Source organism: Dendrobates tinctorius, unplaced genomic scaffold (assembly GCF_039654945.1).
Source record: "Dendrobates tinctorius isolate UK_male_01 unplaced genomic scaffold, ASM3965494v1 ptg000069l, whole genome shotgun sequence".
NCBI classification, from domain to species: Eukaryota; Metazoa; Chordata; class Amphibia; order Anura; family Dendrobatidae; genus Dendrobates; species Dendrobates tinctorius.
The window spans coordinates 31,733,501-31,877,679 of record NW_027361737.1 but is presented as its reverse complement, the minus strand read 5'-3'; the positions used below and the strand labels follow the sequence as shown (position 1 = coordinate 31,877,679).

At 44.0% G+C, this 144,179-nt stretch overlaps 1 protein-coding gene and 1 long non-coding RNA gene across 5 annotated transcripts; one reads left to right on the top strand and one right to left on the bottom strand.

The window, feature by feature from the left end:
* Window positions 1–30,375: 30,375 nt before the first annotated feature.
* On the bottom strand, window positions 30,376–35,685 carry LOC141095332 (uncharacterized). The gene is made up of 3 exons (XR_012233353.1): window positions 34,211–35,685; window positions 32,975–33,141; window positions 30,376–32,599 (listed from the first exon to the last, which is right to left on the bottom strand). It is a non-coding gene; the product is annotated as an uncharacterized lncRNA (long non-coding RNA).
* A 24,617-nt stretch (window positions 35,686–60,302) lies between these two features.
* LOC141095331 (calcium-binding protein 39) lies at window positions 60,303–103,673 on the top strand. 4 transcript variants are annotated; one of them, XM_073581303.1, is made up of 11 exons: window positions 60,306–60,753; window positions 65,324–65,403; window positions 70,771–70,922; window positions 79,868–80,077; window positions 85,425–85,589; window positions 87,501–87,619; window positions 91,527–91,695; window positions 93,409–93,468; window positions 93,583–93,648; window positions 96,890–97,033; window positions 101,556–103,673. In XM_073581303.1, exons 3-11 carry the CDS (start codon window positions 70,809–70,811, stop codon window positions 101,742–101,744), a joined length of 1,236 nt encoding a protein of 411 aa, XP_073437404.1. In that variant the 5' UTR covers window positions 60,306–60,753; window positions 65,324–65,403; window positions 70,771–70,808; the 3' UTR covers window positions 101,745–103,673. The 4 variants fall into 4 exon arrangements, with proteins under 4 accessions (XP_073437405.1, XP_073437404.1, XP_073437403.1 ...); XM_073581302.1 differs by having other exon boundaries at window positions 60,307–60,741; XM_073581304.1 differs by lacking the exon at window positions 65,324–65,403 and having other exon boundaries at window positions 60,303–60,741.
* Window positions 103,674–144,179: the final 40,506 nt, after the last annotated feature.

Here is a 144,179-nt window from a genome sequence, read left to right as displayed (position 1 = left end):
TGCTTGTTACCTTTTGCTTTTGTCATTCGTCTTTCTCCGATAATCTTTATGGTCTCCTCTCTTAACCATAGCTGCGGGGAATCTCTTCTGCCTCTTGTTTATTGCCTTACTGGCTTGTTCAGTAATAATAATCTTTACATGTGCCCATAATTACTCAGACTTCCTTTCATTTGAGTCCAGTGATGTAAATCAGCTGTGCAGACTGCTCCAAAAAGCTCCAGGTATGTTGGGCAAATTGAAGTTAACATCTTTGATGTCAAAAGTTCAGTAGCGTTTGCCGGTGTCTCCGCATGGTTCCCTTCTACCCACCGTGCTAGGACACCGGCTTACTCACCGCCACAGCCCCCTTGTAGTCCTTGTGTGCTCCCTTCACCTTCCCCGTGCCTAGTGTGTGCTCTCTCCTGTTAATAAAGGGGCAGCACATGCACACAATAAAATGCCCCCAGCTAACTGCTGGAAGGCATTTAGCTAATGTGTGCACATGCAAGGTGTCTCCCAGCCAATAGCTGGGAGGCATCTTGTATAAAATGTATCCTCCCCAATAGGGAGGTGCCTGAGCAACCCCTATAGTTAGTGTTAGGTGTGTTGGTGTGTACAACTGTTTGTTGCCAGGTCCCTGTCCCTAGTCTGTTAGACTAGGTCTATTCCTGTATCCCTTGTTCCCATAGTCTATTATAGTGATTTCCCATATTCTGTGTCCCGTTAGTCCAGTATAGGTTGTCCTTGTTTCCTGTGTCCGCTTCAACGTTGTCCATATCCTGAAACCGCGTCTGTGATATCTGTAGCCCGAGGCTGCATCGTCGGTACTAGAACTGTTACCCGAGACCAATGAGTCTGAACCTGTCCCAGGTGGCAATCCTGTCTGCACAGTCTGAACCTGTCACAAGTGGCCATCCTGCCCTGTCTAGGAATCTGATTAACAGCTTAGACCCTTGGAGTCAGCTGCTACTGCCGGACGCCACCCTGGAGTGACACCTGATAGCTATCTGCCACAACAGCCTGACTTCACCACTGGAGGCTCCAGTGAACATCAACATAGCTGCTTATTCACGCCCCTCCAGGACTGGTCCAGTCCATGGCACAGTGGGTCAACGAACCACGTCACTACCACCAAGTTCATGGTCAGTTCCTGGCCTTGTTTTCAAAGTAATGATCAATAACCTCCATTTTTGGTGAACATACTGATTCTTATAGGCCCCCATTTGGTGATGTCCATGTGTTAGTGTATTTAGAAGAAGGTTCTTGATGGACAGTTGAGTTGTGTCATACAAAAGCAAATGAATCTTCCTCTAGCCTTGTTTCTTAACCAAGTCCAAAGTTCCCAACAATGGATCCATGCTTGCTGTGGCACACTTTGGTATTCAAGTCTCCCATGTTAATGAATAAGTCACCAGCCTCACAGCAGCTAAGGCCTTGCATTTTGAAAAATTCTTAACTATATTCTTATAACCCAAATTATGAGCACTGGTGATATGAGCATTGTATGTTCTGTATATACCTGCGGAGTACATGACAATCAGCTGTCCTAAGCTTTTCAGTTTTAGGAGATGTGGAATTACCCTTTTAAAGAACATTTTGGACTGCTTGAAAAACAATTCTGCAACTTTATGCCATTTCTTGGCTGGCTTACTCTAGACCATGTTTTGTGCCACATTTTTGGAGAAATGTAACACAGTTTACCTAGGCACAAAAAGTGTCTCAAATACCCCCAAAAATTGGCATGAAGCAAATAACATTAGTTATGCAAGAATTCTGCTGCATCATATTAGTAAAACAACCTAGTTTATTAGGCATTTTGTTCTGTGCATTACATGGACTAACAAGTGGTGTTGGTGGTCACCGCTTAATACCAAGGATAATTTCCATAGTCGTCTCTCTCTGATGAACTTACAACTTCTTCTACTACTTGGAAACCTATAATGCAACTGCACTGCTTTAGAACACAATTAACCTGCAGATCAACCCCATATCTGCAGGTTAATAGCATATTTTTACATGACCAGTTCATTACATTCACTGTAATGGGTGAAAAATGCTTAAAGCAATTGACATGTTGGGTCTTAGCAAAAACGCAGCAGGGTTCAAAATACGCACAGAATAAATGTAGTGTGTACAGGAGATTTCAGAAATCATTGATTATGCTGTTATTGTAAAATGCTGTGTATTTCATGCTTTTAAGGCTAGGTACATGCACAAGGTTCGCGCCCGACAGTGGCCATTAAAACAAAATGGATTATGTTTCTTTGCAGTGGTGAATTGTATAGGACAACACATTCTGCTGCATTTTCCTACACAGTAAAAATAACGCTGTACAAATGGAAATCAGCCTAATGGAGGCCGAAAGAACACACTCTTGGCCTCCGTCTGGTGAATGGTAGCATATGGGAACATTACAGGTTATATCGGAAAAATCTCCTGACATATAATGTAGGTAAAGTGCAAAGACACAGTGTGCTCTTAGCCTTAGATGAGATAACTTCTATAAGCTCAGCTTCTCAGACTGGAGCATGAAGCTGGGGACCCACAGGTGACTCTTGGTTGCCAAGTTCCCTTTGATGTGCAAATTAAGACCTGTTCTGTGGTAGTTGTGAAGTTCACATCAAAAGCCCAGAATGAGTGCCCATACTGACAGCAGTAAAATGTCCTTTCAGCAGGAAGCTGGTTGTTACCAGAGGAAACAGCTGTAAAGCATCGCTGGCATGTGCTGTGCAGTATATCTATATGTGTATACTACATGGCAGGGATGTGCAAAAGACTTTTAGAGAAAAGAATCTATTAAAATTATAATTTTTAATATCTTCTGTCTCAATGATGTTTTGAATGACACCATTATATCTGTGCTATGTAGTACAATCTGAGGGATCATGGTTGGCATTTATACAAATATTCATTAGGACAGATTCATTAAAGGCGGTCACGGTTTTGAAAAATGTTCCATCTAATCCCATCACAGAAATATTGATTCACTGATTATGTTCCCAGTAGGTGATGCAAAGGCGACGTAGAAATGGAATCAAAAGGCAATGTAAACATGGAACTGGAAGATGACATAGACACGGAACCGAAAAGCGATGTAGACATGGATCCGAAAGGCGACGTAGACACGGAACCAAAATGCGATGTAGACACGTGGATCCGAAAGGCGATGTAGACACGGAACCAAAATGTGATGTAGACACGTGGATCCGAAAGGCGACGTACGTAGACACGAACCGGAAGGTTACGTAGACACGGAATCGGAAGACGATGTAGACATGGATCCGAAAAACAATGTAGACACAGAACCGGAAACCGACGTAGAAACGGATCCGAAAGGCGACACAGAACCGGAAGGTGGTGTTGACACGGATCCGAAAGGTGACATAGACACGTAACCAAAAGTATCTTCTATGGCATTTCTGCAGCGGAAATTCAACAGGAAATCTCCGGTAGCAACATCATCACTAAACTGAACTTCAGGTTTGACTGTTTTTGGCACAAGGAGAGAGATCTACCGCAAAATTCTGGATTTCAAATCTTCAATGCTGGTCAAGTTAGGGCTCATTCAGGCGTTTTCTACTATGAGTGCTATCCATGGTTATCATGTCTTTGGGGTAGATCAAGTCTGATTTTATTCTTGGGACAGAGTGGTCCTCACAAAAGCACAGAGATTTATTTGATATTGATCTGAGCGTTGGATCACACTGGCCAAAGCAAGTCGAAGGGTCTAGGAAAAAGTCGAACAGCACTCAGATGCTATCTGTGTCCAGTCCACTTATCAGGAAAAAGCAAGAGAGACCTCCATGGGTTTTTTTTTATCAAAGAAAAACTGATGAAACTCTGATCAAAAACTCTGATGAAACTCGGAACTTTTTTTTATACGTGCAAGAAAAATCAATGACGTCTGAATGAGCCCTTATGGTGTGGATGTTTTCTGCAGCAAGTGGATGAGATTTTCTAAAATATCACCCATGGGATAGTTTAACACAAGCGTTTAAAAAAAATTGTTCAGAGTTTCATCCAGAATAGTGGGATGATTTTTTTCTCACTTGCCATCCGTGTGCTGTCCGTATACAATTCGTTTTTTTTAAAGTAGCTATTAATCATTTATAAGACCATTTACTGGTTCCTGTGTTACAGAATTGTAATGTATCCGTAAAAATCGGATGCTGTACTGTGGCTCTCTATGGCATCCAATTACTTTTAAGCGCCCATAGCCTTGAATGAACGAGTCTCAGATGATTTACAGAAGAAACTAATGCATGATGTTATTTTTTCATATGCGAATTTGGTCAGTGAACAAAATTACTCATCTTCACTGCCCCATTGAATAACATTGTTCTGAGTGCTGTTTATTTTTTCTGGATAGCAATCAGACCGAAAATACACTCATGTGAACAAGCCCATATTGCTACTATCAAAAAATCCAGCCAGTTGATATGCTGCTCATATGATCCATTTGAAAGCCTTCAAAAGGAACCTAAAGACCTACCTCTTCCGACAAGTCTACAAACTGCAGTAACCTTTGTTCCATCATACTGCTGCACAACCAGCTCCACCCTCATCTACTGTATCCTCACTCATCCCTTGTAGACTGTGAGTCCTCGCGGGCAGGGACCTCTTGCCTCCTGTACCTGTCAGTGCTTTTATTGTTTAAGATTACTGTACTTGTTGTTGTTGTTATGTATACCTCTTTTCTTTTGGTGCTATAATCCTACTATATAATTGTCTAATTCTGTCTGTAACAGAAATCCTGTGTTGCTGATTGGTCTCGCCGGGCTGCGACCAACCAGCGACAGGCGCAGTCCGGCTGCGAATTGGCGCGGCATTCGAACGATGCACGCCACTGCTAACATCGGGAGATCTGCGGCGCTAGCCACTGATCTCCCGACAGTTGCCGCGGGTCATCTGGCGTACGGAGGTCAGCGGCGACACAGCCGGGAGATGACCAGCGCAGCGCTCAATGTGCGGATGGTACCCAGGGTCCGGAGGAGAGGAGACTCTCCTCCTGGCCCTGGGTACCATAAACCTGGAAAAAATAGAATTAAAATAAAAAATAGTGATATACTCACCTTCCGACGGCCCCCGGACTCTTTCCCTCCTCTCACCACATGCCCGGCTTCTTCAGGTACCAGTAATGCTTTGTGCGAAAGACCGCTTGATGACGTTGCCCTCTCGCGAGAGTGACCTTCGCACTAAGCATTACTGGGACCGGAAGATGCCAGGAGCGTGGAGAGGAGATCGGGGGCCGTCGGAAGATGAGTATATCTCTCTGTTTGTAACGGAAATCCCGCGTGCAGAGCACTGTGCCCTCCCGATGCGATAGCATTGGGCGTCCATCTAGTAATAAATAATAGTAATATACTCAAAGTGTGTAATGTGCTGCAAATCTATAACATATTTTTTGCCACTCTGCATTTCGCTAAAATATGATTGAAGGATTATCGGCCATTTACATTGGACAAATTCAGGTCAGTATTGAGCGGTGGTTGACTTTATTCAAGTCGGATGATTGTGGGCATTGTTACACGAGCTGATAACTTATTCTAACAATGCACCAATAAAACTGAAGATCTTTTAGTCCGTTGAGCTGGATCTCCTGACTATCTACCTCTTTAAATGAATACATAAATATTCATATAGCATATAGATCTTTCAGCTGGGGATACAATGGTATGAGTCCCCAGAAGATGGATGAAGTGGATTATCTAAATTATTCTAGAAATGAGCACCTAAGGTGCTCACAAACCACCTACACATATAGTAAAATCAGTATTTGTTTACTAGACAAATTTCAACATAACATACAGCCTTGCTGATTTTGTAAGTTTGCCCACTGACAAAGACATGAACAGTCTATAATTTTAAGGGTAGGTTAATTTTAACATTGAGAGACAGAATATCAAAAATAAAATCCAGAAAATCACATTGTATAAATTATATAAATTTATTTGCATTTTGCAGTGAGAAATAAGTATTTGATCCCTCTAGCAACCATTAAGGGTATGTGCACACGTTGCAGATTCTGCTGCGTTGTACAGTACCATTAAATAAAATGAAAAATGCTGTGCACATGCTGCGGATTTTTCCGCGCGGATTTTGCTTCAGATTTAAATCCGCAGCATGTCAATTCTTTTGTGCAGATCCGCAGCGTTTTGACATCTGCTCCATTATAGGAATCCTCAGGTGTCAAAAAGCAGGGGAAATCTGCAGGCTAATCCGCACTAAATCCGCAGGTAAAACGCAGGTCATTTTACCTGCGGATTTAGCCAAATCCGCGCGGAAGAATCTGCAGGGTAATCTGCAACATGTGCACATACCCTAAAGGCCCCTTTACATTTAGCGATGCACCAGCGATCCTGACAATACGACCCGGTCAGGATCGCTGGTGCATTGCTAAATGGTCGCTAGTGAGCTGCCAAACAGGCAGATCTCACAGTGATGTAGCGACGCAGCAGCGGTCGTTACTTACCTTTCAGACGCGGCGATGAAGACGTCCTCCCACCCGCGCCAAGGGGCGGCGCTTCTCGGCGCCAGCAGGAAGCGCCCGACGAGAAATGGAGCTGCACGATCTCGCGTGATGAGCGACAGACAGCGGGGGAGCCGGTCGAAGGTAAGTATCACACATAAGTATCAAAAATCGGTGACGCTTTAGCGATATCGCTAGCGATATCGCAATGTGTAAAGGCCCCTTAAGAGTTCTGGCTCCTACAGACCAGTTAGACGCTCCTAATCAACTTGTTATCTGCATTAAAGACAGCTGTATTACACAGTCAGCTTTATAAAAGGCTCCTGTCCACTGACATAATAAATCAGTCAGACTCTAACTTGTACAACATGGGCAAGACCAAAGAGCTTTCTAAGGATGTCAGGGACAAGATCATAGACCTGCACTAAGCTGGAATGGGCTACAAAACCATAAGTAAGATGCTGTGTGAGAAGGAGACAACTGTTGGTACATTAGTAAGAAAATGGAAGAAATGCAAAATCACTGTCAATTGACATCGATCTGGGGCACCATGCAGAATCTCACCTCGTGGGGTATCCTTGATCATGAGGAAGGCGAAAGATCCGCCTAAAACTACACGGGGGAACTTGTTAATAATATCAAGGCAGCTGGGACCACAGTCACCAAGAAAACCATTGGTATCACATTAGGCCATAAAGGTTTAAAATCTTGCAGTGCCCACAAGGTCCCCCTGCTCAAGAAGGCACATGTGCAGACCCTTCTGAAGTTTGCCAATGAACACCTGGATGATTCTGTGAGTTATTGGGAGAAGGTGCTGTGGTCAGATGAGACAAAAATTGATCTCTTTGGCATTAACTCAACTCGCCGTGTTTGGAGGAAGAGAAATGCTGCCTATGACCCAAAGAACACCATCACCACTGTCAAGCATGGAGGTTGAAACATGTTTTGGGGGTGTGTCCCTACTAAGGGCACAGGACTACTTCACCACATCAATGGGAGGATGGATAGAGCCATGCACCATAAAATCCTGAGTGACAACTTCCTTCCCTCCGCCAGGACAATAAAAATGGGCTGTGACTGGGTCTTCCAGCAAGCCATTGACCCAAAACATACAGCCAAGGCAACAAAGGAGTGGCTTAAAAAGAAACACATTAAGGTCATGGAGAGGCCTAGCCAGTTTCCAGACCTTAATCCCATAGAAAACTTATGGAGGGAGTTGAAGCTCCGAGTTGCCAAATGACAGCCTCAAAATCTTATTGATTAAGAGATGATCTGCAAATAGGAGTGGAGCAACATTCCTCCTGACATGTGCGCAAACCTCATCATCAACTTAAAAAATGTCTGACTGCTGTGCTTGCCAACAAGGGTTTTGCCATCAAGTATTAGGTCTTGTTTGCCAAAGGGATCAAATACTTATTTCTCACTGCAAAATGCAAATACATTTATATAATTTATAGAATGTGATTTTCTGGATTTTATTTTTGATATTCTATCTCTCAATGTTAAAATTATCCTACCCTTAAAATTATAGACTGTTCATGTCTTTGTCAGTGGGCAAACTTACAAAATCAGCAAGGGATCAAATACTTGTTTCCCCCACTGTAGATCGTTCAGCTGAGGACAAAATGATATGGGTCTCCCATGAATTTCCTTGTGAAGTGGATTATCTAATCTATTCAATCTACAAATGAGCACCTAAAGTGCTCACAAACCACCTACACATATAGTAAAATCAGTAGTTGTTTATTAGATACATTTCATCCTAACATACATATTAAAATAAATGAATGAGGCAATGAAAGAAGATCAGGAGAAAGAAGTCCAGACCACATCCCAGGTGTTATCATCAGTTAAACATATATCAGTACAATGAACTGGCTACTTATATTTGCCAATATATTTCACAATAAAGTGAAACCAAAAAAGGCAAATATGAAAAATTGATGATAAATTGATAATATTAATGCTATAGCCCAATAGACGTATATTTCACAATCTAATATATAAAGCTCAAAGTGTGTATGTATGTGTGTATGTCCGGGATAGGCTTCCGCACCGTCACAGCTACAGCCACAAAATTTGGCACAGTCACACGTCTGGACCCCGAGAGCGTCCTAAGCTATGTTGTGAGGCGAAATTTTAACCCTGCGCGTTCCAATTTACCAAACAATTTCGCCCCTATCTACATACTGGGGAAAAAGTGTGTGCGTGTCAAGCCCAGCCCCTCATTATGATGTCATAATGCCCCTATTTGCATAATGGGGAAACAATTTGTGCGTATCAAGCCCCACCCCTCATTATGATGTCATAATGGTTGCCATGGCGACGCTGATGTCATCATAGATTGCAAGCCCCGCTGCTCATTATGATGTCATAATGGTTGACTATGGGATGGAGGATGTGTGATGGGTATATGGGCACTGGACTATGGGATGGCGGATATATATGATGGGTATATGGGCACGGGACTATGGGATGGAGGATATGTATGATGGGTATATGGGCATGGGACTATGAGATGAAGGATGTGTGATGGGTATATGGGCACGGGACTATGGGATGGCAGATATGTATGATGGGTATATGGGCACCGGACTATGGGATGGAGGATATGTATGATGGGTATATGGGCATGGGACTATGGGATGGAGGATATGTATGATGGGTATATGGGCACGGGACTATGGGATGGCGGATATGTATGATGGGTATATGGGCACGGGACTATGAGATGAAGGATGTATGATGGGTATATGGGCACGGGACTATGGGATGGCGGATATGTATGATGGGATATGGGCACGGGACTATGGGATGAAGGATATGTATGATGGGTATATGGGCATGGGACTATGGGATGGAGGATATGTATGATGGGTATATGGGCATGGGACTATGGGATGGAGGATATGTATGAAGGGTATATGGGCACGGGATTATGGGATGGAGGATATGTATGATGGGTATATGGGCATGAGACTATGGGATGGAGGATATGTATGATGGGTATATGGGCACGGGCCTATGGGATGGAGGATGTGTGATGGGTATATGGGCACGGGACTATGGGATGGCGGATATGTATATGGGCACGGGACTATGGGATGGAGGATGTGTGATGGGTATATGGGCACTGGACTATGGGATGGAGGATATGTATGATGGGTATATGGGCACGGGACTATGGGATGGCGGATATGTATGATGGGTATATGGGCACGGGACTATGGGATGGAGGATATGTATGATGGGTATATGGGCATGGGACTATGAGATGAAGGATGTGTGATGGGTATATGGGCACTCGACTATGGGATGGCAAATATGTATGATGGGTATATGGGCATGGGACTATGGGATGGAGGATATGTATGATGGGTATATGGGCACGGGCCTATGGGATTGAGGATGTGTGATGGGTATATGGGCACGGGACTATGGGATGGCGGATATGTATATGGGCACGGGACTATGGGATGGAGGATGTGTGATGGGTATATGGGCACTGGACTATGGGATGGAGGATATGTATGATGGGTATATGGGCACGGGACTATGGGATGGAGGATATGTATGATGGGTATATGGTTATGGGACTATGAGATGAAGGACGTGTGATGGGTATATGGGCACTTGACTATGGGATGGCGGATATGTATGATGGGTATATGGGCACGGGACTATGGGATGGAGGATATGTATGATGAGTATATGGGCATGGGACTATGGGATGGAGGATATGTATGATGGGTATATGGGCACGGGCCTATGGGATGGAGGATGTGTGATGGGTATATGGGCACGGGACTATGGGATGGCGGATATGTATATGGGCACGGGACTATGGGATGGAGGATGTGTGATGGGTATATGGGCACTGGACTATGGGATGGAAGATATGACGGGTATATGGGCACGGGACTATGGGATGGCGGATATGTATGATGGGTATATGGGCACGGGACTATGGGATGGAGGATATGTATGATGGGTATATGGGCATGGGACTATGGGATGGCGGATATGTATGATGGGTATATGGGCACGGGACTATAGGATGGAGGATATGTATGATGGGTATATGGGCATGGGACTATGAGATGAAGGATGTGTGATGGGTATATGGGCACTCGACTATGGGATGGCAAATATGTATGATGGGTATATGGGCATGGGACTATGGGATGAGGATATGTATGATGGGTATATGGGCAAGGGCCTATGGGATCGTGGATATGTATGATGGGTATATGGGCACGGGACTATGGGATGGAGGATAACTATAATTTGCTATAACTAACCACAGTTAGTTACTATGCCCGGGCAGCGCCGGGCTCTTCAGCTAGTACATTATATAACTCTTATTGCAGCCAAATGTACACAAAAAGCAATAAAGTGTTAGTGCAACTAAGGAGGTAGCTGATTGGACAATTATTAATCGGTATTGCTGCTTTTTTAAGAGCATTTCCGTTTGAAAAAGAAGCAATAGCGAAACATGTGTCGAAGTGTATGGAGTGGATCCCACATTATACACACTATGGGTAAGCAGTGACTAGATCCATGACAGATTTCTTGTTACAATCATGGAAAATGCCATTTCATTACCATACAATGGTAATGAAACCTTATAACTTAAAAAAAACACTTCTGAACTGCTTCATGAAAAAGAAAACACCCCCCCAAAAAGAAGGGTTTTCCTAATTGGATTCCTTTTGAAAAACACAAAAAATTTCAAAACTGTGTAAGCCAAGCCTTGGATTTTTCTTTAAGGGCATGTCCACAATACATTTTTTTCAGTGGCTCCACTCAAAAAAAAAAAAAAAAACACTTGAAAAGGCTTGAACGAATCTTCCTTTTAATTTCTACTGAAAAACAACTTTCTGTTCATATGTTTAGGCTTTTGATAACTTTTTTTAACTGCTTCAGTTTTCCAATAAGGGTTAAAAGTGACCTGGCCATTCCGTTGATGTTCTTGGCTATGAAGATGCTCCATACTTTATTACATGTCAATGGGAAGGCTAAAATAAAAAGTGGCTAGAAGACATCCAGGTGTTTATTTGGTCTGTTTTTTTTAGTTTTCTTTATTGCTTCATGGATGTAAATGTCCGATAAATGTCCCAAAAATATCACTCCAAAATATTTCCAGAAAATGCCAACGAAAACCATCAAAACCCTATCCAGACAAGTTTCCGCTTGAAAATCTTCTTGTTTTCCCGTCTGAAAAAATGTCATGTTAATGGGTCGCCCTCCCAGGGCCGTGGGGTTCTCGGTACCGGGCTGGCGGGATGTGTCACAGCAGCGGTGACCCGGTCCGTGGCCCTGGGCGCCCCATTAACAGGGAAAGTTTGAATGGTGGAATGTAATTAATGGAATAGTTCGTGATGCCACCTGTGGTGTTCGGCAAGTGAGATGTTGAGCCGACGCTGCGTACAGATCCTCTGGGACTAATGGTGTGTTGCAGCCAAGATGGTGAAGCTCCCCACAGGTGGAGCTGTAGCCCTAGGGCAGTGTAGATGTAGGGGTAGAGGAGAGGCACAAGCAGTGTAGAAACTGGTACCCATATGTAGCGCTGCTGGATGTGTTGGCGCAAGAATCAATGGAGGACACCAGGCTTGTAGTTCCAAAGCTTTACTCACAGTCTGTAGTACACACAGGTGCCTGCCTCCGTGCTGAGTACTCCGGGTCAGAGACTCAATCAACCTCCAGGCCAGATGGAAAGCTCCCTTCCAACGCTCCACCAACATGTGCCTTTCTGAACGTCTCCTCTTATAGCGCCTTTAAGTGTGAAGTACTCCTAGTACTGAGTTACACTGGAGTGCCTCCTGACAGATGTTCCCAAGAACTCTACTTGTACGGCAGACAGCTGTAGCCTGCTTCGGGGGACTCCTTACTCCTGAGTCCCGGCTCACTATCAAGGTTGCTGTTGTTCCCCCAAGTCTTAGATGGGAGTAGTGCATTTACAGCCCACTACTCCACCGGTGTCTGCTGTTGGACCATTAGTATCCATACAACCTTGGGGACTGGGCCCCGGCCTTGCGCTTAGAACTTCTAGGCAGGGTTCTTCCTCTAACCCACGTCCTCTGTTCCCGTTTACTCCTACGTTCCGTACTAGTCTTTCCTTCTTATGGAAGATCAGGTTTCAGTTCAATGTCTTTCTCCTTCTTTCCTTTCCCGTGCCAGCAGACCCAGGTCACTGAGATCTGCTGCAGCACCTCCTTCCTCCATCCCTCTCTCACGGATCTCCTTTCCTCACTCCTCTCTGAGTGACTCTCCGACTGACTGACTCTAAAATCCTAACCCTTCCCGCTCTTTTATGTATTCTAACTCCACCCGCCTCCCAGCACGTTTCGTGTTCCAAGCAGGGAGCCACCAAAGGTGCTCTGCTACACTCCAAGCAGGGAGCCGCAATGTGGCTTTGCTGAACTACCGTGTTGTGTGGGATGGAGGTGTTGGAGCGTGGTCAGGAGCCTCCAACCTACCTGGATGGTGGGGCACCACACCTCAGGAGGAGGTGCAGTACCTCTGTGGCGACTGAGCCTCAGGGGCGCCACGTTAACATACAGTGGGGCAAAAAAGTATTTAGTCAGTCAGCAATAGTGCAAGTTCCACCACTTAAAAAGATGAGAGGCGTCTGTAATTTACATCATAGGTAGACCTCAACTATGGGAGACAAACTGAGAAAAAAAAAATCCAGAAAATCACATTGTCTGTTTTTTTTTCATTTTATTTGCATATTATGGTGGAAAATAAGTATTTGGTCAGAAACAAGCAATCAAGATTTCTGGCTCTCACAGACCTGTAACTTCTTTAAGAGTCTCCTCTTTCCTCCACTCATTACCTGTAGTAATGGCACCTGTTTAAACTTGTTATCAGTATAAAAAGATACCTGTGCACACCCTCAAACAGTCTGACTCCAAACTCCACTATGGTGAAGACCAAAGAGCTGTCAAAGGACACCAGAAACAAAATTGTAGCCCTGCACCAGGCTGGGAAGACTGAATCTGCAATAGCCAACCAGCTTGGAGTGAAGAAATCAACTGTGGGAGCAATAATTAGAAAATGGAAGACATACAAGACCACTGATAATCTCCCTCGATCTGGTGCTCCACGCAAAATCCCACCCCGTGGGGTCAGAATGATCACAAGAACGGTGAGCAAAAATCCCAGAACCACGCGGGGGGACCTAGTGAATGAACTGCAGAGAGCTGGGACCAATGTAACAAGGCCTACCATAAGTAACACACTACGCCACCATGGACTCAGATCCTGCAGTGCCAGACGTGTCCCACTGCTTAAGCCTGTACATGTCCGGGCCCGTCTGAAGTTTGCTAGAGAGCATTTGGATGATCCAGAGGAGTTTTGGGAGAATGTCCTATGGTCTGATGAAACCAAACTGGAACTGTTTGGTAGAAACACAACTTGTCGTGTTTGGAGGAAAAAGAATACTGAGTTGCATCCATCAAACACCATACCTACTGTAAAGCATGGTGGTGGAAACATCATGCTTTGGGGCTGTTTCTCTGCAAAGGGGCCAGGACGACTGATCCAGGTACATGAAAGAATGATTGGGGCCATGTATCGTGAGATTTTGAGTGCAAACCTCCTTCCATCAGCAAGGGCATTGAATATGAAACGTGGCTGGGTCTTTCAACATGACAATGATCCAAAGCACACCGCCAGGGAAACGAAGGAGTGGCTTCGTAAGAAGCATTTCAAGGTCCTGGAGTGGCCTAGCCAGTCTCCAGATCTCAACCCTATAGAAAACCTTTGGAGGGAGTTGAAAGTCCGTGTTGCCAAGCGAAAAGCCAAAAACATCACTGCTCTAGAGGAGATCTGCATGGAGGAATGGGCCAACATTCCAACAACAGTGTGTGGCAACCTTGTGAAGACTTACAGAAAACGTTTGACCTCTGTCATTGCCAACAAAGGATATATCACAAAGTATTGAGATGAAATTTTGTTTCTGACCAAATACTTATTTTCCACCATAATATGCAAATAAAATGAAAAAAAAACAGACAATGTGATTTTCTGGATTTTTTTTTCTCAGTTTGTCTCCCATAGTTGAGGTCTACCTATGATGTAAATTACAGACGCCTCTCATCTTTTTAAGTGGTGGAACTTGCACTATTGCTGACTGACTAAATACTTTTTTGCCCCACTGTACCTTTAGGGTCCTAGGATCTGTTGATAATCTAGTGATTTCTACTGACTTCAGTGTGATGACGCTGTTTTCTTTGAGATCAGAAGCACCGGAAGTTTGACATCTGTGTATCTCCCCCTACTGAAGTATGTGCACTTGGCCGAGCTGGAGCTTTCTAATCCTCATCCGACATCTAATGTCACAGGACACATGAATCAGATGAGATGAATTTAACCTAATTCTATAGTTTCAATACAGATAAATTATCTGAGAGGAGACCACCTGTAGCTTAGAACTAAATGGTTATGGCCTTGCTGATATCAAACTGTAGAACACCTCCAGGTACCCGGTCAGATATGTCACTGAGACCAACCGAGAATGACACATTGACTAAATTGTTGTACTCCGTACTATGCCCATGGTGCATAAAATGGGGTGTGGATTGTTTTGTGTTTTTTTTGTTTGTTTTTTTTGAATATGAGAGACACAGCTCAATTTTGACACGTGTTTTTAATTCAATTTTCATCTGTATTATGGTCTATGTGTTTGGTTTTATCATCAGTATGGATCTGTTTTTTTCCATACTTCACCTACACATTAGACATAAAAAAAACAAAAATTGACAGCGCAAGAATGCAACATACATTATGTGGCATCCGTATGCTGTCTGTTTTCTTCATGGACCTTTTGACTTGAATTAGCAATTTTTATCTTGCCCAATTGAATTAAAATGGACATTTCTCAGTTATTTTGTATTTTTGCGAAGAATAGGCCCACAGAAAAAGTAAAAGCAAAAAAAAAGTACAGATTAAAATATCCATAGACCATAACGGGTGTGTTACATCTGTGAACAACACAGAAGGCAAGAAAACGTATATGAATAACAGACCTTTCAATGACTGTATGTAGAAAGTGTACAATACTCAAGTGAACCTGCCTTTTAAAAATTTTTTTATCAATATGATGATGACACTTTACCAGAACGCAGTTAATTTGAAACGCAGGGTCAAAAAATGTGGAATTTGCAATTTTTGCAAAAATCAAATATACAGCCAATCTATAAGGAGAAATTGGGAAGTTCAAAGCTTCCTAAAAGTCCTAGACAGAGTGATCTGTGATTGTCAAAGGAGTCTGGGCTGCTGAGCTAAATCTTGGACATTTAGACAGCATTTTATTAGCATGAGATAAAAGGGGCTTTCTACTAAAGAGGCACAGCCTCTGGTCTCTTCCCCACACAGAGAGCTAACAATTTTCACACTTCCACCAGGAAACACATTATCTTCTCAGTGTCTATCAGCAGGTTCCTGCTGAGGGCACAGAGGATCCAAAAATAAGCCAGCAGACAGATCACACCCAAACTGGGCCTTTCATGTCACACAGGAACTCTAAGCACCAAATTCTTCCAGATACAGGAACTAAGAAATATGACCTTGTCTTCTTGACTTCAAAGCAGCAATTACAGGCTGCACATAAACATATATACTGGATGAGCTGGCATGTACATGGATCTGGAGGCCTCTGCTCATCCCCAGCTCTACTTCTACACGCTCAATCTACTGGGCAGGCTGAACTTCACATGGTAAATTCTGCACAAGATGTAGGGGACAACCTGTAGTGGAATTTTTAGGATGAAGCCATCAATAGTGTTTTAGTGGCCATGCTCATTAGAGGAGCCTTGGGTGAACCCAACAATTTGTGCAGAATAGGTTGAGTATCTAATGTATATGAGGGTGTCCTGACCCTCCAAGGGTAGATGGTTGGGGGAAAGAAAGTTACAGTAGGCAGGTATGGACTGGGACTGAAATTCAGCCCTGGCATTTGAAATCACACAGCCCCATGCTGTCACTGTCCCCAAGCTCCAGGTGAGATATATTACTAATATTACCCTGGATGGAGGAAAGGAAGATTTACTACAAGACCAATATTTCTAATGTTACCCGTGGCCTGCGGGGGTAAGTGACAGAGTCAGCTACTTTGTGCTCCGTCACAATTCTTAACAGTATGGAGGTCTTGAGAACACCGATTTTGCTAACAATGTAGCATACAAGGCAGTCCACGACCTGACAGGCACTTCTGGCATTTGCCAGAATTGCCAGATGGCCAGTCCGGCCCTGACAGTAGTTTTTGTTGGATCTCTACATGCCCAGTGCTTTGTTCTTGCAAGAGATAACCCACTGCCAGAGGTATTATAGTAACACTTTATTCACCTTTCCCCACTGAGAATTTGCCTGAGTGTGCATGAGTTTAGGGGAGTCGTTTGTAGGCCAAATCAGTTGTGTTTTTAATCCAATTTTCATCTGATCACAGACTAAAAATATTGATATGTAGATTATTGGTAGATCCAGCATATTTTACGTTTAGGCTGTGTTCCCACAATGAGTTTTTGATGCTGCAAGGTTTCGTTGCATTAGAAACAGTCTTACAGTCCCAGCTAAGTGGTTGGGATTTATAGAAATTATTATTATTATTTATTATTATAGCGCCATTTATTCCATGGCGCTTTACATGTGAGGAGGGGTAGACATAATAAAAACAAGTGCAGTAATCTTAAACAATACAAGTCACGACTGGTACAGGATGAGAGAGGACCCTGCCCGCGAGGGCTAACAATCTGCAAGGGATGGGTGAGGATACAGTAGGTAAGGGCAGATCTGGCAAAGAAATTGTGGGTTTCAAATCCACAACATGTTAACTTCTAGATATTCTAAAACTTACGTGCAAGTTTTTCCCATAGAATTACATTAGAAGCCGGAAAACTCCAGGTAAAAAAACGCATGCAATCTGCACATCACTGTATCAATAAAGTTATGTCTAAGCCAAATACCAGGAAGTATAAAAAACAAAGCAGCTTTATTTAAAACATGACACACCAGCAAGAGATAAAAAACTGTGGTGTCAAAAATGTGATAAAATTACATTTATGAGAAAATACACTAAAAACGTAATGAAAAAAACACTAGTAAGCTAATTTATATAATAGGTGCAAAAATTCTGCTGCTAATCATATGTGCATGACCACCACATTCTCATGAAAATTAGCAGCATAGTTCATATGTTATGTTTATAGCTAGCTGAATAACATCCATTCCGTACAGTCCAGAAAAAGGTCTAAACCCCCACCCCTGAAAACATGTTTATGGCCACAGTTTGGGAAAGATCTGTCTATTTTCCTGATGAGCAATGTGTACAGTGCATTTGGTGTGTAATACAGCCATAAACTGGCCAATTACATCAAACGAGATAGCTGTCTATGAGCCACCAGACTGATCCCATAAATTCTGGTTGCAGTGCATAATGATTATACAACATCCTTCCCATTTCTCATACCAGAAAAACAGGATTGAGGACAAAAGAGATTCATATGAGAAACAGAAAATATATTCAAGCGATAGATTTGTTTTGGGGAACACAATTGAAAGGGATCACAGCTTCAGACAACTCCTTTCAACAACCCCTCTAAATGATTTACTAGGGACAGAGAAAGATGTCTCTATCGACCTTGAAGCTCTAACACCAAAGTGGCCGTGTTTCATCGGATATTCCTGTTTTTTGAATCACAAACATTTGTCCAACTTTGTTCACCATTTCATTTTGGCCTTTTTTCTCTAGTGAAGTCTATAGGAGTTACACAAAGAATTGAGAAGGAAGCATCCATAGACAAGTTGCACCCAAGTCTGGCTACCTCTCCACTGAACACAATGAGGAAAAGAATTGTTTTGAATTGGGCAAATGGGATCAAGGGTTCTCTGTTCTCACGACAGAAAAAGAGAAAAGGTGCTCTAAGTGTGCTACCCTCACTATAAGACACAGCGAGCAAAGGATTGTATATGCTCACCTGCCTGGGTTGTGACCTGGCATAACTCCGTACTAGTAAGGGTCCCGTTACACATAGCGACGCTCCAGCGATCCCGACAACAATACGACCTGGTAAGGATCGCTGGTGCGCTGCTACATGGTCGCTAGTAAGCTGTCAAACAGGCAGATCTACTCAACGATGCAGCAACGATACGGCAATCCGAATAACGACCTCGGCGGTTGTTGGGACCTTGTCACACAGCAGCTATTCTGATGACTCAGACCTCGATAGGTGTGCTTCAACGAGGTCGCTCGTCGTTGTTATGGCGTCAAACACATCGATGTATGCTGGCCAGCGGGACGCCAACGATCAAAAAATGGTCTAGGACATTCCAGCACGATCAGCGATATCCAGCGAGGGGGCCGGTCGCCGCTATGTGTCACACGTAGCGAAATCGCTGGCGAGGTCACTGTTGCGTCACAAAACCTGCAACGTTTCAGCAATCTCGCTAACGATCTCGCTATGTGTGACGGCGCCTTAAGAATGAAGGGCTGCTGCTCCGACTGCTGGCCTGCATGCTGATTGGAAGAAATGTATTCAAACCAAACAAGAAAAGAGCAGTAATTAATGGGCGCAGACACAGAGTGACGACAAGGGTGTATGTTCCCTGGATCTATATTCATTCATACAACGCGTTTTGAAATCGGGTTCACTTCCTCAGGTATTGCTAAGGTTCTTTCCATACTCCAAAAATATACTAAGGGATCAATTGGCTTCCAAGAAAATTGACTGTAGTGGGTACTGGAGAATTGTCTAGAAGGCCTCCACTGACAGCCTTGCTCCTTGACTCTCCACATAAGAAGAATTTCCAGCAGCTGTGTCCTTTGTATAGGAAAAGCGCATTACAAATGATTGTTGTTGTTAGGTAATTAAGGACGCATAATGGATGTGTCCTTATTCTCAAGCTTGCAATGCCTAATTGTGTAGATCATGGTATTAATGTAAGGTCATTGTCACCTGGCGGTCAGAACAGGTATTGGTTTGTCTGTAAATAATGCTGAAAAGGTTATGTACAACTTTCCATTTTGGAAGTGCACAAGTAAAAATAAATCTGCAAAGTTAAGAAACTTTTTAAAAAAATTTTTACTAAAATTTTCTACCATTTTGCTGCAGATCTAATGTAGGTTCTTTTTTCTAGCTACAATCAAGTTAAACTTCTATCACCTGATGACTCTTAGTATTACTCCACTTTCTGCTCTCAGTGTAAGGCCCAATTCACATGTTTTATTTTTGCATATGTTGTTTGTCCTTTTTTTCTGTAGCGAGAACATGTGCCTACTCTAGTCTACAGACCCTTTTGCACTCATGTTTTATTTTTGAAGACCATGATCTGATTTGTGAATGAGTCTGAAAAAAAAAACAGGCAACACACAAATGCAATTCGTGTTGTATCTGTGTGATGTTCGTTTTTCATTCACTAAAGCTGGAGAAAGCTTAGGGAACCCCATCAGGTTTTTTTTATTACTTATGCAAGAAAAGTGAATTACACACTGACAAATGCACCAAAAACAGATAAAAATCAATTCCAGCGCTCTGATGAAAATCATTCCAATGTTTGCATACAAAGAAGAAAAAAACTGATGAGTGAATCCGGCCTTAGTTCACAGGGGTGTTGAAAAAATAATCATCCATTTTTCATCTAGAAAAAAAAGAGATGATGTTTCATACAATTTGTTATCGTATTGTCCCCCTATGCTATTCATATTTTTATTTTTGAGATCATCTGCTTTTAGGCCATGTGCACACGATGCAGATTTCCAGCGGATCCGCAGCGGATTTTACCGCCCAGAAACGCTGCATATCCGCATTGTGATGTACAGTAGCATGTTAATCAATAGAAAAAAAAAAAAAACGCTGTGCAGACGCTGCTGATTTTTCCGCGCGGTTTTCTTGTGGTTCAAAATATGCAGCATGTCACTTCTTTTGTGTGGTTTTCCACCTGCTCCATTCTCCAAATCCGCAGGGGGAAATCCGCAGAGGAAAACCACACAAAAACCGCAAGAAAAAAGGAAGAAATCCGTAGGAAAAATGCAGGTCATTTGACCTGCGGATTTTTTCAATTCTGCGCGGAAAAATCCGCAGGGCAAAAAAGTATGTGTGCACTTAGCCTTATACATCAATAATTATAAAAAAAAAAAAATATATATATATATATACACATATATATATATATATATATATATATATATACATACATACATACATACACACACACACAAGGCCAAATAAGATTTCCTAAATTGATAATTGCAATGGATCCATACACTCTTAGAGATCGGCCGAATTTTCATTTTTGAACTTATTTTTCCGCAAGAGCCATAACTTTTTTTTTAATATTTTCATTGTTATAGCCCTATGAGGGTTTGTTGTTCATGGGATGAGTTGTAGTTTTGAATGACACCATTTATTTTACAGTATCATGTTCTGAAAAATGTGAAAAAAATTCCAAGTTGGGTGAAATTGAGAAAAAAAATGCAATTCCACCATTGTTTTTTGAGTTATGATTTTATGGAGTTCATTGTAAAGTAATAATAAACTGGAAACATGATTCTTCAGGTTGGTTCAAATATAGAGATAACAAACTTGTATATATATATCTTTTAATATTTTAGTAGTGGAAAAACAATTCTGAAATTTGTGAAAAAAATGGCCATTCTCTGTCACTTTTTCATTCTTCATTTAATCGAGCTATGTGAAGGCTTATTTTTTTGCATACAGAGTTGAAGTTTTCATTGATACCATTTTGGGGTATATGCAAATATTGATCACTTTCTATTGCATTTATGTATACAGGGTGGGCCATTTATATGGAGAGACCTAAATAAAATGGGAATGGTTGGTGATATCAACTTCCTGTTTGTGGCACATTAGTATATGGGAGGGGGAAAACTTTTCAATATGGATGGTGACCGTGGCGGCCGTTTTGAAGTCGGCCATTTTGGATCCATCTTTATAAATGGCCCACCCAGGTCTATCCATATAAATGGCACACCCTGTATTTTTGTCTTCAGTATTCACTGTATGTTTTAAATAATAAGACCGGAATTTTACAGACTGGGCAATACCAATTATAGTTATTATTTTTTGTTTATTTTAAAACTGGGCAAAGGTGGCAATTTAAGCTTTTTTTTTTAAAAATAATTTTTTATTTTCTTTTTTAATCCATGTGAATTGAATCTGCACTGCTGAGCGCACGCATCGGCCAATGCGCTGTTTAAGTGTCACTGTCGGTGATGGATAGCGGCATTTAAAAACTTAAGCAGCGCCAATCTGTGCCATGACTGGCAGAAGTATTACAGCCGTCATCTGCCCTTTATGGAACCGGTGCAGCTCTTGAGTCCATTCCATACACCCGCACCCTGGCAGGGCAGTGTGTGTACAAAGGTTTAAATATGGATGCCATATGGAAGATGTCCGTTTTACATTTTTTTTATTTGGATGTGATACATAGGTGAGTCTGATCTGAAAAATGTATGAAACTAGCCCATGCTGCAATTTTCTTCTCAAAGACTGTTGGACCATGTAGAAAACATTCACGTAAACTGACGAACTGTCCAGACAGCACTCAGACTCAAAATGCATTTGCGTGAATGATGCGTTAGCAAATGCGGGACCCCATCTATCAAAACTGTCTGTGATGCCCAGAGCAACCAATCAGAGGTCAGCTTTCATTTTTTTAAACAGCGCTAAAATGGAAGTTGCGCTGTGATCGGTTACTAGGGGCAACAAAGACAATTTTGACTCTTCCTTTTGCTATATCTGCCTCACTAGTCGCAGGCAGGAGGAGTGGGGTTGTGCCCTGATCTCCGGTGTGGACAGCAGAGAATCATCTACAGTCTGGGCAGAGAAAACAGGCTACAGACAAGGAAGAAAGCACACAAAGAGGAAATGTGTGCAGGATAGAAGCTGTGCTTATATGAGCAGTGAAGTCAGCAATACCCTGGATACAGAGGCCTCACATCCAGCCTATATTACTGGGAAGGATAAACCCACATTGGAAAAGATATAGTCATATGTTTGGCTGTAAGGCTGTGTTCAAACATTTTCCATCTGGAAAAAATTGGATCAGAATGCTGTGACTATTTCCATTTCTGACATCCGTATGGCTTCTGTTTTTATACATCAATATAATGTTAACAGATGATATACAGACAAATGCAAATTTTTATTTTAATAAGCGCATTAGATGAAAACGGATGCCACATGGATAGGATTTTTATGGTTTACGGTTTTTCCACACCAAAAGAGTTTAACAGATGAACCTGATCTGAAATTCAGAGCTGTGTATGCCACTGTTGGTGTGTGATCTGTTTTGCACACAGATTATGGACCAAAATACACTTGTCTGAACACGACCTAAGGCCAAGTTTTGATGGCCGTTGTAATAATCGAGGCCGTCACGTCTCACCTTTTGGACATGTGTCTGTGCACAGCCAGTGCACTTATCTGCTTGGCAGCCATGTTCAGGAGAATGCTGCTACTACTTGCACTACAGAACAGAATAGTACACGGCGCAGTGGCGTAGCGTGAGGTGGGGGGGGCGGTCCGCCCCAGGCGGCACATGTGCGTAATAAGGGAGGCGCGGAGGCAGTGAGGCACAGTGCAGTGCAGCGGTGGGCAGGGAGCAATCACAGCAGCTCCGCTGCCTGCAAGCGGGAATAGCAGAAGCGGAGCTGCAAGGGTCCGTCCTGCTTCCTGCCCGGAGGCCGCACTTCCTGTTTGACACAGAAGCACCGCTGAATGACGTCATCATTCAGCGGCCGCTGCTGTGTGAGCGAGGAAGCGCGGGCGATGCTGCGGACAGGTGAGAGAGAGGTGGTGTCTGTGTGTGTGTGTGTCTGTCTGTGTGTGTGTGTAGGTTAGCCTGGCCCTGGAGGAGATGGGGACATGAGAAGACTGTGATGGGGATAGAGAAGGCCATAATGCCTGGGCCTGGGGTGATGGGAGAAGGCCATGAGGGGGTAATGGGAGAAGGCCATGATGGGGGTGATGCAGAGAAGGCAATGATGGGAGTGATGGAGCAAGCAGTGATGGGGAGAAGGCAGTGATGGGGTGAAGGAGTAGGCAATGATGGGGGTGAAGGAGCAGGCAATGATGGGAGTGCTGGAGCAGGCGATGGGAGTGATGGAGCAGGCAATGATGGGAGTGATGGAGCAGGCAATGATGGGAGTGATGGGGTGATGGAGCAGGCAATGATGGGAGTGATGGAGCAGGCAATGATGGGAGTGATGGGGTGATGGAGCAGGCAATGATGGGAGTCATGGGGAGAAGGCAGTGATGGGGTGATGGAGAAGGCAATGATGGGAGTGATGGGGAAAAGACAATGATGGGGTGATGGAGAAGGCAGTGATGGGGAGAAGACAATGATGGGGTGATGTAGCAGGCAATGATGGGGAGAAGGCAATGATGGGAGTGATTGTGCAGGCAATGATGGGGGTGATGGAGCAAGCAGTGATGGGGAGAAGGCAGTGATGGGGTGAAGGAGTAGGCAATGATGGGGGTGAAGGAGCAGGCAATGATGGGAGTGATGGAGCAGGCAATGATGGGAGTGATGGAGCAGGCAATGATGGGAGTGATGGAGCAGGCAATGATGGGAGTGATGGGGTGATGGAGCAGGCAATGATGGGAGTGATGGAGCAAGCAGTGATGGGGAGAAGGCAGTGATGGGGTGAAGGAGTAGGCAATGATGGGGGTGAAGGAGCAGGCAATGATGGGAGTGATGGAGCAGGCAATGATGGGAGTGATGGAGCAGGCAATGATGGGAGTGATGGAGCAGGCAATGATGGGAGTGATGGGGTGATGGAGCAGGCAATGATGGGAGTCATGGGGAGAAGGCAGTAATGGGGTGATGGAGAAGGCAATGATGGGAGTGATGGGGAAAAGACAATGATGGGGTGATGGAGAAGGCAGTGATGGGGAGAAGACAATGATGGGGTGATGTAGCAGGCAATGATGGGGAGAAGGCAATGATGGGAGTGATTGTGCAGGCAATGATGGGGGTGATGGAGCAGACAGTGATGGGGTGATGGAGCAGACAGTGATGGGGTGATGGAGCAGGCAATGATGGGAGTGATGGGGAGAAGACAATGATGGGGTGATGGAGCAGGCAATGATGGGAGTGATGGGGAGAAGACAATGATGGGGTGATGGAGAAGGCAATGATGGGAGTGATGGGGTGATGGAGCAGGCCATGATGGGGTGATGGAGCAGGCCATGATGGGGTGATGGAGAAGGCAGTGATGGGGTGATGGAGAAGGCAATGATGGGAGTGATGTGGAGAAGACAATGATGGGGTGATGGAGAAGGCAATGATGGGAGTGATGGGGAGAAGACAATGATGGGGTGATGGAGAAGGCAATGATGGGAGTGATGGGGAGAAGGCAGTGATAGGGTGAAGGAGAAGGCAATGATGGGGAGAAGGCAACGGTGGTGGTGATGGACGGAGAAGGCAATGATGGGGGTGATGGGGAGGGCAATGATGGGGTGGTGGGGGAAAAATAAATGATGGGGTGGTGGGGGAGAATGCAATGACGGTGGTGGTGGAAAGGGCAATAAATGGGGGTGGTGGAGGAAGAGGAAATGATGGAGGTGGTGGAATGGGCAATGATGGGAGTGGTGGGGGAGAAAGCAAAGATAGTGGTGGGGGAGAAGAAAATGATGGAGGTGGTGAAGAGGGCAATGATGGGGTGGGGGAGAGGACAATAATGGGATGTGAGGGGAGGAGGACAATGAGGGGTGTGGGGAATTGGGATGGGAGGAAGGGGGACTTATAATGGCCTTAGGAACAAGGGGAGGTGGAGGAAGACATTATCGTTTATTATGTCTAACACAGTCCCTTAGTATATAGTGTACTCACTATGTCTAACACAGTCCCTTAGTATATAGTGTACTCACTAATTCTGTATAACACCATCCTTAGTTACATAGTTTCCTCTTTTATTATGTATAACACCATCCCTTATTACGTACCATCCTCTCTAGTTATATATGATGCCGTCCCTTATTATATAGCTTCCTCTGCTGTTATGTATAGTGCTGTCTCTTACATAGTGTATTCTTGTTAATTTTGTTATTTACAGTGCCCTCTTTTATTACATAGTCCCCTCTCATTTAAGATATAAAATGACTGCTGATCGAGGAGCCGGTGACCAAACTACCAGTCCATCAGCTCCTCCATTAGAAAGGAAGCTTTCCCCATGCTCCATCAGCCATCATTGCATTATACAGCTAACAACACAGGACGGTATGTAATAAAAAACAGGGCTCTATATAATCCAATATGTAAGGTCTGTCACATTATTAAAAATTATTATTAAAAAAGCCATTAGGTCTTCATCCAGCATCATCAAGCTAATACATGCATATATATAGAGAACTGCAAGAAGATGAAAGTCTAGAAATAATAACAGCAGTTAGTAGCAGACTAAAAATTAGATCTTTGAGTGTAGTGTGGGCTCTTTGGATGCTTCCGGATTATCAACGACCAAAGGGGCGGCAAATTTTTCGACCGCCCCGGGCGCCACAAACAGTTGCTACGCCACTGAGTACACGCTTTCCCCATATAGACCCACGATCCCTGTGGGAAATCTCTGTTGTATACTGGCACATTGATGTACTTTGGTCAGTTTGCTGCCCCTTTGCAGTCTATTGCACAAATAAAGAGCACACAGCCCCCTGAACAAGACCCAAAGTCATCTGCTGCTGCTAGCTAAGTCTGGGGTCAGACACAACGTATAAAAATATGGTGTGTATTTCACAGTCGTAATTCGCAGAAATGTTCCATGAACAGTGATCCGTATGCCATCCATTGGCAAGGTGTGGCCGCGTTTTTTGCGCATGTAAGAATCTGTATGACATCCGTATTGCATCCGTATGCCGAGATTTTCTCGCTGGCTTGCAAAAAGGACATATAATGGAGCCCAATGACAGGTTAAAACACAAACGAAAGAATTGATATAGACACATAGAATACATACAGTTGTGGCCAAAAGTATTGACACCCCTGCAATTTTGTCAGATAATACTCTGTTTCTTCCTGAAAATTATTGCAAACACAAATTCTTTGTTATTATCATCTTCATTTAATTTGTCTTAAATGAAAAAACACAAAAAGAATTGTCCTAAAGCCAAATTGGATATAATTCCACACCAAACATAAAAAAGAGGGTGGACAAAAGTATTGGCACTGTTCGAAAAATCATGTGATGCTTCTCTAATTTGTGTAATTAACAGCACCTGTAACTTACCTGTGGCACCTAACAGGTGTTGGCAATAACTAAATCACACTTGCAGCCAGCTGACATGGATTAAAGTTGACTCAACCTCTGTCCTGTGTCCTTGTGTGTACCACATTGAGCATGGAGAAATGAAAGAAGACCAAAGAACTGTCTGAGGACTTGAGAAACCAAATTGTGAGGAAGCATGAGCAATCTCAAGGCTACAAGTCCATCTCCAAAGACCTGAATGTTCCTGTGTCTACCGTGCGCAGTGTCATCAAGAAGTTTAAAGCCCATGGCACTGTGGCTAACCTCCCTAGATGTGGACGGAAATTAAAAATTGACAAGAGATTTCAACGTAAGATTGTGCGGATGTTGGATAAAGAACCTCGACTAACATCCAAACAAGTTCAAGCTGCCCTGCAGTCCGAGGGTACAACAGTGTCAACCCGTACTATCCGTCGGCGTCTGAATGAAAAGGGACTGTATGGTAGGAGACCCAGGAAGACCCCACTTCTTACCCCGAGACATAAAAAAGCCAGGCTGGAGTTTGCCAAAACTTACCTGAAAAAGCCTAAAATGTTTTGGAAGAATGTTCTCTGGTCAGATGAGACAAAAGTAGAGCTTTTTGGGCAAAGGCAACAACATAGAGTTTACAGGAGAAAAAGAGGCAAAGAAAAAAAAACACGGTCCCTACAGTCAAACATGGCGGAGGTTCCCTGATGTTTTGGGGTTGCTTTGCTGCCTCTGGCACTGGACTGCTTGACCGTGTGCATGGCATTATGAAGTCTGAAGACTACCAACAAATTTTGCAGCATAACGTAGGGCCCAGTGTGAGAAAGCTGGGTCTCCCTCAGAGGTCATGGGTCTTCCAGCAGGACAATGACCCAAAACACAATTCAAAAAGCACTAGAAAATGGTTTGAGAGAAAGCACTGGAGACTTCTAAAGGTGGCCAGCAATGAGTCCAGACCTGAATCCCATAGAACACCTGTAGAGAGATCTAAAAATGGCAGTTTGGAGAAGGCACCCTTCTAATATCAGGGACCTGGAGCAGTTTGCCAAAGAAGAATGGTCTAAAATTCCAGCAGAGCATTGTAAGAAACTCATTGATGGGAAACAAAAAAGAAGTTCCAGCGCCAGGAATGGAAAATTAAAAATCCATTTTATTGTGCCATTGCATATTAAAATTCCAGCAGGTACAGCATATCTGTCGGATGACTACAGAACAACGCGTTTCGACGCCTCAGGTCGTAATCATGTTCTTATCTCATTGATGGTTACCGGAAGCGGTTGGTCGCAGTTATTTTGGCTAAAGGTTGGGCAACCAAGTATTAGGCTGAGGGTGCCAATACTTTTTTCTGGCCCATTTTTGGAGGTTTGTGTGAAATGATCAATGTTTTGCTTTTTGCTTCATTCTCTTTTGTGTTTTTTCATTTAAGACAAATTAAATGAAGATAATACCAAAGAATTTGTGATTGCAATCATTTTCAGGAAGAAACTGAGTATTATCTGACAAAATTGCAGGGGTGTCAATACTTTTGGCCACAACTGTATGTATATATATATATATGTGTATGTATGTCAGTGTCCAGCTGAAGCAATGAAACTCATGGGTCTTTCCCACCTGGTGATCAAGTTCATGCACGGACTGGATTAGGAGTAAATCCTTCAATAGGAGAACAAGGAAGAAATCCAGCAAGGACTCAGCAAACCAGGATTGGAGTAAAATAATAGTTTTCTTTATTTCTTCAAAAAATTTAAAAAGACGACCCACAAGGATCAAGAACCTGGTTTGGACCGTGAAGAAGGCGGATTAAGTCGCCGAAATGCGTAGTCCCATTTGCGTTTATTTCTGCCATGCACTCTGGTTCTTGATCCTTGTGGGTCGTCTTTTTAAATTTTTTGAAGAAATAAAGAAAACTATGATTTTACTCCAATCCTGGTTTGCTGAGTCCTTGCTGGATTTCTTCCTTGTTCTTATATATATATACACACACACACACATACACACGCTAGATGGTGGCCCGATTCTAACGCATCGGGCATTCTAGAATATGGCCGTCGGGAGACTGACATTCGAAAGATGGTCCGGGACGATCCACCACGATTGGCGATCTCACAGTGGGGGCCTGGTCGCTGCTGCGTGTCACACTGAGGCTAAGTACCCATGTTGCAGGAATGCTGTGGAAATTTATTGACTCACGTATAAGCCTAGGGTGCACAGTGAGTGACCCCAGTTTTGCTGCACAGTGAGTGGCCCCAGATAATGCTGCACAGTGAGTGGCCCCAGATAATGCTGTACAGTGAGTGGCCCCAGATAATGCTGTGCAGTGAGTGGCCCCAGATAATGCTGTGCAGTGAGTGGCCCCAGATAATGCTGTGCAGTGAGTGGCCCCAGATAATGCTGCACAGTGAGTGGCCCCAGATAATGCTGTGCAGTGAGTGGCCCCAGATAATGCTGCACAGTGTGTGGCCCCAGATAATGCTGCACAGTGAGTGGCCCCAGATAATGCTGCACAGTGAGTGGCCCCAGATAATGCTGCACAGTGTGTGGCCCCAGATAATGCTGCACAGTGTGTGGCCCCAGATAATGCTGCACAGTGTGTGGCCCCAGATAATGATGCGCAGTGTGTGGCCCCAGATAATGCTGCGCAGTGAGTGGCCCCAGATAATGCTGCACAGTGTGTGGCCCCAGATAATGCTGCACAGTGTGTGGCCCCAGATAATGCTGCACAGTGTGTGGCCCCAGATAATGCTGCACAGTGAGTGGCCCCAGATAATGCTGCACAGTAAGTGACCCCAGTTTTGCTGCACAGTGAGTGGCCCCAGATAATGAGGACAGTGTGTGGCCCCCATCATGTTGCTGCTGCTGCCGCAGACACCGTTACAGAATAAAAAAACAAAAAAAAAACCTGTATACTCACTTCCGTCGCTGCCTGCTGCTCATCAGTATTGCCGGCTTTGCAGTGACTGTTCAGGGAGAGGGCGCGGACTAACTACATCATCGCGCCCTCTGACCTGAATGTCACTGCAGAGGACACAAGACAGCAAAGCGACGCGCAGCGGTTGGAACGGGGACAGGTGAATATGGCTCCCCCGTTCATACACACCCCCTCCTGGCGATCGTCTCTGCAGCCCCCCTTTGCATGTTCCATGTTCTCGGCGCCGCTGCTCTTCCTGTTTCAGCGGTCACGTGGTACCGCTCATTAAAGTCATGTATATGCGCATATTCATGAGTTTAATGAGCGGTACCACGTGACCGCTGAAGCAGGAAGAGCAGCGGCGCCGAGAACATGGAACAAGCAGGGAGACTTCAGAGACAAGCCAGGAGGGGGTGAGAATGATCTCTGACACCCCCGCTGATCCCCCCGGTATATTACTCGCGTATAAGCCGAGAGGGGGGGGACTTTCAGCCCCAAAAAATGGGCTGAAAAATCTCGGCTTATACACGAATATATACGGTATGTTTTCTTTAAAAAAAAATGTATGTGTTGCCTGTGTTGTTATTTTTTCTTGCGAATGCCATTTTTTTCCCAGTGTTGCAAATCTTATGTCCTCCCTTTTTCAAACATTACTTTTAATTGTATATTTTATATTGTGCATTTGATCACTTGGTGCTACCTACCCTAAAACTACAGTATATATTTAGTAATGGTGATCCAACTAAACACGACAGGGACAACATTTTTGTGTTTTTCAAAACTATTTTTATTAATAGTCAACAAAAACAAAAAACCTGTTTCATTTTTCACACAACATATGATGAATAATGTGCATTCATGACATTGGTACATGGCAGATATTTGCCAACAAATGTAGAAAACACTTTTGATATTTAAATATTTAGAAAATCATCCTGAGTAGACACTGATTCTTGTGTAGTTTGTTCTTGGACTACACCTTCCTGGACGGCGGATTGTGGGGGCATTTGAGATTGTGTTATTTGTGGCTGCAGTGGATTATCGACGCATGTTCCAACATACATTTGTCGGTATCCTGACGTAGTAGTGTGGTAGCTTTGGGTTTCTAAGGAGGGGCCATAAAAGGGTTGTTGTGGGTGGAGTGGTTGCTGCTGGTAGTTTGCACTGACTGAGTATTGCACAACCTGACCAACAGGTTGCATTTGCCATTGTGGCCGTGATATGTAAACTTTGATATGTTTGGGCAGTTGTTTGTTGTGTTGTTGGCAGAGGGGTCGGATGCACAAATTTAATTATGCCAGGTGTAATTTGCCTTGGTGGCACAGTGTACTGCTGTTGCACTTGAAATGTGTGAGCAACTTCACCCAGTGGCCTATGTTGTATATGTTGGCTGGATGCAGGAGGTGGTTCATGGACAGAATATGACGCGGCCATTTGTGGGTATTGTTGGCTAATTGATGGTTGGTCCGGGCCATAAGAGGTTGCAGGCACCTTTTGCTCCTGGTGTGTTGATGCTGTAGTTGTCAACTGGGTCTGATTTTGGTCAGTTCCCCACTGTTCTATCGGTGCAAGCACCTGGTTGGGCTCATTCTGTCCCTGGCTGGCAGCAAGGAGGGTGAGCATAGTTGCCCGGACACGGTCTTGACGTTGTGTGGGTACTTTTGCCAGACAGGGAGACAGTGAGCGGCAAAACCGGTCAACATCTGTTTCTGGCATCAGGGAGTTCATGATATGCAGGACTCTTGCATCAATTGCTTCAGGCAACAGTCTGATCTCCTCATGTTGCCTGCTGCGTCTTCCTCTCACATTAGGTGCTATGTACTGCGGTGGAATGGTTGGTGATGCTTGTGGTGCCTGGGGTGCTTGATGCCTGTGATGGTTGGTCTGTTGTTATGTAAGGGGGTGAAGTATAGGAGAAGCCGAGGGAGGGTTGCCTCCTCTGCTCCGTGCCGGGAACCATTGAGGAGGGCAGCAGGTTCCCTGGGGGCACTTTAGCAGCCTGTTCAGCAGCCAGGAACAGGAAGGGAGGAGAGCTGAGAGCGGGAAAAGCTAGCAGGCTTTTCTCAGAGCAGCGCAGACATCAGACAGGGGAGGACGCTGACGTGGGCGGGGAGAGAACTCTGGTACAGCTGCCAGAGTCAGAGAGACTGCGGACAAAGACTGCAGACCGTGAGTACGGGAAGCCGGGGTCTGCAGAGTCAGGAAGGTTGTGCACTCCCCCCTGTGATAAGACGCTGTCCCGCAGAGAGACTGTGTTCTGTGACAAGATACTCCCCCACAGAGAGACTGTGTTATGTGGCAAGATGCTTCCCTGCAAAGAGGCTGCATACAGTAATGGAGCTGTGACCTCTTTAGAGAGACTGAGCCATGTACAAGGACCCGGTGACTTATGTGTTAATGCAGAGCCCCTGATTCCGGTGAGAAAGCACCGCTGCAGAGTAAGAGAGAAGGACTTGGAGCAAATGGGATATCATCAGTCTCATACCCCTTCTGGCTCCAGCAGGAACCCCTCGTACCCCGGTTGGACATCGTTAAAGGCCCAGGATACAGAGTACCACGGACTACAAGCACCACTGGTGATTCGGCGCCAACGTTGGAGAAGAGTGACTCCTTCAATCAAGACCCCTGCAGACTGATAAGTTTCACCATAGGAAAATAACTCTTATAACTGTTGAATACTGTTTATGCTTTTTGGGCTGTTTGCTAAATCCGTTCACATTATATTCATTTCCATACTGTTAACTTTACCAATAATATTCCCTGTAAATAAACCTCCCCTTTAACTGTTGGTCCGTCTGCTCCGTGGTGACATACCTATTCCTGCACGTTTACTACAGTTATTTGGCTGCTTACATTCGCACCTTCAGTGGTTGTTTCCCCAGCATCAGATGGCTGTTGTGGCTGTTATGTTTGACTGGCCTCAGCTGTCTGATCCGTCTCCGATGCTGACGTACAAGGTACAGAGGCTGCCGCTGTTGGTGATTCATCAGAATCGTCCAAGTTGTCCTCAGTCCTAGGATATATGAAATGGACATTGTCACAAAAGGGGTCACATAAACGTTTAAAATATTCTCTTTAAAAAGTACAAAACGTAAAAAATTTGAGCTAGCAACAGGGGATGTGAGATCAGACCCTTCTAGTTCAACTGTGATTTCTGTCAACCTTGGTATCTTTAGTCAAACAATTTTTGTCCCTTTTTTGTTGGTTTCTGTAGGATTAATCTTGAACCTTAATTTTCAAAACAACACAAATATGCGTGTGACAAGGCATTTTGCATGTGCAATGATGCTTACTTGAGTATTTACAGCACCACCTACATAGTTAGCCTCCAACAATATTGGTGTTGGAGAAACACTGAAAATTGAGCTGTTTGAAGCAGTACACTTACTGGTTGAGTTCCATGTCTGTGCGCAGCAATTCTAACTTCCGGAAAAACACATATTGGCGCTTTCTAGTTGCCCCACATGTAGAGGGAAGGGGATTATATTCCCGGTGGTACTGGTCCCTTGCAGAGCAGCAGCGTCATTTCAAAATTCATAATCTGACAATTTCCACCTATGTAATATACACAAACAGAAGTTTTTAAAACATCAAATGCCTTTAATGCTAACTTGTTCAGTATGTTCACAAAAGGAAACAGCAGCTATGTCATTACTATACATCTAATTCTTGGCACTTAGATATCTGCTGCCATACATAAAGTTTACCCAGCACCATAATGTACACAGTGCTAGGGTTAGTAGCAAAAAAAATTTCATTTCAATTTTTGTGTGTAGAGTAGTAAGTATACACAGCCTATACAATGCCTTCCAGACACCTGTAAGGGCAGTATTGGTGGAAGATATTTTGCTGGTGTTTTGCAATATAAGCAACTACAGCTGGAAGAAACAAGTGAAGAAGGGCTTAGTGCCGGCTCCACTAACACTTGTGTATGACCTACACTGAACAGGGGAGACTATACTTTGGGGTAGGGCTGGACTGGTCATCTGGCAATTCTGGCAAATGCCAGAAGGGCCTGTCTGGTCGTGGGTTGCCTTGTCTGCTACCTTGATAACAGAATCATTGTTCTCAAGACACTCACACTGTTAAGAGTTGTGACGGAGCACAAAGTGGCTGACTCCATCACTTACTCCAGTAGGCCATGGGTATCATTAGACATATTGGCCTTGTAGTAAATCTTGCTTCCCCTATCCAGGGTAATATTAGTAATGTATGTCATCTGGTGCTTGGGGACGGGAACAGCATGGGCCTGTGTGATTTCAAATGCCAGGGAAGAATTTCAGCCCTAGTCCGCACCTGCTTTGGGGACTTGCAGAAGCATGGTTGTCCAGACCAGGCCCAACAGTAATGTGTGATCACATTGTGAATCAACAATTTTAAAAAGTTTTTTGAGGGTATTAAAAAAAGACTATTCCAATCTACATCCTGAAGGTTATGTTTGGCATTCAACAAGCACATTCAGAAGTCTAGTGACTATGATACTCATAAGGGCTAACAAACAACATGTTATTTTGATGGCCTAATAACTGAATCACTAACACATCAGCACTGTTGGCACTATTTGAAATATTAATTACGCAAGTACAGTTTGTTATGACATAGGAACATCCGTGAGTGCACTCACCATACTTTGCTTGCTTGGATGGGGAATATGTAGACCAACCACTTCGTGCAAACAATGCTGCTGCTACTGCATGCCATCCACGCTCTATATTCAGCCGGTCGTGGCATCCCTCCACACTAGTGTCCCAAAGTTCTGGGTGTTGTTCCACAATATTAGGCGCTCAGAATCAACACGAGGTGCCATGATATGATGAAAATACAGGAGAAGAACTATACACATGTGCCTCCACACACAACCAGTTCACCTCACCAAAGAACCTAAGAAAAGGCCAGACAGTTTATTGATTTTTTTCCGTCTCAAATTCAGGACACCTGTCTATAATAATGTACAAGCCCCCCTTTAGAGCAAATAGCGTGGGGGCTTCATGGGATTGCGGCACCAGCTCCCCCATGTTTGGCTAATTGGATTAGAGTTCAGTTTTGGTATGTTCCCTTAGTTCTCTCAATGGTTAGGGTTTATTCATATCTCCCCCCTCTTTGATTTGCTATGTTACTTACCTTTTGGTGATTGATTCTTCTAATCCTCAGGTGTCAGGCAGAAATGAGCAACGGGAATCTGATTGGTTAACAGATTTTGGCGCCAAGGAGAAGAATTTCTTAAACACTGCATTGCTGTCAGAAGAATTACAGCAGCCAGGATCTTAATGACAGCTGCCCGCCCGCCCTAAGTTAACATTGTGCTCGCCCAGCTTTCTGGGTGGAGACTGGATGGTTTTATTGTCTATGGAGTAATGAATTTTATTGTTGTATATTGGCTGAATATATTTCATTTTGAGTAACCATTAATACATGCCGCAGCCTTTTATCTTCACACCATGTGCTTTGTGTCATTTATTTGGTAAGTGGTGAAGATGTTTCGAGGCGGGGGAGTTTTGGTGCATATCCCATGATACAATGTTTGCAAAAACGCACTTGGATGCTCATCTGCGTGAACCTTTGCGCTATCCGCATTGCGGTACGTGCTGCCGGAAAAAAAACGGACATGTCTACATGTTTTGCACACAGACAGACGGTCCGTGTGAAAACGCACATGTGCACAGACACATAGATTATAATGGGTGTACGTGTCTCCGGTACATGTGAAAACTGTCACCACGTGTACCGGAGACACGGACGGGTGAAAGAGGCCTAATGCTGTATATCTCCAGATTACAGAATGCTGTATATCAGCCCTGAAAGGCGGTGGCCGTATCTCATATCGGCCAAACCTGGTGACAGGTTCCCTTTAAAAACTAAAATATGATACTTTACCTTTAAAAAGTTCAGAATCTTAATTAAAATGTAAAAAAAAAAAAAAAAGTATCTTCATCTTTTGCAGTGGCGCGATCCCAGCAATGTCAATGCCGCTGTTCCTGGTGAGTGATGTGACTTTGTTGTATCAAATGCAGACTACAACAAACGATCATCCGCTCATCAGCTGCAGCCTTTACGGCTTCCTCAGTGCGGACATCCGCCATGACCACAGCCTGCACATGACACAATAAGTCGCGTCACTCACCCAGAACAGAGGCGCTGACATTGTTGGATCAGCATCACTGCGGGAGAGGAGAATGGATTGTTTTTATTTTAATTAGGGTCCTGAATTGGTTAAGCAGGGGTTGGCCAGTAGTCGACAATCCCTTTAAATGCTACTTTAATGCATACATTTGAAAATAAGAATGGTTCATTAAGTCTGGCGTGCAATCTGCCCAGTCTTCCGAAGTCTGGGTGGTTCCTTTTTTTTTTTTCAAAAAATAGTTGGGTCCTAATGAAATCACAGAGACAGGAGTACTAGCTATTGCTGTAGTACACTTGTGATGGCGCCCTATCATGTACTTAGGCAGACTTTATTCACCAGCATTAAACACAATATGGAGACCTTCTGGCAATGCATAAAAAGAACACCAGGAGGCGCTCTAGCAAGGAACAAACAGCCATATCAAGACACAGGAGCATTTTTTTCTTTAAATTAGTCCAATTGAAAAAAGATATACAGTTATATAGTTTATAGTTATACACCCTTCAAGTTCAACCAAGGGATGGGGGAGGATATGAATGAGGGGGGTGAGTAAACATTTTAGAGATATGCTCCCAACTACTGATCTAGAGGGAGGCAAAAACAGACATGAACCAATCTGCCATAAAAGGCATTTTTTCTCTCCATCCTGAGTGTGGATCAGACTAAATCAATATTCAAGACAAGTATTTTATACATTTACATAACAAGATGGAGTAAGGAAACATCACGTATGTCTGTCCCTGAGGGTTGAAACACATCTGTCATCAGATTTCCTAATAGAAACTGAATACATTCATAGATATTAGACCTGACGAACCTGGTGTGCTTACTGGGAAAATCCAAAGTCAGAAAGAATGAAACATTCAAAAATAATAATACAGACATTATGGCTTGTATTTTCAAAGTAAGTACACCAGCCTCATCAGGTCTATGAGCTCTATTTAATAATAAATGCAGTCTGTATTGTCATATCTGGTGACTGATCAGGTTAAAGTGTGTGATAGTGTGAGCCAGCAATAATGGGGCCTCATTTAAATCGTTAGAGGGGAAATTTTGTACTTCCAAGTGCAATCTGCCCAATGCACATTTCAGGAGACTTGATCATCTCTAATTGTAAGTCAAAATCAGAAGTGGATCTTATAGGGAGAACAACTATAACAGATTCACAGCCATTTGTGGGTTTTGTAGCCATGTGGGAAATAATAGTAGAAAGCCATGGAATCCCACCCCAGACATTTACAGCTGATCCATAGGATATACTATAAATAGCCGATATATGTGGATCTCATCTCTGCACCTATCTCCAGAAGGGAGGACGTTTGGGAGACAGATTTAGGTTACAGAAGTGGGACCCACAGCTATCACATAGTAGTGGTATTTCCTGTGGATTTGTCGTGAATCTCTAACAAAAATGTCCCTGTCTTAATGTAGCAGGAGCAGTGGCCCCTGTCACCAGATAACCTTGTACCTTTGCTTCGGGGTCTGGTGTATTACTGCCCTCATCTTGGATACAATCAGTCCCTGCCATAAATTCCAGCTTTGTAAAGCTCAGGAGGTCTGGCCTGTATAAACACTTATCGGATTTAATGGTGGGAAGTATTTGGTAATGCTCTAGTGGTCATTTCTATTTGCTTATACTGTTTGTGCACAGACTTTTGTTACCCATTTTTTCTTGTTATATAATCCGTCATCTAATTATCCACCTCTTCTCCTATCCCCCCACAATGATAGAAAACACTAGTGATTGTCCATGGTCTCTAAAGACCCCAATGCACATTACACTAATGTCGGCGAATCTTCCGTTGCTGATTGATTCAGCTTACGGTCTAATATGTACAGGGGTGCCCGATTATCAGGGAAGGTATAAAAATAATCTTTATTTTTATATAGCGCTAACAAATTCATCCCTGTCCCCATTAGGGCTCACAATCTAGATTCCCTACCAGCGTATTGATTGGGCATGAAAAATGCAGGGTTTTTGATGGATTTTTTACTTGCGTTTTTGGTGCAGATTTTTCCCACTCATCAGTACGAGTGAAATCTGTAGAAAAATACTGAAAGAATCAACATGCTGAAGATATAAATCTGCAAGCCACAAATAAGCTTCAGGATTCTCACTCACCTTGCTCTTACTAAATAACCCTACATGTTTTGGGACAAACTTGCACAGAAAAAAACCCTGCAACAAATCTGCAATGTGGGCAGAAAATCTAGCGCTGTGCATCAGGCAGTGTGAATGCACCTTTACATCCTCTCCTTCCTCTAGCTGATACTGAACTTCTTGTGCTTTCACCCTGTACTAAGCTACCGTAGGCCTCATACAGATGTGTTAGCAGCGGATTAATCAGTGTAACATCCAGAGTCAGCAACACAGAATGTAGATTTATTCATATCCAGGTTGAACAGCTTACAGCATGAAATGTGATCAGTCTGGTATCTGCTGTGGCTTGCAGCATGGGAGCATTACAACAACAAGAAGGGAAGAGAAGGAGGGGGCATCCTGTCTGTTTTTTGTTTTTTTTTGTCACTGAACTTTGTTAACCATCTCACAATATGCACAATATATCAAACAGTGCAGTAGTAGTTGTTGCAATACATACAGATCAATATGCATTATTCCAAAACCCCCTCTCAAAAACTACTTATCCTCTTAGTCCCAGTGTGTTCAGGTTGAGTCATGTATAAGTCCTCCTCAATGTCACCATTTAAAAAGGCAGTTTTTATATCCAAATGTCTGACATTCATCTTTTGTACAGCAGCTACAGCTAACAAAGCTCTGAACGTGGTCTGTTTAGCGACTGGAGCAAACGTAGCATCGTCATCTTCGCCATACTTTTGAGAATATCCTTTTGCCACCAACCTTGCTTTAAATCTGTGGACGTTACCTTCAGAGTCATATTTGGTTTTTAAGACCCACTTGCACTTGATTGCCTTTTTGCCCTGTGGCAGCTTGGTGAGTTTCCAAGTTTGAAGTTGATGAAGCGATTTGATTTCCTCATTAGCAGCATTGATCCACTTTGTTCTTTCATGGACAGGTAGTTCTTGCATTTCATCCCATGACTGCGGCTGATTCAGGTAGTGTCTTGACTATGTAGGATAGACGTTTAGCTGGTACGCCTCTGTTTGATCTTGAAGATCTCCTGATTTCAGATTCACCTGATTTTTCTGTTGTTCCTTCAGTGGTTGAAGAATCCAGCCAGACCTCTACATCCTCCTAGTTATTGTCTTGTAATTGTGACTTCAGCTGGACTACTGGCGTGATGTCACAAAACTTGGGGGACACAAAGTTCTCATCAATCACTACATCTCTACTTATTGTGACCTTGTTTGTTTCTGGGTGTAGAATCCTATAACCTTTCTGGGTTTTACTGTAGCCTACCAGGATCCCTTCCTTAGCGTGAGATTCCCACTTAGTTCGCCTTTCTTTGGGAACATGTACAGTCATGGCCAAAAGTTTAGAGAATGACACAAATATTAATTTTTACAAAGTCTACTGCTTCATTTTTTCTAATGGCAATTTGCATATACTCCAGAATGTTATAAAGAGTGATCAGCTTAACAGCAATTACTTGCAAAGTCAATATTTGCCTAGAAAATTAACTTTATCCCTCAAAACACATTTCAACATCATTGCAGCCCTGCCTTAAAAGGACCAGCTAACATCGTTTCAGTGATTGCTCCATTAACACAGGTGTGGGTGTTGATGAGGACAGGGCTGGAGATCAATCTGTCATGATTAAGTAAGAATGACACCACTGGACACTTTAAAAGGAGGCTGGTGCTTGTAATCATTGTTTCTCTTCTGTTAACCATGGTTATCTCTAATGAAACACGTGCAGTCATCATTGCACTGCACAAAAATGGCCTAACAGGGTAGAGTATCGCAGCTAGAAAGATTGCACCTCAGTCAACAATCTATCACATCATCAAGAACTTCAAGGAGAGAGGTTCCCTTGTTGCCAAAAAGGCTCCAGGGCGCCCAAGAAAGACCAGCAAGCGCCAGGACCGTCTCTTAAAAGTGTTTCAGCTGCGGGATCGGGCTACCAGCAGTGCAGAGCTTGCTCAGGAATGGCAGCAGGCAGGTGTGAGTGCATCTGCACGCACTGTGAGGCGGAGACTCTTGGAGCAAGGCCTGGTCTCAAGGAGGGCAGCAAAGAAGCCACTTCTCTCCAGAAAAAACATCATGGACAGACTGATATTCTGCAAGAGGTACAGGGAGTGGACTGCTGAGGACAGGGGTAAAGTCATTTTCTCTGATGAATCCCCTTTTCGATTGTTTGGGACATCTGGAAAACGGCTTATTCGGAGAAGACCAGGTGAGCGCTACCACCAGTCTTGTCTCATGCCAACTGTCAAGCATCCTGAAACCATTCATGTGTGGGGTGGCTTCTCAGCCAAGGGAATGGGCTCTCTCTCAGTCTTGCCTAAAAACACAGCGATGAATAAAGAATGGTACCAGAATGTCCTCCAAGAGCAACTTCTCCCAACCGTCCAAGAGCAGTTTGGCGATCAACAATGCCTTTTTCAACATGATGGAGCACCTTGCCATAAAGCAAAGGTGATAACTAAATGGCTCAGAGAACAAAACATAGAGATTTTGGGACCATGGCCTGGAAACTCCCCAGATCTTAATCCCATTGAGAACTTGTGGTCAATCATCAAGAGACGGGTGGACAAACAAAAAACCTTCAAATTCAGACAAAATAAAAGCATTGATTTTGCAAGAATGGACTGCTATGTCAGGATTTGATCCAGAAGTTGATTGAGAGCATGCCAGGGAGAATTACTGAGGTCCTGAAGAAGAAGGGTCAACACTGCAAATATTAACTTGCTGCATTAACTCATTCTGTCAATATAACCTTTTGTTACTCATAATATGATTGCAATTATATTTCTGTATGTGATAAAAACATCTGACAAACACACATAAAAACCAGAGGGCAGCAGATCATGTGAAAATATAATATTTGTGTCATTCTCTAAACTTTTGGCCATGACTGTACAAGTGCTTAACTTACGAATATTCTTATATGATGTAGTTTTGGCTTTCTGCTGTTCCATTGCTCAAACGGAGTTTTCTCTGTAGCTTTACCTGGTAGTCTGTTCTGAAGATAGCAAGCTGTCATGATTGCTTCACCCCAATATGCTGTGGGCAGATTTGCATCAAACAACATACTTCTTCCACTTTCACAGAGTGTTCGGTTCCTTCTTTCCGCGACACCATTTTGCTCAGGATTGTACGGTACAGTGGTCTGAAACAGGATTCCATTTTTCTTTAAAATGCTCTGTGTCTCATTACTTGTGTATTCAGTCCCATTATCTTCACGTAGAATCTTTGGCATTCTCCCAAATTTATTATATACCTCAGCTAGATATACTTCAAGTTTCTGTGGAACTTCCTTCTTACTGTGAAACAGATGGACAACTGTATATCTTGAATGATCATCAATAAATGTGAGAAAATATCTCTTCTTCCCAGGAGTCTGAGTGCTCATTGGACCACAGACATCTGTATGTATTAAATCTAATGTCTGTTCTGTTCTTGTAGTACTTCTCTTAGGAAAAGCTTTTGTAGACATTTTCCCTTTGATGCAGCTAATACATTTCATTATCTGGTTACATAGATCAATTGTAATGTCCTCAGCTAGTTGCTTTTGAGCTAACTTCCTTATTGCTTCTGGGTCTCTGTGTGCTAGGCGCCTATGCCATACATGAATGCAGTTATTGTGCCTTTCTTCCAGAGCAGTGTACACACACTCTTTGCATTTAAGCTGATAAAGTTCATTTGTGATTTTTCCTTCTGCTAGTGTGTGGCCCTCTTTTGAGATGATGCAGCTATCATGCTTAAATGTAACTTCATTTCCTTGTTTTGTGAGTTTCTTCACAGATTACTCTCAAGACTAGGCACATAGAGCACATCTTTTACTGGGATCTTCTTGCTTTGTGTTGGTGAGATTTGACAATCAATATTACCATCTCCTATACCTTGTGAAGTCATGTACTGACCATGAGCCATAATCACTTTCTCTGACTTACTTTGGTTAAGCTTAGAAAAGAAGTCCCTGTTATTAGTAATTAGACTAGTTGCTCCAGAGTCTATACACCATGCATGCTTTGATGTATTTACACTGACAGTAAATGCAGTTTCAGTATTCACAGAATCATTTTCTGCAGACACAGCACTTTTAACCCTTTGAAGACTGCTTTGCTTTTTCAGCTGATTCATTCTAACTTTCCAGACTCTGCAGTCGGCTTTCAAATGTCCTGATTTCTTGCAAACAAAACATTCACGTTTCTTTTAGGTGCTTTCTGTTATCATTTAGATTTTGTGTCTGTAAAGCAGATTCTGCATCACATGTCCAGCTGTTTACACCTTCCGCTTATATTCATCTATGAGCTTCCCTCTGACATACTCCAATGTAAGCTCATCATCTGGGCGTGCATCTAGTGCGGTTAAAAGCGTGTCATAGTTTTCTGGAAGACCACTAAGCAGTAATGCGGCTACATGAAAGTCCTTCAAATCTTCCCCAATGCCTCTCAGGCGTTCTACAATCTCTAGAATGCTTGTTATGTAGTCCTGCATATCCTGGCCATTCTGTAGTTTAGACTGGTACAATTTTCTTATGAGATAAAGTTTATTGCTTAAATTTATCCTCTCATGCACCTTTTGCAGCTGCTCCCACATTTCTCTTGCAGTTTCACTTTTACACACATGCACAATCTGATTATCATCTATACTGAGTGATATGGTACTTTGTGCTTTCTGATCCATCTCTATCCACTCCTGTGATACTGGGTCAGGTTTAGGCTCCTGTGTGTATTTCCACATACCTTCTCTTATCAGCAGTATTTTCACTTTGAATTTCCAGGATTGATAATTCTGGTTAGTGAGACTTGGTACTGTAAACTTCATGGAGTTGCTGCTGCTGGTGGCCATCTTTGCTGTCTTCCTTTCTTTTCTTTGTGCTCTGGGACTCTAGGACTCTGGACCCATAACCTGTTAGCAGCGGATTAATCAGCGTAACATCCAGAGTCGGCAACACAGAATGTAGATTTATTCATATCCAGGTTGAACAGCTTACAGCATGAAATGTGATCAGTCTGGTATCTGCCGTGGCTTGCAGCATGGGAGCATTACAACAACAAGAAGGGAAGTGAAGGAGGGGGCATCCTGTCTGTTTTTTTTTTTTGTCACTGAACTTTGTTAACAATCTCACAATATGCACAATATATCAAACAGTACAGTAGTAGTTGTTGCAATACATACAGATCAATATGCATTATTCCAACAAGATGTCCGTTGTTTTTCACATACATGATTTATCTGTGGTTTTCACAGACAGAATATGTAGCCATTATAGTCTATGGAGCATGTCCGTGGTTTTTTATGGAACTTGTATCCACAAAACCAATTACTGAGGCATGTCCGCTTTTGATCTGCATCACAGATCAAAATTACCGTATTTTTCGGACTATAAGACGCACCGGACCATAAGACGCACCCCAATTTTCATAAGGAAAATAGGGAAAAAATAATAATGTGTCAAATGGGGGTCCGTCTTACAGTCCAAATTCAGCTTACCTGGGAAGGGATCCAGCACAGGTGGAGGAGTGGTCACAGGGGTCATTCAGTGGTCCAGGCTGGTGCGGTGGCGGCGGCTCTGTGCTGGGGCAGGTGGGCTGTGCTGGGGCAGGTGGGCTGTGCTCCGGTGCAGGGGCAGCGGCTCCGCCGGCATTTCCTCGAAGCCCGGAGGCCCCCGCACATCCGTTGCTGGCTGCTGCCATGTTGCGGTGGCCTCCGGGAACATGGACGCCGGGAAGATGGCCGCTGGTCCGGAGACGGCGCATGCACAGGTTCAGATCTCGTCCCGAGATCTCGGGAGACGAGATTCAAATCTCGGCAACGAGATCTCGTCCCCCGAAGGCCACAGCAACATGGCAGCAGCCAGCAATGGATGTGCGGGGGCCTCCAGGATTCGAGGAAATGCCGGCGGAGCCCCCCACGAAGCACAGAGAGCCGCTACCCCTGCACCGGAGCACAGCCCGCTGCCACCACTGCACCACAGAGCCCCGCGGCACCCACACCACCAATGGACGCATGTAAGTACATTGCGACCATAAGACACACCCCCCACTTTCCCCCAAAATTTTGCGTCTTATGGTCCGAAAAATACGGTATCCATACAATTCTATAGATCCATAAAAATCACAGACAGCCCATGGATGGCATCAAGTACAGTCCATGTGCTGTCTGTGATTAACACTGTAAGAACACATGCACACGTTCAGTATTTGGCCAGTATTTTACCTCAGTATTTGGTCAGTATTTTACCTCAATATTTCGTCAGTATATTACCTTAGTATTTGTAAACCAAAACCAGGAGTGGAACAATCAGAGGAAAAGTATAATAGAAACATGTCACCACTTCTGGATATATCACCCACTCCTGGTTTTGGCTTACAAATACTGAGGTAAAAAACTGACCAAATATTGAGGTAAAATGCTGACCAAATACTGAGGTAAAATACTGGCCAAATACTGATAGTGTGAATGTGGTCTTATGGGTAGGAAAAATTTTGCAATTTATTTTCATACATGAAAATCACTGGTAATCACTGAGGATAAAACTGACAACTGTCCAAGCGCTGATGACAAGCTGTCCATTTTTTGTGTACGTGAAAAATCAATGGCATCTGAATGAGGCCTAAGCCTGACATTTCCATTTCCATGTGTGGTTGTGCACTGTGTCTTAAAGGGAATCTGTTGTCACCAGAAATGCTATTTACCTGCAGATATACGGTTAACCTGCAGATAAATAGAATTAAGACCCCCTTCACAGGGTTTTATTTCTATTTACCTGAAGATTAACCCAAAATCTGCAAGAAAATAGTTTCTGAACAAAAAACATATAGTAGGCACCACTTATCATACACAAGTGGCTTGTGAAAGTGTTAATCCAATTGGCATTTTTTGTGTTTTGCTACCTCACAACTTGGAATTTTTTTTGGAGGGCTTGCATCAGTTCATGTAAAGAACACACCTACAACTGTGAACATGTGGTTTTCTTTTTATTGTGAAGTAAGCAACAAATAGGATAAAATACTGAAAACTTCAGTGTTCACCCTCCTAAAGTCAGTACTCTGTAGAGTCTCCTTTTGTGGCAATTACACCTGTAGGTAATTTTTGACAAGTCTACATGTGCTTTCCACATCTTTCAACTGGGATTTTTGTTCATTCCTCAAGGAAAACCTGCTCCAGCCCCTTCAAGTTACATGGTTTCCTCTGGTATATAGCAATCTTAAAGTCTGATGAAGTTGAAGGTCTGGACTCTGACTAGGCCACTCCTAAACATTTACACATTTCCTATTCAACCATTCAAGTGTTGCTTTAGTAGTATATTTTTGGTCACTGTTTTTTTGGAAGGTGAACCCCTGTCCCAGTCTCAAATCACTGACAGACTGAAACAAGTTTTGCTCAAGGATATTCCTTTATTTCGCACCATCCATCTTCCCTTTGACTCAGACCATTTTTCCTGTCCTTGCTGCAGAAAGATCCCCACAGGATGAAGCTTCAACCACGTTTCACAGTCAGGATGGTGTTCTTGGGGTGATGAGCTATGTTGGTTTGGCACCAGACGTAGGGTCTACCTTGGTGGGAGAAAAAGTTCAATTTTGATCTCATCTGACCACAGTACCTTCCTCCATACATTTGGGGAGTTTCACACATCTTTTTGACAAACTCAAAACGAGCCTTATAATTCTTGTGTGTAAGTAAAGGCTTTTTTCTGCCCAAGCTTCTATAAAGACCACCTCTATGGAGTGTATGGCTTATTTTGGTCATATGGATACTCCAGTCTCTGCTTGGGAACTCTGCAGCTCCTTCAGGGTTACCTTTGGTCTCTATGCTGCCTCTCTAATTAATGCCCTCCTTACTCAGGCTGATAGTTTTGGTGGGTGGCCTTCTCTTTGCAGGTTTATTGTTGTTGTTGTACCACGTTTTTTCCATTTGCTAATAATGGATTTGATGGTGCTCTGGGGGACTATCAGAGATTGATAGTTGTTTATAACCCAACCCTGACTTGTACTTCTCAACAACTTTGCCTGTGACTTAGATATCCTTGGTCTTCATGGTGTTGACTGGTTAGTGGTGCTTCTTGCTTAATGGTGTTACTTCCTCTGTGGCCTTTTAAAAAAGCTGGGAATATACTGACCGACATGCGACACTTAGGCTACTTTCACACATCAGGTTTTCGGCGTCAGGCGCGATCCGGCGTCGTGCCGGAATGCCGGATCCGGCAAATGTTTTGTAAAACCTGAAGTGCCGGATCCGGTTTTCTGCCGGATCCGTCTTGTTCTTGACAGACAAAACCGGATCCGTCTCATCCGGTTCATCCGTTTTTCTATCCGTTTTTCGACGGATTACTCCGGATCCGGTTTTTAAAATTGACCCTTGTGGCCTTCCGAACGGGATTGGCTACTGGAAAACTAGATATAGCATGTTCCTACAGCCCTTCTTTGACAGGTTGTAGAGAAGAAAGTGCAGGTTGGAGAGAAGAGCAAGTTACTGGCGAAGATGGATGTTGTCATTGGAAATATTACCACTAGAAGTTCTGTGACGGTTTCAGGGACAATTTTCCACTATACTTTATGTCACCTCAAGGCAGAGTACACTGGGATGACAGAGTGTGAGAGATTTTTGCCCTAAACTTGTGTACCTTCTGGACCAACAGTATATACCTTTGCCAACCAAAGTTGGCTATCTTGTCATGGTCTTACTATTTTTACCCTTAGGCCACAGGTGTGTACCTGGTTGTGTTTTATGCAAAGTATTTCACCTTTTAACAAAAGTTGTGTACATTGGTAGGAAATCACCAACAATAAACACAACTTTTTAGGTGAAATACTTTGCTTCAAACACAACCAGGAACACAACTGTGTCAAAAAGCTAAAATTTACCCACAGTTATACCTGGTTTTGAATACCTTTTTACCTTTGAAATACCCTGTATTTAACCTTTTTTTAAAACATAGTTCGCCGCAGAAAGAAATGACAGACAACCATTGTGAAACGATAATTTAACTTTGATTTTAAATTTTTTTTTTTTTTCTTTGTAAAATGTTTTTAAAGTGCAAAAAACTTTTTTAATAAAGGTTTTAAACCCAATGGGCATTTTTATTACAAAAAACACACATTTACAATTCTGTGTACTGTGGGGTGGAAATACTGCTGGAGGGGCTGCGGGACACTTCGACACTGGGTGTGTGGAGAGAGGACTGGGATCGTGGTGGGGAAGGAACAGTTAGAGGTGAAGGTGTGGAAAAAACTACAGAATGGGTGGACATGTGGGAAGCAGAAGAGGTGGTGGGTGGTGGAGTGGAGGGTTGGGCAGGGACTGTAGGAGCAGATGATGTTGATGGAAAGTGGTACGGGGAAGGAGTTTGGTACGGGGAAGGAGTTTGGTACGGGGAAGGAGTTTGGTACGGGGAAGGAGTTTGGTACGGGGAAGGAGTTTGGTACGGGGAAGGAGTTTGGTACGGGGAAGGAGTTTGGTACGGGGAAGGAGTTTGGTACGGGGCAGGTTGCTGGAAGTGGGGAGATGACTGGTACTGGGGAGGTTGCTGGTACTGGGGAGGTTGCTGGTATGTAGTAGGAGGGGGAGGATGAAAAGTGGCTGGAGGGGGTGCAGATGTAATAGGAGGGGGAGGATGGAAAGTGGCTGGAGGGGGTGCAGGTGGAGGAACTACAGTGGTGGGAGGTGGAGGTTGGGAGGTAACCTGCTGTAGAGCACCGTGGCACGAATGCATTACATGCATCTGCTGGGTAGGAGATAGTGTTTCCATGCGCTCCACAACAGACCTGAAAAAGGTGTGGTTTGGCGAAGATCTTGCTTCTGAATGCATGGTTTGCAGAAGTGTCTTCACCTCCAGAATGCTGGAGTTCATCTGCTGAAAGCCTGCGGAGATTTGCTCTGACAAGACTTTGAGACAGTTCTGGAAAGATGCATTCAGATGCAATAACTATTGCGCATAACTCTTTTCCTGACCCCTCTGCCGCTGCCGCCCAGTACCCGCAGGTGTACTAGAGGCGGCAGGGGCAGAAGGGTGGGGTAAAGGGAAAGCGATCTCCTCACCAGCAGCTTCATGTAATGTAGGTGGCCACGATGCTCCTGTGCTGGTGGATGGGACAGATGGGTCGAATGTGTGGGAAGGCAGGGAAGGTGCAGATGTACCGGGGCGGTCGAAGTGTCCCTCGGTGCCAGTCTCCTCAGGGATCGCCTCAGAAGGGTCCAATCGTGCAGGCTCCCGAGTGCTGCTCACCGTGCTGTGGAATAAAGAGAAAAAAAAAACAATTAAAATACTGACATGGTATGGCCCTGGCTGAAAAAAAAAAGTTACATCTAACATTTTTTTCACATGTGGTGTGTAATATTTACCTTCTGGTGAGCATTGTTTCCCGGAGGAACGACAGGGCTTGTGCGTACTTGTACTTGCTCCTGCGTCCTCCAGAACCACTCGGGGCCCGCATCTCTTTATTGAACTCCTTCTTGAAACGATCCCTCACAGACCGCCACCGATTCACAATTCTGTTCCCTGAAACGAGAAAGGAGTGGTTAGTATACAACATCAGTGTTTCACAAACTCCAGTCCTCATGGTCCCCAGGGGTCATGTTTTCAGGATTTCAATAGTAAATAGAAATCCTGAACACATGATCCGTGGGGACCACGAGGACTGGAGTTCGGGAAACACTGGTTTACATCAAGCAACCTGTATATACTTACGCTCTTTAATCTGGGCCCGAGCTTCGAGGTCCTCCCAGCGGCCCACAAGGAGAGAACAGATTTCCTCCCAGAGTCGTCGGGTAATGATCAGGTCAGCGTGGCGGCGGTCAGCCATACTCCAGAGCGGCTCCCTTTCTCTGACGAGATCGATGAGGCGGTCCACATCAATCCCTCCATCCTCACCGTCAGAGTCGGGAGCACGCTGTGAAGGCTGTTAAAGAAAAAGACAAAAATAACATAATTAGCCTCCACAAAAGAAATGAAATAAAAAGTGCAAAAAAACAAAGCAAAAATATTTATACTTACACGCTGGTGACCGCCGCGTTGCTGTCGCCGACGACCCTGGGAGGCACTGCGAGGACCTCTTGGCCGAGCACCAGATTGGGAAGACTAGAGAAGAAAACAAAAAATGTTATGTGTTTGGATGTAGGCATTTGTTTGCTGTGTGTGGTCTGCAGAACATTGTTTTCTATGTGTTGTGTGTAGTGTGATGTTGTGTTTCTGCGTTTGATGCAAAAAACTTACGAATTGTGAGCCCACTCCAAGCGTCTGTCCACCCCTTCCTTCTTCTTCTGGGAGCTCCTCTTCATCTTGTGATTCCTGTTTTGAAATAAAAGGCAATGAATAGACATATATTACAGAGATGATGGATTTTGGAAATAAAAACTTACCGTCAAACGCTGACGATGCGAGGGAGGGCTCCCAGAAGAAGATGTGCTGTCCTGTTGATGGCCAGACTCCATGGCTGTGGGTATTGCTGCTGCCAGTGATGCCATTTCTGCTGCTGCTGCTGCAGCTCTTTGGCGGCTGTTGAATAAAGAGAAACAAAGGGCCAATGAATATCTTGATATTCCATGGCCCTAGTTTGGAGGAATGGGGGATTTGATAATTACCGTCTCTCATCTGCTTCTGGACTCCCCTCCCGTTCAGCATGCTGCCCCATTTGGGGTGGTGCTGATGGTGCTGCTGCTGCAGATGTCTGCTGCCTTCTCATGCTCCTGGTTCTTGGCTTGGGTGGCATGTTGGGTGTGGCTGAGGGTCCCATTGTCTTGCTTTTATATATCTCCTGTGGGCAGAGCTACTGAGCATGCTCAGACCAAAAAAACCGGATCCGGCGCATTGCGGCGCTCATAGGCTTTCATTGTGTGAAAAAGCCGGACGCGCCGGATCCGGCGGGTACGGCTTTTTCGCCGGAGACAAAAAACGTTACAGTAGACTTTTTTTCCAGATGCCGGATCGCGACACATTGCCGTATCCGGTGAAAACCGGATGAAACGCATGGCCATCCGGCGCGATCGCAAGTCAATGGGGGGGAAACCGGATCCGGCATTGCATTTCGCCGGATCCGGTTTCTGTCAAAAGCGCCGGATCGCGCCTGACGGCGAAAACCTGATGTGTGAAAGAGGCCTTAGATTGCAAAGAAGAGGCCTTCCTGTCACTAAGCATGTGACTTATGAAGGTAATTGCTTGCATCAGAAATTTTTAGGGGGTGACAAAGTCACTGGTAAAGTACTGAAAGGGAGATATGTTTCACTGAGGTTGTTAGCTTCAGTTATATGAACCTAGAAAAACGCTCCAGGACACTAAGTGCAGAGATGGATTAATCGGCCATGTTTAGAGCTAATTGAGTGAACAGCTGTAGAGTGTGTGTAGTCCAGAGGATAAATACACAGCCTTCTGATTCATTTGGTATTGGCTGTGTCTGGGAGGTGGAAGCTCCAAAGCTGTGTTTTCATGTTAAGGAAAGCTGAACTTTTGTTGTTTGTTTCTAAATGGGCAGATCCCTATAGCAATATGGACTGTGCCATACGTTATGTTTTTGTTTTACCGTTAGGCCAGAAAGGCCATGTTTGTTTTGCTAACACTGCACTGGTTTATGCAGTACTTTTATTAAACCAGTCGAAGATTTAAAGAGACAGCGTTCCTGTGTCTACCTCTATGTGCAGCCAAGTGAGTCGATCTACCACAAGGTCCTTCAAAGCAAAAGGGGTGAATACACATGCACATGCCAATTTTTAGTTATTTGATCTCATAAATTAAATTTATGCCAATATTTTTTATTTTTCTCACTTCACTAGCTTAGACTATTTAGTGCTGATGCATCACACATAAATCGGATTACCAAAATATTTAAACACAGCCACTGTATGCTAATTGTGAGCTAGGGATGCTACAACTGTGCGAAAACAAGTAATTAGTTGTAAGAGACATCTGGAGACCGGTCCACCACAGGAGATCCCAGGTGTGGATCCCAGTTGCCTCGGCCGCACAGGAAAGAGCTGTGCCTCAGGGCAGTGAGACGGCCGCAGATGTGTCAGAGCCAGAGGCTCAAGGAGCTACAGGACCGCCACTGGATGGAGTGCGGAGCCGGAAGAACAGTGGGTCCTCGTCTAATGTCTAAGTAGTGGTGCAGGGGCCAAATGCGGGCCACTATGCAACTCAGCGGCCGTGTACAAACTGAATGGCCCCTTTAAGGACTGATGTTTAGTTGGTGCCGGTTGCACTCAGAGCAAGGGACTGTTTAGCGTCCCTAAAAGGGCAGTAAGCCCTAGATGACGCCCAAGGATAATGGCCTCTCATGTGGCCACCTGTTAACGGCCATGTTTGTATGTTTTCCTCTCCTCCCAGTTTGTTTCGCAGCCATTGGTGCCTCCCTTACTGGATCACGGGACCAAAGTCCGATGGGGGTTAGTAGCGGTGTACTCCAGATGTGGCTTCTGGACTGTGTGCTTCTTAACTTTGTCCCCACTTTAACCCTTGGACTGGCTCCATGTTTAACATGCAGCCCACCATCAATAAAAGGGCCCGTGGTCTGCAGAAAGGAGGGAGGGGAAGCCTGTCCCCAGAAGGACTATGGCCACAAGGACTGTCGCGTCTGAATGAGGCCCGCTTCAGAGACTTTGGCCACCAGTGTTAAAGGGCCAAACAGTTCTTGTGGACTATGAATCTACGAACAGAGAGCCTGCAAATCTGTCATATGTTTTTGTCAAGGATGCCATGGCCGGGACGGCCATGTTTAAGGAGGGGAGGAGTGTAAGGGGGTGGCAGGTCCCCTCAGTTGTGCCCTCTTTCGTGTGACCCCCTGTGCACCTTATATAAATGTGCTCTGATTGTATGTGCTCTGTTATGTAGTGTATAATGTCATGTGCTTTATACTGTGATGCTCGCCTTTAAATCATATATGTGCATTTGCTGCAAGTGTATAGTTAGGAGTAGGGAAAGAGTTAATGTTGTGAGCTGGACTTGCAGCCTCTAGGAAAGAGGAAGCTGCTGCTCCCCCATCAAAAAGCCTGGGTACGTCGACCAGGGCAGATGTCTGCTACAGAAGGGGCACTGCCAGAGAGATCTGATGCCCCTGATCAAGGAGTTATACGGACTGAAAAACTACAACACAGGCCCCAGGACTTGGGAAGGGCTTTCGTTGAAGGGGTCTGAGGCGCCCAGATGCCAGCGATTGGACGACTGCAAATCTCGGCCACTGTGGACGTTGTGGGTACGGCCGCAGCACGCGTCAGGGAGCGAGCAGGAAGCCAGTGTTGAGATTGTTTTTTGTCCATCCTTCATCATTTGTTCAATAAAAGTTCCTTTTCCTTGTTGGAGTACAGCTGCATTCCCGGACCCTTAATTGCCTGGACTGCTGTGACCAGAGGAAAAGAAGATAACCTGTGGGGAAAAGCCGTGTTGGTCCCGTCTATGTACAAGGGACCTGGGGTGCTCACTGAACATTAGCTCAGCGGACTCTGTCTATGTGCCTTTAAATTAACTTGCCACAACGACAACCCAACCCACCCCCATTGTTACAATTTAATGGTCCAGTAGCAAACAGCAGTTACAGTAATAAAACAAAAAGTCGTACTCACCGGTTAACGGTATTTTTCGGAGTCCATGACAGCACCACCTGAGAGAGGGGATCCACCCTTCAGGAACAGGAAATCCTACAGATACATAAGGGCGGCACCTCTCCCACGCATCAGTTAGTTTACAGAGCACAAGAGGACCACCAAGGTTAATAGCATAATGTACAATACTTTACACAACTATTCATTACCAGTGTACATATAAGAGGAAGAAGTGCACACCCAAATTTAAACTAAAGGGAGGGAATATACGGGTGCTGTCATGGACTCCGAAAAATACTGTTAACCGGTGAGTAACTACGATTTTATTCGGTCGCCCATGACAGCACCACCTGAGAGAATTACAGAGAATAATAACTTTAGGGAGGGACTACAGCCTGCAGAACCCTGACACCAAAGGAGAGGTCTGAGGAAGCACCCAGGTCTAGTCTATAATGGTTGTAAAAGGTGCTTGGAGAGGACCAAGTAGCTGCCTAAGGCCTGTTTCACACTTGCTTTTTTTTGCAGCGCGTTTTTCCCGCAAAAAAACGCATTGAAAAACGCATACAAAAGCATACAACTGCTGCGTTTTTTTCAAGCATTTTTAGGAGCATGCATGAAAAAAACGCAGCGTTTTTATGCGTTTGTATGCGTTTTTAGTGCGTTTTTACCGCGTTTGCGTTTTTTTCCAACATTAGGTGGCCCCTCACACTAACCCAAACCATGACTTTACTAACCCTAACCCTGACCCTAACCCTTAACCAAACCATACTTAACCCTAACCCTGACCCTAACCCTTAACCAAACCATACTTAACCCTAACCCAAACCCTAACTAACCTTAACCCTAACCCTGACCCTAACCCTGACCCTAACCCTTAACCAAACCATACTTAACCCTAACCCTGACCCTAACCCTTAACCAAACCATACTTAACCCTAACCCTGACCCTAACCCTGACCCTAACCCTGACCCTTAACCAAACCATACTTAACCTTAACCCTAACCCTGGCCCTAACCCTTAACCAAACCATACTTAACCCTAACCCTGACCCTAACCCTGACCCTAACCCTTAACCAAACCATACTTAACCCTAACCCTGACCCTAACCCTTAACCAAACCATACTTAACCCTAACCCTGACCCTAACCCTTAACCAAACCATACTTAACCCTAACCCTGACCCTAACCCTTAACCAAACCATACTTAACCTTAACCCTAACCCTGACCCTAACCCTTAACCAATCCATACTTAACCCTAACCCTGACCCTAACCCTGACCCTAACCCTTAACCAAACTTAACCCTAACCCTGACCCTAACCCTAACCCCCCTTAACTAACCCTAACTTTACCCAAACCCCTAAATTCCATTGTCTAAACTAATGGTAAAAAAAAAAAAACGCATGTGCAAAAAAACGCATACATAAGCATGCCAATGCGCACATATGCTCACCATAGACTTATAATGGGTGTCTTGCTGTAAAAAAACGCATTGCGCACGCATGCGTTTTTTTGAGGCAAATCGGACGCACAAAAAATGCAACAAGTTGCATTTTGTGCGCCCGAGCGCATACCGCAAAAAAACGCATGCGCGGTAAAACGCGTACAAACGCATGTGTATGCGCACATAAGCGCATCCCATGCAAAGTATAGGAAAAAAAACGCATGCGCTATTTAGCGCTAAATTACCGCGAAAAAAAACGCAAATGTGAAACCAGCCTTACATATTTGGTCGATCGAGACTTCCGATCTCTCTGCCCACGAGGTTGCCATGGCCCTGGTGGAATGCGCCCTCAGCTTGCCAGGAGCCGGTTTGCCTTTTGAGGTGTATGCAAATGAAATGGCCTCCCTAATCCACCTCGCTAGCGAGCTTTTTGAAGCCCTAAGGCCCTTTCTAGTGCCCTGATAGGAGATAAACAAGGCATTATCTTTTTTTCCAGGGGTCGGTGACTGCCAGGTACTCTAGGAGACATCTCCTAATGTCTAGAGTGTGTAGTTTCCTTTCCTTATCGTTCGTGGGATTAGGGAGAAAGGATGGAAGGACTATCTCCTGAGTTCTATGGAAACTGGAGGCTACTTTAGGCAGGTATGCTGGATCGGGTGTAAGAATTACCCAGTTGTCCCTGAATTGTATGTAAGGAGGAAGTCTAGATAACGCCTGGATGTCACTTACTCTACGGGCTGATGTCAACACTACCAGAAGAGCCACTTTAAGAAACAGGTTTTTTGTGGAGGCTGATGAGATAGGCTCAAACGGGGCCTCCGTCATGGCCGTGAGAACTAGGTTTAGATCCCATGGCATACATTTCTTACTAACGGTCTGGACCTGCCTGTTGCCTTAATAAACCTATTGATCCAATAGTTACTGGCGATGTTGCAGTTAAAAAGGGCCCCTAAGGCTGACACCTGTACTTTAAGGGTGCTGGTGGAAAGTCCCATGTCTTTACCTCTTTGTAAGAATTCTAGGATCTGCGCTATCGGTGTGGACTGCCCAGCTACTACCCCTGAACGATTCTTTTCCAGATCCGAACGTAGATTTTGGTTGTAATTGGTTCTCTGCTTTTGAGCAGGGTGTTAATTAGGGCTGGGAGAAACCTTTCTCCTTTAGTAGTGCCCGTTCAAAATCCACACCGTCAGATGTAGGCCAGCCATCTGAGGATGGTAAACTGGGCCCTGGAGAACCATGCCCTCCTGGGCCAAAACAGGGCGATCACTATAATCCTCGCCTTGTCCTTCCTGACTTTCCTCATCACCAGGGGTAGTAGAGACAGGGGAGGGAAGGCGTATGCTAGCCCGAAGTCCCATTTGATCAGAACAGCATCTACTGCCAGTGGCTTCTCTCTGGGATTTAGAGAGCAAAACTGAGGCACTTTCCTGTTCTCTCTGGTGGCGAAGAGGTCCCCTTCTGGCTGCCCCCATTTTTGTACGATCAGGTCGAAGATGGAGGTTTTTAAGGACCATTCCCCTTGTCTTAGAAGGTTGCGGCTTAGGAAGTCCGCTGTGGTGTTTTCTCTTCATTTTATGTGCAGAGCTGTTAAAGATAGAAGATATTGCTCTGCCAATTGAAACAGCTGCTCTGCTACCTTCATCAGGGGTCTGGAACGAGTCCCACCTTGGTGGTTGATGTAAGCCACGGTGACCTGATTGTCAGAGAATATTCGAACATGGTGACCCTGTAGATACACAAGAAGGTTTTTAACTGCCTGCTCTACGGCTGTTAGCTCTTTCAGGTTGGAGGACACTTCCAACTGATGGTAATCCCATAGGTCCTGGATTAAGACCTGCCCCATGTGGGCCCCCCAACCCGTAGGGCTTGCATCTGTGATGACTACCCGGGTTACGTTATATTCCCAGGGCACCCCTCTGGCTAGATTGTTTTTGTCTAGCCACCAATCAAGGGATCAACTGGCCTTCTAGATAACCGCCCAGGATTTTTTGATGATGTAAAACCTCGCCCTGTAGCACCATTGTATGGAACTGGGCCCACCGGACCACGGGGATGCAGGACGAGAGAGAACCCAGGAGGGACACTGTCTTCCTAAGAGACATGGTGGGGGTATTGGAGGCGTTCAAGACCTGATGTCGTAGGCGAACTAATTCTTCGGGTGGAAGACGACACTCCTGATTCTGCGAATCTAGGATTAGGCCCAAGAACTGCTGAACTTTCATGGGCTGTAGACAGGACTTCTTAATGTTTAGTAGCCACCCTAACCGTTCCAGAGCTGATTTTGCTTTTTGCAATTGATCCAGACAATGGTCTGCTGTTCTGCCTACAATAAGGAAGTCATCCAGGTAGGGGATTACCAAGATGTCTGCTTCTCGTAGATGGGCCGTAACCTCCGCTATAACTTTAGTGAACACTCGGGGGCGACTGCTATAACAAAGGGAAGGGCGACATATTTGAAGTGCTGTACCGACCCCTCTAAATGAACCGCCACTCTGAGGAAACGCTGATGAGACGCATGGATGGGTATACAGTTGTGGCCAAAAGTATTGACACCCCTGCAATTCTGACAGATAATACTCAGTTTCTTCCTGAAAATGATTGCAAACACAAATTCTTTGGTATTATCTTCATTTAATTTGTCTTAAATGAAAAAACACAAAAAGAATTGTCCTAAAGTCAAATTGGATATAATTCCACACTAAACATAAAAAAGAGGGTATGGTAGTAGGAGTCTTTTAAACCCAACACCACCATAAAGCAGTTTTCAAACAGTAGCTTTATTGTGGAATTGATAGTTTCCATTTTAAATGGCCGAATGATCAGGCATCTATTGAGTGCCTACAGGTTGATTATGGTCCTGTAAGAACTATCCGGTTTACGGACCAAAAATAGCAGGTAGTAGAAGCCTTCACCCTTCTCTGCCTCTGGTACCTTTATCAGTACTCTTTTACGGCATAGGTCATGGATTTCGGTCTCTAGGGCAGCCTGTTCCGACAGGGAAGACCTGAGCGGGGTGACCTTAAAACTGTTGCGGGGGGCACAGGAAAATTTCTAGCCTTAGACCTGAGGCTACCAACCCCAGGATCCAGTTACTGTTTGAGATCCGTGACCAGGCTTGGTAGAAGGCTCCCACTGGAGTCGCTAATCATTGGGGAGGTTTCTTGGTCTCACGGGAAGCTTCCTGGCGTCCCCCTCCAAACATAAACCCGGTACCTTTTTTCTTTTAATCTTCCCATCTGCCCCGGTCTCTGGATGATCTTCTATGGAAAAATCTCTTCCTAGCAAAGGGAAGTCTATAGGAAGGGGTGGGCAGGGAAGGGAATTTCTTTTTATTGTCGCCGGCTTTCTCCAGGAGTTCATCTAGGACTGGACCGAATAGATATTCCCCCTCACACGGGATGGAGCACAGCCGGGATCTGGCCTGGATATCCTCGGGCCAGCATTTTAGCCATATAGCCCGTCGGGCTGCATTTGATAGACCTGCGGCTTTGGCCGCCATTCTTGCAGAATCTGCTGAAGCGTCGGCTAAAAAGGCTGCCGCTTTCTGGATGGTGGGTAGGGTCTTCAAGATAGATTCTCTCGAGGCTCTGTCCTCTAATTGTGACTCCAGCTGGGCCAGCCAGACCATCATAGATCTGGCTGTGCAGGTAGCCGCTACTGCCGGCCTCAGGGTGCCAGCTGACATTTCCCACGTCCCTTTCAGGTAGGAGTCTGTCTTTTTATCTAGTGGATCTTTTAAGGAAGCCATGTCGTCAAAGGGAATAGCGGATTTTTTGGACGCTTTAGCCACTGGTGCGTCCAATTTCGGGGCTTTGTCCCATTTGTTCACCAAGGGGTCCTCAAAGGGATATCGTCGCTTAAAAGCCGGTGGTAGGGAGCCTTTTCTTTCTGGCTTCCATTCCCTATTCATCAGGTTCTGAACCTTGTCGTTTAACATGGTGGCCCTAACTGCCTTGACCTATTTATCCACTTGTTCTAGACCCAAGCAGAAACGACTGGCGTCCTCCTCTGAAGAGGACGCAGACTAGGAGGTCGAGGGCTCTGAGGAATCTTCCTTTCCTCTAGGGTCAGCTGAGGAGTCCGACCCTGAGAAACTTGCTCTCTTTCTTTTCTTAGAGGATTCCCCCTGGGATACGGACTTTAGAGCTTTAACTTCCGTCCTGATAATTTCCCTTAGACTCGTAGCGAAGTCAGTGGTTTCTTCCGCCACCTGTAGGAGTGGGGAAAGAGTAAGGAAATATGTATGGTAATTTTTGCGACTACTACTCCCTTTTTTTTTTTTTTTAACCGTCTGCCGCATACATGACTGTGTAGTTAGCGTGCACTCTAGTCAAATATCGACAAGGTGCAGGTGCAACGGACCAGTAGGTCCTAATCGCAAGTTAATTTAATTCACCGCACACTCAAACAGACTTTATGCAACTAGGTATTCATTTTATTACATGTGGGAGCCAAACAGGAATATAGCACACAGTGGAAGCGAAATAAATAAAAGACGTTTCGGCTCAGCCCGAGCCTTTATCATATTATCGCTTATTCCAATATTGGAGGTTTGTATAGGGTGCAGAAGGAGAGGAGAATCTCTCAAGAAGAAATACCAAGATAAATGGCTGATGTGTGCTGAGAGAAGGAAGCGCTCCCGCGCCTGTCAGAGGTGGCGTCCTATACATGACTGGCACATGTTTTTAGGGTAGGCGTCCGGCAAGAAGCAATTCCAAAGGGAGCATTCCTTGTTTTTCGCTTTGTCAGCGCACTTCTACTATAGGAGGAAAAAACATAAGGGGAACACTGCATCAGGGCACAGTCACGAAGATCTCTTACCCTGAGCAGAAGGCGTAGGTACCAGATCACGGGGGGGGAAGCGAGCTGGATCCTTCGGCCTGGAGGAACTTCTGTGGCCGGATTGTCCAGTTCGTTTTTATCTTTTGCTGGGAGCTTGTCTGGGACCTCTCTGAGGTACGCTCCTGCTCTCGGTCCAGCCGGGTCACGCGAGCTTCTGGCTCATCCACTGCAGCGATTCTGTGCCCTTTTCATCCTCCCCCCGGAAATCCGAGTTAGCAGGTGTCATGGCCAGGGGCTAGTTTCCCCCCCTCCCGACGTCCATGGACTCCACCCCCTGTGTCTCGCCCCCCCCGCGCCACTGCGCTCGGCGACGCACAGAGGAGAAAAGCCGGCATCTGACTTCCGGCCCGGCGTCACTTCCGGCCTCCGTGAACGTGCGGGGGCGCGCAGGCCACCCGGCACGGCGCTCCCTGCCCTCCACCAAGCCACCGCAGCTGGCCCCAGACCGCGACCCGGACCGCGGGGTGACCGCACTAGGAGGGCCAGGGATGGGGTCCGGGGGGGATTTTATACTTACCTGCCGGCCCTGGAGACGGGCATCCGCTGGATCCCGCTCCCACCTGCTTCGCACACCGTCGTGGAGCCCTGCCGGGACCCACCGTGGCGCATCCAGGGGACCTCGTACTGCCCGAGGTAGGAGACCCCCCCCCGCTACCTGAGTCGAACAGCCGGCCTGGGGAATCCTCGTCCATGATGGTACGATCTGTAGGGAATCCTGTCCAACAGGAAACCAACTGATGCGTGGGAGAGGTGCCGCCCTTATGTATCTGTAGGATTTCCTGTTCCTGAAGGGCGGATCCCCTCTCTCAGGTGGTGCTGTCATGGACGACCAAATAAAAAGTGGATTTCATCAGGAATAGATTGTGTAGGTTGAGAAAAGGTGCTAGAAATTCAAATTCCCAAGAGTGTAAGTTGTACCCTATCTATACAACACTAACAGCGGAGGAGACACAGTGATTCTGAGAACGGGGCACTGTAACCTGACAACCCAAATCTACATCTCTAATGACCTCCGCATCATTCACTGTCTATGGGACTGCTGGAGAAAGTCAAGCATTGTACTCAGGCAGTCCTATAGATAATGAATGGGGCGAAGGGCGACCACGCTTACCTCTGCTTCATTCACAATGGAGATCTCAGGATCATGGGTGGGGGGGATGGGCCCAGCAGTCACACCCAATGATCAATACATTTCTCCCTTTCCTGTGGATAGGGAGAAACTTACTATCCTGGGAATAACACTTTAAAGGGGTTGTCCACCATGAGTACGTTTGGTGAACGGCCACAAGTTAACCGGAGTAAAAACCTAATGGCGAATACATCACACAGTTAGGACAGGGCAAGCTGCACAGCTTACCAAAAACCTACTTTGGGGTGGACAACCCCTTTAAATTTGGTCCATAAGGTGTGTGGACACAAGGTGTGGCGGTATGATTGGTCTTTGTGTAATGTGAGATCAGTATTTGGTCGGAGTATGGCGGCATTATCTGATAATAGTGCTTATAACGAGTGACAGACCGTGGAGCCTCTCTGTGCAGACAGACCTGACAACGTGACCACTGGCCACGACCCGTCGCCTCACACTGACCAGGTCTCCGCCCGCACACCACGTCCTCACTGCTCTCCTGCCCCGTGTATGTGTCACATTGTACAGGGCACCGCCCACCACATGGACACACGTATAACGCTACCACTGGGGGGAGCCCCCGAGCTCGCGTAATGACTCCGCTGGCCGCTCTAGCCTTGTTTTACCATAGAGTCTCATCTCGCCTCGCTCTCCAGTTGATGTCGCTGTCCGAGTGACGTCATCGCGTGCGCCGGAAGTGATCCCTCTGGGACCGAGAACACCATAGAGACGGGAGGAGCCGCCCGGAGTGACCCGTGAGAAGGAATTGAGACGCCCGGAGTGACCCTTTTACCAGAGACACCCCGGAGTGACGGGAAAGGAGTGGCACCGCAGCAGTGTCACGGATTTCTTGACACCCCGGAAGTGACTGGAGAGGACAAAAGCCCTGGAAAGGAACAGAGAAGAAAGAATCCCCGTCAGCAGAGAGATACCAGCCCGGGAGGCAGCAGGGGGCCCGGCAGAGGGGGTGTCCCTGTGTCTGGTGCTCGCTAGGTCACATTGTGAGTATCCTGGTGCGTCCATGATCTGCTCCCTGTCTGTATTGTGGGGCAGTCCTGAATAATGTGGCCCCTTGTGCTGTGTCACAGGTCACCTGACTTGTATTGATTATAAAGTATCTTGGGGCTCGTTCACACCTCAGTGACTTTTCACCCACGATGCGGATCAGGTTTTTCATCACTTTTTGGTCAGTGTCTCAGTTTTTCTTGCATAAAAACCACACTAATGTAAGTTTCTCCGACTTCTATCAATCAGTGGCAGTCGACAAGCTTGATACGTGACTTTGATCACAATCAGACCTGTCCTCATGATTTGGTGCGGAAATACTCGGACTTGTAAACCTCTCCAGAGACTATAATGGGGACGTGTTCTGCCCCCGAGAATCTGATGTCTGAATGATCTTTATACCCAGGGCAAGGGGCTTGTGCAAGGAATTGTCCAGTGTGACTCACTTTTGATTTAACTTTATTTTTTCTTTTATCTATAAAAATAATTTGCTGTCTCTCTGCAGTGAAATGCCACCGCCATCACTCCTAGGATTGAAGTACTGTGTGCTCCACACCTAGAGGAGTGATGTGAATGGCAGCTGATCAGCATGCGGATGCCATTAGATAAGTAGAGAAAATGCTAATTGCGGTCATTACCAATGTAAATCTATGCAGAAGTTACACTAAAGGCCCTGTCACACTAAGCGAGATCGCTGCTGAGTCACTAGAACTGTGACGTTATAGCGATCTTACCAGTGAGATCGCTGTGTGTGACCAGCGACCAGCCCCCCTGCCGGGTATCGCTGATTGTGCCCGAAATGTCTGGACATTTCTTTGGTCGCTCATGTCCCGCTGAGTCGCTTGTATCGTCACGTTTGACACCTAGCCAAACGAAGCAAGACAAGGTGGGGATTAGCGTTCCCGACTTCGTTACAAAGGTCGCTATGACACGCTAGATCTTTGCTCCGTTGTTGGGTAGATTGGACTGTCTGACATCTCAATAGCGACCACATAGCGATGCGGCAACGATCCCTGTCGTGTCGTATCACTGTCGGGATCGTTATAGCGTCGCTAGGTGTGACGGGACCTTAAGAGTGGAGACTTTTCAGGTATTCCTTTCCTCATCCAACTGAATAGTGACCTGCATCAGCTAGCTCTTAAGCTGTTGTGAAACTTCAAGTCCCAGCATGATATGTAAGCTGCATAGAGGCAAGAGATGCTGAGGCTTATAGTTCTCATCACGAAGTCTCACATAAATTCTTTATTCCCCCAGATATGTGAGACTTCCTGATGAGCGCAGTCTTCAGTAGAATTGGTCGTTACTACATCCAGTGGATTCCCCAGGTTTTCTTGGACTATGATGCGTCTTTGTGCCTAATGAGTGTTGCAAACATGCTAATGCTATTTGCTGAGACTTGTAGTTTCGCAAGTAATGGTCAGTGAAAAGTTGCAGAAATGCAGATGAATAGACATTAGGACTAGTGGGTAATGTCCACTTACCGATACCTCATCTTGCTATATACTGTGTTTGTATAGTGTTCTAGAGGAGCATTTCTATACAGGGTAACTTATAAAACTTTTTCTGGATTTGGTGCCCTGATTTCGTTTACTTATTTGGAAAGCAATCTTTCATACAATGTATTTCGTTAATATATTTTGTAATGCAACCCTTGTCTTCATATATCGGCTACTCCTTGTTATGCAATGCCAACACTTCCTATTTTATATATTTGCTTTGATTACTCCTTTTTGGGTATTATGCTTCCTGTTATTTTGTACTTTAGTAATTTTATAATAATACTACAGCAGCAGTGATGCTTACGGCTTATGTAAACCTTGAATATGGAATTACTGTAAAATCTAAGACTATTAGGAGTCCAGTGGAGTCAATAATAAACTTTTATGTTAGATCACTATATGTTATCAGTAAATTGGAGCATTCTTAGGCCACGTTCACACAGTCAGTATTTGGTCAGTATTTTACATCAGTATTTCTAAGACAAAACCAGGAGCGGGTGATAAATACAGAAGTGGTGATGTGTTTCTGTTAATACTTTTCCTCTGATTGTTCCACACCTTGCTTTGGCTTATAGACACTGATGTAAAATACTCAGCGTGGCCTTAGAATCATATTGGTGGTGCAGCTGCATGGCTCGTTGGTATAGCGCGCTCTTAAGCATCATTGCTATAGTGAAATGCAAATATTAAAGAGCTTTCCTTACTCAATAAAACATGGCCTTGTAATAAGTCACTTCGCTGCCATCTTGTATAATTTTATCTTTTTGGAAAGCTGTTTCTCTGAGTTATCACAGTGTGATGCACAGGTACTAGTGATGAGAGAGTAAACTCGTTGCTCAGGTTTTCCTGAGCATGCTTGGGTGACCTTCAAGTATTTTGGTGTGCTCAGAGATCTAATTTTTGTTGAAGCAGCTGCATGATTTGCGAATTGTAGACAGACTGAATACATGTGGGGATTCCCTAACAAACAGGCATTCCTCACATGTATTCAGACTGTCCAGCAGCTACAAATCATGCAGCTGCATCGACACAAACTAAATCTCCGAGCACGCCAAAATACTCGGCGGACACCCGGGCAAGCTCGGGAAAACCTGAGCAAAGAGTATACTCGCTCATCACTAACAGGTACTTGTCACATGGCAATCACAAAGCTCCCCACTTGGTATAATATTATTCATTTAACTTTGTCGTTGTATAACCTTCCTAGAATAGCACATGAAAACACAATGATAATTATACAGAAAAGCTAAGAGTACTTAATGGTTTCTACCAGGTTTAGACCGTGTGATCGTGGCTGCAAAATGACTGTCAATCAGCTACAATCAAGTTGGTTTATCGGTCATCTGGTGTCATGTTTACACAGGTCATACAGAATTGTATGTGCTCAGCACGACTGCTAATACCATTGTCCTGACATGGCCTTTCATGTTATTGGAAGCATATCACCTGTTCATACAGGACCTTGTGTGGCCAATCATTTTGATTGCTTGGCAGTCTTTGTTTAGACCACCCGATAAAAGCAATGAGTGTTCTTCAGAAGGCTAATTCCCCGAATATTGACCTGTCTTCAGGGGCTTTTAGTGCTGACACTGCCTTATGTTTACTGCAGCATCAAGATCTCCTTCACAGTAAGCTTTTGATCACATGTCCAGTATTTATTTATGCTTTTGGATCATACAAATGGAAATAAAACATTCCATGCATTTCATTTGATTTGGAACACAAGTGTCATAAAATGCCTTTAGTTTTCTTTCTTTCCAGCTGCTATCCATTTTTTTTTTTCTTTTACATGGATCAAAACTGTATTGCAGTCTGCAGATCTTATTGGTTGTTTCTATTTTGCATCCATTTTTGCGCCATTTGTAACAAATCCATTTTTATCAGTTGTTTTTTTTAATACTGGATGCTTAACAAACTTCTGACAACTTTACAAGTGAACACTGCTTCATGTGGTTGTTTGTCCCCCAAGGACCGCACATCTGATACTTTGATGCGTCATTGGATAACCGCTCATCACGTAGGGGAAGGTCCACTGTTTGTGTTGTTTTTTTGTTTTTTTTTTTCCTTCTTTCACTATCACAATTCCCAGCCTAACTACAGGTCTTGTGATCTGAACTACTAGCATCATTGGCATAAACGGTACTGTGTGTCCAGGTCACAAGATCTGCAGTTAGGCAGTAATACTTGTAAATTAGTCCTAAATAAGACTGCTCGTCTGGTGGAAATACACAGGTAAATGTAATTGTTTCCTTTAGCCCCAACAGTAAACGCTATAGAGAAAATCCACCTAAATACACATTAGTCTGTTGCCTGCTAGAGAACTGCTGTGGTGATAAGAAGGCCATGATAGACGTAAAGTTCTCTAATTTACAATACAGATTATACTAATGTCAACTGATGTCGCCGACAATCTAATATGAGTAGGGGTCCCCTGACTAATGATTGTCGGGGGGGGGCAGAGATATCAGCAATGTGAGTGCTCCTGCATATGGGTGAGTTGAGTGATATAGCTCCCGGATGAATGCTTGGCCAAACTATCATCTGGCTAATGGCCATCTAAGGTGTATGGGGTGGCTTAGTGTCGGACAATAAGGAGCACCATTATGTGCTCCTCCTGTCTTCACTGCACCTATTGTGTGATGCAGTGAAGACAGAAGGAGCAGGTAGCTGATCTTCTCATCCTCTCTGAAGCCACTCACTACACTTCTGGGTGTAGGGAGTGGTATTCACGTTCAGATGGCAATGATAAAAGGGGGCTCATCCCTACACTCTATAGTCATTGTGCATTTGCTGCACTTGGGGTTCAGGAAGACTCAATCTGGCCAAGCAAGCGCTGTTAATCAGAATGGGGGAACTGTTCAGTTTGCAAATTGGTGGGGTGTAAAGTTGCACTGAGCTCTTAGCCACAACAAGCGGGCACCCTCTTTTCATATGGAATAAAACAAATTCCAGTAATAAAATTTTATGCTGCCCATGTGATTTTCTCGAGGCTATTGTAACTGTTTGATTTGCATTTGGGTTGACAGACTCCCCTTAAGTAGGATTTTTTTTAAATGTATTTTTGATTTATGTTCTACAGGTTGGCTGCACTTTTCCTTTGGAGATCTGCAGAGGCTGGCTGCCCACCCAGTTATTGGGATATATTAACTATAACTACAGGTAACCAGCAGTACTTTCTTTTGCAAGCTCTCTGTATTCACACAAGCATGTGTATGTTGCACTTTGCTTTATTTCCTTTCCTATCTATGGATACAATACATGTAATGCATGAGTTTATATTGTGTGATTAATAAGCCCAATAGCTGGAGTGTAGCTTGTTAAATCTGTCAGAAGTACCCAGTCCCCGCCAACTGAACAGCACTAAATAGGTCTTATCTTAGGCCAGGGTTCCCCAACTCCAGTCCTCAAGGCCCACCAACAGATCATGTTTTCAGGATTTCCTTAGTATTGCTCAGGTAATAATTGCTTCACCTGTACAATACAAAGGAAATCCTGAAAACATCATCTGTTGGTGGGCCTTGAGGACTGGAGTTAAGGAACCCTGTCTTAGGCCAGTTTCACCCATCTATAAAACACTGACGTTGCTCGGCTCCCAATACCTGACTCTACCACCAGGTCTCATGAGATGAGCTTGCTGCTTCACAGTCCTATATTAGTCAGTTAGCTTGGGGCAGGCGACCTGGCGCTCAGGGCGGGCATTGTGAGCAGAGCATGGTCCTTGCTTCATGGATGTGTAAAACCGGCCTTTCCGTAAGCAGACATTTTAATAAGCAATGGGAGTAGCGTAATATACTTACCTTCTTTACCAGATTTATTTTGTGTTTCGCCATGCTGGTATTTTGAAGAGAGGAATTTAATATTGAATACTTCATAATTTGCATTGACTTGCAACTTCACGGCTACATTTTTAATTTTTGGGGGCTTTATCCAGTTTAGTTAAAGTTTGATCTTATTGTTTCCCAGACAAAATGAGTGGTATTTTGGGCAGTGAGACATTATAGTAGGCCCCTGGTGGTAGTTTGCCATACCAGCACATTTTTAGATTATTAATAGTTTCTTTGGAAGCTCTTCTCCTTTTATGCTTACATGGCCAGATATTTCCTTGAGCTGGGCCACACATCTAGGCCATTAAGCTGGAAATATGTTGTGGATACTGACGGATCTTTTCTGAGTAAGGCTAGTTTCACACTAGCGCTTTTGAGCGCAGCGATGGCCTGCGCACGGCCGCCGCTAAGCCCCACCCCCTGCTGCGCCTCCGCCGGTAGCTCCGCCTACCGGCGCATGACGCTGCATGCGTCCTGCATCCCCTATGTTTGTCACTGGGGGAGCAGGCCGTGCGCAGTATGCGTTTGGCGGCGCATGCGCCTTTTTGACGGTGCGCCGAGCGCAACCAAACTGCAGCAGGTTGCGTTTGGCCAGGTCGGCGCACCGTCAAAAGGACGCATGCGCCGCCAAACACATACTGCGCATGGCCTGCACCCCCAGTGATAAAGATAGGGGACGCATGCAGCGTCATGCGCCGGTAGGCGGAGCTACCGGCGGAGGCTCGGCAGGGGGGCGGGGCTTAGCGGCGGCCGTGCGCAGGCCGTCGCTGCGCTCAAAAGCGCTAGTGTGAAACTAGCCTAACTCGTGGTTCATAGCTTCTCTTTGTAGTCTTGGGCCCACAATGCCATAACGTAAGACAACAAGTTACTGATCCATCGTTGCTGTCATCTGTGGCCTCGTCTGGTTTCCTTTGATGAGATGCACATCTGTAACTTGACATGAATGACTTTTCAATTACAGCACCCAACAAGGACTGAAAAATGGAAACTCCGATAAATGCTGCAGATCACATTTCTGATAGATATCGACCGATTTCTGTTAGGTTACTTCATTTAAAGAATAGGTACTAACGGACAACACACAATGATGTAAATCTGCTGTTCCCTGCCTCTAGTGCAGGGTTCCCCAACTCCAGTCCTCAAGGCCCACCAACAGATCATGTTTTCAGGATTTCCTTAGTATTGCTCAGGTGATAATTGCTTCACCTGTCCAATACAAAGGAGATCATGAAACCATGGTCTGTTGGTGGGCCTTGAGGACTGGAGTTGGGGAACCCTGGTCTAGTGTATGACTGTTGTTACTCTTATGGGGACTGTGACCGCTCTTAGTCTCATGTACTGAACATGCTTTAGAGAAACAAACGCAAGTTGTGTTAATTGTTGTCCTGTATAAATGTGTTGTTGCATAATGTTTAATTGAAAAATTATTAAAGGGGACAAGAATTGAAAAAAGTTCAAAATGAGGAAATAAAAAAAATATAAAATCTGCATACAATTTAAATGTTGGCACCAGAATTGTGGAAGAAGATTAAGAAACAAAGCTTTGTATAGCCTTCACAGACATTAAAGAAAAAATGGAAAATTTGCTCTTAAAGGGTTTGTCCCATAAGCAACACAGAAGACCCCAATTAGTCCCAAGAATAGGGGCCCAAAGTCTACTGTGTGAATGTAATAATAGCGAGAATGTGCCACCTTTCCATATTGTATATGGACCATCACTCGTTCCTTATTGGGGTTAACGTACGCCGGATGCACACATCTGTGTTTCGCAGTCTGAGTATCTGAGTATTTGCCGCGATGCATGGGCTGGCCTGAAGCAACTCTACTACTTCATAGGCGGGCCTGTATCATGCATAATGCTCAAAAGTTGCTGTGCCTGTTACATGTTTCCATGCACAAGATGCAGATATAAATGAGAGAGAATGATAGAAACTCTTAGGGTTGCCCGATGCCAAGGTTCCTACAAGCACTGAATTCCTTCTGCAAGCTCAGTAGGCATGTATGTCATGTTTTCAGTATCCCGCAGCCTTTGTGCAGGTGGATCAGCTAAAAAGACACCAGTCGTCCACCAATTTAATTATTTTTCTTTGTCTTTTACACTCTGGTTGTCCGCAACCAAGACTATTAGCAGAAGTTCATGTTACATATCTACAGAGCAATTTTCATTTCCCCAAATATGAGTGCCTTGTGTACTTCTTAATAGTTTCTGTCATATAAAGATACTATCACGCTCATGATTCTAGGGGAGAAGCAGGGAGTATATAGGAAAAACCACCTATACCCAAAGTTGTAGCTTGTCTACAGTTTTTGGACCCCTAATGTAGAAGTGCTATAACCCAGTTAGTGCACAAGGTGAAGTTACTTCTAACAAACGTTTTAGCAGAAATTGTCTCTTTGTTCCACTTGCCACGTGTGGGCGACTCCGACTCTGTTATATTTGTTCAGAAATGAAATGGTTTGTAGTTGTTTTAGGGTGTGGAAAGTGATGACCAGTGCAGTTGATGACTGCCTTAAAGGGAATCTGTCACAAGGTTTTTGCTGTGTAATCTGAGAGCAGCATTATTTAGTGGCTTAAGGGCCTGTCACACTAAGCGATATCGCTAGCAATATCGCTATAACGTCACTGGTTTTGTGACGCAGCAGCGATATTGCTAGTGATATCGCCATGTCTGATACTTCCGACCGCTCCCCCGCTGATTATCGCTGATCGCGCGAGAACGTCCTGGGCCATTTCTCGTCCTCAGCTTCCTGTGGCGCCGACGAGCGATGCGTGGACGCAGGCGGGAGGACGTCAGGATCGCCTCGTCTGACAGGTAAGTAGCGACCCCCGACCGCTGCTATGTCGCTGGTGAGATCTGCCTGTGTGGCAGCTCACTAGCGACCACTTAGCGATGCACCAGCGATCCTGACCGCATCATATCGCTGGTCGGGATCGCTGGTGCATCGCTAAGTGTGACAGTACCTTTAGCCCCTGATTCCAGTAATGTGTCACCAATTGGGCTGTGTATTACTCTTTCAATAAAATCGGTGTTTTATCAGCAGGAGATTATCTCTGCAGGACTAGGTGTCCCATGCCTCCTAGTCATGGTTGGCATCTTTTTGTGTACACTGTAGCAGCTTTCTGCCTAGGCAATCAGTGGTGTGGTTGGGGTTATACATAGGTCCGGATAAAAGCCTCCTTCCAGTGAGCCATTTCAGTCTCTTACAATATCCACCTCTGTGTTTTTAAAATAAAGTTTCTAATCTGGTATTAAAAAAATAATGCTGTAGATGTTTAGTAGCCTTCCTGGCTTGTAGGCAACCCCTAAAGGTTTTCTGCACTATATTTCTAATCTTTATATTCAAAAGCCAACCTGGAGAAAGAAGGAAAAGAAAATATGGATGCCCCCATATAAATGGTGCGTTAATGTATTTGAGACTCTATAAAAATCTCTCAGATTTTTCCTCATTTACCAAAGTGTTGCATGGTTTTGGTATCATGTCCTAAAGCAGGTTGTCGGTCACCATGAAATATGATAAAACGGCTGAGAAAGTGCTTTGTGTTTGAATTGGCCGTAGGCAACCGACTTGCTGAATATTGTTCTTTTTGTATACCTCTTGACCATGGAAAGAAAATAGCCAGCTATTCTGTCCTACTACGTGGTGTGAGCCAGTCTACTTTCTGATATGTTATGTGTGATCTCTCAGATATTGTGCCGCACACATGTGGATACCGCCCAATGTGTTTATCCTGTTGCCGACATTATTTTCTATTATATGGTATTATTTGGTTTGTTTGACCTCATAATTGGGGTTTATTTGCTACACTGAGACGCAAGGTATGTTGCAGGTTTATTTTATTAATTTATTTTACTCTCTTATATACAGTGAAGGAAATAATTATTTGATCCCTTGCTGATTTTGTAAGTTTGCCCACTGCCAAAGACATGAACAGTCTATAATTTTAAGGGTAGGTTAATTTTAATATTGAGAGATAGAATATCAAAAGTAAAATCCAGAAAATCACACTTTACAAATTTTTATCAATTTATTTGCATTTTGCAGTGAGAAATAAGTATCTGATCCCTCTGGCAACCATTAAGAGTTCTGTCTCCTACAGACCAGTTAGAGGCTCCTAATCAACTCGTTACCTGCATTAAAGACAGCTGCCTTACATAGTCACCTTTATAAAAATTACAATTAACCTACCCTTAAAATTATAAAGTTCATGTCTTTGTCAGTGGGCAAACTTACAAAATCAGCAAGGGATCAAATACTTATTTCCCCCACTGTATAGTGCCATTTATTCTACAGCACTTTGCTGACATTGTCATCGCTGTCCCCGATGGGGCTCACAATCTAAATCCCCTATCAGTATGTCTTCGGAATGTGGGAGGAAATCAATAGGAACATACAAACTCCTTGCAGATGTTGTCCTTGGTGTGATTTGAACTCCGGACCCCAGCGCAGACACCATGCTGCCTGAAGTAGAACTTGCTTCCCCTTTTCGGCAGTGTGAGCGAACATCTAAAGATTTATTCTTGCCCTGTACTTATGTCTACTATGGGGGCTTTTAAAGCCCATCAAACAAGGGGAACATTTTGTTAATAAAATGAATTGAACTTTTTCTTAATAAATCTATAGCGCAAGATCACCAAACGTCCTCTGCAGGTTGTTTTCACAGCGCTGCAGCTGATGTGCATCTTCTCACTTTATCCTGCAGGAGGTACGGGGCTGTAAAGCAGTGTTATCCCAGCAAACATGCCATTTCCCTTTGGGAAGTCCCACAAGTCTCCAGCAGACATAGTGAAGAACCTGAAGGAAAGCATAGCAGTACTGGAGAAGCAGGACATCTCGGACAAGAAAGCAGAGAAGGTACAGAACACCTCATGCGTCTATACAGTGTGTCCTGAGATCAGTTGTTGCATGTAATATGGCGTGAATGTGTAGGACCTGGGTTGTTTTCTCTGTTTCTGCTTTAGAATATCAAACCTTTCTTCTTTGCTGAATTATAATTTCAGCCTGAAGTCTGAGGCTGATCTCCAGATCTACGGTTGTGATCCTGAGACAATATTGACTTTGCAGATTAATTTTATCACAGGGACATTCTAACTGTGCCAAATGAAAAACGTAAAAGGCTACATAAGGCGCTGTTCACATCTATGTTGTGTCCTAGAGCAACTTTTTGAGCAATGCAAGTAGCCATATATTTTGCTGTAAGGCACAATGTCGGAATGAGCATACCCTCCAAAAGTGTGTCGTCTAGTTGTTGTGTACAGTGGTTTCCTCTTGGATTTTTTTTGTAAATGCCAAAATAATATTTTTAACATACTAGGCATTTTCTTCTAATTCCTGCGTCATCCCTCATGTCACATGGCTGCATGGGACTGAGCAGATATGTGCTGCAGATTGGACAGTCTACCTGTAAGCCCTCTCTTGGCATCTCAGTGTGCGGCATGTAATGACCGGCTGTCTGATCTTCTCACTGCAAATTGTGTGTGATTACAACGTGCCAGGAGTAGAGTAGAGGTGAGTGGGATTACATACATATTTCAACTTTCATCTCACAGCACTCGGTGTGGATGGAGGGGCAGTACAGCAGAGCTGAGCTTTGTCTCATTACCAACACTTGTAGCTGCTCCCCTCACAGTGCTGTCAGCTCTGCTGGGCTGCCCATCCCACCTCACTGGCTGGTATGAGGTGAAGGCTGAAGCAGTGTTATTAATCACACTTGCATCTGCCATTCACAATAGGAGATATCATAGCTAACCCCTCTGCCCATCTTTTATAGTGAGCTCTGCACACGATCATTAGCTGCTTCAATACAAAAGATAGGGTGGGAGTCGGGTCATTGGGGATAATGTACATTTGGACTGAAACGGTTCCAGTGTGAAAATTGCTTTAGTTTGTGATATGAGAAAAAAACAACAAAACATTGTATAAGATTTAAAAAAATACATTTAACACGAAAACCTGATTTGAAATAGGTTATTTTCAGATTATAGCTTACCTTTTAAGGTACTCTAGCTGCTTTTAACGTTTGCCGATCAGCTACATATTTGCATTTTTAAAGGGGTTTCCACTATTGACAACCTCTTCTCAATCTGAGTGTTTCTCCCCGATAAAATTACAGCACTTTACCTCCCATGCCGTTTCAGCAGTGTCGGAGCTCGCTCTCCCGGTGCTCACGTGACTTTGTCTCACAAGCATTTCACCCAATCAGCGCTGGCGTCGCTGTTTCCGCCTTTCGACGAATCGAACACCAACAGGAGGAAGTGAGGGCTGCGGCTGCTCTGACTTCCTTTTGATCGATTCGCCCAAAGTGACACCAGCGCTATGTGGGTGCAGGGATCACGTGAGGGATCAACGTTACATGGGCATCGGGAGAGCAATTTTTACACCGCTGGAATGGCGCCGGCACCAGAGATGAGTTTAAGTGTCTTTAGAAGCGGCAAACATTCTGATTGATTGAGAAGGGGTTGTCAGAGTAGTTGACAACTGCTTTAATGTTTGTTTAGAAAGGCAGACTACACTTCCGATGCGCACTGCCATTTTTTGATCGGTAGCCTATTTACACTGCCTGATTATCGGTACATTCGTGTAACGTAAATGCACCTATACTATAAAATGTTAGGAGGTCCCAATGTAATCAGAAAGGGGGAGGTTAGCGTTATTTGTTCTCTAGATTCCTTTCCTAAGGCCTCCATGCACATTAGAAATTATAAAATCATGTGCAATGTTTTCAATGAGCTTTCCCTTATAATTGGGATGTTAAACTTAAAAATTATAAACTTGGACAAACTCACCGGCCAACCTTGATATTTATATGAAAAAAAAAGTCTACAATTGAGGAAATTTTTCATTCTCATAAAATATAACAAGTCATCTTTTCATTTGGAAACGGACTTAAAGGGGTTGGCCCTAGGAACAAAGGACATTTTTAATTAATAGATCTGACCGGAGCATTCGGTATTTCCCCGATTTGCCCTTTTATTGCCCCCATAAAGTATGATGCCAACAAGTGCCCCCCCCTAAAAAAAAAAAACTCTGATGCCCCCAAAGAGAATTCCTTCACATGCACAGTATGATGACTCTACTGTACCCCGTTTCAACCCCTCACCTCACCCCAGTATATTGGGCCTCATATAGTCCTTCGTGCAGTGTCATGGGCCCCACCTAGTCTTCCATACAAAGGAATGGCTACGCATAAAAAAAGTGTTCTCTTCTCGTTCCTCTGCCTCTCCAATCTCGGCAGTGAGCTCTCTTGAGGCTTTTCACTGCTTTGCACAGTGGACGCAAAATAGTGACGTTATCGCATCCGCTGCGCTGAGATGTCAGATGCAGAGGGAGAATAATAGCGGAGGGAGCGGATGGCTTTCCTCTTCCACCATTGCTTTCAACCAGGATGCCGATACAGTAGGAGGAGCAATGCCGGGGGAGCGTTGCCAGCATCGCGGGCCTAACATAATCTTCCTTGGGCCAGAGTTTGACATATAGGCCTTATGACATTGATCTATATTTTGTCAGTGGGAGACTGGTAAGTCCAATTTCTGGAACGTTATATCGGTCATATATGAAAAAGGAACACACAAAAAATTCCTATGAAGTGTCCACGCACCACAGCATATCGGTGAGATTCAAGGCTTCCTCTCTGCCTTCACTTACCGTTTGCCTTTTCGGTCATTTTCTCAGCGTGTTTCTGACATGGGGCGGGCTCACCTGATAATAGTTACAAACTTTACTGTGTGGGCTGATTCTTATTAAGGTAGTCTCCTATGGACACGTGACTGTTACAGGCTATCACTTTAACCGATGTATTTGGAGGCCCTGTCCCCTCATTATTGTACATGCTGACACTTCATAAGAATTTTTTATGTGTTCCTTTTTGATATATGACCGATATAAGGTATCTTTTTAATCTGTGTATTTGGAAGCTCTCTCTCATCACTAATGGCACTTGCCGTTATTTGATAGATATTACTGATTTATGCTGTTGGGTGCCTCAATTTCTGGTGTCTTTGTTATAAACACATCTTTTAACCATTTTTGTGTCTTTGTACTTATATGGTGTCAATAAAATTTTGTATATTTTTTTCTAAAAACTCCTAGTTTCTCTGATTTATGCTGTACTTGATTATGGAGGTATATGTAGTTAATAGGTGATTTTTCTCACCTCTACATGGTATATAAAATGAGTCTGGATATCTTTTGTATACATGTGATACCTGGTAGCGGTCATACTGATACGTTACATGTGACGCCTGGTAGTGGTCATAGTGATGTGGTACGTGTGATACCTGGTAGCAGTCTTAGTAATGTGGTTCATGTGACGCCTGGTAGCGGTCATTCTGATAAGTTACCACATGGGACGCCTGGTAGCGGTCATTCTGATAAGTTACATGGGACGCCTGGTAGCGGTCATTCTGATACGTTACATGGGACGCCTGGTAGCGGTCATAGTGATGTGGTACGTGTGATACCTGGTAGCAGTCTTAGTAATGTGGTACCTGTGGTGACTGATAGCGGTCATTCTGATACGTTACATGTGACGCCTGATAGTAGTCATTCTGATACGTTACATATGACGCCTGGTAGCGGTCATAGTGATGCGTTACATGTTGGTGTTTTTAGCCTTCTGCAGTTGAATGAAGCCTTTCTCCAGACTCCTGGCTCTGACTGCTCGTGGTTTTGGACCTTTCTGCATGGTTGGGTGTGAGAACCCAGGAAGTGATTCATTCCTAATTCCAGATGTCGTTAATTGTTACTATGATAATTCACATGTAGTCAGTTTAACCTGTTTTGTCACAATCCGTTTTCTGTAGTCAGTAGGCGACTGACTTGTCCAGTCTGCACAGTATCCCATTGTAATTATGCTCGCCTTGTGATGGATACATAGCGCTTCTCTTCCAGAATTCTCTGCATTTTACTGTCTGTACTTGTTTCGTTTCCAGTGCTTGAGGTTATATCCTGTGTACAAGACCAAAAGTATATGGACACCTGACATTACTCCTATGTGCGCTTGTTAGATATGCCAATCAATAACTCTGGGTTTTTAGAGATTTTCCAGGCTTATTATATCACTATCCTAAGGGTATGTGCACACATAGTTTTTTGTCTCTGCGGATTTTGTAGAGAAAACCGCAGGAAATCCGCAGGACAAAGTGCTGCGGTTTTTCTGCGATTTTTGCCCTGCGGTTTTACACCTCATAATGGATGAGGTGTAAGGCTGTGTGCACACGATGCAGATTTGCAGCGGTTCCGCAGCGGATTTTACCGCGCAGAAACGTTGCATATCCGCATTGTGATGTACAGTACCATTAAAAGCAATGAAAAAAAAAAAATAACGCTGTGCAGACGCTGCGGATTTTTCAGCGCGGTTTTCCTGCGGTACAAAATCCGCAGCATGTTACTTCTTTTGTGCGGTTTTCCATCTCCCCGTCACCAAATCCGCAGGGGGAAAACCGCAGTGGATAACCGCACAAAAACGCATGAAAACCGCATGAAAAATGGATGAAATCCGCAGGAAAAATGCGGTTTTCTTCCATTCTGCACGGAAAAATCCGCAGGACCAAAAAGTACGTCTGCACTCAGCCTAAAACTGCAGTGTTTCTGCACAAAACAATTGACATGCTGCGTTTTGAAAACCGCAGCAAAACCGCGCGGAAAAAAACGCAGCATGTGCACAGCTTTTTTTTTATTTCCATAGGAAATAAAGGTACTGTACAACGCAGCAGAATCTGCTGCGTTTCTGCAGAGCCAAAAACGCTGCGGAAACGCAGTAGAAACCGCAAAGTGTGCACATACCCTAAGACGTAATATCAGAATGGTGGTGCTGCCAGGTGTCCGGACCACCACTGTACAGGTATTGACCATCTGTTATCACCAATATCTTTAAGGTACTGTCACACTTAGCGATATCGCTAGCAATATCGCTATAACTTGTGATGTTATAGCGATATTGCTTGCGATATCGCTGTGTGTGATACTTACCTACGACTCGCTCCCCCGCTGGTTATCGCTGATCTCGCGAGAACGTCCAGGACCGTTTCTCGTCGTCAGCTTCCTGCTGCGCTTCCTGTGGAGAGACGAGCGTGGTGCCGGGTGGGAGGACGTCAGGATCGCCTAGTGTGACAGGTAAGTAGCGACCCCCGACCGCTACGATGTCGCTGGTGAGATCTGCCTGTGTGGCAGCTCACTAACTACCACTTAGCGATGCACCAGCGATCCTGACCACGTCATATCGCTGGTCGGGATCGCTGGTGCATCGCTAAGTGTGACAGTACCTTTAGCCTTTAAAGCACCTCTGGTATACAGTTCAGTCCCCATTTGCATTCATAACGACCCCCATTTTTCAGAGAAGGCTTTCTACAGGATTTTGGTGCGTGTGTGAAATTTCTGTCCAACCAAAAGATCGTATGAGGTTGTGCTGAGCGAGAAGTTCTGACTCACAGTGCATGTTCGAATGATGCTATATGTGAAAGATAGAGTTCAAATCAGTGTTGTGTGACATTTTAGGACCTTAACAGCAAAAATAAGTTACCACGTCCTAACGGGACTATCACATTGTGCACGCAGTCCGGTCTGTGGACAGAACGGTGCAGAGAAGAAGCTGAGCAGAAGGATATATAGGTTTGTCGGAAAAGACTCTGTATCACTTGTATTTTATTTATTGAAATCCCCAGTGTCTGTGTAAGTCCAGTCGGTTGTGTGGTCAGTGATGGCTTTCTCACACAGTCAAAGAAAACCAAAAAAGAAACATCCTCTCAGTAGGAAGCTCTCACTTTCTGAAAAAACATTATAAAAGTGCTCAACATGAAAAACCCATAAGAATAATCACCCTAAATACTTGTCTAGAGAGCACACATATGTCACCAGCTATATGAGATGTGGGGATTATTTCTAAAGAAAAGTGACTATTCTTCAATGTATGCTTAACAATATAATAGAATTTATTAATATACAATAATCATATAAAGACTATATACAAAAAAGGCAAAAAAATATACTTATGTGGAAACTGGTAAAAAAGACACTTAAAGACAGCCGGGGCTAAGTGAAAAAGTAAAAGCTTCATATTGGACCCATGAATAAGGTCAAAATACCAGGTAAATTAGAAAAAATACCATGTATTACAGATAGAGCAGGATCCTGATGCATCTATAGCTATCATCAGTCATCTGATTTAGTGCATTAACATTCAAAAACTATTAGGCTGCGTTCACATGTTGTGTTTTTCTTTCGCGGCGGCTTTTACCGCAAAAAAACAGCATCCCATGCAATCCTATGGGATTCCGCAATGCTGTGCTAATGCTGCGGATTTTCCCGTGGCAGAATCGCATCACGGAAAAAACCACAGCATGCTCCATTATTTTGCGGAATCGCGGCGATTCCGCCCACATAGGAATGCATTGTTCTGCTTACTTTCCGGTTGTGCCCACCATGCGAAAAGTAAGCAGAACATTTGCGGATGGTACCCACAGTCCGGAGGAGAGGAGACTGTCCTCGGGCTCTGGGTACCATATCCCTGTAAAAAATAGAATTGAAATAAAAAAATCGGGTTATATTCACCTTCTGATATCCCGCACAGCGTCCCCAGGCTTCAGCGATGCAGGTCCCGTTCCCAGTGATGCATTGCGATAATGACCTTTGCTGACGTCGCTGGCTCGCGATACAGTAGCGGTCTCGCGAGACGTCATCAAAGGTCATTGCCGCAATACATCACTGGGAATGGGACCTGTCGGAGCATTGCGGAGGCCTGGGGACGCTGCGCGGGACGTCGGAAGGTGAATATAACCCGAATTTTTTTTATTTTTAACATTAGATCTTTTTACTAGTACTACTAATGCTGCATAGGCAGCCTCAATAGTAAAAAGTTGGTCACACTAGTCAAACACTATGTTTGACGAGTGTGATCAACCTGTCAATCAGTTCTCCAATCGATGCTACAGATCGCTTGGAAACCGCTAGCATTCTGCAAACTAATTACGCTTGCAAATCGTTAGTTTTTCCATGGGAATTTAAAATGCTGTTTTCCCGCGGAATGTAATTCCGGAATTCTCACTGTAACTTCCGCGGGAGTTCTGCTACGTGTGAACCCAGCCTTAGAGAGAAGCCCCTAGTCTAATACTAGATCTCAATGTAACCAAAGAGCCATGGTCTGACTAATAAGCAGGCCCACCATTAAATATAGAATAGAAGCTACTAGTTTGAGCTTGATTAGGGGGCTAGATTTACTGTTGCTCATCCTCACCTGGTCCAGTGCCGTCTGTCTGCCGCTGCTCTACTCTTTGTTTACTGGCTGCATCAGTGATATCTTGACTACAGTGCATATCACCGCTGTAGCCGATCACTGAGCTCAGCAACATGTAATGTCTAAGCTGTCAGGGCTGCTAAGCTCAGTGATTTGCTGCAGGGGTGATGTGCTGTAGTCGTGATATTACCACTGCAGCTGTGAGGCGCTGGCGCGGGACCTACACGAGCCTGCGCAGCCCCTCACACAGCCCTTGTGCGTTGACGTGGCCTGCCACTTTACGGCTGGATTGTTATCCTTGGATGGTTACATTTCACAATAATTGCACTTACAGTCGATTGGAGAAAATTGAGCAAATCAGAAATTTTGCAAACTGATTTGTGACAAATGCATCTTGCTAAGGCCGTGCAATGTTTTCTCAATGAGCTTTTTATACGGGGTCATAGTATTACCAGTTTGTCAACGGCCATTGCATGAGGTTGGGCCAGGTTTCATCCTCTTATCCGCAGTGATAGTAATTATGAGAGGTCCATATTTTGGTGGTGTAGTGTTTGTGCTCACTGTTGGACTGCAGCCTTTGTGAGCAGGCTAATAATAGCAGTACCCATCTAGAGCTGAAGGTTCTAGGATTTCTAGAGGGTTCCCTTTGTTAGTTATCTTATATTGTGCATGACCTGTCTTTTGCTTTTAAAAATACACCATTTATCTCATATTTGCTGAAATATATGAAGCTGGGTGGAAACCTATTGTGTTAATGAAGTTGTCCACTACTTGGACAACTTCTTCTCATACCCCACGCTTGGCCCCGATTAAAATAAAAAAAAAAAAGCATACACTCCCCTTCTGTGCTGGCATCGTTCCCGTGATGTCGGCACTTGCTCTCCCCCGGGATCCCATGTTGTTGTTCTGACACGTGACCCCGGCACCCAATCAGAGCTGACGTCACTGTCCCCGCCTCCTGTCAAATTGACCATGAAGAGGATGTGAGAGAAGAGCTGCAGCCCGGACATCCTCTTCATGTTTGATTTGTCCGAAGGAGGAGACAGTGACGCCAGCACTGATTGGTTGTTGGGGTCACATGTCACAACTGCACGAGATCCCCAGGACCGAGAGTGCCGACACTGCTGGAGCAGTGCCACCACAGGAGGTGAGCATAGGTCTTTCTATTTTATCGGGGCCAAACATTTAGATCAAGAAGATGCTGTCCAAGCCGTGAAGCTTGAGCTACCATTTTCACCAGCTACGAGGGAGCTTGCTGTAGCAGAAAACTTCACCCACCTGGTCTGCCATAGATATCGGGCGACATGATTCCTGCCACTGTCCAGTGGAAGCGGTGATGGACTCCTGTTTCAGCTTCAACATAAGACCATTTGATTCCGGCCCTACTATAAAGTCCTGAAATCATACGACAAATGTTTTCTGTGCGTTTCTTTTTCCAATTGCTTCTGAAGTTTAGTGCTGTTATATGATGCGGTATTGGCAGTAATGCATGTGTACCTTTTTACCTTTGCTTTTCTGGCTGTACATGTGCATTTTATATATTGCTTTCTTGTGCTGTTTGATTTTGCAGCTGCTATTACCGCAAACATTCAGCTCCCCCACCCTCCAAACCAATTCTCTTACCCACCCCTCATCTGGTTCCAACATCTCCTTTTCCACGTATGCTACCGATGACTTGCACATTAGCAGCAGGAACAAGGACCCAAAGAAAGTGGCATGGCCCAAAGCCAAAAGGAACTCATTTGTGAAGCAGAAGATGGAGAGAACTTCAGTTATATCGGTTAATATGTGGGACTTGTGTTTTTCTTTGTAGGCTCTTCTGGTGGAGGACATCTTCACTGTGATGGAGTTACTAACCTGTCAATGGGACAATCAACTAATGTCACGTTTATGTGTCAGGATACATTGTGTTTTTAAATATGTCTGTATGTATGCGAGGGTCTTCTTCTGAGAGACCTCATCTGTAATGAAACTTAAAACACAGAAATGGTGCACAGCAGTTCACTGATACAAGCTGCATAATGGAAGCCATTATTATACAGCCCGCTTTGAGTTTTTGCCGTGTCCAGGAACGTTCTTCTCTACCGATATATTATTATTTATTATATAATAAAATAAATACAATAACAATCGGCGCTGCGTTTTATACCACCTAAGCAGCAAGTTTTCAGGACAAAACCACTCAGTTCATCCAATGAAATATACCAAAAGGAAAAAAAAACTATAAAAACTCACGCTAAAGTGTATACCTAAAGGGTTAAATCATATAGGACAATATTATACGCCAACAAATGTTTATAAATAGGGCTAAAATAGTATATATATATTCCCTTGTATGCAAACATGGAAATGCTGACACCAGGAATCAGATAGTCCTTCTCTTGAAAATTTAGGAGCGCACAGTAATAATATACTATATACCTAGAGGGTTAAATCCTGTAAGATAATTTTATATGCCCGAAAGTAGTGCTGCCAAACAGGGTTAAAGTGGCAAATGTATTACCTTTTAGGCAAGCATAGGCATACTGACGCTGAGATCCCAAGAACGATCCTTGTCAGCCAGGGAATCAGGTAGTCCTTCACATAAAAATTCCACGGTGAGATAAGATCCAGAAGTCTTGAGCAAGGTATTAAGAACAGATGTAGTCCCGGCGGTGACTAACGTCTGTCTGTAGATCTGTATCAGCTGTCTATGTGAAACACAGGAGCCGCGCTGGAGAAGCCTGCAAGGTGCAGAGAAACTGCAGGACCTTGCGTGACGTCATAGTCACGTGGGTTAACATGTGACAGGCTAGGGAGCGCTGCTGAACGCTCAAGGGGCTTGATTGCTAGTCCTACGCTTTTCAGAATCTCGGATTCCTTCCTCAGGAAATATCCTGAAACGCGTAGGACTAGCATTCAAGCCCCTTGAGCGTTCAGCAGCGCTCCCTAGCCTGTCACGTGTTAACCCATGTGACTGTGACGTCACCCAAGGTCCTGCAGTTTCTCTGCACCTTGCAGGCTTCTCCAGCACGGCTCCTGTGTTTCACACAGACAGCTGATACAGATCTACAGACAGACGTTAGTCACCGGCCGGGACTACGTCTGTTCTTAATACCTTGCTCTCTCTCTGGCTCAAAGGCCCTTTTACATTTAGCGATGCACCAGCGATACGACCCGGTCAGGATCGCTGGTGCATCGCTAAATGATCGCTAGTGAGCTTCCACACAAGAAGATCTCACAGCGATGCAGCAGCGACGCAGCGGACGATACTTGCCTTTCACACACAGCGATCCAGACGTCCTCCCGCCCACCTCCACGCGTCGCTCGTCTCACACAGCAGGAAGCAGACGACGAGAAATGGAGCCGCCCGATCTCGCGCGATGAGCGACAGACAGCGGGGGAGCCGGTCGGAGGTAAGTATCACACATAGCGATATCGCTAGCAATATCGCTATAACGTCACAAAATCAGTGACGTTTTAGCGAAATTGCTAGCAATATCGCTATGTGTAAAACTCCCTCAAGACTTCTGGATCTTATCTCACCGTGGAATTTTTATGTGAAGGACTACCCGATTCCCTGGCTGACAAGGATCGTTCTTGGGATCTCAGTGTCAGTATGCCTATGCTTGCATAAAAGGTAATACATTTGCCACTTTAACCCTGTTTGGCGGCACTACTTTCGGGCATATAAAATTATCTTACAGGATTTAACCCTCTAGGTATATAATATATTATTACTGTGCGCTCCTGAATTTTCAAGAGAAGGACTATCTGATTCCTGGTGTCAGCATTTCCATGTTTGCGTATAAGGGAATATATATACCATTTTAGCCCTATTTATAAACATTTGTTGGCGTATAATATTGTCCTATATTATTTATTATATGTTTAATTTCTATGCAACTTTGTCTATACTATAGAAAAAAAAAAGGCAAAGATGTCATATTTAACTCTGAAATTCACCGCTCTCTTCAGTTCTGCTGCTCTTGTTGTCTCTTCTGGACGGGAAGAGCTGATGTCATGACTACTGCTTGGCTGCAGGGTCAGGTGACTGGTGGTAAGGTCATCATCACTTCAGGTCCAGTAGATACCATTGAGGTTGCAGCACTGTAACAGGAGGGGATGAATTCACATGGTAAATTGCATTTTTTCTTCTTTTTCCATCTAAAGTGATTTCCTACTGTTAATTTAAAAAATATAGCTGAGAACCAACACCTTAAGGGAGTCATCGTTTAGGGTATGTACACACGGCGTGTGGACCACCGATTACACAATAGGACCTCCAGTTAGTTATGTGCACACAGCGTGTTGACCTCTGATGGCACGATACAACCACCAGTTGGTTAATTTTTCCTGATCGGTTGTTTAAATGTCTGTTTACACAGGCAGACCAATGTAAGCGATGCGCACTGAGTGATCGGTAATCGCTCACTCTGTGCACATAGGCTGCAATAATTCTTGGCATCATGAGTCCTGTTTCCACCACCAAGACCAATGATCTTTTCTGCAGCTTAAAAAAACCATTTCAACTGAAGAATGGGCGTTTTGCTTATTCATTGGCTGATTGGCAGTCTCTTTACACAACTGGATAATCGTGAAATAATTGTTTTGAACAACACTCGTTCACGATGATCTTGCAGTGTAAATGGCTGCTTCCCTGGGGTGCACTACACTGTGTTGCAAGTTATTATGCAAAAAATATTTCCTCATATTTTCTCTAAATTACCTATATGAATTGCAGTCATTGTTATTTTCCAGTCATCTAATATTCTAGTATAATTGCAATGTTTTTGAACAAACTGCCTATGAAAACAGTATATTTTTAAAAATAAGAAACACTCAAAATGCATGTTCCAAATTATTATGCACAGCAGAGTTTTCAACCTTTTTTATTTTGAACAAAAAAATGGTCAATTGTGAAATTATAAGCATTATCAGCTTATTACAAAATGAAATCAAACAGTTTTCAAGTCAAAACTTTCTTCTAGGTGATGTTACATTTGCACATAGGACCCCTTGTTCGAAAGAAGGTTCTGAACGCTCTCGTCCATTGAATTTGTCAGTTTTTGGATGGTTTGTGCTTCAATTGTTTTGCATGTGGACAGAATCCCCTCCCAGAGCTGTTGCTTAGATGTGAACTGCCTCCCACCATCATAGACACTCCTTTTGATGATGCTCCAGAGGTTCTCAATGGGGTTGAGGTCAGGGGAAGATGGTGGCCACACCATAAGTTTGTCCTCTTTTATGCCCATAGCAGCCAGAGATGCAGATGTGTTATTTGCAGCATGAGACGGTGCATTATCATGCATGAAAATGATATTGCTGCGGAAAGCACGCTTCTTCCTCTTGAACCATGGCAGGAAGTGCTGTTTTAGAAACTCCACATAGATTATGGAGTTCATCTTTACCCCTTCAGGGATCCTAAAGGGGCCGACAATCTCTCTCCCCATGATTCCAGCCCAAAACATTACTCCACCTCCTCCTTGTTGGCGCCTTAGCCGTGTTTTCATGGGGTGTCCATCAACCAGCCATCCTCTACTCCATCCATCTGGACCATCGAGCGTTGCACGGCACTCATCGGTGAACAAAACATCTTGGAAGTCAGTCTTCATGTATCGTTTGTCCCACTGGAGCCGTTTCTGCTTGTGTGCAGTGGATAGAGGTGGTCGTCAGGATGGCTTACGCACAGCTGCAAACCTCTGAAGGACCCTGCATCTTGTTGTTCGGGGGACGTTGGAGGCACCAGCAGCTTCAAAAACTTGTCTGCTGCTATGACGAGGCATTTTTGCAGCTGCTCTTTTAACCTGACGCAATTGCCTGTTGGAAAGAGTCCTCAATTTTTCCTTATCACGCACACGTGTGTGCTGGGAATCAGCTACATACTTCTTGATTGTGCGATGATCACGATGAAGTGTCTTGGCAATGCTGATTGTGGAGTATTAAGGTCAAGGCATGACAACAATTTGTTGCTTCTCAGCAGCTGACACATCCTTTTTCTTTCCCATTTTGGCATAAAATGTAGGCTGCTTAGTAATGTGGAACAGCCTTCTTAAGTAGTCTTGCCTTTATTTGGACACACCTGCCAAACTAATTTGCACAGGTATCTGCAATTGCTTTCAGTGATATAAAGAGCCCTGACAGACATCACCATCAATGAGTTTAAATGGCAAACAAAAAAATTCTAACCTTATCACTCCTAAACTCTTTTTGCATAATAATTTGGAACACCGTTTACACAATGCCCTTTAATACTAATGGGTTTCTGAGTAATGCAGGATAGGACCAATCCCTCATAGATAACCTGGCCATATACATTAGATGGCTGTTGACCAAACGATACTTACACCGATTGTTCATCTGACCGCCAACTCTGCCGTCTCTTCCACACACAGAAGCACTTGTTCGACACAGCCATCCTGTGTTCTCTCTAGGAAAAAAAAATGAACTGGCACGTCGATCAGTGGGTTATCACCGAAAGAAAAATGCGATTGGCAGTCTGAAATCGGAAATATTTGATCGCCACGCTCTCCCAACCATCAGTCAGACTGCGCCCCAATACACATTAGACCGTCAGCCGAACCTGTCGATATCGGCATGTTTGGCTGACTTTAGCTTAATATGTATGGGTGGATCTTTAAACTTGCTCTTTATACAGTACCTCCTCTTTTCTCTTTCCAGGAGGTGAGAATCCTAAAAGGGTGGGGAGGATTTTTCAAAAGGTACATGAAATGGGTTTTCTAAACTGGAAGACCGAATCTACACTAATATTTCACGTCGCTGTTGCCATATTAATGCTTAGCAAATCACGAACATGCAATGTTTTCTAGCAAACTGCTTTTGTGCTGCCATTTCTGTGCTTTCAGTAAATGTAATATTTTGAATACTAACACCGGACCTCCAGATTATAGTGGTACTGCTGTTAACAGGTTCTCTGTATAACCTAATCCACAGGATCTCTACATTCGAGAAGTTGTCCTGTTTGTGTAATAATGGGACTTGGTCTGCATGGTTTGTCTACAGAAAGGTTAGCTAGGTGAAACCTGCGGTGCTGGGTATGAGTGCCAACTGTGGCAGACCCGATAATGCTCCTTAGTACATCCTCAAAAAGTTATTCTGTGCCATCATTTCCCCTTCTCTCTTCCTAGGCAACGGAAGAAGTATCTAAAAACCTGGTGGCTATGAAGGAGATACTTTATGGGACAAATGAGAAGGAACCTCAGACTGAAGCCGTGGCTCAGCTCGCTCAGGAACTGTACAATAGCGGCCTCCTTGGGACTTTAGTGGCCGACCTCCAGCTCATAGACTTTGAGGTACCAATGCAAGCTGAATTTACAAATCCAAATGATCATTTTTTTTTCTTGTGGTAGTGAATTCTTACACTTCAGATTCTGTAGGAAAACCATATAACTGGTTGGTATTTGACACATACAGATTGATCCCTGCACATCTTACATCCTTAGAGGGGATCTGTCAGCAAGTGTCTGCTAATTAATTTGATGGCAGCATGAGGTAGGGGCTGAGGCATAGATATGGGGGATGTTTCCCGTATTAGGATGCGTGCTGTTGTTTCAATACAGTGAAGGTTTTATCACCAGGATATAATCACTGCCTGCACTACTGCTCAGGTAATGCCTGGTCAGACCACACCCCCTCCTCTGATAAGCAGCTTGCTGTTAATAGACAATGTACATACAGAGCCTGGGGTGGGTGGAGGCAGCTTTCTGAGCTCTGCTACATCTAAAAACTCTTGATTGTGTCACAAACGTTGCACCCAGTAAATATAACCACATTAAGTGCATTCCTAGGAACTCTCGTCTCCTGATAATTGTGCATTGTAAATAGGCTGCAAATCACCTGACAGACGAGCAAAACGTTCGTGCATCAGGTGAACTGATCTCTTGGTTTTCTTGAAAGATCATCGTTCTCGGCAGCACATCATCAGGACCTGCGCTGCCGGGAACAATAGCAACCAATGTGCACTGAACGATCTATTACTGATTGTTTTGTGCGCATATTTTCCTGCCGTCTAAACAGGCTATGAAACGTCGATTGAAGGGTGTGAGAAAAGTTGATACAAGAGTCCTGGTTATGAAGAATATTTTGTATAGGCAAAACGGGGATAGTTAGACAAGTATGATGAGGCGATAGGCCAGTCTTAATGTGTTTTTAGGGCACACTTACAACTGGATACTGGGGACTAATCAAAGTGTCCTGGGTAGTGCATTCCAAAGAATTGGCGCAGCACATGAGAAGTCTTGGAAACGGGAGTGGGAGGTTCGGATTATTTAGGATGTTAATCTTAGGTCGTCAGCAGAAAGGAGGGCACAGGTAGGGAGATAGGCAGAGATAAGGGATGAGATATAGGGTGGTGCTGAAGCATGGAGCACTTTGTGAGTGAGAGTGTTAAGTTTATATTGAACTCTGCAACGGATGGGCAACCAGTGCAATGACTGGAACAGGGTAGCGGCATCAGTGTAGTGGTTGGTGAGGAATATGATCCTAGTTGCAGCATTCAGGATGGATTGGAGAGGGGAGAGTTTAGTAAGCGGGAGACCGATTAGAAAGTTACAATAGTCCAGACGAGAATGAATAAAAGCAACACTAGGAAGTTTTTGCAGAGTCAAAAGTAAGAAAAGGATGAATTCTAGAAATGTTTTTGAGGTGCAGATAACAAGAGCAAGTGATCGAATATGGGGAGTGTCTGAAAAAATCAGAATCGCATATGACCCCAAGATAGCGGGCATGGTACTGGGAAATAATGGTAGCACCACACACAGGAATGGCAATATCGAGCTTAGATAGGTTTGTGGAGGGAGGAAACACAAGGAGTTCAGTTTTTAAAAGGTTCAGTTTCAGCTAGAAGGAGAACATCATGTTAGAGACAGCAGAAATACAATCACTGGTGTTTTGTAGTAACGTGCTATGCTGTAATGTTTAACCTAGATATGGAATGAAAGCCCGCTTTTATATGACAAAGCGCTCCGCATTGATCTTCTCTTCGTCTATGGATATATTATTGGTTGATTCATGCTTATTACTGGTCTATTTGCGCAGCGATCATTTTTATTCCAGCATAAATGATCCAGTCGCTCATCAAATTATTATTTTGCTCAATTGTTGGATGACTGATGGGGAATTTACACTTATATAACGATTCTTGGCCAATATAAATGCACCTTTTACATTTTGCTTGACCAAAGCTTACTGTGTATAATCTCCAGGGCAAGAAGGACGTGGCTCAGATCTTCAACAATATTTTACGAAGGCAGATCGGAACGCGAACCCCAACGGTGGAATATATATGCACCCAGCAGAATATCCTCTTCATGCTATTGAAAGGGTATGGACCTCTCCGTTATGGGGCTGCTGTACTTTCATATAACATTTTAGTTTGTTGTATGCAGTTTATCAGAAGAATGAAATGGCCTTTTCATGGGTCGGTGTTGGCGGGACATAGGGTAGGGGCCAAGTAATAAACTGATATGTAATGGAGCAGTTTAAGATTGTGGGGAATGCGCAGTGTATGGTTTGGTTTAACACTTTCTCAGCTGGACAAATTTTATTTTTTGTTTTGTTTTTCCCCTCCACATCCTCCAAGGGCCAAAGCCTTATTTTTCCATCGATGACGTTATGAGGCATTTTTTTTGGGGGGTGGGACAAGTGGTAGTTTTGAATGGCACTTGTCATTTTACCATTTGATCTACTAAAAAATGGGAAAAAATTCCAAGTGCAGTGAAATTGCACAAAAATTACAATTCCAAAATTGTTTGTTTTGTTTTTATGGCATTCATTGTGCTGCTAAAATTTCCTAGAACTATGGTTCTTCGGGTCAGAACATATTCGGTTATTTCAAAAATAACGTAAAAAAAATCACTAGTCTCACTATTTTCAGTGGCCCCCTAATATTTTGATTAGTTCTTTAATGGAGCTGTGGAAAAGTTTTGTTTTTTTTTTTGTATGGTGAGTTTGTGTTTTCTATGCCATTTTAATGGTAGATCTGTTAATTTGTTTGTTGTTGTACATTTTTGCACTTTTGAACTGATAAAGAATTGCAATAATGGCATTTTTTTTTTTAAATTCCCTTCTTTATGGCATTTACCCATTGGGTTAATTTTTATATCTTGATAGACCACACTTTATTGGGTGCAGCGATGCCAAATAATTATTTTCTTTATTTTTAATGAGGGAGGGGGTGGGAGTTAGTACTCCTAATAATAAAGAATAAAAAAAAGTGACTATCTGTATGTATAGTACACTGCTCAAAAAATAAAGGGAACACTTAAACAACACAATGTAACTCCAAGTCAATCACAATTCTGTGAAATCAACCTGTCCAGTTATGAATCAACATCGACTGTGAATCAATTTCTCCTGCTGTTGTGCAAATGGAACAGACAACAGGTAGAAATGATAGGCAATTAGCAAGACACTCCTCTATAAAGGAGTGGTTCTGCAGGTGGTGACCACAGACCATTTCTTTGTTCTCATCCTTTTTGGCGACTCTTGTTTTGGTCACTTTTGTACTTTGACATTGCTCTCACCCCTAAAGAGTTACAGTAGCATGAAGCTACAACCCACAAAAGTTGCTCAGGTCATGCAGCTCATCCAGAATGACATATCAGTGAGAGCTGTGGCAAGAAGTGTAGTGTTCAGAGCATGGAGAAGATACCAAGAGACAGGTCAGTACACTAAGATGTGGAGGAAACCGTAGGAGAGCAAGAACCCAGCAGCAGGACCGCTAGCTCCTCCTTTGTGCAAGGAGGAACAGGAAGAGCAGTGGCAAAGCCCTTCAAAGTGACCTCCAGCAGACCACTAACATCCATGTGTCTGCTCAAATTGTCAAGGAAGCACACTGTAGCGCCATAACATGCAAACATGAAAAATTAATTGCATTGCTGCATTAGAAGTATGAAAAATTGAGAAAGTTTAGCGCATAAAATGGTGGTTGGTGACTCTAGGTTAAGCACCTGTTCACACTATGCTTATACTTGGATGTGACGGTCACTTTTTGAAATTTGTATTCATTCACCTTCTGACTGAGCACTCCACCTGTTAGCTGCAGGCGTTTTTTAATCAAAGCAGGGCCACTACCCCTCCACAGAGATATAGACTTCAGTCCTAACAGAGGATTTTTCATAGGTTCCCATTCAGATGGAGACTTCAGTCTTAGTGAGGATTGGCATAGATGGGGTCCTGGAAAACGAGAAATGCCTTACCGTGGCTTCCAGGTACACATAACTTGGCCATTTTATGCGCTAAACTTTCTCAATTTTTCATACTTCTAATGCAGCAATGCAATTAATTTTTCATTTTTCATGTTTGCATGTTATGGCGCTACAGTGTGCTTCCTTTTTTGTTTGAATGTACATGAGTTGGTGACTCTAGGTTAAGCAGCTGTTCACACTATGCTTATGCTTGGATGTGACGGTCAGTTTTTGAAATTTGCTCAAATTGTCAGGCCCAGTCTTCATAAGGGTAGTATGAGGGCCTGACGTCCACAAGTGTGTGTTGTGGCATATTCAATATTGGTGCCCTGTGCTCTTCACGGATGAGAGAATGTCCACATTGAGCACATGTGACAGATGTGACAGTCTTGACACGCTGTGGAAAATGTTCTGCTGCCAGCAACACCCTCCAGCATGACCGGTTTTACAGTGAGTCAGTAATGGTGTGGGGAGGCATTTCTTTTTAGGGCCACACAGCCCTCCTTGTGTTAGCCAGAAGTACCCTGACTCCTAAGTTACTGGGATGAGATCCTCAGACCCATTGTTAGACATGCAGGTGCACTGAACCCTGGGTTTCTTCTGATGCATGACAATGCTAGGCCTCTTGTGGCTTTTGTGTGTCAGAAGTTCCTGCATGTTGAAGGTATTGATGCTATGGACTGGCCTGCCTGTATCCCAGACATAAATCCAATCGAGCACATCTGAGACATCATGTCCATCCACCAGACTGTTCAGGAGTTGACTGATGCTTTAATCTAGTTCTGGGTGGAGATCCCTGGAGATATTGATTCACATTCGGTGTTGCTTCATAACTGGACAGGTTGATTTCACAAAAGTGTGATTGACTTGGAGTTACGTTGTGTTTTGTGTTCAATTTATTTTGAGTATATAAGTACTCCCTCCATCCCCCACCCCCACCTTAAAGGGAATCTGTCACCCCATTTTAGCCCTATCAGCTGACGGCACCGCCATCAGGGGCTTATCTACAGCATTCTGTAATGCTGTAGATAAGCCCCCCGATGTAACCTGAAAGATAAAAAACAGTTAGATTATACTCACCCGGGGGGTCCGATCAGCTGCCGAGGGAGAAGCAAGGAGGAGGACATCATCGTATGAAGATGGGAGGCGCCGGACCGGCCCGCGGACACCCACCGCACCCGACTCCACCCCCCAATGAGTATAATCTAACGTGTTTTTCTTATCTTTCAGGTTTCATCGGGGGCTTATCTACAGCATTACTGAATCTTTTATCTTTTATTCTTTTATTTTTGTATATAGCGCTAACATATTCCACAGCTATTTACAGTTTGCACACATTTTCATCACTGTCCCCGATGGGGCTCACAATCTAAATTCCCTATCAGTATGTCTTTGGAATGTGGGAGGAAACCCACCCAAACACGGGGAGAACATACAAACTCCTTGCAGATGTTGTACTTGGTGGGATTCGAACTCAGGACTCCAGCGCTGCAAGGCTGCAGTGCAAACCACTGAGCCACCGTGTGCTGTAGATAAGCCCCTGATGGCGGTGCCAGTAGCTGATAGTGACAGATTCCCTTTAAATTATATTATGCCATATATAGTGAGAAAGACGTTCTATGAACTGCAGCTGGAGGATAAAGATGGTGGCGACCAGGACCATTGGCCCATAGCTACCACCACAACCGAATAGTTCCTTGCAACTGTATTTCCAAGGGTCTACACTCACTGGTACTGACATACTGTAACTTAAATGTTGCAGTCATGTCGACGGTCACATTTCAGTGGTTAAAGTACAGCAGTCGGCGCGTGCATTGGCTGCTGTAGTTACAGGCAGATGCTAGCTGTATGTTTCAGTCAGCATCTGCCTAGTATTGTGCGGGCTCAGCTCCTGAGCCCCTTATTCACGAGGACCTTACTTAGGACGCACTATTATGTCGTATTCTGGATTGGATTAATTGTGTGCGCAGTAATTTGGGGCTGGTTCCTATCAGTGTGTGTCTGTTATCTGTTTTTATAGTATCTCATTTCTCTCATTAATAGGTATGAGTCCCCAGAAATTGCTTTGAATTGTGGAATCATGCTACGAGAGTGTATTAGACACGAGCCGCTTGCCAAAATTATATTGTGGTCTGAGCAGTTTTATGACTTCTTCCGATACGTGGAGATGTCAACGTTTGATATCGCTTCTGATGCCTTTGCTACGTTTAAGGTAAAATTACTTCACTTATATTAAGTTAGGAGATACAAATTCTCTGCTTTGGACAATCCCTCCTTATTAAAAAGGGTCCCTCTAACTACAAGCAGATCAGATTTCCCCCCTGCTTTGCCTCTTTTATTCCTTTTCCCAGAAGCAATCAGCTGTAAAATTAGCTGCCCAAAAATGTAAAATATTTCTGTAGTGCCTCTGCAGGCGAAAGTGAGTAATGCAGGACAGGACAGGCCTTCCACACTGGTCAAGCGATGGGGATCCACAACAGGAGACCTGCTCTAATAAACTAAAATTCCCTAATAGAGTGCATGAAAATAGGTTTTCTAAACCTGACCACCTCCCTTTCCAAGATTCCCATTGTGCTCACCTTGATCATGTTATGTTAGTACATTATCGGCGTTACTTTTTTTTTTTTTTAATGGTGGGAGGATTCATAAAATTCTGTGGCCAGCAGCAGAAAATATGCAGTGAAATGGGGCCAAAAGCACTGGAGAAAATTATTTTTCCACATTACTGATAGTGTTCTAAAGCAATAGATTCAGCCACACTCGAGTATTGTGAATTCTTGCTCAATAATTGGACATTTTCACATTAATGTCCACATTTATGTTCTTTCTGGTGGTTATTATGGGATCATTACTTATCGTCACTAGGGTTGATGCCAGTCATTTTTAAGAAATAGCTGACTGTTCAGGTTCATAATGGCTAAAAGGATTTTACAATAAAGTCGCCTTCTGTCCCTGTGCCCTGTTGGTGCATATAGGAATCAAGGAAGGATTGATTGCTTGTCTGAGACATACTGAAGAATTTGAGCCAGGCTTATATTTCAAAAACTGACGTTCACCAGTTTCCAAAAAAAATGCCTGCGTGGCATAGGCAGTGCCTAGCAGAATTCTCTGCTTTCATGGGTGCAGGACCGGGCGATCAGCTGAACATCATGGAGTCTGTCTTCTGAAAGAGTTGTTTGTTCCCCCCCCCCCCCTTGAAATTTGTCGCCTCTTATAACCATTAACCTTCAAATGTAAGTTTAGACTATAGCGATTGGACACATCAATAACTAAATGAAAATGATTTAGAAATTTGGCTTGGTTATTGTGCAGTTAGGGTGCATAGAAGAACGTGGGGCATTTTCTAAAACTTGGGTGACAGTGGTTCACGACAAAACAAATATTAGGCTATAAATTAGACCGTGGAGGCTGGTGACGAAGGCAAGATAATGATGCAGATCTCTCATCAGGGGCTGTTTTCTGCTTCCAACAGAGTAGAATTACAGCGGGATGGGATTTTATATTTGCCTAGTCCTCCTGGCATCTCCACTGATGACTTTAGGGGCCGCGTCGCTTGTTGGTCCCCCTCATTATTTCCTAGGCAGGACGCTGCACATTTGCTAGTGGCAGTGCCTGGTATTGCAGCTGTGAATGCTCACTCCCGTCCATGTGAATGGGAATGAGCTGCAACATCAGGCATGGCCACCACCAAATATACAGAGATGTGCCTATTAAACGAATGGACGCAGCTTGTGCGAAAGGAGCATGACCTTTTCCGATCGTTGAAAATATTGATGCCAATGATGTATTCATAGTCTGTACTCCAGCAGTAGTTGGGGCCATGCCGCACCTTCTCTCTGCCATATTTAATGCTGACCCATAGCTTCTATTGGCAGCAGTTCAGACTCGTCACTTATTTATTCACTTTGCTATTTTTCTTCTTCAGGACCTATTGACTAGACACAAACTTCTGAGCGCCGAGTTTTTGGAACAGCATTATGACCGGGTAAGATGGAATTAATAGGTTCATTTCTGCAATTTCCCTCATCTTGGATTATTTGCACTCCTCGGCTTGTATTTTTTTAGAGCTGCTTATAATATCTTTTTTTTACATTATCAGTTCTTCAGTGAATATGAGAAATTGTTGCACTCAGAAAACTATGTGACAAAGAGGCAGTCGCTGAAGGTAAGCTTGTGACCTGGAATTTCTAAAGACCTAGTGTGATAAATCCGTGTCCCCATAGACAGGGTCACTTTTATTGTAAAGACACCGTGTGTTTGGCACTGGTGAGGCTACGTTCACTCTTACGTATAGGATATTACGCTTCTGTTTTAGTTTTTAGGAAAATACATTATTTTAAAAAATGCATCTAAAGCATAATCGTCAACCAAATAGATTTTTTATGTGATCTTTCTAGGTTCTGTTTTGTTCTGCATGCTGAGTTTTGTGTTCTAAAAGCCTTCAAATAATGGAACCCAGACAGACGCAGTCAGTGGGGCCCCTCTGCTCCTGTTTGTGTTAGTTGTGCGATCGGATCTGGTTTATATATTCTGTTTCTCTATTCCGAAAAAACAGTGTGGTGAGCGAACGTGCTTGTTTGAGGTGTTATCCAAACATGCTCGGGTGCTAACCCAGTGACTTCGGCGTGCTCGAATATTATGTTCAAGTCCCCGCAGCTGCATGTCTCGTGGCTGTTTGACAGTGACAACACTTGCAGAGATGGCCTGTTTTTTTTTTTTTTTTTTTTTTTTTTTAGAAAATCCCTGCAGGTTTTGCCACTATGCGATATGCAGGAGTGGAGACTCGAACATATTATTCGAGCACGCTCAGATAACACCTTTTCAGAGCACATTCGCTCATCACTAGTGAACATAGCCTTACAGAATAACTATGTGTTTGTAGTCACGATTGACCAGCCAGTCTATTCTGCTTTGTTTTACCCCTTCCCGAAATAGGACGTACTTCTACGTTCTGTGTCTGGTCCCTTTGTATGGAGCAGACTTGGGAGCTCAGATGCCACTCGTGCTACATGGCTGGCATCTGCCTCTAACAGCAACCAAATCTTGGCTCTGACAGCTGCAGTTTAACCATTTAAATGCCACTGTCCATCACTGACAAAAGTATTAAACGATGCTGCTGTTGTTGTGCACATGCATCGGCTCCCCGCTACCCTATTGTGTGGTGCCAATGGTTTTTTGTGGGCGTCATTGAAGAACGTAATTTTGTCTATATATTGCAATACAATATCACAGGTTCAAGTTCCCTGAGGGGACTAACGAATAAAGTAAAAAATAAAAATTTGTTAAAAATATAAACATTCAAATCTCCTGTCTTTTACACTATTAAAATTAAACTTATTTAGTATCGCTTAATTTGGCTAATAAAATATTAAAAGTAGTAACCCAAACTGTAGACCCTGTAAAGGAAAAATATATATTTTTTTTTTACAAAATTGCATTTTATTGGTCGCCATATTTCTCTACAAAATGAAATAAAATGTATGTAGCTCACAATGTTATCAATAAGAACTCTAGTCACTACCCAAATCGATATCGATGTAAAAATAAGCTCTCAGAAGCTTGGAACGCAAAGGATTTTTTTTCCTTTCAAATTTAAAATAAACAACAACATTTTAGAATTTTGACCTCGCCATAATCCTACTGACCTGGAAAGTAATTTTACCTAGTCAATTATACTGCACAATGAAAACTGAAATAACTAATAAAACAACCATTTTTTCTTTCACCATGTCGCGGTCCATGGAATTTTTTTCCCCCCGTTTTCCAGTACCTTGTATGGTATAATGAATGTTGTCCTGCAAAAAGAGGAAAAAATGAAAGCTGTAAAACGAAAATTGGGCTTAGTAGGAAGGGGTTAAAAGCACTTAACTTTGACCAAAGATTGAACGTAAAATGAATGTAAAACTGAATCTTCACTTTTCGTGAAGGGCTTTCTCATCTTAGAAATTTTAGATGACATTTGTAGTTTAAGGCTATGTGCCCACGATGCGATTTTTAAGCATTTTTGCCGCGATTTTCGGCACGAAAACGCAGCGAAAACGTTTAAAAGTCGTGTACAGAACGCCCCCCATGCATTCCTATGGCATTCCGCACATGCTGTGCTAATGCTGCGCTTTTTTCCGCGGCGGAATCGCATCGCGGAAAAAATCGCAGCATGCTCATTCTTTTGTGCGGAATCGCAAAGAATTGCTGCGATTCCGCACCCATAGGAATGCATGAGAATCGCTTACTTCCCGCATGTAGCTATGCCCACCATGCGGGAAGTTAAGCGTCTCGTGCGTTTGGTACCCACGGTGTGGAGGAGAGGAGACTGTCCCCAAGGTCCTGGGTACCATACCCCTGTAAAAAAAAAAAAAAGTAAAAAATAAAAAATCGGAGTATATTTACCTTCCGGTGTCACGCGCTGCATTCCCGGCCTCAGCGTTCCCAGTAATGCCTTGCGGCAAGGTCCTGTGATGACGTAGTCTCGCGTGACTCTAGCGATCTCGCGAGATCGCTATAGTAACGCGAGACCAACGTCATCACAGGTCTCGCAAGGCATTACTGGGAACGCTGTGGCCCAGGATGGCAGCGCGGGACGTCGGAAGGTAAATATACCCCGATTTTTATATTTTTTTAATCATTTTTAACATTTTATCTTTTACTATTGATGCTGCATAGGCGGCCTCAATAGTAAAAAGCTGCTCACACTTGACAAACACTTTGTTTGACGAGTGTGACCAACCTGTCAATCACTTTCCAAGCGATGCTTCAAATCGCTTGGAAAGTGCTTGAGAAAATCGCGGCAAAATCGCAAACAGAATCGCGGTGAAATCGTGCGGAAAAAAACGCGCAATTTCTGGGAAGGAGTCCGGTTTTTAGTGTGCGTTTTAAAACGCTACGTGGGCACATAGCCTAACACTTGGATTAAAGGGCTTGTACAGAGCCTCTCATTGCTGCGTGAGCGACCTTACTGCTTCCCAGGCGGATCCTACGCAGCCGCCAGATGTGTGCATTGACTACAAATACCTATTCTGCTTAGTTGGGCACAATCATGATCCTTTCCAGGCATGGGACTCTACAACGGCCCTACCGGACCCGTGTAGCGCGTCTCCATCTTTGCTACAGGCAGTTTTTTTTCCCCAAGTGACACTTATCCACATGAGGGATGATTAAATGTCCCTTCCCTGGGGGCTCGACAACTAGAACCTCCACAATCACTAAAATAAAGTGTCTTAAGCCCTTTTTCTGCTCACTGTGATTTTACAGTGCAAAAAGAGTTTTAGTAGAGTCCCAGTGACATGATAAATGTCCAATGTGGGAATGACACTTTATTATAGCTGTTGGGTGACTGAAACATAAAGAAATATACTTACCCGCATGTTATATGGTTAACTAATCCTCCTTGTTGTCTTACTCCCATGCAGCTACTTGGTGAACTTCTCTTGGATCGACACAATTTCACTATTATGACAAAATATATCAGTAAACCCGAAAACCTCAAGCTGATGATGAATTTACTACGTGACAAGAGCCGCAACATCCAATTTGAAGCTTTCCACGTGTTTAAGGTGCTGCACTGGCGACTATAGCTTTAATTTCTGTGCAAGAGGAATGATCTGGCAAAAAATAGTTTGATGCAATTTGCTGTACTAAGTGATTTAAAAGTGAATGTCAGGTCTGCTGTGCGGAGGAGGAGGTGGTGCAGAACAAGGGAATATGTCAGGTCTGCTGTGCGGAGGAGGAGGAGGTGGTGCAGAACAAGGGAATATGTCAGGTCTGCTGTGCGGAGGAGGAGGAGGTGGTGCAGAACAAGGGAATATGTCAGGTCTGCTGTGCGGAGGAGGAGGAGGTGGTGCAGAACAAGGGAATATGTCATTTTCTGCAATTTGTTTCACTGTTTCCATATAGAAAACTGCACAGACCCCTAAATAAAGCCTAAGAGTAGTGATAAGCAAGTATACTTGTTGCTCGGGTCTCCCCAAGCATGCTCTGGTGTCCTCCGATTATTTTGGCGTGCTCGGAGATTTAGTTTTCGTCGTCTCAGCTGCATGATTTGCGACTGCCAGACAGCTTGAATACATGTGTGGAATGCCAGTTTGTTAGGGAATTCCCACATGTATTCAGCCTGTCTACAAGTCGCAAATCATGCAGCTGAGACGACGAAAACTAAATCTCCGAGCACGCCCAAATACTCGGACGACACCCGAGCATGCTCGGGAAAACCCGAGCAACGAGTATACTCGCTCATCACTACCTAAGAGTCCTACTTACCCCACCTACATAGGATGATTGACTACTACATAAAAGTTCATACAGGAAGAATGCTCAGTGACTGTGGCGGGGGAAGCAGGACTTACAGACTTTGTGCATGGGAATTAATAATCGGTTTAATCCTCAAATATTGCAAATTAAAGAGGTTGTCATTTACCTTCCAGTTACTAGTTTTGTCATAAATGCTTAAACGGGTATTCCCATCTCCAAGATCCTATCCCAATATGTAGTGGGTGTAATGATACTAGCAAATGCCTCCAATTAGAACTGTAGTATAGTCCTTCTGATTCTCTAAGTTGCTTATCCCATTTGCAAAGCGTTGCAGTAGCTTAGATAGCCATGGTTATGACCCCCAACAACAAACTGCCACTATATAAGTGGTCATAGTCATAGATATCTAATCTACTGCTATGCCCTGGATAAAGTGACATAGCTAATCACAAGAACTATACTACATTTCTAATTGGAGGTATTCACTATTATTATTATTATTACACCTACTACATATTTTGGATAGGATTTTGGAGTTGGGAATATCCCTTTAAGGGTAGTGCCCCTGAAGATCCCCGTATAACTTTTCTGTCAGTTTTCATGTTTTATACCTTTCTGCTTCGCTTCCTGTGCCATAGCACCAGCTCTACTGTCAAAGTCATCACTTCCTCTTCAAACGCCTCAGCTCCCTTCTGACCACTCTTTGCCTTCAAAGCGGCATCAGTGTTATTCTCTACAAACTTACACAAATTCAAATGTTTTGTACAATTGTTGTCAGGTGTATGAGTGACCAATTATACCCAACAGGTGATAATGATCATTGTTTTCATAGCCTGAAACACATACATTAGCTGAAACAGCTATGTAGTAGACTTCAAAACTCTGCTACAAAGGTGAGGTTGTAGAAGACTGTTTCATGGCATGCCTGAGCACAGTATCAAGACGCAAGCTCGTTATACTGCATCAGCAAGTCCTGGCTAAGGCAAACATTTAAAGCAGACAGGGGTCTCAAGATGTGCTGTTCAGGTTCTTTTGAAAAAGCAGCAAGAAATTAACATTGAGAACCATGGATGCAGTGGTCAGCCAAGGAAACAGTGCAGGAGATGAAGGACACATCTCCAAGATCTCATCCCAATATGTATTAGGTGTTGTAGTAATAATACCTCCAATTAGAAATGTAGTATAGTTCTTCTGATGAGCTATGTTGCAGGGCATTGCAGTAGCTTAGGTATCCATGGTTATGACCACTAACTGTCACTGTCATAACCATGGATACCTAAGCTACTGCAATGCACTGCACATGGGGTGTAAGTGACATAGCTTATCAGAAAAACTATACTACATAGCCTTTCCAAGTATTGCACGTGTGTAATATATTATGTGATACTGGTATATTTACCCTGACATCCCATGTTAGAATTGCTGCAAAATCTTTGTTGAAACTTTTCCTGCTTGATATTCTGACATTAAGGGCTTGTTCACACAATCGTATTTTTGGTCCGAGTGCTGTCTGTGAAGAAAACTGACAGCACTAGAACCAGCCTTACAAATAGGGCAGTGCAGAGGAGCGTTTTCTATTTTACACTGAACAAATCTGGGTTTGAGAAAAATTGCAGCATTCACTAGTTTCTAGCCTAAATCGGATGAGACTCGCCCATTCAAGTCTTTGGCTGTATGAAAGAAAATTGGAGGCTATACAGAGACACATTATCACATCTGATTTCTGGATACATTCTGTAACATGGGAAACTGTAAATGAGTAACAGCTGCTGTGGTAAAAAACAGATTATATGCAGATAATATGTATTATTTATACGCTTGGTGAACCTTCCCTAAGATGCAGACTAGATGCTCGTTTTAATATCAAAGGCAAAACTTTTGCAAAGTTTTTTACAACCAATGTGTATTATTTTAAGTACTCCAGTATTATCATGTCCCAGAGATTTATTTAACCCCTTCCCAACGCAGGACATAATAGTACACCCTATGTTGTGTCCACATGTATAGAGCTGACCTGTAACAAAAGCGACAGGAGCTTGCTCCGATCGCTCCTCTGTATTCAAAGGACAGCACCCGCTCCCATCACGCAGGACTACAGTACATAGAAATGAGCAGTTGATCGCAGCGTGGCATAAGAGGTCAAAAAAGAAAAAGGAAGACAAAAGTTTTTAAAAATATAAAACAAACCATAACTTCAAATCGCCCCCACTTTCTCACTTTAAAAATGAAGCAATGAGTATTACCATGCTCATAAAATGCTGATTCATAAAATTGTAAAATATTTCACTCATATGATAAAACACCAGAACAGAAAAAAAACTGGAAATGCCACAATTACTGTTTTTCAATTACTGCATCTCCCTAAAAAAGGAATCGGTGGGGGAAACATTGTCTATACCGTTAAATGGTAACTATAACATTTTCCCCTTGGCATGCAATACACAAGCCCTCACTCTCCTCCATCAAAGGAAAAATATAAAGTTATGTCTCAGAAAATTGTGACACTAGTTACATTTTTTTTTTTTTTGTTCTTACGAATTTTCCCAAATTTATGTTCTCACAAGTTAGAATAAAAAATGAAATACAATTTCGTTATCACCATACATTTTGTTGATAAAAATTACATAACATGATTTTTCATATTGCAGGCAACAGCCTAAAAAGAAGAAGAAAACTCAGTGGTGACATTGCATTGTTTTTATTTAACATTTGACTGTACTTTTATTCCCCCCCACATTTTTGAACACATTATATTGTAAAACGAATGGTGTCATTCAAAGCTAGAAATTGTCCTGAGAAGCAACCAGCCCTCATATGGCAATGCCGAGGGGAAAACCAAATATGTTGTGGCTCTTTGCAGATAGGGAGAGAAAAATGAAAGCGGAAAAGCTAAGATTACTTGTGGCAGGCGGGGGGGGGGGGGGGGGGGGGTCATTAACACATGCCGTTTAAGCTGTAAAATCTGGTAATACATCCACTTAAAGGGACCCCGTCACTAAATACAGGTCCCCTGAATCAGAGCCCGGCTACGTGATTGCTGCAAGTCATGTTATTTAGATTGTGAGCCCCATCGGGGACAGTGATGAAAATGTGTGCAAACTGTGAAGCGCTGCGGAATATGTTAGCGCTATATAAAAATAAAGATTATTATTATTATTTCACTGGGAAACGCCGCAGCGTTTTAGGAAAACAGTTCGGAAATTCGGTTGAGACCTGACTAGTCGGATGCAGTCCGGGTTGATTGACAGGTGTCTGTCTGTACATACACGGAGAGTCACGCGTCTCCCTATGGTCCCTGGCGCTGGCTTTTCAAACTTTTGTTTTGGCTGAAACACTTCAGCAGATCGCAGTGAAACATTCCTGGCAGCAATCATATAGCTGGATATCATGTAATGGTGTAATTCTTCTTTCAGGCAACATTTTAGAATAAGCCGTCCTGTTCTACATGACAAATAACACCACTATTAGGGATGAGCACAAGTGCTCGTTACTCCAGTTTGCCTAGGGTGCTCGGGTACACACAGTGTCGCAGGCACTTGAGTGACATGTTAGAGTCCCCGCAGCTGCATGTTTCATGCAGGGATTGCCCGTGTTTGTCAAGCAATCCTCCCCCAATGTTTTTTGGCTAACAGCTGCGAAACATCGGCTGCACGGACTCTCGATACTCTGTGCATACCCGAGCACCCTAGGCAAGCAAGCACTTGCGCTCATCACTAGTGGCCATGCTACTCTCCATACACTGTCTCATACATATATCCATTGAGGCTAAGAACTGCAGGCTGATCCCACCAGACCTTAATGTAAAACGACTTCCTCTCTTTCTCCTAGGTATTTGTAGCTAACCCGAACAAGACGCAGCCTGTCCTGGATATCCTCCTCAAGAACCAGAGCAAGCTGATTGAATTCCTCAGCAAATTTCAGAACGATCGCACTGAGGATGAGCAGTTTAACGATGAGAAAACCTACCTAGTGAAACAGATTCGGGACCTGAAAAGACCTGCACAGCAAGAGGCCTGAAGTGGATGGCGGGGGGTGGGGAAGGGAGGAGCCCAAACCCAGCGCTTGCTGCGAGAGTATTCAGTATCCCGTGGACTTTGAGAGCAACATCATCACTTCTACCTGAACAGTTTCACCCTAATCCATTGCATTTGGAAGGTTTAGTCCGGGTATAACCCCTTCTCTGGTGGAAGAACCCAGATGCTGCACTACTCTGCTGCGGCTCCGAGGTTTAACGATGAATGCATAACTACCTTATGTTCTTTCTTTTCCCCTCCTTACACCTTTACTGAGCAAGACGGAGTTCCTCTCCCTTCTATATTTTGTGTTGCATCAATACGGGATTGAGAGTCGCTGGTTATTACAGTGTCAGGGTGCAAATATGAAATCAAAAGCTAAAAAAAGAGGTCTTAGACTCTCGAGCGAGTGTGTAGTACCTAGTCTGGGTTTTGGATAAGATGACATACATGTAGTTAATGATTATTATTATTATTTTTTTTTTTATTGCAACGCATTGCATGCTTGCAGCAAAAACCTGGAAAAAAAAATAAGTCAACACAAAAATCTGGTTTCCATCAGCATATTTGCACATAAACTTGTGAGAGGAGAAGCCGAGCACAAAATCTGATCTGTGCATAGCTGGTACCTTTAGGTTTAAAATATCAATATGCCTTGATCTCAAACTGAAATAACCAATAAAATGCAACAGCGCAGTGCTTTTATTTCTACTGCCGTGGAGTGGGGCAGCCCATGCTGGAAAATTGGTTCAGCAGTAAATGCATACATATTTTAAGTGTGTAATGGGAAGGGCTTATTACAGGTGGGCTTACGTAAAGGCGAGTGTACATTCGTTATATATGCCTTTCATTTTTTTTTTCTTTCCTTCCCTCAGTGTGATTGTTGTTTTACCAGGTGGTAGAGAGGACAAGCGGCATCGTATGTTCTTGAGCACGTCATTCTACAAGCCAACGACCCATTGATATGACGTGTCTCTATCACATGTATGTAGAACAGCTACTTGCCAAATAACACCCTCTGCATGTGTCCTGGATATCATGATGAGGCACAAAACGGAAGTCATCAGCTCCTGGCTGTTTGCGGAGCACGGACAGTGGGGGCCATGCTCGGACAGGCTTGGCTAGCCACGGTTTTGCTCTTGTACATAACATGCTGCTTTACCCCCTCTCTGTTCCTTAGCACTGGGGAGGTGGAGTATGACCTTTTACCTCTCTATCTCCCCTGAGATTTCAGGGGTTAGGCAGGTGGGTTTGAAGCCTTGTATGATTTATTGCTTCACTTTGAGGAAAAACAAATTTCAGCAGAGCTTCCACCCCTCATCCAACCTATAATAGCAAAAGCCACCAATGCCAAGAACATATTGTTAGTGTGTTGGATGTGGCCAGCATGCCTGCTTATGTTTGCTCAGTGGATGGGTAAGATGTGTCCGAAGAGCACGGTCGATGGCGGGTTGGTGATATTCTTGCCATACTGCAAATGTACCATTGTCAAGAATGGCTGCTTGCTATGAATGTTGTTGCAGAATGCTTGGGTAGTGGAATGAGCAGGGTACATAAGGGTAGGAGAAAGCTTGAATTATAACCTATTGACACCAGGGATATAAGCATATCAGTCTTTACTTTGAGTTTCTAAAAAAAAGCAACTTCAGATTTGTTTTTTTAAAATCTTATTTATTACACCTGGGGTTTCCTGCCTGGCGCATGCAGCTGGTACAGTGCACGTCATTTTTAGTTTAATTTAAGCAACCGCTACCACGGTGGTTCTGTTAATGTTCCCCAAGTCTCTCCTGGATAATGCTGAAACCAAAGCCTCGGGTGAAGGGGTAAACACTCGCTTCATGCAGATTTGCTTTGGGTTACTTTGGATTCTCTGTGTACATACGTTTTTGGCCTCTTATTCGTAAAGAAAAAAAATAAACTGTACAGCAAAGGAGTGTAGTTGTGTTTCTTGTGATCAAGCTTCTGTAGTGTGATGTCAGGATCTACCACATAAATGCCAGAACTTGTGCAAAGTACGCCATAGTCTGTTGTAGTAGGGTGGCAGGAGGACTACGTACCCATCTGAGGTGCAAAACTCCGGCCATAGGAATATCTGTCCTGCATTGTCACAGGTATTAAAGGGAACCTGTCATGAGCATTTTATAATGCAAACTAAGCAAATATGTATATGCGCTTCCAAGAACTCGTGCCAGGACTGGTGCACACAGCAGTATTGTCCTCATCATGTTACTAGACCCAGTGTAGCGATTGGCACATGTATTGTCCCCATCTGAGAAGATGAGCAGCAGCCGGGAAATTTGTCATCAGGTCACTGAAACTAGAGTGGCTTGTCTCTAGGGAGGAAGAATGGGATTCCTTTTGTTTCTAGGTGCACCAATAGGGTTCCATATAAAAAATCCTATAATCCGGCACTTTATTTGGTAAATTTATTTACAGCGTGAAGCAAGTGTACAAAATGTTTCAGTCACACTGTGGCTCAAATAGATTCAGAGAGATTCAAACATATAGCATACAGTGGGGCAAAAAAGTATTTAGTCAGTCAGCAATAGTGCAAGTTCCACCACTTAAAAAGATGAGAGGCGTCTGTAATTTACATCATAGGTAGACCAACTATGGGAGACAAACTGAGAAAAAAAAATCCAGAAAATCACATTGTCTGTTTTTTTTTCATTTTATTTGCATATTATGGTGGAAAATAAGTATTTGGTCAGAAACAAAATTTCATCTCAATACTTTGTGATATATCCTTTGTTGGCAATGACAGAGGTCAAACGTTTTCTGTAAGTCTTCACAAGGTTGCCACACACTGTTGTTGGTATGTTGGCCCATTCCTCCATGCAGATCTCCTCTAGAGCAGTGATGTTTTTGGCTTTTCGCTTGGCAACACGGACTTTCAACTCCCTCCAAAGGTTTTCTATAGGGTTGAGATCTGGAGACTGGCTAGGCCACTCCAGGACCTTGAAATGCTTCTTACGAAGCCACTCCTTCGTTTCCCTGGTGGTGTGCTTTGGATCATTGTCATGTTGAAAGACCCAGCCACGTTTCATCATCAATGCCCTTGCTGATGGAAGGAGGTTTGCACTCAAAATCTCACGATACATGGCCCCATTCATTCTTTCATGTACCCGGATCAGTCGTCCTGGCCCCTTTGCAGAGAAACAGCCCCAAAGCATGATGTTTCCACCACCATGCTTTACAGTAGGTATGGTGTTTGATGGATGCAACTCAGTATTCTTTTTCCTCCAAACACGACAAGTTGTGTTTCTACCAAACCGTTCCAGTTTGGTTTCATCAGACCATAGGACATTCTCCCAAAACTCCTCTGGATCATCCAAATGCTCTCTAGCAAACTTCAGACGGGCCCGGACATGTACAGGCTTAAGCAGTGGGACACGTCTGGCACTGCAGGATCTGAGTCCATGGTGGCGTAGTGTGTTACTTATGGTAGGCCTTGTTACATTGGTCCCAGCTCTCTGCAGTTCATTCACTAGGTCCCCCCGCGTGGTTCTGGGATTTTTGCTCACCGTTCTTGTGATCATTCTGACCCTACGGGGTGGGATTTTGCGTGGAGCACCAGATCGAGGGAGATTATCAGTGGTCTTGTATGTCTTCCATTTTCTAATTATTGCTCCCACAGTTGATTTCTTCACTCCAAGCTGGTTGGCTATTGCAGATTCAGTCTTCCCAGCCTGGTGCAGGGCTACAATTTTGTTTCTGGTGTCCTTTGACAGCTCTTTGGTCTTCACCATAGTGGAGTTTGGAGTCAGACTGTTTGAGGGTGTGCACAGGTGTCTTTTTATACTGATAACAAGTTTAAACAGGTGCCATTACTACAGGTAATGAGTGGAGGAAAGAGGAGACTCTTAAAGAAGAAGTTACAGGTCTGTGAGAGCCAGAAATCTTGATTGCTTGTTTCTGACCAAATACTTATTTTCCACCATAATATGCAAATAAAATGAAAAAAAAACAGACAATGTGATTTTCTGGATTTTTTTTTCTCAGTTTGTCTCCCATAGTTGAGGTCTACCTATGATGTAAATTACAGACGCCTCTCATCTTTTTAAGTGGTGGAACTTGCACTATTACTGACTAAATACTTTTTTGCCCCACTGTATGTGTATCCGGCTCTTTTTGTTTCAGGCATAAGCTTGTGCCTGGAGAAACTGTGTCTTAGGAAGTCTGCACCCTGCGGGATACCATAAGGAAACCAGACACTGAGGGCTGCCATAGGCTCAGTTTCTCCAGGCACAAGCTTATGCTTGAAACAAAAAGTCGACTATGCATATGCTATATCTTCGAATAATGTATAACTGATGAGGGTCTGACAACAGAAACATATTGTACACTTGCTTCACGCTGTAAATAAACTTTCCAACCAGAGTGCTGCATTTGTCGACTTTTTATAGTCACTTGTCAGTCAGACATTGGAGGCAAATACAAAGTTGCACTCTGTAATGTTATAGCATGGAAACATAAAAGCTATGAAATTTGAATTGCATTACTGCTCTAGAAACTAAGTTAAAATGAAGATACTTGGCCCCTAAATTGGTCAGTTCATGTGTGCCTAGCAGTCATGACAAGGCGATCCTCTTCACTGGGAACCTAACCTAATATGATACCTCTCCTGGGCTGATATGGATTGGTAGGATTCTGCTGTGAATAAAGGTACTGTCACACTAAGCGACATCGCTAGCAATATCGCTATAACTTGTGACGTTATAGCGATATTGCTAGCGATATCGCTGTGTGTGATACTTACAACCCGCTCCCCCACTGGTTATCGCTGATCGCGCGAGAACAGGCTGGACTGTTTCTCGTCGTCAGCTTCCTGCTGTGACGACAAGCGACGCATGGAGCCGGGCGGGAGGACGCAGGATCGCCTGGTGTGACAGGTAAGTAGCGACCCCCGACCCCAGCGATGTCGCTGGAGAGATCTGCCTGTGTGGCAGCTCACTAGCGACCACTTAGCGATGTACCAGCGCTCCTGACCGCGTCATATCGCTGGTCGGGATCGCTGGTACATCGCTAAGTGTGACAGTACCTTAAAACTGCCAGAGGCTGATGGGTGGAGTGCTCAGTCAGAGAAGCCTGTATATAAGTCTTTGATATTTATGCATAGGCTCTCTACCGAGCACTCCAGCAGGATCCTACCTACCCATATAAATGTATGCTATCCGCCCGAGAGAGGAAACACATTAGATAGGTTACCAGCAAAGAAAATCGCCTTGTCATTGGCTGCTGGGCACACATGGATTGGTACATTTCTGTGCTAAGTCTTCATTTTAACCGTTTCTAAAGCAGTAATGCAATTCAAATATCATATTTCATGTTTACATACTATAGTGCTACAGAGTGCAACTTTAATGTGTTATATATGGAGGTTTTCTGTTTGGAAGTGACTGTCAGTCTGTGGTATTTAGACAGGAAGCAGATGAGGCATAGGGAAGGAGGGAGGGTAGGAAAGCTGCAAGTGCATTGTCCGACCCACTCATTCACATACAGTGGGTATGGAAAGTATTCAGACCCCTTTACATTTTTCACTCTTTGTTTCATTGCAGCCATTTGGTAAATTCAAAAAAGTTCATTTCTTTCTCATTAATGTACACTCTGCACCCCATCTTGACTGAAAAATAAACAGAAATGTAGAAATTTTTGCAAATTTATTAAAAAATAAAAACTGAAATATCACATGGTCATAAGTATTCAGACCCTTTGCTCAGTATTGAGTAGAAGCACCCTTTTTGAGCTAGTACAGCCATGAGTCGTCTTGGGAATGATGCAACAAGTTTTCCACACCTGGATTTGGGGATCCTCTGCCATTCTTCCTTCATCCATTCCTTCATTCATTCTGGGTCTTCATCCAACCGTCAGGCTGGATGGTGAACGTTGGTGAACTTTTTTGAAATTACCAAATGGCTGCAATGAAACAGAGTGAAAAATTGAACGGGGTTTGAATACTTTCCGTACCCACTGCATGACTTCAATGCCTGATTTCTCAGTAATGGCAAAACAGGCTTCTACAATTAAGATATCGATTTAATCAGCATGAAAACGCTTGTACATAAATGCCAATAGTGTGAGGTATGAAATCCTCATAACGGTGTCTCGTTATTTCCAAAAACCTGGTGTAGTAGTTTTCAAATTAAATATACCGAATATACTTGTGTGTATAAGCCGAGACCCCTAATTTTGCCACAAAAAACTGGGAAAACTTATTGACATATAATAGTAAATTTTATTTCTATAGCGCCGACATATTCCGCAGCATTTTACATTTCAGAGGGGATTTGTACAGACAATAGACATTACAGCATAACAATAATCACATAGATTATAACAAATACCAAGAGGAATGAGGGCCTGGTCGCAAGCTTCCAATCTAGGAGGAAAAAGGTAGACACGAGTATAAGCCGAGGGTGGTGCTGCACAAGAGTTAAGGGTGCTCCGAAAAAATACTCCATAGATAAATACCCCCCATATATTGCTGCACAAGGGATCATGGTGGCACAAAAAGATGCTCCATAGATAAATACCTCCCATATGCTACTGCTATTTAAAAAAAAAAAAAAAAAAAAAAAGACATACCTCGTCCCTGGGGGCCAGGTGCCGGTGTCCTGAGCAGGCGGGGACACTGACGCGCTATGTGGGACAGGTGCCGGTGTTGCTGCTGGCTCAGGCCCCGACACTGGTGATATTCACCTGTCCCCATTCCATCGCTGCGCACTGCCTCAAGGGTCTCTACAGTGACTTTCAGCAGATGGCTCGCACTGACTACGTCATCACGCCCTCTGACCTGAACGTCACAGTCGGAGGATGCGAAGGACAGTGGCTCCCGGCGGTGGAACGGGGACAGGTGAATATTGCACTGCTCCCTGTCATACCCCCTCCTGGCGCACAGTCTCTGCAGCCCCTGCTGCTTCCATGGTCTCGACGGCAGCTCTTCCAGGATTCAGCTGTCACGTGGTACTGCTCATTAAAGTCATAAATATGCGCATAGTCTTGACTTTAATGAGTGGTACCACGTGACTGCTGAACACAGGCACCAAGACCAGGAAAGAAGCAGGCTGAAAATCTCGGCTTATACGCGAGTATATACGATATGTATTTTTTTTATTTTCTGAAACCTTGCCAGTCTTGTGAATGGGCTGTGCCTGTTATTGCAGCTCAGCTCCATTTAAGTATGTTTTTTTTTGGTATGGATTTTTGAAGTTTATTTGCTACAAAATCCAAATAAAAAATATTCAAAGTCGTTTAAGCAAATCTGCTTTATTATCCACATAAAAACCCTGTGTGAGTGTATCCAAGAACAGAATGTAGCTAATCTGCCATACCAGCCATAGTCTAAGAGCAAGAGTGGCGCTGTTCAGAATTTTTTATTTTCAGCATTTTGTAAGGTGGCACCTCCACTTCAGAGAAAGTAGTATTATTTTAACAGCATGTAGGTAAAGGAATACATGCCGTAGCATAATACATTCTTACCCCAAAGACAATGCATTTTCAACATGACTTGAATGTAAATATTAGGCTAGCCAATGGCCTATTCTAGTCTGTTTTATGCATAACTGTAGGTTGATTCTCAGGATTGGGCGTCTTTCCACAGGCTGGCTGGATAAAACTTGAAATTAGTAATTTCCATGGCTCAATACTGGCTCGTGTATGTACTCAACACATAATGTTACATGTGGATAACCACAGGACACCCACCGGGCCTTTATTATAAATATACACTACACAAAAAGTTGGGGATATTTGACTTTCCGGTAAAATTTATGGAAAATGTAAGAAGTTCCCTCCACAGTGATTTAAATAGAAGAATATAATGGTGATTTCCTCATATCAAACAATTTATTGAAACAAAAGCCAACAACAGTGGTAAGTGTACCCCAACATATAATGTCACTGTCTCAGTAACTTGTCATTTGTCCTTGAGCATCAATTACAGCTTGACAATGACGTCTCATGCTGTTCACAAGTCGAGTTATTATCTGCTGAGGCATGGCATCCCACTCTTAAAGGGCGGCCCTCAGGTCATTGATGTTGGGTTTGGAGTTATGAGCCTCTACATGGCAACTCAGCTGGTCCCATAGGTTTTCTATAGGATATAGGTCTGGGGAAAGTGAAATCCACTGCACTTGAGGTACCCCAGTCTCCAGCAGCCCATCTCTAATGATGCGTCCTCAATAAGCTTGGAGCATTGTTGTCTATGAAGATGAAATTAGGCCTGTGTTGTCTGTGCTGAAGCACAAGGACTGGAGTAATGATGTTATTCAAGTAGTATGAGCTTGTCACTGTACCATTCACAGTGTAGGGCAGTTCTGCATTTGCTAGATGCACCAGCCCACACTCACAACTCCACCACCACCCAAGCCTCATCTGGTGGCAACACATGATGATACATAGCCCTCTGCTTCCGATCCCCAAAATCGTTGGCGAGCGCTATGCACAGCTAGAATCGAATTTCATCAGTGAACAGCAGTGAGGCCCACTGGTCCATCCATCATTCAGTGTAGATGCTCCCTAGACCATGCTGCAAGACGCTGAAAGTCAAATATCCCGAAGGTTTTGTGAGTAGTGTATTACATGATTCATGTAGCCTGTTATGGGTCAATGTCCTGTCTCTGGTTTTTATGGAGATGCACTGAAGGGTTTTCTAGCTTGAATCAGGGCTGCAAAAATAGTATCATATACCAATAGATCGTGAATTCTCCTCTACAACATTTGGCTCATGAAGGCGCCATGCGATGACACACACAAGAAGCCTGCTGATTTTAAGAGGACTAGTGGGAGATTCACAAGGAGAGGACTGCTGCTGGAGTCATTGCTTCAAGAGCCACCACACACAGACGTATCCAGGACATGGCCTACAAGTGTCACATTCCTTGTGTCAAGCCACTCATGACCAATAGACAACGCCAGAAGCGTCTTACCTGGGCCAAGGAGAAAAAGAGCTGGATTGTTGTCAGTGATCCAAGGTGTTGTTTTCAGATGAAAGTAAATTTTGCATTTCATTTGGAAATCAAGGTCCCAGAGTCTGGAGGAAGAATGGAAAGGCCACAATCAAAGCTGCTTGAGGTCTAGTGTGAAGTTTCCACAATCAGTGATGGTTTGGGGAGCCATGTCATCTGCTGGTGTAGGTCCACTGTATTTTATCAAGATCAAAGTCAGCGCAGCCGTCTACCAGGAAATTTTAGAGCACTTCATGCTTCCCTCTGCCGACAAGCTTTTTGGAGATGGAAATTTCATTCTCCAGCAGGACTCGGCCCCTGTCCACACTGCCAAAAGGACCAATACCTGGTTTACAAACAACAGTATCACTGTGCTTGATTGGCCAGAAAACTCGCCTGACGTTAACCCCATAAAGAATCTATGGGGTATTGTCAAGATGAGATACCAGACCCAACAATGCAGAAAGCAACCTGGGCTTCCATAACACCTCCGATAGCTGCTACTGTGCAGGCACAGCTGGCACCATTTTCAAACTGATTTTTTATTTAGGAAATTAAGCATAACATCACAGAAATTAGTAACATACACATTATATATGCGATAATGCTGCAGCGCAGGTGCCACTACCGGTGTCTGCCTGCAGAAGGTGATTTTTTTTTCTTTTAAATATAGATAATATTCATTATGCAAACTGTGGGGCAAGTCACTGAGGGATCAGTAACCTGTAAGAAGTCATACACATGAATACCTAATCAGAGCACCACATGAAGACCCCCCACAGGCCGCCCCAGAGCACGAGCATATCATTAACTCAAAACTGAAAATAAAGATTACACAACAACCACAAGACAGATTTTATCAACCAAGCAATCATTGTAATCAGTATAATGGCGCCCACCTGACACTAGGTTACTGTGCACTATCCTGCTGACAGGTTCCCTTTAATCAATTGCAATCATCATATTATATAGCAATGTGCACTTACAGTTGCTCATTCTGCCTTTGTACCAAGCTAATTCTTATGTGAATATCACTGATCCCGTAGAGTTGCCACGCGTGTGCGCAGTATGCTTTGCCCAACTGTGGGCAAAGCATAGAATCAGTATTGCGCATGTGCCGGCATACGCCATTACGTTCTATAGCCCGGAAGTATCACAATGCTTACGGGCCATGGAATGTAATGGCGCATGCCGCCGCATGTGCAATAATGATTTTATGCTTTGCCAACAGCTGGGCAAAGCATACTGCGCACGCATGGCAACTCTACGGGATCTGTGATATTCACAGATCAATACGTACAGCAAGCCGAGTAGGGGGGAGAGGAGAATAAGCCCCGCCCATCGGACCGGACCGCGGAGATTTACGTACACCGCAGGAGAGCTAAAAACGGTATTTATGCATCAGGTGGGGAGTCAGGGGGTATCAAAAGTACTGCTATAATGCTTATGTGACACTAAATTGAATGATATCTTTACATCATATCACAAAAAATGGGTTACAGATTCCCTTTAAACAGGGAGATGATAAATGCAGGGACAAGAGACTTCCTCTTTCTACATAGAGCAGAGAAAAGAGAAGAATTATCTGGGTAGAAAGGCAAAATGAGCAATTGTAAGTACACAGTACTATATAATGTGATGGCTGCAATATATTAAGAGGCTAAAAACTTGTGGCAGTGCGTCTTTAATAGGCAGCTTAGTAGCAGATTTGCATGTATTCTAAATCGGGGTGTGCTAACATTACCATAAGTGTGTTTGTCATACTCACAGTATATTGCTTTAATTGTACAGTGATGTGCAGGATATTGTCTGGTCATTTTGCATAAATGCAGTCACAATATCAGTTTATAGAAGATGTAATGGTAAGTAAAGTCATTGGGAAGAATGGTAAAAAGTGCTTGAATTGCACGGTCCAGCCATCAGTATAATAAATAGGGTGTTCATGTAATACTGCATGAATCGGTAACCAACCAGTATGTGTAGAAGTACAGACACCAAGGGTTATTAAGTGCATGGAGGCTGTGAGGGACCAGACTTTGAAGAAACATTTTATTGGCAAAACTGGAATAGTTACATAGGCGAGGTGATAGGCTAGTCTAAAGAAGTGTGTTTTTATTACTGTGAGTTTTATGAATTAATCAAATTGTCCTGGTAGTGCATTCCAGAGAAGTGGCGCAGCTCATGAGAAGTACTGGAAATGGGAGTGGGAGGTTCAGTCTATGGAGGATATTAGTCTCAGGTCATTAGCGGATTGGAGGGCATGGGTAGGGTGATGAGCAGAGATAAGGGAGGAGATGTAGGGTGGTGGAGAGCTTTGTGGGTGAGAGTGTTAGGTTTATATTGAACTCTGTAGAGGATGGGTAAACATTGCAATGACTGTAGGGTAGAGGCATCGGTGTAGGTGTTGAACGTGAATATGATCCTGGCTGCTTCATTCAGGACGGATTGGAGAGGGGAGAGTTTGGCAAGGAGACCGATTAGTATAGTGTTACAATAGATCAGACGAGAATGAATAAGAGCAGCAAGCAAGTGATCAGATGTGGGGAGTGAGGGAAAGATCTGAATCAAATATAACCCCAAGACAGTGGGAATGTTGCTGGGGAGTAATGGTAGAACCATACATGGAAATGGCAATGTTAGGCATAGGTAGGTTAGTAGAGGGAGGACACACAACGAGCTCTGTTTTAGACTGAGTGAGGACATAATGTTAGGACAGAGGAAAGACAATCACTGGTATTTTGTATTAATGCAGGGGAGATGTCAGGAGAAGATATATCTATAATTGGGTGTCATCAGCATAGAGATGGTACTGGAAACAATCTACTGATGGCTTGTCCAATAGGGGCAGTGTACAAGGAGAAGAGGAGGGGAACTCTGACTGAACCCTGAGGAATCCAACAGTAAGGGGAAGAGGAGCCAGTCAAAGATACAGAGAAGGAGTGTCCGGAGAGGTAGGAGGTACGATACAAGACTCTTTACTCAGAGGCGTATCTAGGCTTTCTGGCACCCGGGGCAAGAATTTGGTTCGGCACCCCCCCCCCCAAGTACATATGCGACTTGCACAGTTAGTCATGTGCCCATGAGCTGCTCTCCCTAATGCTCTCAATGTTCAGTAAAAAACTGAAAGCAGGATGAGAAGCTCATTGTCACAAGACCAGAACTATGAAAATCGCATATGAGTGAAATGTCCATGTGATGACTACTGGAACCTGCAGAGCTGAATCCTGACATTGCAGCTTCTGAATTCTCACAACGAATGCACTGCACACTTTTAGGATTCTCCCTTGCCGATGTACAGTCATGTCAGCACAAGTATGTGATTTATATACTTCTGGCCACATTCCGACTAGACGTGCCCGGCCTCACTCCGTTCATTTTCATTGAGTGAGGCCACACATGTCTAGTCAGCATGTGACCGCATGTATGTAAATTACCGGCACGAGAGAATCCTGACAGCGTTCAGTGAGCACTGTGAGAATTCAGAAGTCTGCAGTCACATAGAATGTCTGCAGACTCAGCACAAACCTGGACAACCCCTTTAATGCTCCTAACAAAAACATGAGAATTAGTCAGTGTCACAAATAACATTTACACCCAGGTACCTTATAGATGACGTCGTCTCTGGAGTCGTTCTCCTTTTCTTCTTGTCCAGAACCCATGATGAGTTTTCTCATCCACAGCAGTCTCTGCAGACTTCCATCTTCTCCGGTCTTCTGCAGCAAATCCCCACACGATCCCCTTAATACTAGAAGTGTCATTATAATGCTCCTGAATAAAAATATCTGCAATATACTGTCACCTCACACTATTCCCCTCCCTCCTCATACTGTCTCCTCATATATTTACCCCCTCACTCTCTATACTGTCTGCTCACACATATCCCCGACTCCCCATACTGTGTCCACATACATTCACCCATTCGCACCCCTTACTGTCTGCACCCATCCCCCATACTGTTTCCTCATACTCTTTATTTTGTGTCCTCAAATCTCCCCACACACATTAAATACCATCCCCACTCCAAATCCCCCATCCCTAATCCCCCACACATTAAGTACCCCCCATCCCCACTCAATAACCCCACATCCCTACTCCCAAATCCCCTCACACATTATGTACCCCCACTCCAAATCTCCCCACACATTATGTACCCCCACTCCAAATCCCCCCACACATTAACCTCCATCCCCACTCATTAACCCCTCCACACATTAACCCCCATCTCCACTCATTAACCCCATACATTAACCCCCCCATCTCCACTCGTTAACCCCCCACTCATTAAACCCCCACTCATTAACCCCCATACATTAACCCCCACCCATTAACCCCCATCTCCACCCATTAACCCCCATCTCCACCCATTAACCCCCATATCCACTCATTAACCCCCATCCCCACATTAAGCCCCATATCCACTCATTAACCCCCATCTCCACTCATGAACACCCCCTCATCTCCCATCTTCGGTGGTTCTTCAGCTCCACAGAGGAGCACACTTACCACCAGCGTTCGCTCTGGGCGCCGGGAGTGACGTCAGCAGCGTGATCACATGACATGTCACACTGCTGACGTCGCTCTGACCCGGCGGTCAGAGCTTCAATTGTACTGGCGTCTGTATAGACGCCAAGTACAATTGCTGCCTGGGAGCCGGCGCGGCCTCCTCTGCGTCGGCTGTCAGCTTGACAGCCGACACAGAGAACCGCCGACTCCCAGGACTGGTAGCGGCAGAACGCAGCCGCCAGGGGAGAGACACTGCCGACTGCTGCATTAGGCGGCCGGGCGGCCCGACTGCGCCCCCCTGCTGCCTGCGCCTGGGGCAATTGCCCCAGCTGCCCCCCCCTGGATACGCCTCTGTCTTTACTTATAGACCCAATGTGCTTACTCTTGTATGCCTTCTATGGACCTGTCACCTCTCCTGACATGTCTGTCACAGTAAATGCTTGTATTTCCCATGAAGTAACATATCTGGAGGATCTTGACCTAGAGCTATTCATGGGGACTTTCCTGTTAGTCCTCTTGTCACTTATGTGTAAATTGATAACTCTGTTACCATTTTCTAACTGTGGGTAAAAGACACATTGAGGAAGAACAGTAATGTTAATACATTTCTAAGAAGGATAGCAGAGGAATGGCCTCATGTAAGGGTCTATGAAAAGATGCACTTTAACACTTGTACAATAGGGAAATCAAGTACAGCTTTCATTTACACCCTCTGCCCTGTAGCGCTACTAAGTGTTCCCAGTTGTTCCTGATTGAATGCCATAGGGTTCACACTTGCAAATAGCCACTTTTTTCAACGTCCCCTTGTCTGATGGGCGAGGGTAGTGCTGACTTCTCAATCGGTGGCATGGATGTCCCAATGGACCACCTCTGCAATAGAACAACAGACTCGGGACCGCCATTATTGTGTACTTATGGGCCCCCAGAGAATAGCAAACTATTACCTAGCCTGTGGACAGTTGAGTCGTGATTGTGTTTCAACCCCATAAGGGAAATGTACACAAATATATAACAACTTTGTTTTTTTTATGGCACTAAATAATACAAGAGTTGTCCAGAACCTTCTATTGATTTTCTCTGTTTTCTAGGGTAGTTATTCAGTATCACCGGGATGCCCCTATATTATTTGCTGCTCCAGAATGGCTTCTGTCATTTAATTGGGAAGGTCGAGGTCAGAGTTCACTGTGGATGAGCTGTTATTTCTTGAAGAAACACGTCCTATGCCTCTGATATGACTGATGATAGGAATGAGGATCAATATGACTTATAAATGACAACCTAACTATCTAGACTACCTCTATTTAGAATTGTAAAGGTGGTTTATGTAGTGTCTGTGTAGCAGCCGTCTTGGAGAGGTTGAGATCTCATCTGTTCTTCAATGTTATACGCAAAGAAGAAACACTTTCTTAGAAGAGTTTCCTCAGTCCGCTTTTCACAGCCTTATTCCTCACGCTATAAATCAGTGGATTTAGTATTGGCGTCCCAAATGTAAAAACAATGACAAATATCCTGTCTTTATCTATTGTGTATGCCGATGTGGGGCGCAAGTACAGAAAGCCAAGACAAGCATATTCGACAACCACAACATTTAGATGTGAGGAACAGGTGGAGAAGGCTTTCCGCTGCCCTTGCTTGGTGCCGATTTTCATTATGGCTCTGATGATAAATACGTAGGAAGCGGTGACAAATAGGAAGTTGAACGCGAAGAAGAAAAGAACCATAAAAAAAGTCAAAAATTCCACATTTCGATGGGTTTGAATTTTGGGACACGTTATCCACAACACTTGGCCGGCGTCACAAAAAAAGTGATTTATTTTGTACAAACCACAAAACGGAACATGGAAGACAAAGTATACCATAATGAAGGCCATCGCCGAGGACACGACCCAAGGAGTTAGAGAGAGCATCACACAAGTGCTTCGTGTCATGACGGACTTGTAACGCAGCGGATTGGTGATGGCCACAAAGCGGTCATATGCCATGTTTGTTATCAGCACGATCTGAGCTCCCCCGAAAACAATGATGAAAAACATCTGAGCAGCACAACCAAGAAACGAAATGCTGTGCCTGCTGCTCATCAGGTTGTACAGGGTCTGAGGGACCACGGTCGTGGTGTTACAGATGTCCATGAAGGACAAATTGAAGAGGAAAATGTACATGGGCGTGTGGAGGCGCGAGTCTGTTTTTATGACCAGGATGAGAATAAAGTTCCATAGGAGAATAATGAAGTACAAGAACAGGAATAGCATGAAGAGCAAAGCTGGAAACCTGCTGAAATTGAAAAATGCCTGGAAGATGAATTCTGTTGGTGATGTATGGTTCCATTTGTCCATCTTAACCTGGGAAACAGTGGAGAGGAGAAGATCGCATTTTACATTTCTTTCCCTTTCCACAGACCTTTATTGTAGGAAAGATATAGATGCCTCATCTAAAATGTCATTCAGACAGCACCCTGACCATCGAGCATCAGCTGCTGCAGCACCTCGTTCCCTTGTGGATACAACACAGCCTTTAGGAAACCTCAATAAAGCTGTATGGCGTGTGTAACTGCTTTTTTCCATTAATCGCCTAGCCACAGTTTAGGTGATAAATGCTTGATTGCCCCATAGCTAAGGCATCCATTGTGTGCGGCAATGGGAGTGCTGATCTCATTGGAGCGGGGGTGACACATGCGGAAAAGTTGCAATGTGTGCAGTTGTATTGGTTGCATTACTTTTTAGTACAGGAGCAGAGGACCATTGGCATCAGCAAAAGGCAACCATCCAATTCCACATTTGATCCCAAAGCCTGAGGAGAGATAACAGCACTGGATGCAGCTAATTTGCCTAGTTATTAGATACGGCAATGCTATTTAGGCAGTTACCATACAGTTTTATTTCTACGATGTATCATTTTCCTATGTGGCTGCATTATGATACTTCATTAAAGAAAACCAGTCATCAGGTTATTGTTACCTAATCTGAGAGCAGTGTGATATAGGGGCTGGGACACTGATTCCAGTGGTGTGTCACTTACTGGGCTTCTTGTTGTAGTTCCAATAAAATCACTATTATATCAACAGGTTATCATTAGAGGACTAGTTGTGTCGTGCCATGTAGTCCTCTTGCTCTGTGTAACCCTGTCCCATCACTGATTGGTAGACTTCTGTGTACACTGTGGACCTTGTATATTAGAAATGACTGAATTCTAAACTGAATTTCCTATAAATTTTCACGAAAAGTCAGATTTAAAAGAAGACTTGATATGAGCACATCCAGCATAATAGCAGCCACAATGGCCCTTTCTTTGCAATATGTCAATAGGTGGCTCAGTGGTTAGCGCTGCAGCGCTGGGGTCCTGGGTTCGAATCCCACCAAGGACAACATCTGCAAGGAGTTTGTATGTTCTCCCCGTGTTTGTGTGGGTTTCCTCCGGGTTCCTCCCACATTCCAAAGACATACTGATGGGGAATTTAGATTGTGAGCCCCATCGGGGACAGTGATGATAATGTGTGTAAAGCGCTGCGGAATATGTTAGCGCTATATAAAGATTATTATTAGTAGTAGTAGGTGGGCAGTTTATTACTTGGATATAGTTATATTATCAGTTTCTTGTTTACTTATAGAGGTATAATGACATTTTTCTTACAATCTGGCTCTCAAGGGGATTTTTCCACATTAATAATTTCCTTTCAGAAAAAGACACATGATATACACCCTTTTTTTTTTTTTTTTTTTTTTTTTTTTACAAAAGATTAATCTGTACATCAAAATGGCAGAAGAAAGACAAGGCCCTATAGCTAATCTCCACTACGGTGCCTCATTAGCAACCATGGTGCGGAATGCAACCGTAACCTCCAACCAAAGAGACAACAGCATGAGGCGGTCGTCTGACACAAAGTGCAAACATAACCCATGAATACCTGTTTATTAAATAACAACAAGGAAAATAAACAACAGGCGAAGGCGGCATCACCCGAGGGAAACAGTACTGTAATATATATATATATATATATATATATATATATATATATATATATAAAAGATGTGACAGTATCGTCTAACCGCAGGGGATTTAGAGGGGTACCGAGGCTTACCATTCTACCAAAAGTAACAATATGCCGAAAGTGCCAAATACAAGAAATACCGTAATGCTCATATAATGCATCCAACTCATGGGGAAGTACATGGTGAGTATCAGTAGCTGTCACTAGGGGGCAGTGCAGGACAGCATACAGCTCATTAATCCCTTACTGTACATTGGATTAGATAATACACAAGGCTTCATGTCCTAAGTACCGGCAGGACCAAACAGTTGTAAAGTACTCAGAAAAAGTGAAGAAACAGACAGCGACGTGATAAGGCCTTCTGTCTTGAATGGTTCCACCCCTCCATGTGCATTTTGATGAAGTCCACTATGATTTGCTATATAAGAGATGAGTGATTGCACGCGGAGCTGCACTGCCCTCTAGTGACAGCCATTGATAGTCAGTGCGGTGGGTACTGTTACCCCATTATATTCAATAGCTTGCATCAATAGCTCTAAGGCCTCTTTCACACATCAGGTTTTCGCCGTCAGGCGCGATCCGGCGCTTTTGACAGAAACCGGATCCGGCGAAATGCAATGCCGGATCCGGTTTCCCCCCCATTGACTTGCATTTGCGCCGGATCGCGCCGGATGGCCATGCGTTTCATCCGGTTTTCGCCGGATCCGGCAATGTGTCGCAATGTGTCGCGATCCGGCGTCTGGAAAAAACGTCTACTGTAACGTTTTTTGTCTCCGGCGAAAAAGCCGTTCCCGCCGGATCCGGCGCGTCCGGCTTTTTCACACAATGAAAGCCTATGAGCGCCGCAATGCGACGGATCCGGCAAAAGCCGGATCCGGTGGCCGGATCCGTTTTTTTTGGTCTGAGCATGCTCAGTCGCTCTGCCCACAGGAGATATATAAAAGCAAGACAATGGGACCCTCAGCCACACCCAACATGCCACCCAAGCCAAGAACCAGGAGCAGGAGAAGGCAGCAGACATCTGCAGCAGCAGCACCATCAGCACCACCCCAAATGGAGCAGCATGCTGAACGGGAGGGGAGTCCAGAAGCAGATGAGAGACGGTAATTATCAAATCCCCCATTCCTCCAAACTAGGGCCATGGAATATCAAGATATTCATTGGCCCTTTGTTTCTCTTTATTCAACAGCCGCCAAAGAGATGCAGCAGCAGCAGCAGCAGAAATGGCATCACTGGCAGCAGCAATACCCACAGCCATGGAGTCTGGCCATCAACAGGACAGCACATCTTCTGGGAGCCCTCCCTCGCATCGTCAGCGTTTGACGGTAAGTTTTTATTTCCAAAATCCATCATCTCTGTAATATATGTCTATTCATTGCCTTTTATTTCAAAACAGGAATCACAAGATGAAGAGGAGCTCCCAGAAGAAGAAGGAAGGGGTGGACAGACGCTTGGAGTGGGCTCACAATTCGTAAGTTTTTTGCATCAAACGCAGAAACACAACATCACACTACACACAACACATAGAAAACAATGTTCTGCAGACCACACACAGCAAACAAATGCCTACATCCAAACACATAACATTTTTTGTTTTCTTCTCTAGTCTTCCCAATCTGGTGCTCGGCCAAGAGGTCCTCGCAGTGCCTCCCAGGGTCGTCGGCGACAGCAACGCGGCGGTCACCAGCGTGTAAGTATAAATATTTTTGCTTTGTTTTTTTGCACTTTTTATTTCATTTCTTTTGTGGAGGCTAATTATGTTATTTTTGTCTTTTTCTTTAACAGCCTTCACAGCGTGCTCCCGACTCTGACGGTGAGGATGGAGGACTCGATGTGGACCGCCTCAACTCCAGCATTCTGGAGGTGAAGACACTTCTGCAAACCATGCATTCAGAAGCAAGATCTTCGCCAAACCACACCTTTTTCAGGTCTGTTGTGGAGCGCATGGAAACACTATCTCCTACCCAGCAGATGCATGTAATGCATTCGTGCCACGGTGCTCTACAGCAGGTTACCTCCCAACCTCCACCTCCCACCACTGTAGTTCCTCCACCTGCACCCCCTCCAGCCACTTTCCATCCTCCCCCTCCTATTACATCTGCACCCCCTCCAGCCACTTTCCATCCTCCCCCTCCTATTACATCTGCACCCCCTCCAGCCACTTTTCATCCTCCCCCTCCTACTACATACCAGCAACCTGCCCAGTACCAGCAACCTCCCCAGTACCAGCAACCTCCCCAGTACCAGTCATCTCCCCACTTCCAGCAACCTGCCCCGTACCAAACTCCTTCCCCGTACCAAACTCCTTCCCCGTACCAAACTCCTTCCCCATACAACTTTCCATCAACATCATCTGCTCCTACAGTCCCTGCCCAACCCTCCACTCCACCGCCCACCACCTCTTCTGCCTCCCACATGTCCACCCATTCTGTAGTTTTTTCCACACCTTCACCTCTAACTGTTCCTTCCCCACCACGATCCCAGTCCTCTCTCCACACTCCCAGTGTCGAAGTGTCCCGCAGCCCCTCCAGCAGTATTTCCACCCCACAGTACACAGAATTGTAAATGTGTGTTTTTTGTAATAAAAATGCCCATTGGGTTTAAAACCTTTATTAAAAAAGTTTTTTGCACTTTAAAAACATTTTACAAAAAAAAAAAAAAAATGTAAATAAAAGTTAAATTATCGTTTCACAATGGTTGTCTGTCATTTCTTTCTGCGGCAAACTATGTTTTAAAAAAAGGTTAAATACAGGGTATTTCAAAGGTAAAAAGGTATTCAAAACCAGGTATATAACTGTGGGTAAATTTTAGCTTTTTGCCACAGTTGTGTTCCTGGTTGTGTTTGAAGCAAAGTATTTCACCTAAAAAGTTGTGTTTATTGTTGGTGATTTCCTACCAATGTACACAACTTTTGTTACAAGGTGAAATACTTTGCATAAAACACAACCAGGTACACACCTGTGGCCTAAAGCTAAAAATAGTAAGACCATGACAAGATAGCCAACTTTGGTTGGCAAAGGTATATACTGTTGGTCCAGAAGGTACACAAGTTTAGGGCAAAAATCTCTCACACTCTGTCATCCCAGTGTACTCTGCCTTGAGGTGACATAAAGTATAGTGGAAAATTGTCCCTCATTACTGAAACCGTCACAGAACTTCTAGTGGTAATATTTCCAATGACAACATCCATCTTCGCCAGTAACTTGCTCTTCTCTCCAACCTGCACTTTCTTCTCTACAACCTGTCAAAGAAGGGCTGTAGGAACATGCTATATCTAGTTTTCCAGTAGCCAATCCCGTTCGGAAGGCCACAAGGGTCAATTTTAAAAACCGGATCCGGCGTAATCCGTCGAAAAACGGATAGAAAAACGGATGAACCGGATGAGACGGATCCGGTTTTGTCTGTCAAGAACAAGACGGATCCGGCAGAAAACCGGATCCGGCACTTCAGGTTTTACAAAACATTTGCCGGATCCGGCATTCCGGCACGACGCCGGATCGCGCCTGACGCCGAAAACCTGATGTGTGAAAGTAGCCTAACTCTACCCGTGGAAGTTTGTGTTCCAGTATCTCTCTCTCTTTTCCCCCAGAACTCCAAACATTGCAAGAGACTTCCAGGAGAAATCCGTGTTTGGCGTTTAGCACCGGACACTAATTGTTCGTTACATGCTCCTTACCTAGGAAACCAGCCACCTCTCACACTGCAGAGGTAGTCCATAACCTAGCAAACTAGGACATTAAAAATTCCTCCATTTTTAGTAAGAAATAAATGGCTAATTTGCTCATTTTTACAAGCACCTTACTATTTTAGACATTCAGTGTTCTGAGACAAATACTTTAAGGGATATTTGGAGGCTGAAATATCTTTATTTGGATTTGCCACTGCTCCTCTGCCTAATTTTAGCATTGTCCTTTGAGCATATATTATTTTACGTTATGTATATGCAGATTTTGTAATAAAGGATATATGTTTATATTCTATCTATATGGCAGTGCAATTGTGCTAATTTGGCAGTTCATAGGGTTTTACTATTGGTGTACCTAGGTGTTTTCTTATGTATTTATTTTACATTGATGGTGATCAATGAGTGGAACAAGCTGCCACGAGAAGTGGTGAGTTCTCCTTCAATGGATGTCTTCAAACAGAGGCTGGACAGACAACTGACTGGGATGATTTAGCGAATCCTGCTTTGAGCAGGGGGTTGGACCAGATGGCCCAGGAGGTCCCTTCCAACTCTACGATTCTATGTCATTCTATTGTTCCGCTTGGGGGTTCCGCTTGGGTTTCTGTCTCAGTTAGCCATTGCCTTGTACTTGTTCTACTGACATCTGGCAGTTTAAAAGGGTTGTCAGGGACTTTTATACTTATGGTGTATCCTTAGGATAGGTCACCTATAGCTGGTCGATGGGGGTGCGACACCCGGCATCCCTGCTGATCAGCTGTTCACGGCCTCGGCCACTATTCCGTTGACAGATCTGTGCATCTTTGCAACTCAGCACAACTGGCAGCCGCTGGCACCGGGAACAGCTGACTGGTGGGTGCGCCAGGTGTTGCAGCCTTCCTCTACCGGTCAGATAATGATAACCTATCCCAAAGATTAGCCATCAATATAAAAGTCCTGGTCAACCCCTTTAACTTTTGAGATGAAAGCTTCTACAAGAGACTATGTAATGTAATTATTAAGCCAGGATTAAAAAGCAGGCTGGATTTTATAGCGCAAAGAAAAAAACTATAAAAAATATATTTTGTCTTTTTATGGAAGGACTAAGATGTTTAATGTAAAAAATCCAAAAAAGTTATAAAGTCAGGCTGACTGATCTTATTCTCGGTCTTCAGAGTGTTCTACAACCACCTCATCGACTTACTGAGCTGGAACCATAAATCACAGAGATGGATCTTCTGTCCCTCAGTAGCAGCCTTCTGTTCACTTGTATTTCTGAACAATGGACTATATCAGTATAGGAATCTCTGTAGGATAAATCCCTGAAGATTAGGCTGCCTTGGACAAAAAGGTTTCTGAAGCATAAAATAACCTATGAATTCGATGTGGAATTATGCCTTGTTGATTTAACCGATCACTAATTATTTTGAAAACTACTTTGATATTTGATAAAATAGGATTAAATCAGGGAGACAAAAGGAGAACTTGGAATTTGCTGTTATTTATTATTTAGATTTTTCTATTTGAGATATAAAGTACAGCATTGCTTTATTAAAAAGTATGTGTGCTAAAATCTAAAAATGCCACAGAAATGTATCTAATATATAACGCTCAATGTGGGTGTGTATGTATGTATGTATGTATGTATGTATGTGTGTATGTATGTGTGTATATGTGTATGTCCAGGATTGGCATCCGCACCGTCGCAGCTACAGCCATAAAATTTGGCACAGTCACATGTCTGGACCCCGAAAGCGTCATAGGCTATGTTGTGAGGCGAAATTTTAACCCCGCGCGTTCCAATTCACTAAACAATTTTGCCCCTATCTAAATAATGGGGAAATAGTGAAAGGAAAAGTGTTGGAGGCAAATTGACAGCTGCCAGATGTGAACAAGGGGGACTTAAAGAATGAGAGTGATGGCGCCAAACAGTATATACCGTACAGTTGCTAAGGTGACATGGGATATTCACCACACATGGGGATATGAACACACACACAAAATGTGCCACACACTACCACGTGCTGCAACACATATACCACCCTCAGCACATATTTCACCACACATACACCAACCTCGCCACATAAAAGTCGAAACACAAAAGTCACCACTCAAAACTCGCCACGCTGTCTCAGAGCTGTTTAAAAGATGAAAAATGAGCTGTGATTGGTTGCTATCAGCAACAGTTTTCTTTGTAGACAGTTGTGGTAACTGAGGCCTATTATTCTTATCATTTCTATGGTGTTATCGTCCTTCTGTAAAGCTGGAAATAACACAATTTATTACCGTGCCCATACAGACCACCCTCTGACACAGACTGCAGGGGGAGCCCAGTATCACACAGGCTAGGATTAGATACACGGCTCAGCAGTCAGTATCACACAGGAGAGGATTAGATACATAGCTCAGCAGTCAGTATCACACAGGAGAGGATTAGACACATGGTTCAGCAGGCAGTATCACACAGGATAGGATTAGATACACAGCTCAGCAGTCAGTATCACACAGGATAGGATTAGATACACAGCTCAGCAGTCAGTATCACACAGGCTAGGATTAGATACACGGCTCAGCAGTCAGTATCACACATGATAGAATTAGATACACAGCTCAGCAGTCAGTATCACACAGGATAGGATTAGATACACGGCTCAGCAGTCAGTATCACACAGGAGAGGATTAGATACACAGCTCAGCAGTCAGTATCACACAGGATAGGATTAGATACACAGCTCAGCAGTCAGTATCACACAGGATAGGATTAGATACACGGCTCAGCAGTCAGTATCACACAGGAGAGGATTAGATACACAGCTCAGCAGTCAGTATCACACAGAATAGGAATAGATACATGGCTCAGCAGGCAGTATCACACAGGAGAGGATTAGATACATGGCTCAGCAGTCAGTATCACACAGGATAGGACTGGATACACAGCTCAGCAGTCAGTATCACACAGGATAGGATTAGATACACAGCTCAGCAGTCAGTATCACACAGGATAGGATTAGATACACAGCTTAGCAGTCAGTATCACACAGGAGAGGATTAGACACACGGCTCAGCAGTCAGTATCACACAGGATAGGAATAGATACATGGCTCAGCAGGCAGTATCACACAGGATAGGAATAGATACACAACTCAGCAGTCAGTATCACACAGGATAGGATTAGATACGCAGCTCAGCAGTCAGTATCACACAGGATAGGATTAGATACACAGCTCAGCAGTCAGTATCACACAGGATAGGATTAGATACATGGCTCAGCAGGCAGTATCACACAGGAGAGGATTAGATACACCGCTCAGCAGTTAGTACCACAAAGTTACGCAGCTCAGCAGTCAGTAGACTTAATAGCTGTCTACAAATATCTCAAGGGCTGTCACATTGTAGAATGATCATCTTTATTCTCATTTGCACAAGGAAAGACTAGAAGCAATGGGATGAAACTAAATGGGAGGAGACACAGATTAGATATTAGAAAAAACTATTTGACAGTTAGAGTGATCAATGAGTGGAACAAGCTGCCACGAGAGGTGGTGAGTTCTCCTTCAATAGAAGTCTTCAAACAGAGGCTGGACAGACATCTGTCTGGGATGATTTAGCAAATCCTGCTTTGAGCAGGGGGTTGGACCAGATGGCCCAGGAGGTCCCTTCCAGCTCTACGATTCTATGATTCTAGACAAATGATTCTTCTACTGAAAATGACAGTGGAAACGCTCTTAAAGCTACAGAATTTAAAAAACCAGATAATAAAGAGACAAGAGAATGTTTTAGATGTAAGAAAAGAGGTCATTTAAAGAAAGACTGTACCATATGGAAAGCAGAACAACAAAAATTACAACATAGAAAGCATATACAGAAAGTGAAAAACACAATTTCCAATTCATGTGAGAATAATTGGAATGGCACATTTAAAGTAACAGACAAGAAATCATCACTTGGTTGGTTTATTGATTCAGGAGCAAAGAGTCATATGACAAGTGACAAGAATTTATTCACTGATCTTGATTTAGATGAGAAAGAAGCCATTTATCTTGCAGATGGGAGCAAAATAACCGCAGAAGGTATAGGACAAGGTATGCTAAACTGTTCAAACAAGTTCAGACAAGATTCAAAGTTATGTTAGGAATCTGGTGTCCACAATACCTATGCAGGAACACAGATCCTCACATTTGTCTCCAGAGGCTAAGTCCTTCGTCCCTTCTTCTGAGCATGCTCATGGGATGAGCTTTCCGGCAGGTCCCGTACGCTATAAAAAGTGTGCATGGCCGTTCCGCCATGCGCTAGTATTTTCATACTGCTGCTGTGTGTATGGTAATGGATGCTTGGACTGGTGGATGACTTTTATGAAACCCCTTCCCTCTGACATTACGATTGTGTGAGTGATTGGGCAGCCGCCAGTAGCAGCGCTAGCGCCAGCGCGCTCCAGCCATACCTTTTGCAGCAGCTAAGCGTCCTGCATTGCACCAGCGTCCTTGCAGCGCCTTGCTTGCGGCTCTGTTCAAGCCATGCTGCGGTTGCAGCCTCCCAGGTGTTCGCAGTTGCGACACCTCGTACCTTAAGTTTTACGGTAGGTCTAGAGGGGATAGTCCTGGTGTTTAAGGCTATTTCTGTGACCTTTAATACCGTGTCCACATCGCTGAAGTCTGTGACCCTAAACAGATTCAGCGGTATTTATGTTGTGTTAGCAGCTCTGTGCATATAACAGAGTCTGCTTTGGTGCACTGACTGCAGCTAAAGTCCTGTGCACATCACCACCTGAGTGCCCTGCCTCTTTCAGCAGCGGTTTTGTCATCTACCGCACGGTGGACCCCGAGCGGTGAACGTACTTTATTTTAATTTTATTTAGTGCGTTCCACCTCTCATAACAAGTTACTTGTACAGAATGTGTTGTATGTTCCAAAATTGGAAGGCGGATTGTTATCTGTGAAGCGTTTAACAGCCAAAGGACTCACTGTAAAATTCAAAGACAATGAGTGTGCAATTCTAGCAGGAAACAAGGTGATAATCAATGTCAAGGCAGATGAACAATTATATCATCGTGACACACCAAAGGAACAGATGAAGGTATGTACACATGATCACAAGAACTGTATTCACATGTGGCATAGACGTCTAGGACACAGACACCCTGACAGTATAAGGGAACTACAAAGAAAAGAATTCACAAAAGATCTAAAGATATCAGATTGCTCAATTACCATAAGATGTGAATGTTGTATAAAATCTAAAGCTACAAGAATATCTATTCCAAAAGAAAGTGAGATGAAAAGCAAAAGACCACTTGATTTGGTGCATACTGATGTATGTGGACCCATGCAAGTGATTACATCAGGAGGAAATAGATACATGGTGACTTTCATAGATGACTACTCAAGATACACAGTCACATACTTAATTAAGAATAAAAGTGAAGTTTTTGATAAATTGTAGACTACGTAACAAGGTCGAGTAACAAATTTCAAAGGAAGCCAATTGTCATCAGAAGTGATAATGGAGGTGAATTTACAGGTCGCAAGATAGAAAACTACTTAAGACAGAATGGAATAGAACACCAGTAAACTGTTCCGTACACACCTGAACAAAATGGAGTAGCAGAAAGGAAAAACAGAACTCTGACAGAAATGATGAGATGTATGCTGACAGATTCCAAACTACCAGAGAAATATTGGGGTGAGGCAGCAATGACAGCTACATATCTACAGAGCAGACTTTTTTTTTCCAGAAAACTGAAGAAAACTCCATATGAACTGTGGCAAGGTTTGAAACCAAGTGTCAATCATTTAAAGGTTTTTGGATGTAAAATTTTTATATTCATTCCAACAGAAAAACGTTCCAAACTTCAAAACAGATCCATGGAGGGAATATTTGTTGGATCTAGTGAACATTGCAAGGGATACAGAATCCTAGATCCCAAAACAGACAGAGTCACGGTGAGTAACAGTGTGACATTCATTGAGGAGCTAAATGAAGACAGTATAATTTCAACTGACTCAAAAAATGAGAAAAACAGCAGTGATATAGCTGAAGGAATATCTGATGAGAAAGTAGTTGAAATTGTTGAAGAACAGAATACTGAAAATGAAGAAATACAACTATAAACAGACACAGAACCAAGACGTTCAATGAGAGAAAACAAAGGTAAACCACCAAAATGTCTCTCATACAAGACAAGCACAAGTACAATTTATGAACCTACCTTTTGGGAAGACATATCTAAACTCCCTAAAGAAGCTAATAAATTGATAGAAGCACCAGAAACAGAAATGAAATCCATGCATGACTCAAATACATGGACACTGACAGATTTACCAGAAGGAAGAAAAGCCATAGGATGTAAATGGATTTTTAAAGTAAAATACCAAGCAGATGGCACAACTGAAAGATACCGAGCAAGACTCGTAGCAAAAGGGTATTCTCAAAATATATGGAGAAGGCTATGATGAGACATTTGCTCCAGTTGTCAAACATACTACAATAAGAACTTTACTTACAGTTGCAGCAATGAAACAGATGGAACTGATACATCTGGATGTAAAGACTGCATTTTTGAATGAAGATTTAACAGAAGACATTTACATGGAACAACCTCCAGGATTCAAAGATAAAAGAAATCCAAACAAAGTTTGCAAACTACAGAAAAGCATATATGGTTTAAAGCAAGCAGCTAAAGCGTGGAATGACAAAATCACAGTAGTGCTTACAAATGAAAATTTTCAAAGAAGCAAAGCTGATCCATGCTTGCACACAAAAAGGCTGATGAATAGATGGATTTATGTACTCATATATGTAGACGACATTTTGATTTGTTCTAAACAAGAAAGGGATAAAGAAAACATTCTAAAAATCCTGAAGCGACATTTTGAAATCAAGAGGTGGGGAAATACTGAACCTCTTGTCTGGTTTGTCAACAGATGGAGGGAGCACCCTGTCATACCCCGCTCCAATTCATGCCCTTGATAAGTGAACTGTTCCAGAAGGTTGCCAACAATTTTACCTGTCCCCAGCTGCAGTGGAAAGACGTTCATCCTCACCCTGGTCGACTTTGCCACCCACTACCCTGAGGCAGTTGCCCTGTCATCTATAGATGCGGAGCATGTGGATTAAGCTCTACTGGACATTTTTAGATGAGTAGGGTTTCAGCAGGAGTTATTGACCAACCACGGGACCTAGTTCAAAAGTGAGCTGATTCAGACCCTCTGGGAGAAATATAGGGTCCGCCCCATCCGCACCACCCTGAAACTAACGGGTTGTATGAGCGTTTCAAAGGAACGTGCAAGCAGCTCATTATTCGGTATGTGGAGTCCATGGTAGAAGACAGGGAGAAAAATTGAGCAGCTCCTGTTCGCCTACCGGGAGGTGCCACAGATTCTACCGGGTTCTCTCCCTATGAATTGCTGTAGGGCTGAAAAGCACGAGGGTCATTGGAGCTAGTATGAGACAGTTGGGAGGGCTTTCCCCACAGAAGAAGTTCCCATTTTGGAGTATATCCAAAAGTTTAGGGAAAACATGAGTTACCTCATGGCCTTAGCCTATGAAAATTTACAAGTACCTCAGGAAAGGCAGCAACAGTGCTACAACCAAACTCAAAAATATTTCCCGGATCCACGCATTCCTCAACCATGAAACCACAAAAACACTATTGCACGCCCTTATCATCTCCCGCTTCGACTACTGCAAATTCCTACTCTCTGGCCTCCCCTCCAGCACTCTGGCACCACTCCAGCCCATCCTACACTCTGCTGCCTGACTAATCCACCTGTCTCCCCACTATTCCCCAGCCTCCCCCCTATGCCAGGCCCTTCACTGACTTCCTATTGTCCAGAGACTCCGGTTCAAAACCCTAACAATGACATACAAAGCCATCCACAACCTGTCTCTTCCATACATCTGTGACATGGTCTCCCGGTACCTACCCACACGCAACCATCGATCCTCTCAAGATCTCCTTCTCTACTCCCCCCTCATCTCTTCTTCCCACAACCGTATACAAGACTTCTCCTGTGCTACCCCCATACTCTGGAACTCTCTGCCGCAACACATCAGACTCTCACCAAAAACGGAAACCTTCAAGAAGAACCTGAAGAACCACCCACCTGTTCCGTCAAGCCTACAGCCTGCAATGATCCTCAGTCTACTGAACCACAGCACAACTAGCTCTACCCTCTCCTAGTGTCTCCTCTCCCATCCCTGTAGACTGTGAGCCCTCGTGGGCAGGGTCCTCTCTCCTTCTGTACTTTTGTGTCCCTTGTCATGCACATGTTTATTGTACTTTTCTATATATTTCCCCTTTTCACATGTAAAGCGCCTTGGAATAAATGGCGCTATATAAATATATAATAATAATAATACAACAATGCTGCCAGACTTTGACAATTTACCTGTGGCCAGAAGGTTCTAGTACCCAGGACTGTTGTCATCACCCAGTGCACCCGGGCAAGTGCCAGGGCCCTGAACAAGCAGGAGGGCCCACTTGCTGTTGGGAACACAGGCACGCTATGGAGCCAGTGAATCAGTGAGGCCCAGTGCAAGCACTCCCGTGCTTTAAACTGTTTAAAATACTTACCTCTCATTATCCACTGGCCACACGTTCTGTCTCTTCCACTTCTTCTGACTGATGTCTCAGGGCAGAGGTCGTGATCGCGTCACTACAGTGCACCCTCTGCGCTGAGCAGTGCAGTGAGTCAGAAGTCGCTGAGGAGACCAGAGCTGCAGCCAGTAAGGAACAAGGAAAGGTGAGTATTTGATTATTTATTCTATGTGTGGAACATTATATGGAGCCTATTCTCTATGGAGCATTATATGGTACCCATTCTCTATAGAACATATGGGGCCCATTTTCTATTGAGCATTATGTGGGGCCCATTCTCTGTGGAACATTATGAGGCTAATTCTCTATGGAAAATTATATGAGGCCCATTCTCTATGGAACATTCTGAGGCCCATTCTATATGGAACATTATATAGGGCCTAATCTATATGGAGCATTATATGGGACCCATTTTCTATGCAGCATTAAATGAGGGCCATTCTGTATGGTGCACATTATATTGTATGGAGCATTATATGGTTCCCATTATTCTGTATGGAGCATTACATAGGGCACATTATTTTGTATGGAGCATTATATGTGGCTCATTATTCTGTATGCTGCATTATATGGGGCCTATTTCTCTGTATGTAGCATTATATGGGGCCCATTATTCTGTATGCAGCATTATATAGGGTCCATTCTGTATGCAACATTATATGGGGTTCATTAATCTGAATGGATAATTATATAGGGTCCATTATTCTGTATGGAGCATTATGAGGTTCATTATTCTGTATGGAGTACTATATGGGGTCCAAATTCGGTATATATAGGGCCCATTCTATATGGAGCATTATATGGGACCCATTCTCCATGCAGCATTAAATGAGGGCCATTCTGTATGGTGCTCATTATATTGTATGGAGCATTATATGGTTCCCATTATTCTGCATGGAGCATTACATAGGGCACATTATTTTGTATGGAGCATTATATGTGGCTCATTATTCTGTATGCTGCATTATATGGGGCCTATTTCTGTGTATGTAGCATTATATGGGGCCCATTATTCTGTACGCAGCATTATATAGGGTCCATTCTGTATGCAACATTATATGGGGTTCATTAATCTGAATGGATAATTATATGGGGTCCATTATTCTGTATAGAGCATTATATGAGGTTCATTATTCTGTATGGAGCGCTATATGGGGTCCAAATTCTGTATGGAGCAATATATGGGGCCCATTATACTGAATAGAGCAATATATAGGGTCCATTATACTGTATGGAGCATTATATAGTGGTCCATTATTCTTTATAGAGCATTATATTGGTCCATTATTTGGTTTGGAGCATTATATGGGGTTCATTATTCTGTATGGAGCAATATATGGGGTCCATTACACTGTATGGAGTATTATATGGGGTCCATTATTCTGTATGGAGCAATATGTGGGGCTCATCATACTGTATGGAGCAATATATTGGGCCCATTATACTGAATGAAGCAATATGTGGGGCCCATTATTCTGAATGGAGCAATATATAGGATCCATTATACTGTATGGAGGAATATGCTGTGCAATCTAAAATGAAAACTTTTGACTCCCCCCAGTGAACGCAGTGTGCGCTGTGAGGATTCACTGGTTTCTGAGTTATTGTAGAATTTACAATAGATATCACTCATGTAATGTAAGAACTAAGTGAAGTTTTTGAACTCTTTCATCCAGGGCCCACGAAAACCTGGAGTCAGCCTTGCTAGTACGAGTACGTAAAAACAAGCTGCAAGCCATGTGGGTGGGTCTGTTCACCATCACCAGGAAATGCGGGGAGACTGACTACACCGTGACCTTGGATCTAACAGGTGTATGTGAATGGACCTCTTTTGTCAACAGGCTAAAAGCTTATGAGGAATTGGAAGTTACCAACTTATCAGTTTGTTGTCCTCCTTTAGATGATCCAGATATAGACCAGATCCAGGACTTTTTGGTTGAATCCAAAATGGGAGTAGGGGTAACAGATTTTCTGTTGGGGGAGAGTCTTGGTACATCACAGAAGCAGCAGTTAGCAAAACTGCTTGGAACATATGGCTCCCTGTTCACAAGTTGGCCTGTTTGAGCACCCCTGGTCCAGAAACATGTCAACACAGGGGTAGCCACTCTACTCAGAAAACCCGCCTACCAAGAGATACCTCCAGTGTTGGCAATAATGAAGGCCAAGATGGATGACATATTGAACATGTGTGTAATAGTTCCTTCCCGTAGCCCATGAGCAGCCAATGCAGTGTTGGTGCCCAAGAAGGAGAAGAGTACTCGTTTCTGTGTGGACTATAGGCGACTCAATGAGGTCACCGTTACAGATGCCCACCCCATGCCTTGGGTGTATGAACTACTAGAAAGATTAGGAGGATCTCGATTCATATCTACCATTAATCTGAGCAGGGATACTGGCAGATCCCACTCACAAAATAAAGATCAAGAGAAGTCTGCATTCATCACCTCTTTTGCCCTGCATGAATTTACCAGCATGCAATTTGGGATGAAGAACGCCCCAGTTACCTTACAAATGATGGTAGACAGGTTACAAGAGAGATGTCAGGGGTATACCCAGGCCTACCTTGATGATATTGCTATCTTTAGCAACGCCTGGGAAGAGGAACTTCAATACGTGTCCCAGATGCTGCAGAGTTGCCAAAGACCAGCTTCCCATCCGACCTGACAAGTGCCTGATGGGGATGGCAGAGTAAAATCCCTCGGACATCGGGTGGGAAGTGGAAGCATTTGTCGCAAACCCTCAAAAGTAGAAGCCTTTACCCAGTGGCCTCTCCCAGCCACCAAAAACAGCTCCGTGCATTCCTAGGGACCTTAAACTATTATTGAAAGTTTATCCCCAATTACAGCACAGTAGCAAAGCCCCTCACTGACCTTACAACCAAAAGCTATGCCCGCAACCTCATCTGGACCACAGAATGCAAGTCCGTATTCCTCCAGTTGAAAACCCAGATTGCCCAAAGCCCAGTCCTGACTGCTCCTGACTTCGGCCATTGGTTCATTGTCCAAAGAGACAAAACGAATACCAGATTGGGAGCTGTAATCAGTCAAGTGGGGAACGATGGTCAGGAACATCCTATGTCTCCTGGAAGCTGTTGGACCAGGAGAAGGCAAATGCCACAATAGAAAAAGCATGCTTGAAATAGCCTGAACCCTAAAAAATTACCTCTACATCAAGGAATACACGGTCATAACTGACCATAATCCTTTAAGTTGGCTAAATTGGACTGCTAGAGATAATTAATGTTTACTTAGATGGAGTCTGGCCTTACAGTCCTATAATTTTTTTGTCTCCCATAAAAAGGACAAAGATCATGGAAATGCTAATGGACTAACCCGACAAGTGGAGAAGGATGTTTGGAAGCCTATCATGTCTGGCAGCTCCTTCAATAGCAACCCACTACAGGATCCAGCAGTCTCCAGGGCTTATTAAAAAAGGGGGAGGAATGTGATGACACAGCATTTCTTCTTAATTATGACAGACGTAAATTTCAGAAGAACAGGACACATAGGCTATAATTTTTATGTTGGCTATTGAATGTATGTATTTTTCTTTGGTTGATCAAGAAACACAGATTATTGTTCATATGAGCCAGGATATTGACTTTTGAGTTGCTGTTTGGTTTGCTGCAACTCGTCTGCTATATTTGAGGGCCAGGGATGTAGGATAATTGAATAATAGATGTTTGTTAATATGTTGATTACACATTGTACCAGGCCAGCTAGTTTGTTGACCTGCAAAACAGAGAAGGATGAACTATGCAGACTGATTAAATACTCAAACAATGAGAGTTACACTCATCCCACTTCCCCCCTCACCTAAGCTACAGATGTGGGTATAAAAAGGGATTTCTATAATTTTGCAAGAAGAATCACAGAGACTTTACAAAACCACAAACAGTAACATTGTACAGGTGTCAGCTTAGGGGACCACGGCCCCAGCTGGAAGAATACAGATCAGTTCCACTGACAATCTCTGAACTCTCAGACATCTTGAAGAATCCTGGTTGGGACAATCAGGTCACCTGGCCACATACCTCCCTGCTCTTGGTCAGCATCCTAAGCTTGTTGTCATCTCCTCTCTGTGAGTGTCCAGCTAAAACGGGGTGCCATTGGTGGGGGTAGTCGATCCATATGTTGCGATCAATATCGATTGTGGCATTTAGTGGGTAAAACAACCGGGAGCAGTGTGGGCACCGCTTTTGGCTGTAAGATTTGGTTCTCGCTTATCATGTAAGCTGAGCTCCCGGCAGCAATCGTGCGGGCAGTTTTCCTTTGCCACGCATGATCGCCATGATGTACCTATATGTCATCGATTGGGAACTGCTACTAGACCATGATGTATAGGTGCGACAAATGTTTTGAATGGGTTAAAAACATCTTTATACCTTACAAAGTGTGAGTGTCCATTTCCCTGTCTGTTTGCTTTGTCAAAGAGGCAAGTGTATTTGATCGGTATTTTACCTCAGTGTTTGTAAGCTAGCTAAAACCAGGAGGGTGAAAAATTCAGAAGTGGTGCACGTTTCTATAATACTTTTCTGCTGATTGTTCCACTCCGGGTTTTGGCTTGCAAATAATGATGGGTGAACCCCTGGATGTTTGAGTCTGGTGGGTTAGGCTGAACATCTAAAAAATATTTGGTTCGGATACCCAAATGGAACCCAAAACCCAAACCCAAATGAATGGAGGGCTCGAACATCCGTTGTTTGACATGCTGTCTTCTGCTCTCGGTGCTCATGATGATGTCATTGAGGTCACCGCAGTTCATTATTCCGGCTCACAGTGAAGTGTCGGTGGGTTCGCAGCCTCAGTGACCTGTGGTAACCTCGATGACATCACTAAAGCTACATTTGCAGCATCTCTCTCTCTCATGGTATTCAGCCTGGACGGTCACATCATGGCACAGTTCAGGTTGTAAACTACATATCGCAGACATGGATTACGGCATTGGACAGTATTGCTAATCTTCACTTCGGACAGGTGAGGGATAGGGTTGTTTAATATTTTTCTTTTTTTTTTATAGGGGAATGGGTGTACAGTAAGTATCATGGTTGTTTATTATTTTCTGTGTTTTTACAGGGGACAAGGGCTTCATTGGAATGGGCATAAGGTGAATATAACTACTTTTTTATTTATTTATTTTTTCAGTATCTATCTTTCAAATAAAGGATTTAATTCTGGCTGTCTTTTTTTACAATCTAACTATGGGTAGGTGTCTTATAGATGCCTCTTCACTACTAACCTGTGGACTTGATGTCAGCAGCCATAACACAGCTGAGATCAATCCCACAATTATTACCCCACTTGCCAACACACCAGGGCAAGTGGGAAGAGCCAGGCAAAGGTCCAGAATTGGTGCATATAAATGTGCCTTTTTTGGGACAGCTGTGAGCTGTTATTTTTGGGCTGAGGGGGGGGGGCAATGTGGTGGGCAATATCCATGACTCCTTACGAGCCTTAGAATATCAGCCCCCAGCTGTCTGCCTTAGCTTGGATTTTTGTAAAAAATCATGGGGTCCCCCAAAAATTTGTGGGCGTCCCTCTATTCTTGATAACCAGCCGTGATAAAACTGACAGCTGAGGGATGCAGCCCACAGCTGTCAGTTTGCCTGTGTTGGTCATCAAAAATATAAGAGACCCCATATCTTTTTTTATTTATAGCAGAGGTACTGGCTGATGAATACTCAGATCAGTGGCTCCTTCTTTCATTGTTATCTATCAGCAACAGCAGGAGTAGGCTGATGGGAATAGTACTCTCTTATCATCGATGCCTGTGACCGGCAGAAAACTTTTTACTGCTAGTCACTGCTGCTGATTCACGCTGTCATCTGATGGCATGAGAACTGCAGCTCTCTGACCGGAAGTAATAATCTATTATATGTTGTATATTTATATTATAATTACTATTTTTGCATGGTTATATGTCTGTGTCCCTTTTTGCATATCCCCTTTTAAGGCTTTCCTTCTCTTTGCCCACATTTAATAGGGACATAGTCTTTTACTCTTACCTCTATTTTCACTCTTATTTATCACTAACCTATTGCGTTTATGACCCTATTAGCTTTCACCATCACCTACATTTTTTGACACCACATCATCTTGCCAGAGTTTATATCGATGCTTTGCCTTTTTCCAGCTGTCTGCGCTTGCTTCTTCCTGACTTCCTAGTGGTGGGCGGCAACAGATAACGATGTGGGCCGTGCCCGACACTGCCGGCACAATCCATGGCAGCCGCAAGTGCAGAACAGATTAGCTGTCACGCTTCTCAGGACTATGCGCTTGCTCCAGCAGGTGAGCCTCGATTGCCGTGGCTACATGTCCCTCCAGCATGAAACTCTGGCGTGTCAGAGGTGGGTGGCGACAGATGACGTGGGACGCCAACCATGCCGCTTCCTGCATCCAGCATGGCTGTTGCAAGCTCTGAAAATCAGCTGATTGCATACCTATCCATTTAAGGACCGTCTTGCCCCCTCTTAATTCACATACACCCTGGAAGAAGCCATAGGGCGAAACATGCAATGGGGACCTCTGTCCTGTGCACCAATCCCACTAAGGTAGTACCTGCAATGTTTTGTGATTGTGTCTTTGAATGCATCTTGTCATGATACCAGTGCTGGGTGACCGGCACTGCTGGGGTTAATGTTCTGACCTCAGTGCAGACTCTCACCTGCACACCTGGGACCTATTATGGTGGACTCATATTGGTTCTGGGGAGGCTTCTTATAGCCTCGGGAAGCTCCCATCCCCCGTCAGCTATACTTTCACCCTTGGCATTGTGTGGTGACCCCTGAGCGTGTTAGTGCTGTGTTCTGGTTGCTTGATTCTCTGTGTACGACTCGGTCTGTTCTCTGGATTTTGCTTCGGATTCTGCCTGGTACCTTCTACGTCTGTTTGGTTTTGATCTCTGCTTGGCCTTGTCTATCCGTTCTGTCTCATCCCTGGTACTTTACTGATATCTTGTGTATGACCTTTGGCTTTGTCTGACCTCCCGTCTGTTTACCCCTCCTGTACCTCGCTTGCCTGTACTGTGCATGACCCCCGCTTTGCCCGACTTTGAGTTTTCTACCTTCTTTGAAAGCAGGATGCTAAGCCCCGCCCCTTGCAGTCACATGACCGTTCACATGACCGTAGGTCCTGTGCCGGCTTGCTAAACTTCTACATTCAGGTCCTGTGCATCTTTATTTTCCGGCTGTTCTTGTCTCCAGGGGTCCCTACGATGCGGGTGAGTCCCTGCTTAGCGGAGGCTGTACGCCGGCGCTGTCAGGACCCTGACATTATAACTGACCATTAAGTTTTTTGGGGGTTTTTTATGCAGAGTTATGGATCCCATGCAGTCTCTGGCTGACCAGATGAAAAGTCTGAGTCTGATGTTTCAGGGTTTATCTCTGGATCAGCAAGCTCTGGCTCATTCTCAGCAGCAGGTTTCTGAGACAGTGCGGGGAGCTCTAGCTGCTGGGTCTCTGGGGGCTGGGGCGAGTGATGTTGTTTTGGTGTTCCCAGAACCACCTGTGCCTGACTTTTTTTCTGGAATCAAAAAGGAGTTCAGGGTCTTCATGGAGGGGTGCAAACTTTTTTTTAGTTTGAGACCACGTTCCTCTGGGGACGAAAGTCAGAAGGTTGGGGTCATTATGTCTCTGTTAAGAGGGTCCCCACAAGCTTGGGCTTTCTCCCTTCCTCCCACTGCCCCTGAGAGAGTGTCTGTGAATGCATTCTTTGAGGCCCTCTGGCACATTTATGATGAGCCTGACCGAGTGCGATTGGCAGAGGACATGGTGATGAGCGTCTGTCAGAGGAAACACTCAGCTGAGTGGTTTTGTACTGAATTCCGCCGCTGGGCTGCAGAGGTCTCTTGGAACGACGCCGCACTCCGAGGACTCTTTCGCAGAGGTTTGTCCGAGCGGCTGCAGGATGCCTTGATGTTACATCCCCCACCTAACTCTCTCGAGGACGCCATGACTCAGGCCATCCGGATGGACCGCAGGCTGCTGGCCACAGGGGTGATGCAGGTGGAAACTCCATTGTTCCCCAGTGGAAAAGAGACTGCCCCTGAGCTCATGGATGTAGGCGCCCTCTCCCTGAAGGATACGGAGAGGAAACGCCGGAAGGACAAGCAGTTATGCTTTTACTGAGGTAAAATGGGACATTGGAAAAGGGAGTGTCCTGATTGCCCGTCTTCAACCCCTTCGGCGGGAAACGACTAGGTCTGGGTAGTCAACGGGGAGATTACTCAGACCCTCAGGTACCCTTTTCCTTGTTTTCTAAAGTGTTACTGCATGTGGAACTACGGTAGTTCTTTTCCCTCTACAGCCTTCGTGGACTGCGGATCATCGATTAACCTCACTGACTCCCAATTGGTCACACACTGTAAGATAGGGACAGTTAGGCTCAAGGTTCCGATCAAGGTGATGGCCATTGACTCCTCTCCCCTCACTAAGGAGGGAATTCTCTTGTCTGACTTGTTTTCGCTCAGAGTGGGTGCTACTCATGTGGAAAACCTAAGTTGTTTTGTTCTGGACAATCTACCTGCAGGGTTGGTGTTGGGCATGCCTTGATTACAACGTCATAATCCAGTTATTAATTGGAAAAAGGGGGAGATTGTCCAATGGGGGTGTAATGATTTTAAGTTATGTGATAAATCCGCACTGCTGGTTGAACCTGTTAAATCTGTGTCTGTATCATCTGTCGAGCTGGAAGGTATTCCGGAATGCCTGAAGGACTTCGAAGATGTATTCTCCGAAAGCGAGGCAGAGACGTTACCGCCACATAGACTCTTTGACTGCGTTATTGAGCTGGTCTCGGGGCCTAAATTACCTAAAGCCAGTCTGTTTTCTAAACTGGATCTTCGGGGGGGCATATAATTTGATAAGGGTCCGAGAGGGGGATGAATGGAAAACCGCGTTCCTCACGACCGAGGGACTATTTGAAAATTTAGTCATGCCGTTTGGTCTTACCAACTCCCCCGCCATATTTCAGAATTTCATCAACGTGGTATTCTCGGATTTCATTGGTCATTTTGTCGTTATCTACTTAGATGATATTTTGATATACTCCTCCGACAAGCATTCTCATTTGGAACATGTACGAACTGTTCTCAAAAGACTGAGAGAAAATCATCTGTATGCCAAATGGAGAAATGTGTATTCTGTGTGCAAGAATTGTCTTTTTTGGGAGTAATTGTATCTGGTGAGGGTGTTCGCATGGACCCCAAGAAGGTGCAGGCCATTGCGGATTGGGTGCAACCCCGAGATCTTAAGGGTCTTCAGCGCTTCTTGGGGTTCGCCAATTATTACCGCAAATTTATCCAGGGGTTTTCGCAAGTGGTCAGACCTCTCACGGATCTAACATGCAAAGGTGCGGATGTGAGAAATTGGTCCTCACTCGCAAAAGAGGCCTTTGTGACGCTGAAAAAAATGTTTTATGTCTGCTCCTGTCTTGGTACAGCCAGATCCTTCCAAACCATTTGTGGTGGAGGTGGATGCCTCCGAGGTGGGGGGGGGCAGTGTTATCCCAAGGGTTTGCCACTCTAACCAATCTCAGACCGTGTGCTTTCTTTTCCAGGAAGTTCTCTGCTGCTGAAAGAAATTATGATGTAGGCAATAGATAGCTTCTTGCGGTCAAGTTGGCGTTTGAGGAATGGAGGCACTTTTTGGAGGGGGCCAGTTACCCGGTTACTGTGATCACTGATCACAAAAATTTGTCATACATTGAGTCTGCTAAAAGATTAACGCCCAGACAGGCCCGTTGGTCACTTTTTTTTCTTGCTTCCAGTTTACTATTACATTCCGTCCAGGGTCAAAGAATGTCAAGGCTGACGCCTTATCTCGTAGTTTTCACCCTGTGTCTGCCCCTGAGCCACCGTCCTCCATCCTGCACCCTGGGGTTGTGTTAGCAGGGATCTCGTCTGAATTGGAACGGGAAATTGAGGGGGCCCAGTCGCTGGCTCCTGCGGCCAAGCCAGGGGGCAAGTTGTTTGTCCCAGAGCAACTTCGCCTTAAACTCTTGCAAGAGTTCCACGAATCCAAGTTGTGTGCTCACCCTGGTATATCAGCCACGCGACTGGCGGTGGCTAGGATCTTCTGGTGGCCTACCCTTGGTTCTGATATAAAGAAATTCATTTCTGATTTTGGGGTCTGCGCTCGTTCTAAAAGCTCCCATAGCTGGCCGGCGGGGGAGCTGATGCCCTTGGAAGTTCCCGAAAGACCGTGGACCCATCTGTCCATGGATTTTATTACCAATCTTCCCTCTCCCAGGGGTAATACGGTGGTATGGGTAGTGGTGGACAGATTTTCAAAGCAGGCTCATTTTGTACCCCTGTCCGCATTACCTTCTGCTGAGACCTTATCCAGATTGTTTGTGCAGCATGTGGTCCGCTTGCATGGGGTACCCCTGAATGTGGTGTCTGATTGTGGTGTGCAGTTTGTGGCTAAGTTTTGGCATGCTTTCTGCAAAAAATTAGGGATATCTCTGTCCTTTTCGTCTGCATACCATCCTGAGAGTAATGGTCAGACGGAACGCACTAATCAGTCTCTGGAACAGATCCTCAGATGTCTGACTTCTGCTAGACAGAATGACTGGTGTGATATACTGCTGTTGGCTGAATTTGCCTTCAATAGTCGGGTGAGTCAATCCACTGGTATGTCCCCTTTCTTCATCAACTATGGGTTCAGTCCTCATTTTGGTGAGTTTTCTCATCTGGATACGGGGTGCCCCGGGGCTGAGGACTCTGTTCAGCGGTTAAAAGATACATGGGCAGAAGTCCAGCGGCGTATATCTAGGTCTCAAGGCAGGTATAAGTTTTTTGCGGACAGGAAACGAACACCTGGTCCCATGTTTCAGGTTGGAAAGTTTGGCTCTCCATGCGAAACATTAAGTTAAAGATTCCGTCAGCCAAGTTGGGCCCCAAATTCATTGGCCCGTACAAGATTGAGGAAAAAAATCAACCCAGTAGCGTACAGGCTGTGCCTTCCACCCTCTTTCAAGATCCCTAACGTCTTCCATAGATCTCTACTGAAACCGTTTGAAGCAGTCCGGGGAGAATCCGAGTCCGCTGCTCCTCCAGTGTCGGTTGAGGGACATGTGGAATATGAGATTGGTCACATCGTAGATTTTAGGTTGGTACAGCGGTCAGTACAGTACCTATTTCATTGGAAGGGGTATTGGCCGGAGGACAGGTCCTGGGTGCCGGCCCGATTGATGCATGCGGATCGTCTGGTTCGGGCTTTCCATGCTAGATACCCGGGCAAGCCTGGGGGTCCAGAGGCCCCGTCAGGACCCTGACACATCTTTGATTTTTATTGGCATATTCATGTGATTTAGCAACCTTATGGTTAACAACCTTTTTAAAAAGGCATATACCTTTATTCTACACTAGTGGTCTTATTCCTATGCCTTGCTATCCCAAATGCACCAGCACTTTATCTTGTATGTATTTGTATATTGGATTATTTGCAAATCCTGTGACTTACCTCCTTTGGTTGCTCCAACACATTGAACTGTACTAACACTTTCATGGTTTACACCATTCATTCAACTTTCCTATAAATCAAGTTCATTTATAACTACAACTCTGACCGATAGGGGTCATTAACATATGAGGTGATTGTTACTGCCAGGCATTTCTGCACTTTTCTTTTTTTAGCATCATGTGTTAATAAATTCCTTCAGAAAAAGATTGTTCTTTTTTTTTTTTTTTATTTGTGCTTCACTGCTTCCCTTCTTTTGGATTTTTGTATATTTTTGGAAGTGCCCATATCGTATTATGGGTCTCATATAGGTTTTGATTCGAATTTGAGACCATCATTTTATAGACCATCATCTTGGCTATCTCATACATAAATTTGACTTGTAACAGTTTTGCATATTGTTAGTTATGCAGATACTTGAGCAAATATACCAGGATGGGGAATATATACCATGATAGGGGAGATATATACCAGGATAGGAAACATATATACCAGGATGAGGGATATATTTACCAGGATTGACCCAGGATGGGGAACATATATACTAGGATGTGGGATATATATACCTGGATGAGGAACATATATGCCAGGATAGGTCCAGGATGGGGAACATACTGTATATACCAGGATGTGGCTCAAGATAAGTGACATATATAGCAGGATGAGGGATATATATATATTACAGAATGGGCCCAGGATAGGGAACATATATAGCAGGATGGGGGATATATAAACCAGGATAGGGCCCAGGATAAGGGGCATATATGCCAGGATGAGGGATTTATATACCAGGATGGGGAACATATTTACCAGGAGGGGGAAGGTATATACCAGGATGGGACCCAGGATAAGGAACATACACCAGAATGAGAAACATATACAGTGGGGGAAATAAGTATTTGATCCCTTGCTTATTTTGTAAGTTTGCCCACTGACAAAGACATGAACAGTCTATAATTTTAAGGGTAGGTTAATTTTAACATTGAGAGATATAATATCAAAAATAAAATCCAGAAAATCCACCTCTGCATGGCATACGAAAAACAAAATTAAGACTTTGGAGTGGCCTAGTCAAAGTTCTGACCTTAAACCAATTGAGATGCTGTGGTATGACCTTGAAAAGGTGCTTAGAAACCCTCCAATGTGGATTCACTACAACAATTCTGCAAAGATGAGTGGGACAAAATCCCTCCAGGAGTTGTAAAATACTCATTGCCAGTTATCGCAAACGCTTGATTGCAGTTGTTGCTGCTAAGAGTGGCCCAACCAGTTATTAGGTTTAGGAGGTAAT

Coding starts and splice junctions, on each gene's coding strand:
- LOC141095331 (XM_073581304.1), top strand. CDS start 70,809: ATGCCATTTCCCTTTGGGAAGTCCCACAAGTCTCCAGCAGACATAGTG. Junction 87,620..91,526: donor CTCTTCATGCTATTGAAAGG/GTATGGACCTCT, acceptor TCTCATTAATAG/GTATGAGTCCCCAGAAATTG. Junction 93,649..96,889: donor CAAAGAGGCAGTCGCTGAAG/GTAAGCTTGTGA, acceptor ACTCCCATGCAG/CTACTTGGTGAACTTCTCTT.